At 37.4% G+C, this 104,887-nt stretch overlaps 2 protein-coding genes across 8 annotated transcripts; both read right to left on the bottom strand.

Annotated features, from left to right (window-relative positions):
• Positions 1-7,158: 7,158 nt before the first annotated feature.
• LIPN (lipase family member N) lies at positions 7,159-42,432 on the bottom strand. 4 transcript variants are annotated; one of them, XM_046655421.1, is made up of 13 exons: positions 42,214-42,432; positions 38,370-38,462; positions 35,961-36,093; positions 34,588-34,703; positions 33,830-33,947; positions 31,558-31,756; positions 23,852-23,961; positions 21,275-21,411; positions 19,290-19,436; positions 17,742-17,813; positions 17,169-17,240; positions 10,154-10,187; positions 7,771-7,872 (listed from the first exon to the last, which is right to left on the bottom strand). In XM_046655421.1, exons 4-13 carry the CDS (start codon positions 34,693-34,695, stop codon positions 7,853-7,855), a joined length of 1,017 nt encoding a protein of 338 aa, XP_046511377.1. In that variant the 5' UTR covers positions 34,696-34,703; positions 35,961-36,093; positions 38,370-38,462; positions 42,214-42,432; the 3' UTR covers positions 7,771-7,852. The 4 variants fall into 4 exon arrangements, with proteins under 4 accessions (XP_046511374.1, XP_046511375.1, XP_046511376.1 ...); XM_046655418.1 differs by lacking the exon at positions 10,154-10,187 and having other exon boundaries at positions 7,159-7,872; positions 42,214-42,428; XM_046655419.1 differs by lacking the exon at positions 10,154-10,187 and having other exon boundaries at positions 7,159-7,872; positions 35,961-36,038; positions 42,214-42,428.
• A 7,365-nt stretch (positions 42,433-49,797) lies between these two features.
• On the bottom strand, positions 49,798-98,636 carry LOC124236129 (lipase member K). 4 transcript variants are annotated; one of them, XM_046654845.1, is made up of 10 exons: positions 98,532-98,636; positions 81,266-81,381; positions 79,080-79,197; positions 75,919-76,117; positions 74,553-74,662; positions 72,767-72,903; positions 59,664-59,810; positions 57,488-57,559; positions 54,792-54,863; positions 49,798-50,610 (listed from the first exon to the last, which is right to left on the bottom strand). In XM_046654845.1, the coding sequence occupies exons 2-10, from the start codon at positions 81,368-81,370 to the stop codon at positions 50,371-50,373; spliced, it is 1,200 nt and encodes a 399-aa protein (XP_046510801.1). In that variant the 5' UTR covers positions 81,371-81,381; positions 98,532-98,636; the 3' UTR covers positions 49,798-50,370. The 4 variants fall into 4 exon arrangements, with proteins under 4 accessions (XP_046510801.1, XP_046510802.1, XP_046510803.1 ...); XM_046654846.1 differs by lacking the exon at positions 98,532-98,636 and adding an exon at positions 98,443-98,500; XM_046654847.1 differs by lacking the exon at positions 54,792-54,863.
• Positions 98,637-104,887: the final 6,251 nt, after the last annotated feature.

Raw genomic sequence — 104,887 nt, 5'->3', positions numbered from 1 at the left:
CCACGTTATTGTTGCAAATGGCAGAATTTTCTTTTTTATGGCTGAATATTATTCCACTCCATTATATACCTCATTTTCTTTACATTCATCTGTCAATGGACACTTAGGTTGTTTTCACGTCTTCACTACCGTGAATAATGCTGTAATGAACATGAGAGTGCAGATATCGCTTCAAGATAGTGATTTCATTTCCTTTGGGCATATATCCAGAAGTGATATTGCTGGATCATATGGTAGTTCTGTCTACTCATCTCACTTTGATATTAGAGTCTGCAAAAAAAAAATCATTTTCCCATCTCCTGCCTTAATTTTTCAAGTAATTTTGGCATAGGGCAATACAAATATGAACTTTGCCATGGTATCTCATTGTCATTTATATACCATTTGAGCACACTTATACAGGTATATGCTGCAGTGTGGGTTTTTGGATGTCAGATTTCCTGGGTTAAAATCATGACTCCTTCACTTGTGTAATCTTAGGCAAATTGGGCTTTTATGTCTCATTTTTCTCTGTACCTCAGTTTTCTCATCTGTAAATTAAGATGACCATAGTACTATCGCATAGGGTTATAAGATTTAAATGAAGTATTCATTCATGTAGAGCTCTCGGCAAAGAATAAGCCATTACTAAATATATTCACTACCATATGTTGAGCTAAAGTATAAAAAGTAGTGTGGGTAAGATTGGAGTGCTCTTTTCTTCTGTACTTCTTAGCTTATTGATTTAAAACAAAAGACTAGAGTTTTTAAAAAATACTTTTTATTGAAATATACATAACAGAAAAAAATGCACACATTATATATGTTAGCTTGACAATTTTTTTTTATTGTGCTGAAAACACAATATAAGATCTATTCTCTTAACAGATTTTTAAATGCACAATACAATATTCTTATCTATAGACAATGTTGTACAGTAGATCTCTAGGCTTATTCATCTTGCGTAACTGTAAATTTATACCTATTGATTAGCAACTCCTCATTGCCCTCTACCCCCAGCTCCTGGCAATCACCATTCTAGTCTCAGCATCTATGAGTTTGATGATTTTAGATTTCTCATGTAAGTGGAATCATGCACTGTTTGTCCTTCTGTGACTGGCCTGTTTCGCTTAGCATAATGTCTTCAAGTTTTGTCCATGTTATTGAATATGGCAGAATTTCCTTCTTTTTGAAAGCCGAATAACGTTCCATTGTATGTATGTGTGTGTGTATCACGTTTTTTTTTTTATCCATTCATCTGTTGGTGGACATTTAGGTTGTTTCTAAATGTTGGCTATTGTGAATGGTGCAGTGAATCTGGGAGTGCCGATCGCTCTTTGAGATCCTGATTTCAGTTCTTTTGGATAAATATCCAGAAGTGAGATTGCTGGATGATATTGTAGTTCTATTTTTAATTTTTTGAGGAACTTCCATACTGCTTTCCATAGCAGCTGCACCATTTTGTATTCCCATCAACAGTGTACAAGGGTTCCAATTTCTCCACTTCCTTGTCAACACTTGTCTTTTGTTTTTGTGATGATAGCCATCCTAACAGATACGAAGTGATATCTTATTGCAGTTTTGGTTTGCCTTTCCCTGATGATTAGTGATGTTGAGCTTCTTTTCATATATCGGTTAGCCATTTATATGTCTCCTTTGGAGAAATGTCTCTTCAAGACTTTAGCCCATTTTTAAATCAGGTTATTACGTTTTTTACCATTGAATTGTATGAGTGTCTTATATGAAATTAACCCCTTCTCAGATATATGGTTTGCAAATATTTCTTCTCCTTCTGTAGCTTACTTTTTGATTCTGTTTATTTGCTGTATAGAAACTTTTTAGTTTGATGTAATTTCACTTCTCTAATTTTGCTTTTGTCCCTGTGTTTTTGGTGCCATATCCATGAAATCATTGCCACCATCAATGTCATAAAGCTTGTCTCCTGTGTTTTCTTCTAGGAGTTTTACAGTTTCAAGTCTCATATTTAAGTTGTTAATCCATTTTGAGTTGATTTTTTGTGTATGGTATAAGATAGGTCCAATTTCATTATTTTGCGTGTGGATATCCAGTTTTCCCAACACCATTTTTTCAAGAGATTATACTTTCTCCATTGTGTATTCTTGGCACCCTTGTCAAGATCAGTTGATTTTACATGCACGGATTTATTTCTGAGCTCTCTATTCTGTTCTGTTGGCTTACATGTCTGTGTTTATGCTAGTATTATGCTGTTTCAATTACTGTAGCTTTGAAATATATCTTGAATTCAGAAAGTTTGATCCCTGAAGCTTTACTCTTTACATTTGATTTCATTTGTACCTAAAGTTATTTTTTGAATTATCTTTTCCAACAGTTACTTGTAATAATTATATTATTACTACATAAATTTAAAAGAATCAAATAAATCACTCATGTTACTACTCTGACACATTATATTGTGTTTCAGTTTATATTTAATAAATGGATATAATTGTTTTTATATGTGTATATATTTAAAATCATGGAACTGTACCACTTTTATTTTGCTTGTCTTCACATAACATTATCTCATGGATATTTTTCTATATTACTGCATCGTTTTCATAGTGATCACTGTCCCCCATTATTAAATATATGTTAAATTGATGAATGCTAGTTTTGGGAGAGAATGGCTCCAGGAGCCAGTAGCTTGTGGATGTGCCAGCACAACAGGGCACTATTATTGAGCTGGCTCCAGATTGTCCAGGAATCAGTTCTTTTGGAGAACACTGTAGGAGGAGCACAGCCTGCATCAGGAGACTTGGTCAGATTTACAGATCTGCCCAGAAACCTTTTTTGGTCCCTTCCAGTCCATTCTCTACACAGCAGCTACAGTGATCTTTTCAAAATACAGTGATTGAGTTTCCTTTCGGTAAATTCTTTCAGTGGCTTCTCATTGTTCTTAGGATGAAGAAAAAACTGTAACACTTAGACACTCCCTTGACAGGTCTCTGCTTCCATCTCTAGCTTAAACTCTCTGTGTTGCCATTTTTCAGTGTTTTATAGACTATTAAAACACCTCCAAAAAATAAGCCTGTATCGAAGGCACCGCATGCCGACCAACCAGGCTTCCTTACGATTGCAAAATAACATTGATCTGTAGGGGCTGTACCATTGATTTCTGCTGCAGTGAGGATGATTTTATGCCTGTGGTCTATTATGGATCCAAGAACCCATGTACTCTATAGCTGTGGGTAAGATTACCGGAAGAGATTGCTTGTCTGGAGGAATCTAAGGAGAATTTCCTAGATTTCTGATGTGAAATACTTAGAGAGGTAGGAATGTCTAATATATGCCCAGCATGCTCAAGAAGCTTTCACAAAGAAGTTGCAGGTCTTCCTCCCAAATCCATACCCTCCCCAATGCCAGGGCAACCCTTATAACTACAAAGATAAGAGAAGTTTCCAGACAGGACCTTAAAAGAATGTCAACTCTCCTTTGAAGTTTTAGACCTTGCCATACCCCATGCTATACACTAAAAACTGTAGCTTAATCAGATTTAAATGTAAAGTAAGATAACAACTTATTTACTTTTTGCCAATCTATCTCATTGTTCACAAAGAACTGAAGATAGTTCCATGCAATGATGCCTCTAAATATACACAGAAGACTAATTCAATTGGTTGAAAAAGAAAATCCATTATCTTCTCTCTGAACTTTCGTAGTCTGTCTGTTTTAAGATAATCTGTTTGGAACAGTTATTGAAACTAGTAGATTTGCTGCTACTGAAGTCATTCTTACTACAAAGTCATTAAATTTTTTAATATTAGGAATCCATTTTAATAATTAATTTTGTTCTTTACCACTTTTATTCTGTTAACAAATTATGTTTGATCACCAGCTGTGTGCAGGCTGAGAATACGTGAGGCTCGAGAATATGGTCAGACATAGTAACCGCCCTCTGGCAGCTTCTCTACTGGGGCAGGGGTAAACCAAGTAAACAAGAAATGATGCTGGGGGATTTCTTAGAAAATAGAGTGCAAAATCTTTGAGAGTTTAAACTTAGAAATAATGCATTTCTAATTATTCCATGTGTGAATTAGGAGAGTTCTCTTTATGGCAGCATTACGATAATGAGGCTGTATTCGCTATCTTCCAATGGAAGCTCCTAAACAGATTGCCACACACATTGAGGTGCAAAGGTTCTACCTTGCTGATTGCACTATGTCTGAGACCAGAGGGTGACTGTCTTCAAGAACTACTTGGCATTTGCCTGGCATTCTCTGGAGTTATTGTCACCTTTTCCCGTATCTCTCATTTTGGAAAGGACACAGCCATAACTTTTCATTCTTTAACTCTTACAGGAGACATGGCATCATGAACATTGGACCTCATTTAGGGAGAAGAACAAAGTCTGTTTGAAATCATCTACTAGAGTACTTAACGTGTTTGTGGATATCATACGAAAATTGTTGTTATCAATGGTCACCGGCATGGTTTGGACATCAACAGACATTATTACTGGGTTTATCCATCTGCTCAGTTTCCAAGATGGTTGCATGTTTCTAACAGGAGACTGTCAAAGGTAGGATTTTTATGTCACCCAGCAAAGTTAAAAATAGTTTCATCCAAAATTAAAACTCTATCTGCTCTTTGAACCATCAATTTTGGTTCAAAGATATTTATCCTGTAGTGTAACTGATATTTTATAAAGTCTAAAATAATATTTGTACAATATTCTTTACAGCACTGTGTATAATTACAAAAGATCCTAATCTAGCTAAATGTCTGTTAATAAGATTTCCATGTAGGCTTTAATGACATTCTATGTGAGCTGATAGGGAGTCATCTCCAAGAAATATTAAGTGATCAAAGTAAGATGTGGAAAAGTATGTATAGTATGGTACGTTTAGGTGAAAAAAGTAAATGAATATCTATGGATCTATTTGAAAATGCATGGCATAAACTGTAGAAAAATACACAAAAGCATCAATAACTGTTAGTGGTCTTTGAATGGGAAACTGTATGACCAGGAATTGAGGGAAGGAGGGAGATTTATTTCTTATTGTATTCTCTATTTTTATCTTTGGAATTTGTGCCTGTGTGCAGAAGAGATTATAGTCCCCATTTCTGCACTCCTGCATAAGAGTGTTATATATCCTTATTCTTTTCCATGTGGTTTGTGGCCTCCCACTGTAGGTGAGGCACACCACCTCACCCCACTGTGATCAGGCTTGGTCACGTGATCTGCATTAGCCAAAGGCATGCTAGCAGATGTGAAACAAGCAGAAGGTTGAATATGCTGGTGTGAGTTAGCTGGCCCTCTCCTGCTCTTGGGATCCATCATATGGAGAACATAATCCTGATAGCTGCTAGCTCCAGAATAAAGAGACGTGGTGCAGATCTGGATGCAACCCACAGCTTTGAGCCAAGTTCACGTGATCTCCGTCTAAAGCAGAGCCACCCCAGCCAAACTGTGTACCTGTGAGCACGGAAAATAAATGTTTCCTGTTGTCAGCCACGGAGTTGCTCATGATTGTTGGTTTCACAGCATTGCTGTAGCAATAGCCAAATAAGACAAATCCCGCAGGAGCTCTCTTAACTGACCTCCACTTAATCAGATTCTTGTATTAACCAATGCCTTTCATCTCTGTGAGCATATTAACTAATGTCTATTGCCTAAATGTGCGTCACTAGTAGGCTAATCTAGTACAGCCACATCCTTCTACTCCTTGTAGTTGAACTGTATTGCTTACTAAGAGTTAGATATTTGCCCTCAGACCTATTTATGCCTGTTCTACTCATTATATCAGTTAAGTTATTTAATTATTTGGAGTTAATTGATTAAAGGTGACTGAAAAAAGAATCTATTGCTTATATGAAAACTACATTATACTCTTTGGAAAAGCTCGATAGAAGTCACTAAAAACTGTGATGAAATTAGGTAGTCTAATCTTGGTAAATAAAAATTATAAAAATATAGAAGGATTTGCACTTAAAATTGCTTCCCAAGTGCTTTAAAATTCTCATCCCATTTTAAAGACACTAAAGCTAAAAGTTAAAAATGATGAATTATGGATTACTTATTGAAGAGTGACTATGTGGTATCCAGCATCCAAAAGACCTTGGTTCTACCTGCAAATACTAGTGAATTAATTTATATTTACTTGTTTTAAGTTAAAATAAACCATTGAAGGTATGTATGTATATCATTCATTATGGTTCCTTGAGGATCAGAAACAGTTTTTCATTAATTATATCTTCATAGAAGGTACAGGACTTTTCAATGTTCACAGCATTCAGGAATACAGGAGCTGATACTAAAACTTCATGCTACTCTTGTAACTCTGTACTAAATCCTGGAATCAATGTCTGGCATCATTTAGAGACTGAAATAGAGCAAGACTTTGGATATTCCTAGTTCCCTCCTTTCTGCTTCTAAGTTAGGTTGTCTAGGAGTTGCTTTAAGTGTTACTTGGGTACAAATGCAGCAGTATAAATTCAACTTTGATAATGAAGACATAGTGGTTGATCAGTTTAGTTTATCTTTATAGCACAACAAAAGGGAATTATTTCTTATGTGTTATAACTTAAGACTGTTGTCCACTGTCAATATGCTCTAATGCACTATTATCAAAACATTTGTTAATTTAATGTTTTTTCAAAGAGAGTGGCCTATAGTGAATAATTTTAATAATTATTAATTCAGCTTATTCTAGTCATTCTCAATTTTGTCTCTCTTTTTTGGCTTGTAACAGTAAAATAAGCTCCTGGAATACTTAAATTTTATTAGTTTTCCATTCTTCTGTATTTTTTTTCACACTTGATGGGGGTCAGGGCTTATTTGATGCCTTGTTTATAGAAGGCCATAATGACTATTGACCTAATTATGATTTTAAGTAAGCCACAAGATCACAGCCACCCAAAATACATGCCCAAATGGCTGCCTAGACAAGGTCTTTCTCTCTAGGCCAGCGCTCTTATGCTTATGTTCAATCCTTTGAAAAAGCAGATGAGGAGCAGGTATTGTTTGCATAAAGCCACTATAGACATGGGTGGAGATGTTGAGGGTTTGGTTCCAGATCACTGCAATAAAATGAATATCGCAATAAAGCAAGTTACACAATTTTTTGGTTTCCTAGTGCATTATAAAAGTTATGTTTATACTATACTGTAGTCTATTAAGTGTGCTATAGCATTGTGTCTAAAAAAAACCAATGTACATACCCTAATTAAAAAACACTTTATTGCTAAATAATGCTAGCCATCATCTGAGTCTTCAGCGAGTTGCAACTTTTTTGCTGGCAGAGGGTCTTGTAAAAAACATGATATCTGCAAAGCCCAATAAAGTAAAGCACAATAAAATGAGACATGCTTGTATTTGAAATAGGAAAGAAAAAGCTCTCTTTTAACTCCTCTCCCAAGTGTAGTTTACGAGAAGAGCTTACTAGATTACCTTGGATGAAAAAGAGGACCTAGTGCTGACTGAGAGGAAGAGATTCTGAGATTTCAGATGTGGGCATTTTTTAGAGAAAGAGCAGTGTAGTTGAGATAATTCCTAGTTGGGATGCCATGATAGGGGATCACCTGACAAACAGCAACAGGGTAGAGGATGCAGGAGTAACCTCACTGCTGTTTAGTATTTTCCCCAAAGCCTCTTAAAAGCTTGGAAGCAATTTTTAACTGAAAAGTAGATTATTACAGGTGGGGATATGCCTTCATCAATTCTATGATTTTACTGTATACTCTTTGAGCAGCGTCAAGGCCCCAGATGAAATCAAAGTGGTTCCAATCTGGCAATAGTTCTAAGTAACGGAGATTCCTGATTTGGGGGAGTATCCTGGCCACATCCTGGAGAGTTACAAGGGCATCATGTCCACCAGCCCAAATAGCAGTTGGCACTTTCATGGCAGTCAAGTCATACAGTGGGGGACGACTCTATGGAAGAGAAAGAAAGAACATTCATGAAAAGAAGTTCTTTATAGCAATGACTAAATTCAAATAAGTAGAGGCTGCTAAATGGGTATCTACTATGACCCATTCTGTTAGGTACTGAGGGAAATAGGAAGAAAGCATGCAATGGTCTCTATCTTCAAGGAGTTTGCAAGGAGCAAGGCAAGATAGCTAAACAAACATTTGCATACAAAGTAGGGTATGTTAAATGCCATAAAACACTCCCAAAATGCAATGGAAGTGAAGAAAGAAAAGAAATTATTTCCAACTGTGGGCTTCATATAAAGAGGAGTCATTTGAAATGCCTTGAGGTATTGTTGGATTTTGACAGACAGAGGTGAGGAAAGACTCCCTAGCAGGCAGGAAGAGTGTGTATGCCATGGTCAAGAATGACAAGCTCTCCAGTGCACCCAGAGAACAAAATATGTTAGAGAATACAGTAGGATATAAGATTGGAGACAGACAGTTGAGGTCTGAATGCCAGGCTAAGGTATTTGGACATATTTCAAAAGTTTTGGGAACAAAGTAGGGTCAGCTCTGTCTTAGGATGACTGTGTGGTCATCAGTTTATAGAATGACTTGAGAAAGGGATAGGTTGGATGTAGGTCTTGGAAAAATCTAGACAAGCAATATGGATGTCCACAGAAGGGGATAATTGAAGCAATGGGGATAGCTAAATTCTCCAAAACAGGGAGAGAGTTGTGAAGAATCTTGGGAGAATGCTGATAATTTGAGGGTGGTGGTAGGAAGAGAATAGTCAGTGTAGAAGACAAAAAGACCAATCAAAAGGAAGGAAAAAATCAGAGATCATTGCACTATGGAAGTCCAAGTTAGAGAAGTGAGTTAAAAAGAGACTGTGGTAGCTAACAAAATATATTTCTGAAGGTGAGAACAGGCAATTGAATTGGGCAATTAAAAGCCATAGTTATTTTAGATAGAGTAGCTATAACAGAAAGATGAAGACCAAAACTATATTTTCCAGGGTTCAGGAGTGAGTGGAAGAGGGGAAAAAGAGACACACAGCCCTTTTAAATATTAAAAAAATGTTAATAAAAACTGACTGATAGGTCATGATTTGATAGAATTTATGGATTGAGGGAAGATTTTTTTGTTTTTCATATGAGACAGGAGTTCATTTAAGATAATAAAAGGAGACAGAGGGCAGGTGAGATGAGAAGAGATAAGGTCAAAGGAACATGACCAGGTAAACTTGATAAATAAGAGGACTTTCATTTTCTGAGAGAGAAAGGAAGGAGAGAATCAAGAGGACAGAGAATTTTTAAGCTAGATAAGAGGGAAATTAAGATATTCCATTCATGCAATAAGTAAGTATTAAGGGACTAGTGAGTGTCAAGTATTCTTCCAGTCAGAAAACATGGGTGAACAAAATGGAAGAAATCTCTACCCTTAAAGTGATTACATAGGTTTGTTCCCTTATTATTGACAAAACACTGAGTGAGAATAGAGATTGTGCTGGGAACTTAAGGAGAGGGCAAACTGTTAAGACTAGAATGTAGTAAAAATTATCTTTAAATGATGTAAAATCACAAACAAACAACATAATTAGCCTCAAGCAGGGTAGGACCAGTGAACCATTGATAAATTCTAAGGACATTTACATGCTCACATACATAAGTCATCATTGTGTACACTTCAATCTTATAGTTTTATTTGTCTATTATCCCTCAATAAAGCTGGGAAAAAAGGAACTTGACTATAATAGTCTTAAGTGTGTGCTTGAGTTTTTGGTTTCATTTTCTTGTAAAAGTAAACAATGTATAAATATAACAAGCTCATTAAAAATAACAGAAGAAGGAGGAGTGATATCAGCATCATAGCAGAGTCAGCTCTCTCCTTGAACTCTCCCCTCTAAGATACAATCAAAAGGAGATTCATACACCAACAGAGAACATTCACACAACACAAAAGATGTCTGAGAGGCCCACACAGCCATACACCTGAAGGTGGTGGTGCTGGACCACCAGAGGAAGTAGAAGGTGGTAAGGGAGATTATTCTCTTCTGAATGGCATTGACTCCAGGACTGTGTGCAGCTCTGAGAGGAAAGGGGGAAGGCAGCAGCCCTTTGTGGGAACAACATTGCTCTCTGAGTTCCCTCACAGCCTGTGGGAAAGCCTCACACACAGAGGTGACTAAATTCTTATAGGAGTGACTTCGTCAAGCTAGCATCCCAGGAGAGCAGATAGTGAGGGCACAGGAGAATGTCCTTGGGATCACACAAGCAAAAGAAAGTACCCCACCCCCTACCTGGTGCTCCAGCTCTGCAATTGTCCAGACCATCCTACAGATAGAAACGCAGTCAATGATGGGGGGAACATGCAGGTAGGTGAAAACGCCCCTCCCCTGACTGGTGCTCCAGCTCTGTGATTGGTGAGACCACCACAAAGAGAGAAAAGTAGCCAGTGGCTGGGTGAACATGCAGGTGAGAGAAAGCATCCCTCCCCCTGCCCAGCACACCAGCTCTGCAATCAGCCAGAGCACTGCACAGACAGAAAAGGACTGAGTGGCTGGAGCCAAGAAGCTGTGGGTTCAGGTGGGCTCAGAATACACCAGGTTTGACCCCCCCCCCCCAGTGGCAGCACTTGGAAACTGTGACCAGATATTATGACTATGTGGAGGCAACAATCCATGCTATCAAGTAGTTTAAAAAAATATATTAAATCTCCAGACCAGAAAGAAAACAACAAACATCCAGCAAGCAACCCTGAAGGAACAGAAATTCATAACCTAAATGACAGAGCATTCAAAATAGCTATCATAAAAAAAAAATCTGAACAAGTTACAAGAAAATACAGAAAGCCAGTTCAATGACATCAGGAGCTTCTTCACAAACAAGATTGAAACTATAAAGAAGAACCAATCAGAAGTGTTGGAGATGAAAAACAAAATGGATGAGATAAAGAAAAATGTGGATTCCCTAAACAATAGAGCTGACATTATGGAGGACCGAATTAGCAATTTAGATGACAGAAATATAGAAATGATTCAGATGGAGGAGGAGAGAGAATTGAGACTAAAAAGCAATGAAGAAATTTTCCAAGAAACATCTGACTCAATTAGGAAATGCAATATAAGGATTTTAGGTATTCCAGAGGGAGAATAGCAGGAGAATGGAGCACAAAGCTTGTTCAAATAATAGCAGAGAACATAACAAACCTGGGGAAGAGGCCAGAAATACAAGTGAAAGAAGCCAATAGATCTCCTAACTATATCAAGGTAAAAAGACCTTCTCCAAGGCATAAAGTATTAAAGCTGGCAAAAGTCAATGACCAAATATATATATATATTAAGGGCAGCAAGGCAGGAGAAAATAACTTACAAAGGAACCCCTATGAGGCTTTCAGCAGATTTCTTAGCAGAAACCTTACAGGCTAGGAGAGAGTGGAATGATATATTAAAAAATCTGAAAGACAAAAACTTTCAGCCAAGAATACTCTATCCAGTGAAAATATCCTTCAGAAACGAAGAGATATTAAAAGAAGAGAAATAAAAACTCCCAGGTGAAAAAAACTAAGGGAGTTCATTGCCATAGACTCCCCCCCCCCCCAAAGAAATACTCAAGAAGGCCCTCATACCTGAAGACAAAATAGGAAAGGGGCTGCAAAGCCCTGAGCAAGGAGTTAGATAGGTATGCAATAATCAGAAAATTTCAGCGCTCTCTCAGGACAGGGTAGTAAACATTTAGCTATAACATTAAAGATAAAGGGGAGGAAAACAGCAAAATAAATATAATCTCATCAATTTAATCACAAACATAACAAGATGGAATAAGATATGACAATAGTAACTTAGAAGGGGAAGAGGTGAGGGATGGAATGGGCTTAGTCTAAGGAAATAAGAGGCTATCAGAAAATGGACTATCTCATCTATGACATTTTTGTACAAACCCAATGGTAATCACTAAACAAATAATTAGAACTGAGGCACAAAGGATAAACAAGGAGAAAACGAAGAAAAGCATCATAGAAAAATACTTAACCAAATTGGTAGTACAAAATACACAGGACAAGAAACAAATGAAATGCAGGATAACCAGAAAATGAGTGATAAGATGGTAGGCATTAAGCCCTCATATATCAATAATCACTCAATGTGAATGGATTGAATTCTCCAATCAAAAGACACAGGTGGAATGGATTAAAAAACAAGACTCAACAATATGCTGCCTCCAGGAAACACATCTCAGCTCCAAAGACAAACACAGGCTCAGAGTGAAGGTATGGAAGAAGATACTCCAAGCTAATGGCAAACAAAAGAAGGCAGGTGTTGCCGTACTTATATCAGAAAAAGTAGACTTCAAGATAAAACAGGTAAACAGAGACACAGAGGGGCAGTATTTAATGATAAAAGAGACACTCCACCAAGAAAACATAACACATAAACATTTATGCACCCAACACAGGAGCACCAAAGTACATAAAGCAACTATTAGCAAACCTAAAAGAAGATATTAACAACAACACAATAATAGTAGGGGACCTCAACACCACACTTACACCTATGGATAGACCATCCAGAAAAAAAAGTCGACAAGGAAATAGTGCAATTAAATGAAAAATGAGACCAGATGGACTTTATAGATATTTATAGGACACTCCATCCAAAAACAGTAGAATACATATTATTCTCAAGTGGGCATGGAAAATTTTCAAGGATAGACCACATATTGGGAAATGAGGCAAGCCTCAATAAATTTAAGAAGATTGAAATCGTATATGGCATCTTTTCTGAACATAACACTATGAAAATAGAAATCAAGTACAAGAAAAAAGCTGGGAAAGGAACAAACATGTGGAGACTAAACAACATGCTACTGAACAACCAATGGATTATTGAAGAAATTAAAAGAGAAATCAAAAAATATCTGGAGACAAGTGAAAATGAAAACACAACTGACTACTCATATGGGATGTAGCAAAAGTGGTCTTAAGAGGGAAAGTTATAGCAATACAGGCACACGTTAAAAAACAAGAAAAATCTCAAATAAGCAATCTTAAACTATACCTATCAGAATTAGAAAAATAAACAACAAAGACCAAACTCAGCAGGAGGGAAATAATAAAAATTAGAGCAGAAATAAATGAAATTGAAACAAAAAAAGACAGTAGAAAGGATCAATGAAACAAAGACCTGGTTCTCTGAGGAGATAAACAAAATTGACAAAACCTTAGCCAGACTCACTAAGAAAAAAAGAGAGAAGGCTCAAATAAATATGATTAGAAATGAAAGAGGAGAAATTACAATGGACACCACAGAAATACAAAAGATTATAAGAGAATGCAGTGAAAAACTCTATGCCAACAAATGGGACAATCTAGAAGAAATGAATAAATTCTTAGGCTCTTACAACTTCCCAAAACTGAATCAAGAAGAAATAGAGAAACTGAATAGACTAATCACAGCAAAGAGATTGAGACAGTAATCAAAAACATCCCAAAAAATAAAAGTCCAGGACCAGACAGCTTCTCTGGAGAATTATACCAAACGTTCTAAGACAAGTTATTACCTATTCTTCTCAAGCTATTCCAAAAATTGAGGAAGATGGAACACTTCCTAATACATTCTGTGAGGCCAAAATCACCCTGATACCAAAGCTAGACAAGGACAACACAAAGAAGAAACATTACAGGCCAATATCATTGACGAACATAGATACAAAAATCCTCAACAAAATATTGGCAAACCCAATACAGTAATACATTAAAAAGATTATGTACCATGATCAAGCGAGATCACAACAGGGACACAGAGATGGTTCAACATCCACAAATCAATCAGTGTGATATACAACATTAACAAAATAAAGAACAAAAACCACATCATAATCTCAATAGACACAGAGAAATCTTTTGACAAGATCCAACATCCATTCATGATGAAAACTCAATAAAATGGGAATAGAAGGAAAGTATCTCCATTTAATAAAGGCCATATACGACAAACCCACAGCCAACATCTTACTCAATAGGGAAAAACTGAAAGCCATCCCTCTGAGAACAGGAACAAGGCAAGGGTGCTCACTCTAACCTCTCTTATTCGACATAGTACTGGAGGTTTTGGCCAGAGCAATTAGGCAAGACAGAAAAAATAAAAGGAATCCAAATAGGCAATGAAGAAGTGAAACTCTCTTTGTTTGCAGATGATGTGATTTTAGATATAGAAAACCCTAAAGAATCCACTGGAAAACTATTAGAAATAATCAACAACTACAGCAAAGTTGCAGTGTACCAAGTTGACATACAAAAATCAGTGGCATTTCTACACTTTAATAACAAACCACAGAAAGAGAACTGAAGAATACAACCCCATTTATTCTTCAAACAATGAAAAACCTAGGAATAAACAAATACCTAGGAATAAATTTAACCAAGGAGGTGAAAGACCCATACAAGGAAAACTATAAGACATTACTAAAAGAAATCAATGATGACGTAAAGAAATGGAAAGATATTTCATGGACATGGATTGGAAGAATAAACATAATTAAAATGTCCATACTATCTAAAGCAATCTACAGATTCAATGCAATCCCAATCAGAACTCCAATGACATTCTTCATGGAAATAGAACAAAGAATCCTAAAATTCATATGGGGTAACAGGAGACCTTGAATAGCTAAAGCAATCCTGGGAAACATGAACAAAGCTGGAGGCATCACAATCCCTGACTTCAACATATACTTCAAAGCTATAGTGATCAAATCAGCATGGTAATGGTACAAAAACAGGCACACAGATCAATAATACAGAATCGAAAGCCCAGACATAAAACTACACATCTATGGACAGCTAATCTTTGACAAAAGAGCCAAGATACAATGGAGAAAGGAAAGCCTCTTCAATAAATGGTGTTGGTAAAACTGGACAGCCACATGCAAAGGAATGAAAGTAGACCACTATCTGTCTCCATATACAAAAATAGACTCAAAATGGATCAAAGATTTGAAGGTAAGACCTGAAACCAAGAAACTTCTAGGAGAAAATATAGGCAGTACACTCTGACATCGGTCTTAAAAGGATTTTTTCGAATACCATGTCTACTCAGACAAGGGAAATAAAAGAAAAAGCAAACAAGTGGGACTTCATTAGACTAAAAAGCTTCTGCAAAGCAAAGGAAACCAGGATCAAAATGAAAAGATAATCCACCAAATGGGGAAAATATTTGCAAATCATAGATCTGACAAGGGGTTAATTTCCATAATAGACAAAGAACTCACACAACTAAACTACAAAAAATCAAACAACCCAATCAAAAAGTGGGCAGAGGATATAAACAGACATTTTTTTCCAAAGAAGATATACAGATGTCCAATAGGCACGTGAAAAGATGTTCCACGTCACTAATCATCAGGGAAATGCAAATGAAAACTACACTAAGATATCACCTTCCACTCGTTAGAATGGCTATAATCACCAAGACAAAAAAATAACAAATGTTGGTGAGGATGTGGAGAAAAGGAACCCTCATACACTGTTGGTAGGAATGAAACTGGTGTAGCCACTATGGAAAACAGTATGGAGATTTCTCAAAAGATTAAAAGTAGAAATAACATATGACCCAGCTATACCGCTATGGCGGATTTATCCCAAGAACTTGAAATCAACAATTCAAAGAGACTTATGCACCTCTACTAGGTTCATTGCAGCATTGTTCACAATAACCAAGACATGCAAGTAAGTCAAGTGTCCATCGATGACTGGATAAAGAAGATGTGATATATATATGTATACAATGGAATACTACTCAGCCATAAAATAAGAGAAAATTGTCCCATTCACATCAACATGGATGAACCTTGAGGGTATTATGTTAAATGAAATAAGCCAAGCAGAGAAAGACTAACACCACGTGCCTTCACTCATGTGTCGAAGATAAACAAACACACAGACAAAGAGAACAGTTTAGTGGTTCCCCCGGGGGAAGTTGTTGGGGGCTGGGCACGAGGGGTGAAGGGGCACATTTATATGGTGACTGACATATAATAATGTAAAACTGAAATTTCGCAATGTTATAAACTATTATGACTCAATAAAAAAAAAAACGTTAAAAAGGGAAGAAAATATAAGTGTGTAAAATCCAAAATGGGAGCCTCGCCTCCTTTATTCCTTCAGTATCTATCCACTTTATTCTTCCTTTCTTCCCCTCTCTGAAGGTAACCACTTTAACATTTGTTGTTTATTTTTTTTTCTGGCCCTTTTCTAAGTATTTGCAAATACATGCACTTGTGAATATACACAGTCTAAAGGGCAGGAGAAATGGAATGGAGATGAGGGTAGTGGAAATGTTCTAAATCTTGTATGTGGTGCGGTTACATGAATGAATGTATTTGTCAAACCTCGTTAAATTGGTCACATAAAATTAGGGAAATTTATTGTATGTAAGTTACACCTTAATTAAGATTATTTTAAAAATAATAAAAATACACATAGTCTAGCCCTTATAGCTGCCTTAAAGGCTAGTAGCATCTTTTCTCTCACAATTCCACCCATTATTGAGAAATTGACTGCTCGGATTGACAGTTTTGATGCTCAGAAACAGCTTAGTTGATCCAAGTTTGCACTAATAAATAGCCTTAAATATGTCAGTCTGGGAAAGCACGGGAAAATTTTAATTTAGTATGCTTACTTATTTCTGAGAAGCCTAGCCCCTGACTTTGAGAAAAGAAATGGTGGCAACAGGATTGATTAAAAGTTCAGAAAGTCTAAATGAGTCTACAGATTTTGGTGTGTGAACTTAGATGAAAAAAGATGCCTTAAGAATCAATTCTCCATGGGCAGATAATACTCTTAACTTTCATCTTGGAATCCTAATTTTTTCTGTTGGTATCAAGAAGCGTCTATTCATTTTCTCTGTAAATTTTTTATAAAACAATTTTCATTGTCATGCAGCCATTAAAAAGTATGTTTAAAAACACCTTGGGACCATTAGTTATGTCTTGTTATAACTGTAAATGAAAAAGCAAGATTAAAAGTTGTGTAAAAGCAGTATGATGCTCAGAAGATTGAAATAAATGCAACAAAATATTGATGTGTCTAGTTATCTCTGGGTAGAAGGATTACAAATTATTTAATTTCCATTGTATATGCTTCTTTTATTTCTCCATTTTTGGCTATGAATATAGATTAAAATTAGACTTTTTAGAAAAGCTCTATCCATCAGTGTGAATGCCACTAATTGCCAGGTAGGATTCTCTTCATTCTCAAATAATTTCTTATAATAATTTTTCAAATTCACCCCTCTCAGGTCATTCTGAGTAGCTCACCTGATTATAGTGATGCATGTTCTTGGCTTCACTTCCCCAATCATAAGCTCTGAATTCATCAGATTGGTAAAGCTGAAATGAATGTTGTTTAGAAAAAAGAATAGTCAGAGTAAGAATTATGATTGCTAATAGCAAATCTTAGAAAAACACTGTACACTGGGAAGACAATAAGGCTTCTGGACCACCAGAAGGATGTAAATACATTTTTGCCACCATAAAAAGCAGGGTCATCTGAGAGGAAAGCAATGGTCTCCCTTGGTTGTAAGGAAGAGCTAATGGAAAACCCACACTCGTTAGAGGAAGTCAAATCTCTCTTGGGAAGGCTCAGCTCTCTTGAGGCTTTCCCAGTTTGCCTCTTGTTTCAGCTCCGGGCCTATTTTACAAACTCTGATTTAAGATGGGATTCATTTATGTCACCCACCTGGTCTGCATCATACCTTGTCCTTTCTCTTAAAATTCAGGGAAATCAAATCATGCTGGCTTCTAAGCTTCTTAGAGTAGGCCTGTTAACTCTGTCCTTTCATATATAACGAAAAGAAGCATTGGAAATGTTTTCCATGACAAAGATGCTACCTGTTTTATATGCAGGATATTCTGTACTGAGGATCCAGTGGGAGCATGTGACATGTACACATCCATTCGACTCTGAACGGAAACAAAACACATGTTACAGCAATAGTCATCCAATGAAATAAACTATACCTTTCAGAAGCAGAGAAAAATTTTGCTAAGAATTAGTAAACAAATACTGGGATGTTGAAAATGGCAGGACAGAATCATCTAGATTATCATAAATTCCTATCAGACACTTCCATGTGAATGAACCATGGGGTGACAAGTTGTATGGGCTGCTTGAGAGCAAACCTGCACCAGCTCTGAAGCTGTGGGATAATTTGCTTATCTTGAAGTAGAAGAAGCAACAATGGACATGATGGAGCAAAGCAACTAGGAAAGGTGCTAAGTGCAAGCGCTGGGGTGGTGAGTGCGTGTGCACGGATGTGCACTGTCACAGATCAAGAAATCAGAAAACCTGAATTTCAGGACCTAACTTTGTTAATTATAAGATTTGTGACTTGGGGAAAGTTATTTAACATCTCTGAGTTTCTGTTTTTTCATCTATTAAATGAACCTACTAAAAATCATACTACCAACTTGCTAAGCTTTTGTGAGGACAAAATAAAATATTGCAAGATAAAAGTTGAAAACCAATCACTTTCATATGCACTGTTCTTCAATCTTTGTAAACATTATAGAGATGAAAAATTATAGATATAGTAATACAATTCTATGTCTTGGAATGTAAACAATACAATTCTATGTCTTGGCATATAATGAAACTAATCAAGAGAATTATTAATAATCTTTACTTTTGATTAAGGCTTTCAACAATGTTTCCTCATGGTCTTCAGTCTAATACAACTTATCCTCTTGAAGAACAGGGGTAGGATGGGCTGGTGGAGAAAAGCTTTTTGGGGACTAGCTTCACTGCAATAGTCTCTTTGGCTGCTATTTGGAATATGACAGAGACAACTATTCAATCACACTAGTCTACAAGTATAAACTCCTCCTTCTCCTCTTCTTCATCCTCTTGCTCAAATTCTCAATAAGAGGAAACAAAGAGTTGATAAAACAGGACTGCTGCTTCCTCATAGGAAAAGGATTCCACCTGCGTTCCATTCTGTCTTGTATTTTCCTTTTAAGGGATGAGTTTTATCTGAGGCCAAACTGAGGTCAAGAAGAGAAGGCACACATGAAATGAGTTAAATGCTTATATGTGCTTCTCATCCTTTCTAGGATTTTATTTTTTAATGTAGTGTATTAACTGTAAATTCAAAATAACTGTAGTAAGTGGTGGCTAATTACGAACATGTGAAACTGCTATGCATTGTGGAATCTATTCTGCTAAATTTGACCAGGATGGAAGGATGAAGCTGCCTATTCCCTTTCCCAATCCTTGCATTCATGGTCTATCGACCTAATCTTCTATGAATAGCAAATCTTCACCTTTAAGAGTTTAGAATACCGCATGAATTTATGCAGTGTCATTGATGCATCAAAATTAATCAAAGGAAAACTGGAATTTCTTAAAGCATCAAATGGTCCCATAATCAATATACATACCATATTCATATTTTTCTTGTTGGATCCAGCCCATAAGGACAAAAATTCGCTACACAACATCCATAATATTTTATTGTTGCAAATTTTCGTAGAAGATATCTTCCCTATCTTATCTCCTAGAAGTAAACCTTTGGTACCAAAAAAACTCTGTAAAAATAAAAAATAATTATCTTTTTAAGAACTATTTTCTGAATCCTTGACATTCCCTTTATCTCAGGAATGAGGATTCTTGGGGATCTACTTGTATTTGTATTTGCTGTTTTGGCCAAGTAATTCAAGAAAAGTTACCACTTATAAATCCATCTCTACCATCAAACATAGTCTACAGGGAGATTGCAGTAAGGACCCACAACCCCAAATTCATCATGAAGCTCCCCCATGTTCTGTCCAATAATTGACTGCCAATATTTCTTATTAATTGGCAAGAAAGGTGGAACAGTTTCTCCATAAGGTCAAATATTGCCTTGAATAGGAAGCAAAAGCAGAGTTTGCTCTATTATTCATGTGCACATTGTCTTTCTAGTAGTGTCCCAGATTAGCCAGCTCTTATGCTGAAAAGTAGAGAATGGTGTACTGAGGGGAGAGTGTCTCTGGACAGAAAAAAATTTATGATGTCATGGAAGGCAGAATGGTTAAAACTTCTAGGACTTGGGAAAATAAGTTTGGGTGGGGAATCTCTGGTAGGAGACCTGGAGCTTCTGGGGAAGACAGATGTTTTGAAATGGTGGGCAGGGTTGGGAAAGGGGCTTCAAGTGACAGGAAATTTGACAGTAGGAGATAGAAAAATGAGATAAGCCAGGACCAATGTTTTCCTCAGACCCGACCTATGCAGGCAGAGCAATACATATGCAAAACTGGTATATTTTGAGATAGATGTGTCCATCTCTGAGTTTAACTTAGCTAATTTGTCTGCTCATCTTTGCCCAAATGCAGAACACATCCAAAACTAACTGACATCAAACACCTTGAAATAAGACTATCAACCATGAAAAAGGGAAGTTACATCACTTGAATTTACAGTAAACAATACAATAAAACTAGAATCAAACTGATCACTGGGCCCTATAGAAATTCTTCCTGTGTTAGCTCACAAATATTTATTTCCATTCCCACCACTCCACACCAAACCAGGGCCTCATCTTGCATATGAATTACTGTGATACTCTAATCACAGTAGGTGACTGGGATCTCCTTGACTTCATTTTTGCCAAACTTCATTTTTTTTCTGCTTTATCTCCCCCATCCCCCCTGGTACATAGTTGACTATCTCAGTTGCAGGTCCTTCTAGTTGTGGCTCATTATGACCAAAATTCATTTTATCTTTCACCCCAAATTTAAAGGGCAGTCTTGGTAAAATACTATGTTCATTGTGGCAGTGACTTTTTTAGAGAAACACAAAGCAAAGAGAAAAAAAATATCTTTTTATTGGATAAAATCCCCAACCCACAATTGGCAATCAAATTACTTTTCCAACCCTTGTAAAATAATCAATAAATATTTGAATGAATAATTGAGCTGTAAGACACCTGGATTTGGAATCTTAGCTTCAATACATTAGAACAAGCTCCCACACGGGAAGGGGTATATTATTCAGGCTTATCTAACATCAAAATCAGGGACGTCAGTGATCATATGTAACTTGAAAAATGTCTTCTATGTGGGCATTGTAATTTCATTGACCTTCCCGGTGGAACAAGAAAGCTTGTGAGTAGACCCTATACAGACACAGAGCTTAGCACAGCTAGAGATTCTGATATATACTCAACTTTGTGAATGAATGAGTGTAGAAATTGTATATGGGAACTGTAGACAATGTCGTACACACACACAGACAAACACACATGCAAACACATGGTCGCAGAATCTGGATTCTACAGATTTCATCTAAATTTCCTACTTTTACTTCACAATAAATTTTAAAATAATAAGGTTCTATGATCCAAAGTGAGATCCTCAGATACATTTTGGTGAAAGGAGGAGCCTACCTTGATTATGGAATTTGGAAGTAGAAAAAAGCTGGTAAAAATGCTCGTGGGATATTTCAAAGAGACAACAGGACCCAAGGCAAAATTCATTTTGATTCTTTGTGCCAGTTCAGGCATGGTGGAAAAGGCTACAAACCCTGAGAGAACAGGAAACAAGACAATCTTGTGAAAATTAGAAACACTCATGCAATATTTCTACTAACAGAAGTGGGACTCTGCTGTAATTTTTATCCTTCTATTGCAATGATCTAGGGGATGAATTGGGAAACTCTTCTGAGTTATTCTGCAAAGATGGTCAGTCTTCAGTCCTCTCTACTCTCAAGTCTCCATTTTTCTCTTATTCTGGACAATTTAACTTGGTTGCGGAAAGTGAGGGATAAGCTACTGAATCAACTACTGCTCATTGAATTGTGGGCAACCTCACTTCTCAAGCACGGGTTAATGCTGGCAATGTTGTCATTTTACCCCCAACTCTGAGATGCCAGAATCAGTCAAAGAGCCTCCGGAAGTAAATAACCAGTTCACGGGAGGTGAGCCAATCAGTTCTTTCTGCAGTATCAACCAGTTATTCCACAATTTTTCTTTCTCATAATGGAAAGAGATTTCATTGCTCCCAGTGCTTCACTGGATGCTTACCAACCCTCTAGAATCTTCCCAAGAGGGAAGGAGGTTTCCCCTGGTCCATTGTGGTCTCAGTAAAAACCAGGTATCTCCATTTGCTCTAATTTTTCTGATCTTTTAGCAACAGCATTGCACCCATTTCTAGCCCTGTGAGGATGAGGGTGGAGATCAGTACCACATAGGAAAGGCTGTATGGTGTATCTGTGTGTTTGGGTTCCCTGAGGTACCTTCCTGGGCCCCCTCCACTGTGGGTGTGTGTGTATGTGTGTGTGGGCGCTTAGGTGTGTGTAGCTTTAGTAGAGGGGTTTTTTTTTTTTTTTCTGCTGAAATTCTTGTTGAAACATTGAAAGTGTCTTGGCCAGAAAAAGAACTGACTTTGTATTAACATAATACTCCCCCCAGAAGGTGTCTGGAAATGTGTGGAGATTAGTTTTTTAGTGATCATACTGACTAGGGAGCCCTGTTGTCATTTAGTGGGCTAGGGCCTTAATTGCTAGATGCCATACAAAGATTGGGTCCTTTCCACATAAGGAAAATTTCTCTGCCCAAAATGCAAATAGTTGCTGACTGGAAAATTTCATGCCCTAGTGCAATACAGAGCACTGATGATCAAATTTTCTATGTTTTCTTTACAGATCGGATATAAGAGCATATCTAAGTCTTACTCACATTTCTTGACCTCGATCAAGTCATTCCTCCTCCTTACAGTTTCTCCACAGTGCCCAACCACCCCACTGGTGAAATCAAACTGACCTGGTTTGAATCTTCTTTCTGTATCTTGCATGCTAAGACACCTTAAGCAATCCACTTAATTTCTTTAAACATCTGTTTTCTCATCCATGAGATGGAAATAATAATGGTAGAATTGTTCCAAAGCTTAGAGAGAGATATTGTGGGAAATGTCCTGAACACAGGGCCCTAAACATGATAAATACTCAATAAGTGTTAGCTATGATAGTATGATTGTTTACCTGTTAGTGGCAATTTTGGGGGGGAGTCTCTGCTTAGTTCTTTGACACTCTTTTAGAATATGGTCTCCAGTGCTCATTGCCTGTTCCCAACTTGTAAGCTGCCTATCAGTATAAGGCACTGATAAATACCTGTTTGCTGTTGATGATAGTGGTGATAATGAGACTACTGTAAGAATATTTAGCATCTCTTGTGCAGTTTCACCCAAGCTAAAACATTGCATTTCACATAACTTAATTTTGTAAAAATTAGAAATTTTAGTGGAAGATCACTAACAAATTCACATTTTTAATAGTACGGATTTCTTAAAATTTTTATTTGGAGCTAGATCATTGATTTCTTTCCAAAAGATCTAGGAAATCATTGAAAAGTGTATTTTCAAAGAGCAGGGTCTTGGATTTTTACAATAAATTTCTCTATGTAGTGTTTACATTTAATCACTATTCCATAAATATTAAATCATATGCTAACTAGATAAGACCAGTTTATATGTTAGAGAAAGCTCTTCTGTTTCAACTCAAAAAAAAAGTGATCTTACCTTTTCAGTTTGTTCAAATATATATATATGGTCCTCCCTTTTATTTCTTTTTAAATCCCTTTGTAGGTTGTGAGGAAAGTATGATTGATGTATACTTAGCATTCTTCAGTGATGTTTCATGGCATTAAGCTTTACTTTTTTAGTTCAGAGGGGATCTAGAAACTTACTTTTTGGAAATACTTCTTTGGATTTGGGGAAACATGTTATTCCTGGGAAATTACATCACCATCACAAATGTACTGTTGTGACCAGAATTGAAGGAAAGATTTGCAGTACATACCGACAGTCTCTTGCATTCAGGTTCACAGCCACTTGGGGCACTAGAGTTATATGCCCAGCATGGGATAGAGAATTAAGGGAATTATAAATGACAGTTCCTCTGCCCCAATTTAAAGGTGAACTCTTGCAAGACTCTGACTCTTGTAAAGTGTTGACTCTTGTAAGCATACCTATTGTAGTTCCAAGTGAATGTCCAATGAAATACAACTTCTCCTGACCAGTTTTACTTATGATGAAGTCTATTACTGCTGGGAGATCATATCTGGCCATTTCATCAAAACTGAAAAATAAAACAGGGGCTTATAAACACTTGCAACTAAATTTAAAACTCAAAGCATTTGCTCACTTATTTTTTATACATAGAATTCTCTGCTGTCCATTTATTTGGTGTATATTTCATTATTTGTCCAATTACATGTAGGCTATTGTGACTTTTGTTTGCTGCCTTTATATGTGTTACTTTCTAGTAACAGGAATTATTTCAAGACTTGTGTATCCTACCTGAATTTCAGTCTTATCATTCCTCCTCTTCATTCCTTTCCCTTGTGTTTCTTTCACTGTCCTTTCCCCATGTAGTTTGCACACCTCTACTTCAGACTCCCTCAGGCTACTTCAAGACTATTAGGACCATTTAATACCCAGCTTTGGACACAGAACTGGTTATAAATCATGATTATACCATGTACTAGCTGAGTAACTTTAATTTATTTACATGCTCTGAGTTAAGTTTTCTTATCATGTGGAATGAACATGATAGTGCCTGGTATAAAGCAGGGCTTCTATAGGGGTTGGATGATATTAAAGGAATGACTCTGGCTGCTAGTAGGAGCTCAATCATATGTTGCTACTATTAATAGTTCTATCCATGTAGAGACGTAGTCAATATATACCAAAATCCTATAGTACCAGTTCAGCCAGCATTAATATAAGACAACAAAAAGGCCTACATAACATATAGTTGAGTAAGGGTACCCCATAAACTAGAGACCTGTTTATTAAAAGAACATATGAGGAGGGGAGTGACATCAGTATCATTGCAGAATGAGCTCTCCCCTTAAGCTCTCCCATCTAAGATACAGTGAAAACGACATTCACTTTCCAACAAAGGACACTACATAAAAGACGTCTGAGAGACCCATGCAGCCATACGTGTGAAGATGGAGGTGCTAGAGCCCCCCTGAGGAAGTGGAACAAGGTAAGAGGAATCTTTTCTTCCTCCCAAAGGGCAGTGACCCAGGGACTTCACATGGTTCTGAGAGGAAAGGGAGAGGAGGCAGCCCTCGGTGGGAAAGCCGTCACTTTCCAAGGTCCCTCACAGCCCAAAGAAAAGCACCACAGAGATGCGACTAGCTATCATGGAGGTGTCTTCATCAAACTAATACCCCAGGAGAGCAGATAGTGAGGGCAGAGGGAGAAGCCCCCAAGATAGTGCAGGAGAAAGAAAGTGCACAGCCCCTCCACCTGGCACCTCAGTTCAGCAGGCCTGTAAAAGCAGTGCCTGGGAGCTTAGCTGAAGATCATGGTGGGCTCAGAATATGCAGCTCTTGAGCCTCACCCAGTGGCAGCAGGAAGTGGCAATCAAATACTACTACTATGTGGAAGCACAAATACACACCATAAAGCAGTATTAAAAAATATATTAAGTCTCCAGCCCAGAAGGAAAATGACAAGTACCCAGAAATCAATCCTGAATGCACAGAAATCTATAATCTAAATGACAGAGAAGTCAAAATAGCTATTAAAAAACTCAATGTGTTACAATAAAATGCAGATAGACAGTTCAATGAATTCAGGAACTTCTTCACAAAAGAGATTGAAACTATAAAGAAGAACCAACCAGAAATATTGGAGATGAAAAACACAGTGGGTGAGATAAAGAAGAATATGGATTCCCTGAACAATAGAGCTGATATTATTGAGGAACGTTTCAGCAATATTGAGGACAAAAATGTAGAAATGCTTTAGATGGAGGAAGAGAGAGAACTAAGACTAAAAAGAAGTGAAGACATTTTCCAAGAAATATCCAAGTCAATTAGGAAATGCAGTATAAGGATTATATGTCTTCAAGAGGGAGAAGAGAAGGACAAGGGAGAAGAAAGCCTATTCAAAGAAATAATAGCTGAGAACTTCTAAAACCTGGGGAAGGAGCTAGAAATACAAGTGAAAGAAGCCAATAGGTAGCCTAATATACCAATGTAAAAAGACCTACTGTGAGGCATATACTAGTGAAACTGGCAAAAGTCAACAACAAAGAAAAAATATTAAGGGCAGCAAGGCAAAAGAAAATAACTTACAAAGGAACCTCTATCAGGCTTTCAGGAGATTTCTCAGCAGAAACCTTATAGGCTAGGACAGAGTGGAATGATATATTCAAAACCTAAAAGACAAAAACTTTCAGCCAAGAATACTTTATCCAGAGAAAATATACTTCAAATATGATGGAGAAATAAAAACCTTCCCAGATAAACAAAAGCTAAGGGAGGTCATCGCCTCAAGGCCACCGCCTCTCAAAGAAATCCTCAAGAAGGCCCTCTTACCCAAAAGAAAAAATAAACAGGTTACAAAACCCTGAGTAAGAAGATAAATAGGTAGACAAAATCAGAATATTGTAGTTATTCATCAGAACAGGTTAGCAAATACTTAATTATAACATTAAAGATAAAAGGACAGAAAACACCAAAAATAAATATAATCATTTTAACCTCAAACTCACAACACAAGATGGAAAAATATGTGACAAAAACAACTTAGAAGGGGAAGGGGAAAGGGATGGAATCAGCTTACTCTAAGGAACAAGAGGTTATCAGAAAATAGACTATCTCATCTATGACATCTTTCATACAAACATCATGGTAACCACTAAACATATAATTAGAAGAGATACAAATAATAAGTAAGGAGAAAACTAAGAAAGCCAGCATAGAAAACTACCTAATTGAATTGGTAGTCCAAAATACATGAGTTGAGAAACAAAGGAAATGCAGAAGAACCAGAAAATGAGGAAGGAAATGGCAGCATTATGCCCTCATTAGAGTAATCACTCTAAATGTAAATGGAATGAATTCTCCAAACAAAAGACACAGAGAGATGGGATGGATTAAAAAACAAGACCCAACAATATACTGCCTCCAGGAAACACATCTCAGCTCCAATGACAAACACAGGCTCAGAGTGAAGGGATGGAAGACAATACTCCAAGCTAATGGCAAGTAAAAGAAAGGAGGTGTTACTATACTTGGCATCAGACAAAGTAGACTTCAAGATAAAAATGGTAAAGAGGAACATAAAATGGCAGTATATAATAATAAAAGGGACTCTCCACCAAGAAGACATAACACTTATAAACACGTATGCACCCAACACAGGAGCACCAAAGTACAGAAAGCAACTATTAATGCACCTCAAAGGAGATATTAACAACAACACAATAATAGTAGGGGACCTCAACACTCCACTTACATCAATGGATAGATCATCCAGACAGGAAACAGTGGAATTAAATGCAAAACCACACCAGATGGACTTAATAGATATATGTAGAACACTCCATACAAAACAGCAGAATATACATTCTTCTCAACTGCACATAGAATATTCTCAAGGATAGACTATACGCCTCAATAAATTTAAGAATATTGAAATAACATCAAGCAACTTTTCTGACCATAATGCTATGAAACTAGAAATTAACTACAAGAAAAAAGCTGATAAAAGGACAAATATGTGGAGACTAAACAACATGTTAATGAACAACACATGCATCATTGAAGAAATTAAAAGAGAAATAAAAAAATATCTGGAGGCAAGTAAAAATGAAAACACAGCATATTGACTCATATGGGATGCAGCAAAAGTGGCCCTAAGAGGAAAATTCATTGCAATACTGGCTAACCTTAACAAATAAGAAAAATCTCAAACAAGAAATCTCAAACCACACCTAACAAAATTAGAAAAAGAACAAACAAAGTCAAAAATCAGAAGAAGGAGGGAAATAATAAAAATCAGAGCAGAAATAAATGAAATTGAAACAAAAAGAGACAGTAGAAAGGATCAATGAAACAAAGAGCTGATTCTTTGAGAAGATAAACAAAATTGGCAAATCCTTAGCCAGACTCACAAGAAAAAAAGAGAGAAAGCTCAAATAAATAAAATTAGAAATGAAAGAGGAAAATTACAACAAATAATACAGAAATGCAAAAGATTATAATGGAATACTATGAAAAGCTATATGCCAACAAATGGGACAATCTAGAAGAAATGGATTAATTCTAAGACTCTTATAACCTCCCAAAGCTGAATCAAAAAGAAATAGAGAATCTGAAAAGACCAATCACAAGTAAAGAGATTAAAACAGTAATCCAAAACATCCCGACAAATAAAAGTCCAGGACCAGACAGCTTCTCTGGAGAATTATACCAAACATTCAAAAAAGATTTATTCCCTATCCTTCCCAACTATTCCAGCAAATTGAGGAATGGAACACTTCCTAACACATTCTAAGAGGCCAAAATCACCGTGATACCAAAGCCAGACAAGGACAAAACAAAGAAGAAACATTACAGGCCAATATTGCCGATGAACATAGATGCAAAAATCCTCAACAAAATATTGGCAAACTGAATGCAGTAATACATTAAAAAGATCATACACCATGATCAAGTGGGATTTATACCAAGTGTTCAACATGTGCAAATCAATCAATGTAATACACAACATTAACAAAATAAAGAACAAAAACCACATCATAATCTCAATAGATGCAGAGAAAGCATTTGACAAGATCCAACATCCATTTACAATAAAAACTCTCAATAAAATGAGGATAGAAGGAAAGTACCTCAACATGATAAAGGCCATATATGACAAACCCACAGCCAACATCATACTCAATGGGGAAAAACTGAAAGCCATCCCTCTGATAACAGGAACAAGACAAGGGTACCACTCTTGCCACTCTTATTCAACACAATACTGGAAGTTTCGCTGAGCAATTAGGCAAGAAAAAGAAATAAAAGGAATCCAAATAGGCAATGAAGAAGTGAAACTCCCTGTTTGCAGATGACGTGATTTTAAATATAGAAAACCCTAAAGAATCCACTGGAAAACTATTAGAAATAATCAACAACTACAGGAAAGTTGCAGGGTACAAAATCAACTTACAAAAATCACTTGCATTTTCATGCTCTAATAACGAACCAACAAAAAGAGAACTCAAGAATACAATCCTATTTACAACTGCAACAAAAATAATAAAATATCTAGGAATAAATTTAACCAAGGAGGTAAAAGACCTATACAATGAAAACTATAAGACGTTACTGAAAGAAATCAATGAAGACCTAAAAAAATGCAAAGATATTTCATGTACATGGATTGGAAGAATAAACATAATTAAAATGTCCATACTATCTAAAGCAATCTACAGATTCAATGCAATCCCAATCAGAACCCCAGTGACATTCTTCACGGAAATAGAACAAAGAATCCTAAAATTCATATGGGGCAACAGGAGACCTTGAATAGCTAAAGCAATCCTGGGAAACATGAACAAAGCTGGAGGCATCACTATCCCTGACTTCAACATATACTTCAAAGCTATAGTGATCAAATCAGCATGGTACTGGTACAAAAACAGGCACGCAGATCAATAGTACAGAACTGAAAGCCCAGAAATAAAACCACACATCTATGGAGAGCTAATCTTTGACAAAGGTGCTGAGAACATACAATGGAGAAACAAAAGTCTCTTCAATAAATGGTGTTGGTAAAACTGGACAGCCACATGCAAAAGAATGAAAGCACATAATTGTCTTTTGGCATACACAAAAATAAACTCAAAATGGATCCAAGTCTTGAAGGTAAGACCTGAAACAATAAAACTTCTGGAAGAAAATATAGGTAGTACACTCTTTGACATCAGTCTTAAAGGACATTTTCGAATACCATGTCTACTCAGACAAGGGAAACAAAAGAAAAAACAAACAAGTGGGACTTCATCAGACTAAGGAGCTTCTGCAAGACAAAGGAAACCAGGATCAAAATGGAAAGAGAGCCCATCAACTGAGTTGCAGTTTATGTGAAAATATTTGCAAAGCACATATCTGACAAAGGGTTAATCTCCATAATATATAAAGAACTCACACAAGTGAGCTACAAAAAAGCAAACTACTGGATCAAAAAGTAGGCAGAGGATATTTCTGCCCATTCACAGACATTTCTCCAAAGAAGATGTACAGATGGCCAACAGGCACACGAAAATATATTCAACATCACTAATCATCACGGAAATGCGAATCAAAACTACACTAAGATATCACCTTACATCTGTTAGAATAGCTATAATCACCAAGACAGAAAAGAACAAATGTTGGAGAGGATGTGGAGAAAAAGGAACCTTCATTCACTGCTGATAGGAATAAACCTGGTGCAGCCACTATGGAAAACAGTATGGAGATTTCTCAAAAAATTAAAAATAGAAATACCATATGACCCAGCTATCCCATTACTGGGGATTTATCCAAAGAACTTGAAATCAACGATTCAAAGAGACTTGTGCACCCCTACGTTCACTGCAGCAGTGTTCACAATACCCAAGACATGGAAGCAACCCAAGTGCCCATCAACTGATGATTGGATAAAGAAGATGTAGTGTATGTACACAATGGGACACTACTCAGCCATAAAAAAAGACTAAATCCTCCCATTCACAGCAACATGGGTGGACCTCGAGGGTAGTATGTTAAGGGAAATAAGCCAGACAGAGAAAGACAAACACCTTATGATTTCACTCAGATGTGGAAGATAAACACACGGACAAAGAGAACAGTTCAGTGGTCACCAGGGGGAAGAGGGTTGGAGGATGGGCATAAGGGGTGAAGGAGTGCACTTATAAGATGACCAACAAATAAAAATGTACAACTGAAATCTCACAAAGTTGTAAACTATCATCACCTCAGTAAAAAATAATAAGGAAAACTGTATTCAAGGTGAAAAAAAAGAACATGCCAGGAAATCTCTAGACTGGTACTCCTAAGTATAAGACAATTGTTGTGATGCCTTAAAGTAAACAAGCTTCAAGACCCCAGCCAAGGATCGATGACACAAAATATTTCCTGATGCCTGCCCCTGCCAAAAAAGCTCTGACCCTAACAATCTATTCTATTCTTCCTTTCCTCTCAACTTGTCAGTGGGTACTGAATATTTCTTGAATATGGTTCTGTTCTGGCAACAGGCTTGCAAACCTACAGGGAGCTTAGGCCTGAGGAAGGATGTCCATTGTGGGCATCAGTCAGTCTTCTGGTGATGGCTGAAAGCACATTCACTAAAAGAAGCAGTCAGCGTATAAAAAGATCCACTCCACAGCTCACTACCAAGCTTTTAAAGAGCTCACAGTAGAGGTTTTTTTTGCAAATGGCATTGTATACCGTCTCAGCCACAGTGCTCGAAGTAAAATACATGTAATAGCATCATTAGAATGAATATAAGCTTCATGAGAGCAGGGACTTAGTTCACTCTTGCATGCTCAGGACCTGGAACAGTGCATATAGCAGGCACTGTTATAGTAGGCATGCATTCGTCACAGGAATTTCCTGAGATATCCCTTGGGACATACTTATAATGTATAACATTGGATAGAATTATATGTTAAAATTTAATAAGATTTAACAAGATATATGTTAAAATGATATAATTTGCCTCTGGGAGAATCAGTTCAAATCAAAGCTTCTTGCTATTTCTCCCCTTTTAGAAGTTAGTAGCAACTACAAGGAGCTGTGTGACTCCAAGTATCATACATTATTATTAATATCACCCACACCATTATATGTAAAGAAATTGTCTCCAACTTTCCTCATGAATTCTCTTAGATACAGTTTACCTAAAGGCCCAGAATTCCTCTTCGGTCACTGAGAGTGTTTTGTGTCTTCTTGACCAAGTGTTCCCTCGACTGTTTCCCATCCATACATCATAACCTGCATCTGCTAGAAGGAACCCAAGGCTGCCATTGGCATAATTCTCAAGCCAGGAGGCACTGTCTGCAAACAGGGCATGCTGCATGCACACGACTGGCCGGGGACCTGGAGGGAGGGAGGAAGGGAGAGAGAAAGAGAGGGAGAGAGAGAGCAAGAGAATAATTTCTGATAAATAGAGCATCTCAGGAACATGACAGAAACACACTCACACACACCACCGGGAAAAGCAAAAAGCAAAAACAGCATTCACTTTGCCCCCTGTCATTAGTGTAGAGCATTATAATTGCAGAAGTTTCTTGAGCATACACTTTCTATCTGATGTTTTGCTGACTGATTGACATGCATGAGCTTATTAAATTCTTACAATAACTCTATGAAGTAGATACAGTTTTGAGGTTCCCCACTTTACAGAGGTGGACACCTAGCCTTAAGGTAGTTAAGTAACTTTCCTGAGGGGTCATCCAGCTACCAAGGTACATAGCCAGGACTCAAGCCCAGTCCTGTTTCGTGATAAAGTGTGTGCTTGTAACTTTTCTGCTCTATGTATTCATATTTACATATCTCCTGGATTTGGCTTGCAAAGACACGGAAGTGATCATGTTCAACGGAATCCTATGCCTCTTCCAGGGAGGAAGAGGCGGTGAGTGTAAACAGATGATGAGCAGTTCCTCCCCAAGCTTCTTACCAAATCCCCAGCCTCTGTCTATTGGAGAGCATTTGAAAACTATAATAGTAAACTCAGCTCCACAGCCCTCTGCCAACTCTCAAATTCCCAAGGGAGAGAGTATTCAGGGAGCTCAGGAGAACCAGGGTGGAAGGGTCAGAAAAGACATTATAATTTAACAGTTCAGAATTCAGGCTCTGGACTCAGGCTGCCTGGGTTTGATTTCTGGTTTTGTCACTTGCTATCTGTGTGACTTCATGCGTGTTACATAATCTGTTTTGCCTCAGTTTCATCATCTGTAAAAAGATAACTACTAATAGTACTGACCTCCTAGGGTTGTTTGGAGGTTTAACTGATTTAAATTAATGTAAAGCTTTTAAAACAATACACCTAATAAATGTTTTTTTAATTCCAAATCTTCTCAAAATTCTCCCTCCTTAAGAAAAACCTTTCCTTTAAAATTATTATTTTATATTTCATAGCCTCTTCTTCCCCATGCTTGGTGATGCCAGATTTAGCAAAAAATGAAAACAAAGACTAACCAAAAGATGCAGGATGCGCTGTTAAATTTGAATTTTAGATAAACAATGAATAATTTTTTCATATAAGTATATTCTAAAGTGGGACTTAACTGAAAAACTCACATGTTGTATATCTGAAATTCAGTCAGGTAATCTTATCCATGTCCCACTCCCATTTTTTCATGTTTCATTTCAAAACTCTAAATTACAGATTGCTTCCTTAGAGGAAGAAAACGTGGAACACCATGATTTTAACTCCTTTTCAATGTGGATGGAGGGAGAGACAGAGCAGAATGAACATGGTAAAGGATTTGCCACCAAGCCTTTCCAGATGTTTTGTGTACTCCTCTCTCTGTCCTCAGAGGCTTTGCAGTTACATTTCCTCTTTTAAAGAGTGCAATTCCTCTGCTTTTGCAAGCTGCCTCGTCATTCTAGGATTCAGGTCTTCTTAACACCATGCTCTTTTATTCCACAAACTGTCTGTCCCTCAGGTCAAAGTATAGATGAATGTTAAAGTTTTCTTTCCTGGAGAAAGTTTTGGAAATGCCACTGCCATTTAATTTGGTATTTTATCCTACAGAGCAAAGCCTATTGATTCTAGTAGGGGCAGGAAAAATTCTTTTGGGGTACTCCACAGCCAATTCATACAACCCAGCAAATCTCCTTGTAACCGTGAGTAAATCCACTTTCCCGAGATACAGCAATTTGCCACATGAGAGACGAGTAATGAGCTAAGGAGAGGTAGGCTCTGCCTTTGCAGGTACAAACTAACAGGCAAATCTGGTTGCAGCCAACAAGATCAGTCTTGCCCTTTGTATTTTTAGATTCTTGCCTGTCTTCAGAGAATTAGAAAAGAATGAGACTTCCTATTAACCATTTGAAGACTAATCTGAAATTGAAACCAATTTTGATAAATCAGTCACTCTTAGTGAATAGCCAGCAGTAATTTCAGTTACATGCAGTCTTCCTTCTCAGGAGAGACACATCTTGTACCTGTGCTCTTAGTATCTCTTCGCCCATAGGGAATTCTGTTGACACTGAGTATGTACCCATCTTGAGTGGTGACTTCATACTCCTCACTGGGGTAGCCATTATAGGTGATGATTTCACTCTGCCCAGTGAAAATACAGGCATTAAGTAAACATCTTCTCTAAAGGTTATCAAAAAGAACTAGAACAAAGCATCTGGCATGTGCTTTTTGGGGTGAATTATCTGAAATCTGTAGCCCCAGGTAACTGTAAAATTAATTTACTACATAAAGTCTTGATTAAAAAAAATAAGTAGAATATTAGAAAATGTCTGCTATTGGCAAATTTGGGGGCATGGTGAGTGGAGATAATATTTAGCATTGATCCACTCTTCTGACAAAATTCTCTTCTCAAGTTAATTGTCTTTTGAGACCCCTCTTGGTTTGAAGATAATAAAACCATAGTCTGGTAGAGGGCAATCATATATATCATCCAGTTTGTGTAAGATATAAATTCTTAATATTCTTAAAAAACAAATTCAAAAGAAGTGGTTGTCTATAAAAAATACAATTCTGCTTTTCATTTCTAGAAAGTATTATTAATTCAGCCAAAAGAGCAGATCTACCTAGCTTGACTCTTGGGGAAATATTAAAAATCACCTAAGTTTTATCTGCTTTCTTATCAGAGATTTTCTGCTATAACAGGATGTTTAATAATCTCACAACCCAGTGAGATCCTCATAATCTGCTTTTTTGATGTTCTTTGGAATTTTCCATGACTTACAATATTCATCCACACTTCAGGATTCACTTCATTTTCCAAATTAAAGAATCCACCAGCATTTAACGTTCCATAAATCAAACAGGTTGTTGCTAAAAACAGCCACATCATGAGAATGCCTGACATAAAAGATTTAATAGTCAAAGCTTAATTTTATACATCACAGTTGATTAATGAAATGAAATTAGTGCCCTAATAAAAACTTGACTGACACCCTTAAAAAGCTGAGAATGTGGAAAGGAGTCAATACAGTGAGCTGACTATGAGCACTATTAATCTATTTTTTCCCATAGAAACTGCCTTGACATAGTCTAGTTCTTAAAATGAAATTAATTTAATCTAGCATGGAAGCTCATTTTTTGTCTTATTTTAACCAAAGTTTTAAAATTATTTTAAATCTTTGCTCACCTGTGAGTTGCCAAAATACCTAAACATTGAGAGGACAAGTTTCCATACCATGGCAAAAGCTAGAAGTAGAGTTTTCCTCTAGTCTAGCCCAGCATCCCCCCAAACAAACAAGAACAGTGAACAATGAAGCTCCAACCAAATACGCAAGCTTTCGATCAGTGTTTGGCGATGTGGTTATTTCTCTTGTGGATACCCAAAGGCAAATTTAGCACATTTAAATGTACAATCTCTCTTCTTTGCATGATTTAAAAGCACATCTCTTCTAAGACAGGCCAACGTCATCACAGTGTGGAGAGCTCATCACATGAGCGCTGCCATCCAGTGGCCTGAGTTTGAAGTCCAGACTCACCACAAAGATTTCTGACCTTGGACAAGTTATTTAGTAGCTTTGTCTCTTGGTTTCCGTTTTGGTAAAATAAAAATAATAGGTAGCTTACCTTATAGGGTTGTAGGGAGGATTAAGTGATATATAAAGCATGAGGTGCAGTGCAAGCTCTTTCACTAGTTTTGTTAATCTATTGGCAAGAGAGTAATATCAGAGAACCTTTACCCTAACAAGTTAGTGACTGACTTCTGAAACTCAGAATCTACCTTTAAGTTAAATAGCTTTCCATACATTTGCCAACTGGCCGAAAGATGATTTTATATCTATAAATGGTATATAATTTAAAAGGTTTTTGAAACTAGTAATAGCTAATATCTATTGAGTACTTAGCTTGTACAAGGCACTGTTCTAAATGATTCGCGTGTGTTATTTAAACCTCAGAGAAACTCCATGAGGTAGGTACTATTATCCTCATCTTATCAATGAAAAAAACAAGGACTTAGAGAGATTTAAGATCTGCCCAAGGCTACAGAGCCAACAGGTGACAGAGCTAGGACAGGAACGCAGACATTCTTACTGTGGAGCCCTATACCTGACTACAACTCCAAACCTGCTTCCAGTTTGTGATAAATCTTGATCTTACCTAGTTAGATGAGCTCCCTCTGCTCCTGAGGACTTCTTATCGATTAGGAACTTCTGGACTTTTGTGTGTGACGTCAGGCTGAAGAATGAGATATGGTTGCGGTTAGACGCTAGAGAGAGGAGAGACAGGAGGCCTGTGGAAATGAGGAAACCAAGCACTGTGACACACACATAGGGCGTCTTCCTGATACAGCAAATGCCATGATGCACTTGCAGATTGGGAAATAGTGGTCTATACGATGTCAAATAACCAGTTTGACTGAACATTTCATGTTTCCACTGAGTGTTTGTCACTGTTGGGAGAGTTCAGCAACATTTTCAAACTAGTGCATCAAATGGGGAAGTAGATCCTAATGGACAAAACCAGGGATAATAATATCGACCTTCTCAATCCCATAGCATTTCTGTGAGAATCAGATGAAACAATGTATGTGAAAGTATTGATGTCAACCATGTAGTATGTAGGAATGTGATTGATTGTAACTAAAATTGAGACAATGAGGCCATCCTGATTCTTCACTCCTTACAAATGCAGAGTGAAAGGAAGCACTCAGCTTCTTGAAATAAGTGGAGAGACTATGTACCACTCCATCTCATTCAGTTTTAGATGAAAGACTGAACTGTGCTTTGCCCTGATTGACAGTACAATGGTATAGGTGTGTGGACTTGCCTGGAATCTCTCACGGATGACTTTACAAATCTCTTCTAAAAGAACTTCAGTGGGGGGCTGGCCCCGTGGCCGAGTGGTTAAGTTCGCGCGCTCTGCTGCAGGCGGCCCAGTGTTTCGTTAGTTCGAATCCTGGGCGCGGACATGGCACTGCTCATCAGACCACGCTGAGGCAGCGTCCCACATGCCACAACTAGAAGAACCCACAAGGAAGAATACACAACTATGTACTGGGGGGCTTTGGGGAGAAAAAGGAAAAAATAAAATCTTTAAAAAAAAACTGTATTTTTTAAAAAAAAAAAAAAAAAAGAACTTCAGTGGACTCTTTGGAGAGTTCTAGGAGGCACGATGCTATTATTATGAATGCTAATTTGTTGCCATGACTTCATGTGGAAATACTGTGAATATAGTTAAACTTCTCAGGCCTTTACAGATTGTAGACTAGTGTAAATCTCTGAAGAATTTCTACAACATTGCCTTCTCATTTTCCTTCTTCAACTTTGAAGATTATATAAGTAATCTAGAGAATTCTTCTAATTCTTTTGCTTATACAGATACTAAGCCATATCAAATAAATGAAGCCAAGCTTTTCCACAATGTTTTCATTGCTCTTCTTATATAAGCTTCCTATTTTAGTAAGTACCAATACATTGTAATGAATTAAAATGAAATACATTGAAACTTATCCCTTGGCCTTGTGAAATACAAAATGATAGCTCCTACTCTCTAGAAGCTCAAATGTCCCCCCCTTTTTTTTCCATAAAACCAGATGATATTAGAGCTGGAAAGGGATCTTGGGCAAAATGCAGATTTAGGGGCAACCTTTCAGATGACTTGTGGTATTTGTGATATCCTGATCTAAAGATCATATCACAGTCTGAGCAAATTGTTTAATGCTGGCTACCCATTCAAATATCAAGATGGCTGAAAAAACATGGTTGAACTTAGATTCTTGAACTTGGTGTCTATCTGTGAACATGATAATTTTTCTTCCAATGTTCTAATTGAAAATATATTTGCTATTACAATGTCCCATCATTTTGTTTGTTTGCTTCCTTATCCCCAAAGAAGAGACTTTGTATTTTTCTTAACACATGACTTTGTATTCAAGGGGGCATATTCTTCCCTTGAAAACAACTCCAAGTAAAAAAGATTAGGCCATAACCAACAAAATAGAATTTTGGAAAGAACTAAGTAGAAACTTCACACGCTTGAGACAAATTTTGCCTTAGAGTAAAAGACTTTGCATGAACAGAAACACAGAATATGTCACTTGTTCAATTCATCTAGTCCATTATGCATGCTAAAGTTCAACTAGAACTCAATAAAGCCGTAAGTGGTGTGAGTGTGTGTGTGTGTGTGTGTGTGTGTAAAATGATGGATTAGCACATTTTGGCTTTAGGAAAGACACTTTAAATTACAATTTAAAATTGTAGTTCTTTACCCATAAAGCAAGTTGTCAATGTTCAAGATATCTATAAAAAACAATGTTGTTTTTTGGGGGCTGGCCCCGTGGCCGAGTGGTTAAGTTCGCGCGCTCCGCAGCAGGCGGCCCAGTGTTTCGTTGGTTCGAATCCTGGGCGCGGACATGGCACTGCTCATCAGGCCACGCTGAGGCAGCGTCCCACATGCCACAACTAGGACCCACAACCAAGAATATACAACTATGTACCGGGGGGCTTTGGGGAGAAAAAGGAAAAAAATAAAATCTTAAAAAAAAAAAAAAGTTGTTTTTGAGATCACCTGTTAAAGCATAGCATGTTCTCCTTAGTGTTGGTGTCAATGAATCTCCATTTCAGCTCCACTGTACCACACATAACTTCAAACACAGTATGGCTGTGATAAAGAGGCAGAAGAGAGAAATGACAAGTAAAAATTTCTATCCATCATAAATGACTGAAATATTGAAAATCTTAAAAGGAAGCCATAATAAGCAAATTGAACATACACCCATCCCAATCCAAAATGCTCAAAGGAAAGATTACTTGCAGAGAACTTATTACCAAAAGTGCAGGCACTTGCCCTTGATATCAGCATCCCAGAGTGGCAGGATTAGGACTGTATTGGTGGCAAATGTCAAAGCTTCGTGAGAATGAAGCCCAAGGGCCATACCATTGAATAGGTGGAAATTTATACCTTCCATTCCTCCAAGCAGATTTACCTGCCTAATTGCTTACTGACTGGGCAGAATTACGTATGGTATTCTCTACAGCTGATTTTGTATCTGAATTCCTGTAGAAAGCATAATCAAATGCAGATTCTTTTTTAAAAACACACACACACACAGAACAGTTAGACAGAATTTCAAGTTGGATCTAATTTTAGATATAATTTTATCAATTTGAGTAGGTAAATAAATGATTGGAATGTGCAAAGAGGTAACATTGGATGTTTTGATATATGCTCCTGTTTTCTTCCTGAGTGAATTTTCTATTGTGTTAAATTATTGTTAAACCACCTTCAAAACTCCCCAGCACCCCTGAAAATGGGTAGATGGTTTTTAGTATCACATTATCTTGATTTCATCCCTCTCCTAATCACCATCAACATCAAAAGTATTTTCAGAGTGAGTGAACAAATAAGCTAATGGATGAATCTAGAAGTCCAGAGAATGTTGCTTAGTTACTGAGGAATAATAATAATGTTATTATTAATAATACTAGCAAGTTCTTAATTATTTACTGAGTATTTACTTCATGTCAGATGTACTTTGATACACAGTCAGCTTGGCTATAAAGTCTACTGATCTCTCCACTTAAGTATGTTTCAAGGCATTTTTCTTAATATTGTTTTATAGTACTTTTAATCGGAGAAAGTACATTCATAGGAAAATCAGCCTTGTTCTGTTTTTGTACTAAATTGGAATAAGTCCACCATTGTTGTAAATTACATCATACACTAATACAACAAAAAATTGCTATTCAGTGGCAGTTTTTCTGCTGTTGTGCCTCCAAATTATTCTTAAACTTGGTAGCCGCTATGGCACAATCTGATATCTTTCACACAATCCATATTCTCTCGCTTCTCCAGACTTTTAAAAAAACTTGTAAATGCAGAATTATTCAAGTTTTTCTACAAATAATCAGATTTCTTAAGAGATAGTTACCTTACTCTTCTCTATACCAGTGCTGTACAACAGAAATGTAATGTGAACTACATATATAATTTAAATTTTCTTATAGTCACGGGGCTGGCCCTGTGGCCGAGTGGTTAAGTTCGCGCGCTCCCCTGCAGGCGGCCCAGTGTTTCGTTAGTTCGAATCCTGGGCGCGGACATGGCACTGCTCATCAGACCACGCTGAGGCAGCGTCCCACATGCCACAACTAGAAGAACCCACAAGGAAGAATACACAACTATGTACCGGGGGGCTTTGGGGAGAAAAAGGAAAAAATAAAATCTTAAAAAAAAAAAAAAATTTTTCTTATAGTCACATTTTTTGAAAGTATAAAGGAACAGGTGAAATCAATTTTTGTATTTCATTTAAACCAATAGATCTAAAATATTGTTTCAAAATGTAACACATATTACTATTAATGAGAGACCTTCCATTCTTTTTTTTTTTCTGTACTATGTCTTTTAAACCTGGTGACAGCACATCTCCATTAGGATTAATCACATTTCAAGTTCTTCTACAGTCATATGTGACTAGTTGCTGTGTATTGGAGAGAGCAGCTCTGTACTATTCATCTTGTGCTTGTTGTTTATTTTCTTTTTTTGAAACTTTTCTTCAACCAGATTCTTTATTTTTCTGTATAGTACTCCTCCCAAATACATAATTTTACATCATGTATTTGACCTGAATTGAACATCTGCCTACGAAACTTCCTACTATCTGAATCATTAAATATATCTTCTCAAGTGCTTGGCCTCTGCTCCCCAACTGAGCTTTGAGTCTTATTGTCCAGCAAAAAAGACATGCACACAAATATTTAGCTACAACCCCTTATCAAAAGCACAATATTTGCCATTATTCTCGAGGTCAGTAAATCTAGAAAGACAGTTTATTACATTGACTTTATTCCAATAACACATGCCAAACAATTACTTAAACTTTTTTAAAAATGATTTAACATTTACTGATAGAGAAAATGTCACTAAAATGATTATGCCATCATTTAAAGCCACTTACAAGTTTGACAACTTCCTGGATCTAATTCTTCTGAGTTAGAAATCTCAGGTATGAAGATAAACAAAAGACCTTTTCTTACAGAGGATAGTGACTTCTCAAAATTTGTGATTCTGCTAAATATAGAAGGGAGGAGTATTCTTTTGAGGGTTGGGTAATTTTACAATGTTGCAGGGCAGGGCTTCATTGAGAGGAATTGCACTGGGTAAGGTTAAGCAGATGACTCCTGGCTTCTTCCTTAAAGTGTTCCAGTTATGGAAAGCCATTGAAACACATCTGTCAACAGATTTTGCAGATGAATATCAAGCAGATTGGCAGGCCTGGTCTTCTTTGCCAACCTTCTTTTGACTCAGAACTTGGCTAGCCTGTTTTACATACTGACCTACTGCTCTGTCCTGGCATTACCCGTTCTCTGTCCCTGTTGCTGGTTCAGCCACTCCCTCTCTGTAGCTCTGGTGACATAGATTTTGCTTTAGTCTCTCTCTTTACTTTAAATCTGTACTAAATTCTGGCCTTGCCCACTATATAGGGCCCCAAGAATTCTCTAACAAGCAGGAGCTTCCCTGATGAGAATAATCTATCCTGGGTTTCTTCATCTGTATCTTTAGGGAGATAACACAAGGAGGTATTCAGAGCTTGAGTTTGGATTTGGATAACTTTGGGCTCAAGACCCAGATTTGCTTCTAATTCTTAAATATTTGTGCAGAGCTAGTATTTAAGTCTTCTGAACATCAGTGGTCTTCTTTAAAATAGGGCAAGCATAGCACCTGTATCACGGAGACGTGAGCAGGGATAAATAGCTTAGGCCAGATCTTTGATAAATACGAAATAAGTTAATAAGTGTTAAACAATGTTAGTTATTTTTATTACTACCCTCATTGGGTTAAAATTCCCAATCATATTTTAAACTCAACATAAATCATAAGGGTAAGGACCATGTTTTCCTTGTTTCATCCTGTAACTCCAGCCTCTAACACATAAGAAGTGTAGAGTAAACTTTTAAAATTAATGACTTGTAACATTGAGGAGTTGTTCAGAAATTCCTTTTGCAGGGATTACAAAGACATTCTATCACTGAGGAGACCTCTGATTCTGCAAGTCCTGCACAAAGTATGCTTATGGTAGAACTGAAAAATGGTTCCACATTAAAGTTTTCTCCCCTCTAGAAGTTGCTAGTGTTCAGATTTCTGAACATGTAATCCAAATTCAGACCAAAAATATTAAATTGATATGACTGTTGAAAGTGATGGTGATGTACCTTGAGACTCCTACTGAAAAGAAATTATAAATTAAAAAAGAATAGTTTCAGATAAAGTAATAAAAATAAGAAAATCCTACTTAACAAAATGCAATGTTGTGACTTAATTTTAATTAAATTCCATTCAGTTTAAGGCAACAAGTGTAAGCAAATTCTGTCAAAGAGAGTCAGAAAGATGTGTGGGAAGACTTAAGTATACAAACCTTATTTGAATGAAAGAGGTGCATCTGGTTAAGGGAGCAGAGGCAAACGTAACTGGAAAAGCAGGTGAAGTCAGATTATGGGAAACTGAAAGACAGAGGAGTTAGCATTTGATGGAACAAAATATAAAGCAGAAAGTCACTGTAAGTTCTGGTACAGTGGCATTTCATGGTGAAAACACCTTTTGAAGGAATAATAGGGAAGATGGATCAGTGGAAAATCTCATAATTAAAAATATTAGGGAGAGGGGTGACATCAGCATCATGGCAGAGTGAACTCTTCCCTTGGCCTCTCCCCTATAAGATACAAAGAAGAAGACATTCATACACCAACAGAGGACAGACACACATAACAAAAGACGTCTCAGAGACCCATGCAGCCATATGCCTGAAAGTCATAATGGGGCTGGATCCTCTGGAGGAAGTAGAAGCTGATCCACAGGAGCTCTATGGAGAGAGTTGGGCTGCAGCTTCAGGAAGTGCACAGATGAAAAGGGCTCACCATCCCTGCCCGGTACTCCAGCCCAGAATCATCTGGAGCGTGGTGCAGAGAGTGTGGCAGCACTGGAGGGGAAAGTGTACAGCAGAAGGAGGTGCCCCATCCCTGGCAGGCACTCCAGCCCCAGCATCACCCGGAGCACAGCCCACAGAGCTTGGTGGCAGCAGCAGGTAAAGTGTGCAGCCCCAGAATAGTCTGGAGCATGATGCGCAGACTGTGGCAGTGGTAGTGGGCAAAGTGTGCAGGTGAGGACAGGTCCCCTGTCCCTGTCTGGTACTGCAGCCCCACTATCACCCTGTGCATGAAGCAGTGAGCAAGGGAGCGGTGGCCACATAAAAGGAAAGTGCACAGTCCTGCAATCGCCCAGAGCTCTGTACAGAGAGACAAGCAGGGGTTGTGGGAAGCACTGGGTAGGAGAGTACCCCTCTCCCTGCCTGGGGTTCCAGATCTTCCATCGATCAATCACTTAGAGAGAATAGCAGTCAGTGGCTGGAGCTGGGGAGCCCCTGTTCATGCCAGGCCCAGAACAGCACCTGTTACCCACCCGGTGGGAGTATGTGGCAGCTGTGACCAGATAAGAGCACCATGAGGAAGCAAAAATCCACTGCATCAAGCAGTATGAGTAGGTATATTAAATCTCCAGACCAGAAGGAAAGTGACAAGTACCTGGAAACCAACCCTGAAGGCACACAAATCCATAACCTAAATGACAAAGAATTCAAAACAGCTATCATTAAAAAACTCAGTGAGTTACAAGACAACACAGAAAGACAAATTAAAGAATTCAGGAGCTTCTTCACAGAGGAGATTGAAACCGTAAAGAAGAACCAATCGGAATTGTTGGAGATGAAATCCACAATGGGTTAAATAAAGAAAAATCTGGATTCCCTAAACAACAGAGCTGACAATGTGGAGGACAGGATCAGCCAATAGAGTATAGTACTATAGAAATGCTTCAGAGGGAGAAGAGAGAACTAAGACTAAAAAGAAATGAAGAAGCTCTCAGAGAAATATCTAACTCAATCACAAAATGCAACATGAGGATTACAGGTATTCAAAGAGGGGGAAGAGAAGGACTATGGAGCAGAAAGCTTGTTCAAAGAAATAATAGCTGAGAATTTCCCAAACCTGGGGAGGCAGCTGCAAATCCATGTGAAAGAGGTCTCCAGATCTCCTAACTTTGTCAATGTAAAAAGACCTACTCCAAGGCATGTAGTAGTGAAACTGGCAAAATTCAAGGACCAAGAAAATATACTAAGGGCAGCAAGGCAGAAGAAAATAACTTACAAAGGAACCCCTATCAGGCTTTCAGTAGATTTCTCAGCAGAAACCTTACAGGCTAGGAGAGAGTGGAATGATATATTCAAAATCCTGAAAGATAAAACCTTTCAGCCAAGAATACTCTATCCAGTGAAAATCTCCTTCAGATATGACAGAGAAATAAAAACTTTCCCAGATAAACAAAAGCTAAGAGAGTTCATTGCCACAAGACCCTCCTATAAGAAATCCTCAGGAAGGCTCTCATACCTGAAAAAAAGAAAAAAAATAGGAAAGGGACTACAAAGCCCCAGGCAAGGAGATGACTAAGTAGGCAATAATCAGAAAATGGCAGCTCTCTATCAGATCAGGTTAGTAAACACCGAAATTTAACATCAACCATAAAGAAAAGGAAAACACCAAAATAAAAATGATCTCATCATTTTAATGACAAACTCATAACACAAGATGGAAAAAGATATTACAAAAATAACTTAGAAGGGGAAGAAGAAAGGGAAGGAATCAGTATAGTCTAAGGAAATAAGAGGTTATCAGAAAATGGACTATCTCAACTATGAGATTTTCTATACAAACCCAAGGGTAACCACTAAACAAGTAATTAGAATAGAGACATTTATGATAAACAAGGAGACAATGAAGAAAACCAACAGAGAAAACTACCTAATCAAATTAGTGGTCCAAAATACATGGGACGAGAAGCAAAGGAAATGAAGAAGGACTGGGAAACTCGTGGTAAGATGGCAGTATTAAGCTTTCATATATCAATAATCACTCTAAATGTAAATGGATTGAATTCTCCAAACAAAAGACACAGAGTGGCAGGATGGATTGAAGAACAAGACCCAACAAGATGCAGCCTCCAGGAAACACATCTCAGCTCCAAAGACAAACACAGGCTCAGAGTACAGGGGTGGAAGACAATACTCCAAGCTAATGGCAAATAAAAGAAAGCAGATATTGCCATACTTATATCAGACAAAGCAGACTTCAAGATAAAACTGGTAAAGAGAGACACAGAGGGGCATGTATAATGCTAAAAGGGACTCTCCACCATGAAGACATAACTCTTATAAACATGTATGCACCCAACACAGGAGCACCAAAGTACATAAAGCAACTATTAGCAAACCTAAAAGGAGATATCAATGACAACATAGCATAGTAGGGGACCTCAACACCCCACTTACATCAATGAAAAGATCATCCAGACAAAAAGTCAACAAAGAGATAGCTGACTTAAACGAAAAACTAGACCAGGTGGAATTTATAGATATATATACAGCACTCAAACCAAAAAGAGCGGAATATACATTCTTCTCAAGCACACATGGAACATTCTCAAGGATAGACTATATATTTAGAAACAAGGCAACCTCAATAAATTTAAGAAGATTGAAATCATATCTAATATCTTTTCCAACCATAATGCCATAAAACTAGAAATCAACTACAAGAAACAAGCTGGAAAAGGAGCAAAAATGTGGAGACTAAACAACATGCTACTGAACAATAAATGGGTAGTCGAAGAAATAAAGGGAGAAATAAAAAAAATATTTGGAGACAAATGAGAACGACAACACACCACACCAACTCTTAAGGGATGCAGCAAAAGAGGTCCTAAGTGGGAAATTTATAGCAATACAGGCTGACATTAACAAACAAGAAAAGGGTCAAATCAACAATGTTAAACTACACCTAATAGAATGAGAAAAAGAAGAAAAAAGCCCAAACTCAGCAGAAGGAGGGAAATAATAAAAATTAGAGCAGAAATAAATGAAATTGAAACAAAAATGACTGTAAAAAGGATCAATGAAACAAGGAGCTGGTTCTTTGAGAGGATAAACAAAATTGACAAACACTTAGCCAGACTCACTAAGAAAGAAACATAGAAGCCTCAAATACATAAAATTACAAAGGAAAGAGGAGAAATTACAATGGATACCACAGAAATACAAAAGATTATAAGAGAATATTATGAAAAACTATGCGCCAACAAACTGGACAATCTGGAAGAAATGGATAAATTCTTAGATTCTTACAGCCTCCTAAAACTGATTCAAGAAGAAATGGAGAATCTGAATAGACCAATCACAAGAAAAGAGATTGAAACAGCAAATCAAAAACTTCTCCAAAAATGAAAGTCCAGGACCAGACAGCTTCTCTGGAGAATTATACCAAACATTCAAAGACAATTTATTACCTATTCTTCTCAAACTATTCCAAAAAACTGAGGAAGATGGAAATATTCCTAACACATTCTACAAGGCCACCATCACTCTGATCCCAAAGCCAGACAAGGACAAGGCAAAGAAGGAAAATTACAGGCCTATATTGCTGATGAACATAGATGCAAAAATCCTCAATAAAATATTGGAAAACTACATCAAAATACAGCAATACATCAAAAAGATCATACACTGTGAACAAGTGTGATTCATACCAGGGACACGGGGATGGTTCAACATCCACAAATTAATCAATATGATACAGCATATTAACAAGGGGAGGAAGAAAAACCACACGATCATCTCCATAGATGAAGAGAAAGCATTTGACAAGATCCAACACCCATTCATGATAAAAACTCTCAATAAAATGGGTATAGAAGGAAAATACTTCAACATAATAAAGACCATATATGACAAATCCACTGCCAACATCATACTCAAGGGAGAAAAACTAAAAGCCATCCCTCTGAGAACAGGAACAAGACAAGGGCACTCACTTTCACCACTCTTATTCAACATAGTACTAGAGGTTTTGGCCAGAGCAATTAGGCAGGAAAAAGAAATAAAAGGAATCCAAAAAGGCACTGAAGAAGTGAAACTCTAGCTGTTTTCAGACAACATGATTTTATATATAGAAAACCCTGAAGAATCCATTGGAAGACTATTAGAAATAATCAACAACTACAGCAAAATTGCAGGATACAAAGTTAACTTACAAAAATCACTTGCATTTTCATGCTCTAATAACGAACTAATAGAACAAGAACTCAAGAATACAACCCCATTTACAATCACAATGAAAAGAATGAAATATCTAGGAATAAATTTCACCATGGAGGTGAAAGACCTATACAATGAAAACTATAAGACATTACTGAAAGAAACTGAGAATGACATAAAGAAACAGAAAGATAGTCCATGTACGTGGACTGGAAGAATAAACAGAGTTAAAACGTCCATACTACCTGAAGCATTCTACAGATTCAACACAATCTCAAGCAGAATCCCAATGAGATTCTTCACAGAAATAGAACAAAGAATCTTAAAATTCACATGGGGCAACAAAAGACCCCCAAATAGCTAAAGCAATCCTAAGAAACAAGAACAAAGCTGGTGGCATCACAATCCCTGACTTCAAAACATATTCCAAAGCTATAGTAATCAAAAAAGCATGGTACTGGTACAAAAACAGGAATGTAGATCAATGGAACAGAGCTGAAAGCCCAGAAATAAAACCACACATCTACAGACAGCTAATCTTTGACAAAGGAGCCAAGAACATGCAATGGAGAAAGGAAAGCCTCTTCAACAAATGGTGTTGGGAAAACTGGACAGCCACATGCAAAAGAATGAAAGTAGACCATTATCTTTCTCCATACACAAAAAGACTCAAAATGGATCCAAGTCTTGAAGGTAAGACCTGAAACCATAAAATTTCTGGAAGAAAATATAGGCAGTACACTCTTTGACATCTGCCTTTAAAGGATCTTTACAAATATGATGTCCACTCAGACAAGGGAAATAAAAGAAAAAAGAAACAACTGGGACTTCATCAGATTAAGGAGCTTCTGAAATGCAAAGGGAACCAAGATCAAAATGAAAAAAACAACCTACCAACTGGGAGAAAATATTTGCAAGTCATAGATCTGATAAAGCTTTAATCTCCATTGTATTTAAAGAACTAACACAACTGAACTACGAAAAAATAAACAACCCAATCAAAAAGTGGGCAGAGGATATGAACAGACATTTTTCCAAAGAAGAAATACAGGTAGCCAATAGGCACATGAAAAGATGCTCCACATCACTAATCATCAGGGAGATGCGAATCAAAACTACACTTAGATATCCTCTTACGTCTGTTAGAATGGCAATAATCACCAAGACAAAAAACAATAAATGTTAGAGAGGTTGTGAAGAAAAGGGAACCCTCATCCACTGCTGGTGGGAATGCAAACTGGTGCAGCCACTTTGGAAAACAGTATGGAGATTTCTCAAAAAATTAAAAACAGAATTACCATATGATCCAGCTAAACCACTACTGGGTAATTATCCAAAGAACTTGAAATCAGCAATTCAAAGAGACTTATGCACCCCTATTTTCATCGCAGAATTATTCACAATAACCAACACATGGAAGCAACCCAAGTGTCCAGTGACTGATGATTGAATAAAGAAGATGCTTATATATATGCAATGGAATACTACTCAGCCACAAAAAAGACATAATCGTCCCATTTGCAGCCACATGGTTTGACCTTGAGGGCATCATGTTAAGCGAAATAAGCCAGACAAAGACAAACACCATACGATTTCACTCTTATGTGGAGTATAAACAAACTTATGGACAAAAAGAACAATTTAGTGGTTACTGGGGGTGGGGGTGGGGATGGGTGGGAACAAGGGTTACAGGGGCACTTTTATACGGTGTTTGATAAATCTTAACGTACAACTGAAATTTCACAGTGTTATAAACTACTTAGACCACAATAAAAAATTTACAAAAAAGATATCAAGGAGAAAGCAGTAAAGCTTTTGCAGAAAGAAAATGAGTAGCAAAAATACTACATTGGATCAGCATTCTGGAAATATAGTTCTAATCTTATTTTACTCACTAACTCAAACACCTTGGGCAAGTCACTTTAACTCTGACTCTGCTTACTCATATCAACTGTTGGTGAGGAAGGAGTAATCGGAACACTTATGCACTGTTGGTAGGAATATGAAATTGTGCAGCTGCTATGGAAAGCAGTACAGAGTTTACTCAAAAAATTAAAAATACAACTACCATATAATCCAGCAATCCCACTTCTGGGCACATATCCAAAAGAAATGAAATCAAGATCTTGAAAAGATACATGCACTCCTAGTTTCAGCCAACATTATTTACAATAGCCAAGATATGGAAGGAACCTAAAAGGTTCATTGAGGGACAAATGGATAAAGAAAATGTGGTGTATACATACAGTGGCATACTAATCAGCCTTAAAAAAGAAAGACATTTTGTCATGTGCAACAACACAGATGAACCTCAAGGACATTATGCTAAGTGAAATAAGCCAGTCATGGAAGGACAAATACTGCATAATTCTACTTATATGAAGTATCTAAAGTGGTCAAACTCATAGAAGGAGAGAGTAGAATGGTGGTTACCAGACTCCGGGGAAAAGGAAATGGGGAGTTGTCCAACAGATGTAAAGTTTCAGTCATGCAGAAAGAAAAAGTTCTAGAGATCTTTTGTGCAGCATAGTGCGTATAGTTAACAATATTGTACTATACAGTCAAAAACGCATTAAGAAGGTAGATCTCATGTTGTGTCCTTACCACAATAAAAAAAATGAAGGTAAAATAGACTTTTTCAGACAAACACTGAAAGCATTAATCACTAGCAGATCTGCAAAACAAGAAATGTTCAAGGAATTTCATCAGGCCAAGGGAAATAAGAGAAAAGGAAATGAGAAACAGGGCCTCTCAAGCTTCTAACCAGAGACAAAATAATAATAATGATAATAATAATAATAACATTACTATTAACAGTAATAGTAGTTTACTACTGCTGATAAATTACCACAAACTTAGCAGTTTAAAACAATATATATTTTATTATCTCATTGTTTCTGTGGGTCAGTAGTCTGGGCATGCCATAGCTAGATCCTTTGCTCAGGGTCTCACCAGGCTGCAATCCAGGTGTTGGCCAAGATGCTTTCTCCTCTGGAGGCTGTACCAGGGAAGAATGGGATTCCAAGCTCATTCAGGTTTTAGGCAGAATTCATTTCCTTGTATGACGGAGCCCTGGTTTTTTGCAGGTTGTCAGCTACAAGCCATCTGCAGATCCTAAAAGTCACACACAGTTCCTTCCCAGGTGGGCTTCCTTAACATATCTGTTTACTTCATCAAGACAACAAGGAGAATCTCTTGTTGCAGACTGCTAAGATGGATTCTTATATAATAGAATCTAATCAGGAAGTGATATCCCATCACCTTTGCCAATTCTGTTAGCTAGAAGCACATCTCAGGTCCCTCCGATATTCAAGGTGAGAGGATTGCACAAATGTTTGGACACTAGGAGGTGAAAATGATTAGAGGGTCACCTTCAGTTCTATACCCCACGTTATTATCATGAAAATCTGCTTGCTTAGAGAAAGGAAAGTACATTTAATTTTGCAGACATTCCTCCATCAATCTAATTAGGTCTTGGTAAATTTCCTGGGGCGCATCCTGTCCAAGGTAGAAATCCAAATGGTTGTAGTGAGGAATCAACTTGTAATAAATAAGCTTGGTAATTTTAGGGAGTAAATTCTCAACATCCTTGGGATCAGCCACAAGGTCCTGTCCACCACTCCACACCGCTGTTGGAACTTCCATCTTAGTAACATTGTATAAGGGAGGTGTAAGCTAAATATAATTAAAGAGATAGAGAAAAAAAGAGATTTCATATAAAGTCACGTTATAGAAGTAACATTAACAATCAGATCTTAAGCAAGTTCTTCAAATGCTAGAAATGTATAATTAGGATACATTTAATGATATATAAACATTAAAATGTTAAAAATACTTGAAGGTACTTTTGTGCAATAATATGAATTGTGAACAAAAAAGAGAAAACCATTATATTTCTGACTTGTACTTTTGGGAAAATAGGAAAGGATCCTCGAGGAAGAAGGCTCTTATCTCTCAGGGGACCATCTTTCTGGTATCACTCGGCCTGGGAGTATTGAATAGGATAAACATAAATACCCTTCTCATATGCAGAAATCTGGGCTCAGGGGAATTGTGGACACTTGAGTAGACTCTGCAGGGAGCATTGAGACCAATGCATGAAAACAGGCATTTGAAAAAGGGTGTTTAAAAGGAACCAGCCTGTTGTAAAGAAGTAGAGTGGTACTAATCTCCTGGCAAATTTTCCCTTCCCCCTTCATTTTGGTAACATAACCTTTCTTGTGCTGATTCAGCAAATCCCAATTCCCCAGTTCCAGAGTGGTGCAGGGTGACCAGGCCTGGACGATTTGTCCTTCACTCTTATGGCCTCAGTGATTGTGTGAGAGATGGGTACATGGCGAAAACTGGGCCAGAGTTCTCTCTGGAAATTTTTGCCAGAGTTATTGAGGAAACATTGGCTTTTTCTTTGGATTTTCAGTTAAAAGAGCTATATGAGCTAAGTGTATTCAGTTCACCATCTTACTACTGTCTTGGAAATAGCCTAAGGATGGGAACAGCATATGCGAGCAGAATTGAGAGAGTGAGAGTGTGCGGGAGAGACCCCTCATGACAAGTTCCTGGCTCTTGTGAGTCTACCACTACACTTTTCAGCTCAGTAAAGCAGTACATATTTTTAACCTAAAATAGAATTGGTTTCTGTTACTTGCAACTAAAAGAGTCTTGATTGTTACCATATTCCATGGACTGAATTGTGATTCCCCTAAATTCATATGCAGAAACCATATCCCCCAATGTGGTTGCATTTGGAGATAAGGCTTTTATGAGGTAATTAAGATTAAATGAGGTGGTAAGGGTTGGGTCCTAATCCAGTAGGATTGGTGGCTTTATAAGAAGGGGGAGGGGGAGAGAGAAATCTCTCTCTCCAAGTGCACACACACAGAGGAAAGGCTATGTGAGTACAAAGAGAGAAGGCAGCTATCTGCAAGCCAGGAAGAGAGCCCTCACCAGAACCCAACCACGCTTGGATCCTGATCTCGGACTTCTAGCTTCCAGAACCATGAGAAATAAATTTTTGTTGTTTAAACCACTCAGTCTATGGTATTTTTTTATGGCAGCCCAAGCAGATTAATACATCATAGGTAATTTGGGCAGCAAGATTAGGAAGGAAAGGTTAACAGGGACAGAGATGTAGATCATTAGGAAACAGTAACCTTGGCCAGGGAGAGATTTCTTAGAGGACTAGAAATGGCCTGGGGGAGACCCCTGACTTGATGACTGTCCACATTCAGTTCTCTTAGCAGGGTGACATTCAGGCAGAGCACACAGGTATAGTCATTCCAGATGTTACTGTCAGTTGATAGATTGGTGCCTAGGTCTTTGCATTGCTAAATATCTTAAGCATGTCACCCCTACCCTATAATACTGAGAAGCCTTTGTGGGGACCTGGAATTGGCCACCCCAAGATATGTCTCTTTGGCATCAGGATTATTTGAGGCTGATTGCTTTTGATAAACTGGGACAGGGAAGGAGGCTCTGAGGAATGGAACTTGCCCTTTGTTAGGACACCTTTACATTTGTAAGGTAAATCTCTATCTGTAAAGGTGCCTCCCTCTCTGTACCAGGAAGAAGAAAGGAGATGACCTTCTCTCCAAAAACTCTTAATCAATACCAAAGGCAAGGACTTAAATCTGCATTTTATTGTGCTTGTCTGGTAACCTCCTGTAACTGACTTCCATCCCCCTCCCAATGTTGGCATTTCTTAAGGATTAAGCATCTTTCCTTAGGCTAGGAACTGATTGCTGTGCTCACCTGTGACCGCCCAGCTCCAGACAATTGACTTGCCTCCTGCTACACCCACCGAGATAGCAGACCATTATCTGCTCTGTCCATCAAGCGCTGTGTGACAGGGCAATCTTGTGACTATTGTGGGAGGGGCATTTCAATCATATGTGAAACACCCTGTTTGGGGGTATATAACCACTATGTGCACCCTACTTCTTTGGTGCCCTTTCTTCCTTCAGGAAGAAAGGCCCCGGGCCATGGTTCCTCATAAAGGTTTGTTTGATTTTCTCTTGCTATTCTGTCTCATGTGAATTTAATTCCTTCTCCGGCCAGACGAACCCCCATTTGGGGAGAGGAAATGTCTTCCTCCCCTACACCTTGAATCTGGGCTTAAGAGCCAGTGGTAAATGAGAATGTGTGGCTATGAGAAGGTAAGACGAAGCACAGAGAAGGAAATGAAGGCAGATCAGCACTGACCAGTAGTGCATGCCAGAGGAAGATGGGCTCAGGACAGCGTGGAGCAGGGTGCAACTGATGAAAGAAGAAGTAAGCTTTCCTGACTCTCTAGTTTTCTCAGTAGAATAATACAAAGCATAAATATTTAAATGCAAAGACAGAAAGAGATAAAGAATAAAAAAACAATGCAACACAGAAGCAGCAATAAATATTAGCAAGCTTTAAGGCACGAAGTGGGTCTGAGGAGTCCCCCAAATCAGAATACCTCTACTGCAATGATTTAATACCCTGCTCAGCAGGAAAGGGGAGCCTACAAGACACCACAGCAATATCAAGATCAGGATCCAAATGACATGTGACAGCTTTTTGGCACGATTTTTTCTCACTTTCTTAGTAATAAAGGATTGGTAATTACACCTGTCTAATTTATGGTGTTATTACATATAGCTGTGACTAAGGTTATTGCTGTGTATATAGTTCACTCTCAGTTTGCTTTGGGTTTTCCTTTTTTTCTCCAAAGCCCCAAGCAACAGGTTCATAATTGAACCTGAATCACCACGTATTTTGACAGAATCTGCAAGCACAATGATAAAGCTAATGCTTGTGACTCAACTGTCATCCAAGCAGGTATCTGAGTCTTACAGGGTAAGGTCATCATCTAAAAACTTTTTTATAAAGCAACTGTATACTATTGCTGGGACAAGGAACTGGTTAATTATGAGAATAACTAGTACTTTGACATAGTGTGTGAGTCTGTGCATGTGGGCAGCCACACATACACACACACATATAGCTATAGCAATTTAGGAGAGAAATCATATTTTTCATGCCAGTTGATGTAATGTATTTTCACTATTGTAGTTATCAGGGTCGCATTAAAATTTGCTTTTTAAAAAATTTCCAAATTTTCACATCCTTATTTGAAAAACCCCTGTATCTCTGATGACCACTCATTTAATTAGAGCTCAGTCTACAAGTAAGAAGCCAAAATCATAATTGGATTTCCTTATATACCAGATAAAAATAATAACAACAACAACATGTACTTCCCTTTAATATAGATTTTTGCTTCAAAAGTTTTCGCAGATAATGTCAAGAATCCTGTCGACACAACATTCTTTGGCAGATAGCACTGCTTTTGCTTAAAGGTGATATTTCTGTCTGTATATCTTTAATGATCCACGTATCATTTTTTTTAAGATGTGTAACAAATGACATCCCAAATAACTATTAGGACATTGTTAGTTGATTTTATGGATAAGAAGTCAGAGAATATGCTCTATAAACAAAGATTATGTATCTTTAATTCTCTCTTTAAAATAGTGCTGTAAGTGCCAAGAGTTTCTATTTTTTGAGAAAGAATAAGTGTAGTAGAAGAATGGACTTAAGATCCAAGAACTCCTGGGTCATATTCTGGTTCTTCACTAGTTAGATAATTTTGACAATTTACCTAAACTCTCTGCACCTCTGGAAAAATGGAGATAATAATATTTACCATGCAAGGTCATTGTGAAGATCAAAAATAATGATATGACACATGGTAAGAACCCAATATGTAGCATCTAATCTACATAATATATCTGGCAGAGGGAATGGGGCCTAGTACGTGCTTAATGAGTGGACACTACTTTTATTAGTTCATTTCCAGTATGCAACTGATGATACCACTATTGTTGTACCTGGTGGAAATGCATTATGTTCTGATCATGGTTTCCCCAATCAAACGCTTGGAACTGACCAGAATTAACAGCCTATAATAAAATAAAAACAATAAACACTAAGAATTAAGATGATATAAGAAAACAACGTACATTTAAAGACAGTAAACCAAAATTTACAAAAAAAAGAATAGACATTGCATTCTACTTTTTAGGCACATGAACTAAAATTCAATAAAGATTAGTAAGCCAAATGATAAAAATGATAAAAATTGATACTAATCCACGGAACTGACTATCTTTTACATCCTTTTATACTTTTCCAATGACAATCCTTAGATAATGATGCCTTTATATGTGACAATGTCATACAAAGAAATTTTTAAAAGATGCTGAACTGAATGATTCTTGAATAGCTTAGCTTCAGGAATTTTTATAATTATTTAAATAAAGCACTACCTATAAATCTCCTACATTAAAAAAGACAGCTATTATTATTAAACAACTTTACATATTATTATCCTTGTCAGATGGTGTAGGATGTTATGACTACATTCGCTATTCTGAAACACTTTTGTTACTATTAGAAGGAATATTCTGGGTGGCCTGGTGGCACAGAGGTTAAGTGCGCATGTTCCGCTTCTCAGCGGCCCGGGGTTCACCGGTTGGAATCCCAGGTGGGGACGCTGCACCATTTGGCAAGCCATACTGTGGTAGGTGTCCCACGTATAAAGTAGAGGAAGATAGACATGGATGTTAGCTCAGGACCAGTCTTTTCTCAGCAAAAAGAGGAGGATTGGCGCTGGTTAGCTCAGGGCTGATCTTCCTCAAAAAAAAAAAAAAAAAGAAGGAATGTTCACTCACAGAACGCCCTCAGTGCTTTCTGTGTGAGGTGCAGCGCTGCTGTCTGTCTCCCGTCTGCAGGGCCAAGCAGCCTGCCTTGTTGTCAGTAATGTGGCCGCAGGCTGAGACACCACGCAGACCCGTTTTTGCATTTTAGTTTTTAGATTTCAGATACTAGAATAGAGACAGTCATATACCTTTGGGTTCCTTTTTCTGTTATTTGCCAGCCATGTTGGATAAAGGAGACAGATAATTTTCACATTTACCTTAAGCACTTCATTAAATTTTTCTCAGACTACTCCATGGGCTTTTTCTTAACTTGAATCTCAGATATTTTTTTTCGTGTTAATTTAATAGAGTTTTAGTTTAAAATTATTCTGATCATGGTTTGTATTTACAGAGGGACTAGTCACTTGCTGCTATTGAGCTTCTGCAGGTTCTCAGCAATGGGAAGCAACAGAGTGTACCAGTTAGGAACTTGAGTTCTAGCATCAAACAGAGCTGGTTTGAATCCAGGCCTACTGGATTATTGCATCTGTGATCCAGGGCAAGATATTTATCTTCTCTAAATCTTTTTCATCTGTGAAATAGGAATGACAGTAACATTCTTCTCACAGGGTTGTGAAGATTAAGTAAGGTAAGGCATAAAAATCATGTAGCACCTAAGAACGCTCAACAAATTGCCCTTTTTGCTAATATTACTACCATCATCATCATCATCATCATCATCCTTGCCTTAGCTGTCTACATAATTTATGAATAAACGTTTTATCTCCCTCTCCTTACTTATGTCTATCCTGAAGAGGACTTTCTGTCAAAAGAGAAGAGTTCTCTTTGAGAGGAGTCAGCTGTGAGATGTGTAAGGGATTGGCTATAACATTTGTAGAATGAGGTATCAATGCCTTTGTTGAAAGATTGTTATGAGAATTAGGTGAGACTGAATGAAATCATGTATGGGAACAGCAAGAAGGACACAGTGTGAGTGCTCAATAAACGTGAAATTGAAGTTGTATTACCTGGAAGGCCATCCCCACCTGAGGCTATCTCCTCAGCAGTAGGAGGCCCCGTGTCCTGAACATCTTTCTTCCCATAGGAACTTGCAGGCTTATCTCCTGTCGGTAGAACTCTTCAGATAATTTGAGAAATCCTCAACTAAAATTTCAGGCTATCTATAGCAGTGATTCTCAACTTTAAAGCATTGAACAAATTTATTCGGTCGTAGGTTAAAATGCAAATTCCTAGAGCTCTCAGATACGTTAAAACTTTGGGAAGATCTTTTCTCTCTCTGTCTTTCTCTGTCTCTTTCTCTTCACACACACACACACACACACACTCATCCTTAACTCGGAAAGCTATACCAGTTGAATCTGACTTATCTCTGAGCTTGCCAAACGTTGAGTAATATAGTAGCAAAAAAACCCCACAAACTTATACAGAAGGTAAAAACAGAAACCATTAACCCATTTTAATCCCTCCCTAATGTTTAATTTGCTGAATACAGCACTCTGAAATGGCCCATATGCCAACTGAAGGATGAACAGATCTGGAGTAGCCTGTATCATGTTATATAAACTTCCATTAGAGCGACAATTTCCCAAAAGAGGACATACAAGCTTTCCCTAGAAAAAGCAGTTTGGAGGAATCTCAGGATCAGAGTTCAGTCATCATATCTGGGAACCAAGACCAAACATCAGATACTGAGGATATGGAAAATAAAAGGAAGTAAAGGAAATCAAAATATGTTGATGCTGATTGCAGAAACATCAACTGACAGTGGCAAGTGCCTGCAAAACCCTGCAGTGAGCTCTCTGGGGGCGCTCCTCCGGGATCCTGCAGAGATACCTGTGCATCATCTCAGGAATAGGAAGCCATACCTGGGCCCAGTGCAGCATATTCTGAACAGACGTTCCCGCAGGGCTCTGTGCCAAATAAACATCCAAGCGACTCTGAAAAGTAAAGAGATTATTTCTCACCTGCAGGCTAATCATATAATCACACCACAAGTAAATATGAATATTTTCTTTCTTTCCTTTTTTGTTTTTAGGAATAAACATGTACCATACCATGAAGACACATTAACCAAACAAGCCCATCTTAAGAGCTTTCTTCTTCCTTAGCTCTATTCTTCTGTCCTGGGCAGTGCCATCATAAAGCCCACAGAAGGCATCCTGCTGGTCACAGATAGAGGTAATACACCTTTCTTTCCAGCCTCACCTCAGACAGGTCCAAGAGTGTAGGAGGTCAAGGGCTAAAAGCCCCAGTGACCGTCTCCTTCACCCTGTGTTAAGTCCAAAGGACATTCTGAGAAAGTTGTTCATCATAAGACACTGGGAACAGATCTGAATTTTTCCTTTTGCTTTCTGATTTTAAAAATGCGGTAAATGTTCTACTGGGCTCTTTGAAAATTTTGGGGGCATAATCAGTCCAGTACTTTAACAGCCATTAACACTTAGATTTCTTCTGGATAAAAAAATCCTTGGGGCCGGCCCGGTGGTGCAGTGGTTAAGTGCGCACGTTTGCTTTGGCGGCTGGGGATTTGCCAGTTCGGATCCTGGGACAGGAAGGACATGGCACCGTTTGTCAAGCCATGCTGTGGTAGGTGTCCCACATATAAAGCAGAGGAAGATGGGCATGGATGTTAGCTCAGGGCCAGTCTTCCTCAGCAAAAAGAGGAGGATTGGCAGTAGTTAGCTCAGGGCTAATCTTCCTCAAAAAAAAAAACAAAAAACCCTTGATGTTTTCCTATTTTCAATTGCATTTTCTTTTAGTATACAAAGAGTTATTTTTTCTACCAAAGTGGGCATCAGAAATATCTTGGAGCTTTTAAAAAAAATACAACTACTTACAAGCTACCAAAACCTATGAATCAATACCAAAATCTCTAGAGTTGAGTTCTAGACATGTGTTTTTGAAGTTCCATAAATGCTACTATGCATCCTTTGTTATGCTCCACTAAAATAAACGTCCTTGCAGGCACTGTAACATTCCACAGTCCAGTCTCCAACAGAAAGGAAAAAGGCAATCTGACCACACAAATGTACAGTGAAGGTCCCCAATGAAAGTTCAAGAGTGTCGTTTGGTGGACGCTTTCTTTAGAAAATTCTTTGGCCATGTCAAGAGGGTGCTTTTGAAATTATTGAGTTTGCTTAAAGGTCTTTTTACTTAGCTCTGCCTCTGCCTATGTGATATGCTTCCATCTAAGTGGTAGGCAGGCATAGTTTCCCCAGTAAATTGAGAAAGTGAGAAATGAATGTGAAAAGGCAGCGACTAAGGTTTGCTTTGTATAAACACGTTTTTATAAATCTTGTTTAAAAGCAAGGAAAGTGTTAATCAATGCTTTCCACTGACAGAGGGAGACAGGGCTCTGGGCAGCAGGCTGTGAGATAGTCAAAGATCATTTTCAGCTCTGTCCCACCTCTGTTTTCAAACATATCTTCTCTCTTGCTGAGGAGTAAACAGTAGCTTCCTCTCTTTCCCCATCCCACTTTTCTGGTCAGCTAATGGTAACTAAGAAAGAAAAGGATCTCAGTCAAGTTGGAAAGGACTTGACAAGAACTCCAACACTTATCGCTTGAACGGTAAATATGTGGCTATCATTGAAGAGCCATCCCTTTACCCCTTTGGATTACAAAAGTAGGTAGTTCACAAAATGTCTATTGTCAAATTACCTATGGAAGTGGAAAATTGATTCAAAAAATACAATCTGGGCTCACTCTCTGAAATTCTACTCAGTAAGTTTGAGATAGGGCTCAGGCACAGCAAGATAAATTTCAAAACCATAGCCTTAATCGAAGTGAAGAACTTTTCAATGGTGGCACTTTGGCCAACAGCAAGTGTTGGTGAGAATTTTCAGTGGCCAAACCTTCTTCTCAAATCTTCCTGCTAAAGCAAGTGGACTCTCAGCCTTGGTTGGAAGCCATGAATAGATGATTATGTTCCAGGAGACAAAAAGGAGACCTTGGCAGGTGGTTTCCATGCAATTCAGAACAAACTCTCCTCACCTCTGTGTAAAAACCAATTGCTTTTCTGGATCTGTCTTCTTACACATACCATGTTTAAGTTTTTCCAATCAAATCCACTCAAAGTAAATAGGAAGTTGCTGCAAATATGATGAAATAGCTTCCGGTTGCACACCTTGGTGGCAATGAAGTGGTCAAAAAATGTCTGAGAATAGAACATCTTGTCACCAAATAACACCTGCAAGACCAATTTAAGACACCATCAAATTTCATGGATGTCAACGTCAAGAGTGGAGACTGAGTGGTAATTTAGACAAGGACTGGACAGAAGGTGACATCTGATCAGTACTAGCCCTAAGTGAAGCAAGACACATGTTAAATTTTGTTTTTGTGGTTCTCCCAACCCACATTTGTGGTCTTCCCAACTCACCTTTTGATGCCTTTTCCCAAGATCCTTTACTAGGGGTGTTTTTCAGAATGTCCCCTGAGAAACCAGTGCCCACAGGAAATTGGTGAGGCTTTAGAGTCAGGCACACCTTGGTTTGATTCTGGACTCCGTCTCATATACTTTAAGAGTGTATTTAATTTCTATTATCCTGAATTTTCTCGACTACAAAATGGAAAATTAACATCTACTCAGTAGGACTGTTGTGACGATAACAGGTCATGTTTAAAAGATGCCTAGTGTAGTTTCTGGGGCCAGCCCTACGGCATAGCAGTTAAGTTCAGAGTGCTCTGCTTTGGTGGCCTGTGTTCACAGGTTCAGATCCCAGGCGCAAACCTATACCACTTGTCAACCATGTTGTGGCAGTGACCCACATATAAAGTGGAGGAAGTTTGGCACAGATGTTAGCCCAGGGCTAATCTTCCTCAAGCAAAAAAAAGAGGAAAATTGGCAACAGATGTTAGCTCAGGGCTAATCTTCCTCTGCAAAAAAAATTTAAAAAAAAAAGGGGGCCAGCTTAGTGGCATAGCAGTTAAGTTTGCATGCTCAGCTTTGGCGGCCTGGGGATTGGTGGTTTGGATCCCAGGTGCAGACCTACACACCGTTTATCAAGCCACACTGTGGCAGGCATCCCACATATACAGTAGAGGAGGATGGGCATGGATGTTAGCTCAGGGCCAATCTTCCTCGGCAAAAAGAGGAGGGTTAGAGGCGGATGTTAGCTCAGGAATAATCTTCCTCAAAAATAGGTAAATAAAATAAAAAAATAAAAGCCATGTAATGTAGTTTCTAGAACCCAGTAAACTTTCACAAAACAATAACTATTATTATAATTAGTGACTGATACAGACTTGATGAGCCATTTCTTCCAGAATCTTTTCTTTTAAAGAGCTTATTAGTATTATTACTGGTTGTTTTTGAAGATTGGCTCTTAGCCAACATCTGTCACCAACCTTCCTCTTTTTGTTTCTTCTCCCCAAAGCCCCAGTGCAAGCTATATATCTTAGTCGTAGGTCATTCTAGTTCTTCTATGTGGGATGCTGCCATAGCATGGCTTGATTAGTGGTGGGTAGGTCCATGCCCAGGATCTGAACTGGTAAACCCTGGCTCCTGAAGTGGAGCATGAGAACTTAACCACTTGGCCATGGGGCCAGCCCCCTTCCAGAATCTTTCAATGAACTTTTTCTGGAGGCAAAAGCCTAACTCAAAGAAGTACATTTCTACTAGTGAAATTTCAGGCAATGTTGCTAGTGAGCGGAACTTATCTTTTGAACTTTAGGAACCCTTCAATTATAACATAAATTCGTATGTAATCCCTGTACATATAAATCCCTTCTTGCCTTCATTTCACAATAACTAGTTTTATAGTCTTAGGATAATAAACTAGATATAAAGGCGAAAAGATATTTGTTAATTCTTAAAACTTTTGGAAACACCCATTTACAGTAAAAAACTGGCATATCTTTCCTCTGGAATCCTTTATTAACTGGCAATTACAACAAAAGAACAATAACAAGTAGAGTTTATTCTTATTGCATGGATGTACTACAAGATCTTATACCATCTTTGGTAAACTAGATCCGGTAAATTCCTACTAGGTATAACCTATTGAACTCTGAGTTTGAAAAATGGTTATCCGATATGGTCAAAGGTAATCTTCGTTTAATGGAATATTTGATATTCCATGGAAATATTTGATATTCCATGGAATATTAATGGAATATAAGATATACCATGACTTCATGTACTCCTTCATGCCAGACAGAGGGACAGAAGAAGGGATGGAAGGAAGGAGGGAGAGAGAGGCTAAAATATGTTAAACTAGTTCAAATCATACTTCTTTAGATCTGGAAAACAATAATTAACCCTTGCAAACATTATCTAATTCATTCTGGCCTCTTATTCATTTTATCAGAATCACTAGGACACTTGGACGATATATTAGATAACTTATTTTATCCATTTATCAAATTGTAACTCTTCCTGCATCACTGTCTATATGATAATTTAGTAATAGCAGCAGGAGACATATAGAATGAGCTTATCTTTTAAAAGAATGTTGACATCTATTCTATGTTCTTGAATGTGATAACCTAAATAGATGGCCACATTAAAAATAGTTAAAAAAATAGTCAAAGCAGAAGGTAGGACCTGATTTTAATCAGTGAACATTTCTATTTTCATTTACCAGTATCTTCGTCATCCACACTTGACAGAAAATCCATGTGAAAGGAAGTTCATAGGATAATCAATCATGAAAATATGATATGAAGAAGAGGTTATATCTACCATAAGAGGTCCTTGTTCTTTGTTCTGATAATTGCTTTCAGAAATACAGGGTGAATTAGCACGACAGTCTCTGATTTCACTTCACCTCTATATCCATGCATGAGTGACTCAGCAAAACTACCACACATTTACCCAAGGATAAATAATTGCTCTTTTACCGTAACTTAAAAGACAGGATAGTAATGCAGGCCAGCCAGTCATCCAGCACCCACTTGCAGAGTTGCAAACATGTTGACTTGTAGATAATTCCAAGTTGGTTCTGGAAGGAGCATGTTTGTCACATAACAGTGTGGAGATAGGCTGCCTCTGTTAGCTCTTTTGGTACCTTTGTGAGAATCAGAAAAGGTACCCGCTCTTCTGAGCACATGGCTCCATGCCAGGGCTCATGGCTTGCTGGATTCAGCTCTCAAAAGCCTGGTGTGCTGGGCACCATTGTGCATGGCCGCATGAGGATTCAGGACTGACTTCTTTAGGTTGGCATTGAAAAGGTGGGGAAATGACAACATAAGAAAGGACTGACTATGGATGGCCTGGTGAGATCTGGGTTCAAATTCTGGCTCTGCTACCCATTAGTTGGGTGATTTGGGACAGGCTGTTTAGCCTCTCCGAGCCTAAGGTCCTTCTTTTAAGAAAAGGAGACAATAATAAGAATTCTTATTATTGTAGATAGCATGTAAAAAGCAAAGGGTCAAGGCAAGTGGTAGGTCAGAAAAAAGTGAGACAAGAACACAAAGGCATAAATACCCAGGGGCAAACAAGGAATGGGAAGGGAGGAAAGGATGAATAGACAGGAGATCTGAAATAACAAGTGCTGTGGCTTTGAATCTAAAATAAACTCAATTAATAATACTAGATAATATTTATTGAGCACCTGCTATAAGCTAGGTACGATGCTTAAACATGTATTATTTCAGTGAATTTCCCAAAGAACTTGACAAATTCTACCTGGGTTGTTTATTTATTTACGACTTTACTGAGGAATAATTGACACCATAAGACATGTATCAAATTGTAACTCTTCCTGTGTAACTGTCTATATGATAATTGAACAATAGCAGCAGGATACATATAGAGTGAACTTATCTTTTAAAAGAATGTTGTCATCTATTCTATGTTCTCGAGTGTGATAACCTAAATAGATTGCCACATTAACAAATAATTAAACTAGAAGATAGGACTTGATTTTAATTGGTGAACATTTTTATTTTTCTATGAACTTCTATGAAGTTCATTTTTTAAAATTAGATTCCATATGTAAGTGATTCAGTACTATATCTTTCGCTGTCTGGCTTATTTCATTTGGCTTTATGCCTTCCAATTTCAGCCAATTTGTCGCAAATGGCAGTATTTCCTTCTTTTTTTTTTTTGGCTTTTTTATATTCTTTTTAATTTTTCTGTTATAATTTATATAGGAACCTCTCTAGTGTTTTCCCATAAGGATTGTACTGATTTACATTTCTACCCAAAGTGTATAAGGCTTTCCTTTCTCCACATCCTGGCCAACATTTGTTATTTCTTGTCTTTTTGATAATAGCCATTTTGACAGGTGTGAGGTGATATCTTATTGTGGTTTTGATTTGTATTTCCCTGATGATTAGTGATGTTGAGTACCTTTCATGTACATGTTGGCCATCTATATGTCTTCTTTGGAAAAATGTGTATTCTGGTCCTTTACCCATTTTTTAGTCAGATTACTTGCATTTTTGCTTGAGCTGTGAGTTCTTCATATATTTTGGATATTAACCCCTTATCAAATATATGGTTTGTAAATATTTTCTCCCATTCTGCAGGTTGCCTTTTCAATATGTTGATTGTTTCCATTGCTGTGTAGAAGCTTTTTAGTTAGTCCCACTTGTTTATTTTTGGTTTTATTGCCTGTGCTTTTGGTGTCTTATACAAAAAATTATTGGCAAGGCCAACGTCTAGGAGCTTTTCTCCTTTGTTTTCTTCTAGGAATTTTAAAGTTTCAAGTCTTACATTTAAGTCTTTAATCCACTTCAGCTTAATTTTTGTGAGTGGTGTAGCATAGGAGTCCAGTTTCATTCTTTTGCATGCGGCTATTCAGTTATCCCAACACAATTTATTGAAGAGACTGTCCTTTCCCCACTGTCTGTTCATAGTGCCCCTGTCAAAGATTAGTTGACCATAAGCATGCATTTATTTCTGGGGTCTCAATTCTGTTCCACAGGTCTATGTGACTGTTTTCATGCTGGTACCATACTGTTTTGATTACTATAGCTTTGTAATATAGTTTGAGATCAGGAAGTGTGATGCTTCAAACTTTATTCTTGTTTCTCAGGATTGGTTTGCCTATTCAGGGTCTTTTTGGTTCTATACAAATTTTAGAATAGATTTTGCTATTTCTATGAAAAATTACATTGGAATTTTGATAGGGATTGCTTTGAATCTGCAGATCATTTGGGCGGTATGGACATTTTAGTATAATATTAATTCTTCCAATCTATGAACATGGGATATCTTTTTGTGTCTTTTTCAATTTCTTTCATTAATGTCTTATAGTTCTCAGTGTACAGGTCTTTCACCCTGGTTACTAATTTCAGTAAATTGTGTTTCATTGGACTCTTTAGGGTGTTTTTTAGATAAGATCATGTCATCTACAAACAGACATAATTTTACATCTTCCTTTCTGACTTGGATGCCTTTTCTTTCTTTTCCTTGCCTAACTACTCTGGCTAGGACTTCTAGTACTATGTTGAATACAAGTGGTGAGAGTGGGCATCTTTGTCTTGTTTCTGATCTTAGAGGAAAGGCTTTTAACTTTGCATAATTTTAGCTATGGGTTTGTCATATATAGCCTTTATTGTATAGAGGTACATTCCTGCTATATCTAATTTTTTGAGAGTTTTTATCATGAAAAGAAGTTTAGCTTTGTCAAATGGCTTTTCTGCATGTGTTGAGATGATCGTGTAATTTTTATCCTTCATTCTATTAAGGTAGTATATCACCCTTATTGATTTGTGTATGTTGAACCATCTTTGCATCCCAGAGATAGATCCCACTTGATCATGGTGTATGATCCTTTAATGGACTGTTGAATTCAGTTTACTAGTATTTTCTTGAGGACATTTGCATCTATGTTCATCAGGGATATTGGCCTGTGATTTTCTTTTCTTGTGGTGTCTTTTTCTGATTTTAGTATCAGGATAATGCTGGCTTTGTAAAATGCGTTTGGAAGTGTTCCTTTTTCTTCAGTTTGTTGGAAGAGTTTGAGGAGGATTTGTATTAATTCTTTTTCAAATCTTTTTTAGAATTCACTAGTGAAGCCATCTGGTCCTGGGCTTTCATTTGTTGAGAGATTTTTGATTACTGATTTAATCTCTTTGCTCATTGTTAGTCTATTCAGATTTTCCCTCACTTCATAATTCAGTATTGGTAAATTGTATGTTTCTAGGAATTTACCCATTTCTCATAAATCATCTAATGCATTCATATATAATTGTTCACGGGAGTCCCATGATGCTTATATTTCTACAGTATCAATTTTAATGTCTCCTCTTATTTTTATAATTTTATTTATTTGAGCCATCTCTCTTTTTTTATTAGTTACTTTAGCTAAAGGTTTGTCAGTTTTGTTTATCTTTAAAAAAAATACAACTCTCAGTTTCACTGATTGTTTCCATTGTCCTTCTAGTCTATTTAATTCATTTCTGCTCTTATCATTATTATCTCCCTCCTTCTGCTAACGTTGGGCTTAGTTTGTTCTTTTTGTAGTTCTTTGAGGTGTAAGATTAGGTTGTTTATTTGATATCTTTCCTTTTCCTTTTTTTTTTTTGAGGAAGATTAGCCCTGAGATAACAGTTGCCACCAATCCTCCTCTCTTTGCTAACCCTGCAAACAAAGATAAATATGCATCCTTCATTATGTGCCACTAAAATAAACATGCCCATATTCTTCTACTTTATATGTGGGACGTCTGCCACAGCATGGTTTGACAAGTGGTGTGTAGGTCCGCACCCAGGATCTGAGCCAGCAAATCCCAGGCCACTGAAGAAGAACGTGTGAACTTAACTGCTGCACCACTGGGTTGGCCCCTTCTTTTTCTTGACGCAGGCATCTATTTCCATAAATTTCCCTCTTATAACGCTTCCCACAATTTTAGTATGTTGTGTTTCCATTTTTGTTTGTCTGAAGATATTTTTTGATTTCTTCTTTGATCCATTAGATATTCAGAAGTATAGTGTTTAATTTACACATATTTGTAAATATTCCAGCTTTTCTTTTGTTATTGATTTCTTGTTTCATACCGTTGTGTTCAGAAAAGATACTGGGTATGATTTACTCTTCTTAAACTTTTTAAGACTTTTCTTGTGACCTAACATATGATGTCTCCTGAAAAATATTCCATGTGTGCTTCAGAAGAATGTGTATACTGTTGCAACTGGATGTGATGTTTGCATGTGTCTGTTAGGTCCATTAGTCTAAAGTTTAGTTCAAATCTATTATTTCCTTATTGATTTTCTCTCTGGATGATCTAGCCATTGTTGAAAGTTGGGTATTGAAGTCTCCTACAATTATTGCAGGGCTGTCTGTTTCTCTCTTCAGAACTGTTGTTTAATATATTTAGGTGCTCTAATAGTGGGTGAACATATATTTACAATTGTTGTATCCTTTTGATGAATTGATCCCTTTATCACTATACAATAATCTTGTTTGTCTCTTGTTACCATTTTTGACTTAAAGTTTATGTTGTCTGATGTAAGTATAGCTACCCATGCTCTCTTGGTTTGTATTTGTTTGGAATACACTTTTCCATCCCTTCACTTTGAGTCTATGTGTATCCTTGAAGTTGATTGAGCCTTGTCTAGGCAGCATATGGTTGTCTTGTTTTTTAATTCATTCAATCACTATATCATTTAATTGGAGAATTTAAACCATTTACATTTAGAGTAATTATTGATAAGCAAGGACTTACTATTGCTGCTTCATTGTTTTCTGATTGTTTTGTCATTCCTTTGTTACTTTCTTCCTCTTTTGCTGTCTATCTTTGTGAATTAATGATTTTTTTGTAGTGCTATGCTTTGGTACTTTTCTCTTTATCATTTTTGTAACTACTATAGGTTTTTGCTTCATGATTACCATGAGGCTTTTATAATACATCTTATAGTTGTAACGTCTATTGTAAACTGAAAACAACTTAACTACAATTGCATAAAAATGTTCTGTACATTTACTTGTCCCTCCTCATGTTTTATGTTGTTGATGTCACAATTTACATCTTTTTATGTTATGTATCCATTAACAGAATATTGTAGCTATACTTATTTTTAACAGTTTTATTTTTTGACGTACACACTAGAGTTCAAAAGTGGTTTACACACTGCCATTGGAGTATTAGAGTATTTTGAATTTGACTATATATTTGCCCTTACCAGTGAATTTTTTATTTTCATAAATTTTCATGTTACTAATTAGAATACTTTTGTTTCTGCTTGAAGAACTCCCTGTAGCATGTCTTGTAAAGCAGGTCTAGTGATAAAAACTTTCCTCAGCTTTTGTTTGTCTGGGAAAGTATTATCTTTCCTTTATTTCTGAAGGACAACTTTGCTGAGTAAAGTATTCTTAGTTGGCAGTATTTTTCTTTGAGCGCTTTAAATATATCATGGTCTTCTCTCCTGGCCTGCAAGGTCTCTGCTGAGAAATCTGCTGATAGCCTTATTGGAGTTCCCTTATATATAATGAGTCTTTTTCTTCTTGCTACTTTCAATATTCTGTTTACCTTAGTTTTGTGTGTGTGTGTGTGTGTGTGTGGAAGATTGGTCCTGAGCTAACACCTGTGTCAATCTTCCTCTATTTTGTGTGGGATGCTGCCACAGCATGGCTTGATGAGCAGTGCTAGGTCTGTGCCCAGGATCCGAACCTGTGAACTCTCGGTTGCCAAAGCAGAGTGCGTGAACTTAACCTCTACAGCACTGGGCTGGCCTCATATTTCTTTGGATTTTGAGAGTTTGATTTTAATGTGTCTTGGAGAAGATCTCTTTGAACTGAATCTTTTGGGGTTTTCTGAGCTTCACATACATGGATGATCATATCTACCTAGATTTGGGAAATTGTCAGTCATTATTTCTTTAAAAAAGCTTTCTTCTCCTTTCTCTCTCTTCTTTCTGGGACTCCTATAATGGAAAAATTGCTTTGTTTGTGGTGTCCTACAATTCATGTAGGCTTTCTTCACTCTTTTTCATGCTTATTTCTTTTTTCTCCTTTGATAGTATAATATCAAGAGATCTGTTTTCATGTTCACAGATTATTTCTTCTTCATTGAGGCTGATGTTGAAGCTCTCTTATTCTATTTTTTATTTCATTCATTTCATTCTTTAGCAGTAGAATTTGCTTGGTTCTTTTTTTATGATCGTTATCTCTTTGTTGAGCTTCTCAATGTTTTTATGCATCATTCTCCTGAGTTTGCTGAGTTGTCTGTGTTTTATCTGCTTAGCTTTCCTAAAATAATTATTTTGAATTCTTTTTCAGGTAACTCACAAATCTCCATTCCTTTGTGTTCAGTTCCTAGAAAATTATTGTGTTCCTTTGGTGGTGTCATGTTTCCTTGCTTTTTTGTGTTTCTAATGGCTTTGTGTTGATGTCTGCACATTTAAGGGAGCAGTCACCTCTTCCAGCCTTTTCAGACTGGCTTTAGTGGGGAAATACTTTCACCTGAAGGTGGCTGTAATGGCACCAGCTTGTAGAGTGAAGTGTCTTGATTCCAGGGAGGGCTCAGCATCATAGCCTCTGTGATGGAGCATCATAGCTCCAACAGCTGAGGTCAACAGTGATGAGGACTACAGGGGTCTTCACTGGCCAAGACTGTGGAGGTCCTGCAGGTGGTAGTGGTGTCTAAAATTATTATATTCCTTAGTGGCAAAGGCTGTTGATATCCTCCTGTTCTTTTTTGCCCCTGAAGAGAAGCTCCAGCTGAGTGTATCCTTCTTGGTGCCAGGTCTGGTGCACTGACACTCAGCAGTAGCAGAGCCAGGGTCTTGAGTTCAGAACTACCATAGCATCTGGGTTGGGGCATAGGTGCACTTGCTGTGGCAATGGTTCCAGTGATTCAGACATAAGCAGATCTTCTATGGAACTGGAGTTTGGGTCTTTGGTGCTTGCTTCAGTGACTCGAGCTAGGGGGAGAGACAGGAGGACTCAGCAGCAGCACAGACCCAGGCTTGACAGGTGCAGTTGTGGCTTGGGCCCAAGGGGTGCAGCAGCATGCCCTGGGAATGGCAGGTCACAGTCCCAACTCTTGCCCCAGGGGGCAGAAGCAGAGTAGCAGCAGCTTGGCCCTAGTGATGCTGGATCAAAGCCCTAAACTCAGGACCCAGGGACCAGAGCACAGATAGCAACTCTGTGGCTGGTAATAGGGGGTCAAAGCCATGACGTGGGACCCAAGGGGTGGGGAGCTGAGTAGTGGCAGCTTTGGTTCCATAGATGGCAAGACATTGTGATACTCTGATCCCAGATTGTAGGGCACAGCAACAACTGGGGCCACTGGGAACAGGTCTCACCTCAGTAACAGCTCCAGCCCTCGGGAGGAGATTAGCAGCGTGGGCTCAAGCAGCTCTGTCAGCTGGGTTCAGCATTGGTGAAGACAGTGGGGAACCTTGGTAGCAAAAGCCAAAAGTGTCCATGGTAGTAATGAGCCTTGCAGGTATTCTGCTCTCCTTTTGCACATGTGATAACATCCCTCTGAGAGTATCCCTCTTGGTGCTGAGCTCCTCTAGACTGGGGGATGCGGTGATACAAGTAAAATGCTTGTCTATGCAGCCATCCTTGGTTTTTGAGCTCTGCAGGGTTTTTGCTGCTTCTTTGTTATAGTCCAAAGGTTTTTCAGAGCTATTTCTGTCAGTTCTTAGTTGTTTATTTATTGTTTTTGTTGTTTTTATCAAGGAGACAAGTGTTGGGACCTCCTAACCTGCCATCTTGCTGACATCAGAACTTCAAATTCTATTGATTTTATAAATGTGAAAACAGTCTGAGAACGGTTAAATAACTTGCCCAAGGTCGCAAAGGGCATGAAGCAGAGACAGAATGTGAACTTTATTCTGTCTGACTCATGTTCTTATGTCAGTGCCTTACGTGAATTGAAAGAACAATAGAAAAGAACGGATAATATCAATAAAAAGAATTCTCTAATCAGAGATAGTAAAAGGATCATCCCAGCCCAGGAGCTCTTTAGTGAAAGGAAGTCATTCCTCGACTTGCCTGAGAACATTTGGCTAACAGGAGAGGAGAAAAGAAAGTCCCACCCTCTCAAAGTTTATACCATGGCTATAAAGCTGTCTATCATTTCATTGTCAAACTCTGTAGATATATCTTCTTTTGCACAACTCTGGCTCAGTTTCCCAACATCTATCAGCTGAAGTGTAACAATAACCCCATAACCATTCACCTCATCTTTAGCCCCTCTTGATGTCTTTTACTCCGATCTACTTCCATTTGGTCCCAGGAGAACCTTTCCAAAAAAGAGCATAATGTGTGTCATTCCTTTGTGCAAATACTTGCCAAGGTTACCCATTACCTATAGAATAAATTCCAAATATATTAACTTGGCATTCAATGTTGTCCAAATCTACTCCTGCGTTTCCAATATTTATTTCTCATATTCAACTTCACAAATTTAAAGCCCTAATAAAGTCATTTACATGAGGTTTCCCATGGCTTGAACTTTGCAACTGAAACGTAGCTCGTATTTCCCTCTTGGTTTAGAAAGACTTTCTGCAACATCCTATATATATTGAAATCTTGTCCTTAAGCCCAAACTCAAATGCCATTTCATCCAAGAGGTCTTCTGTGATTACAACAATTAGAAACATTTTCACTTTTCTCTAAATTTGTTTAGCAATTTCTTTGCTCTATCATCATGATGCTGCTGGAATTTCTATCAAGATTTAGAGGGTCATATGTGGTAAGCTCCTTGATCGGAGTTAAAGCCCATTTAGGGCAATAGCTCCAAAAATGCAAAGGTGATCAGTCCTTTACTCTGCTTCACATTCTTCAATGGCTTCCCGTCACCAACAGAACAAAATCTAAATTTCTTAACATGACTTACCTTCTTTCCATTAACTGTCCCCTACTCTTTCCTTCATTGAGTCTCCTACCACTCTCTTATGCACTCTGATTTTCAGTCATACCAACAAGCTGAAAAGTATCTTTATAGACATAGCTATTTCCTGATGTTATGCTCTTGAAATAGTAGCTCTTAGATATCTCTTTACAGAATTGAATTGAACTGTACTATACCACAGGCATGTCAAAACATACGGAAGGTTGAAGCAGAGCTGTGCAAATTGAGGAAAATGGAAAGATCCCACCATCTCAAAATATCTCTTAACTGTGTGGGAATGCTGAAATAATTTAGCAAGAAGTCTCGTGTTTATCCAATATTGCGGGATGAGGCTGGACTGAAATTTCTGTGGTACAAGAGGCCCAAGTACTAAGAGGGAAATGTGAGGATTTTTCATGTTGTTCTGATAGCTTTCCTGCTACTGTCTTTCTGGGTTCTGTAGGTATGAAATTGAATTGCCATGTGCTAATTTCCTTATCTCTCACCAGCCAGAATCCCTGGCTTTTATAAAAATTGTTTCACTTTCATATGCTTTCTCTGAAATCACTGAACAGTATGATCACCTTAGTCAGCCGTGGGAGAAGCCCATATTAATATGCACCAAGAAAACACACCAACCCACATAGACCAATTCTCCTTGACTGAGTTAATGATCAGCTTAGTTAGCTGTCAGCTAGAAGAAAGAATCTGAGGTCTAGGATATGCCTAGGTTTTGAGGACTTGATAGACCAGGAGCAATTGAGCAAAGTTGGACTTTTAGTAATGGGGGAAAGTGTGTTCTATGAAAATCAGGACAACAATAACGGTAACTGACACTTATTAAAGGTGTACACTGTGCAAGACCTGCCTCTAGGGGATTTACATGTATGAACTCACTTAATCCTCACAGCAGCCTTATGAATAGGGACTATTTAATCCCCACTTTATAGATGAAGAAAATGATTCCGAGAATACTTAAGGTCTTGACTTAATTCACTCATCTAGCTAGGATTCAAACCCATGCCATGGGCACCATGCTGTGATCTCAACTATTACATTATAGTGCCCCTGAAAAGCTAGGGGGCCTCAGAGAAAAATTTAACTTACTAGATTAAACAAATCAATCAATCAAATTAGCTCTTGCTTTATCTTTGATTGAAGAATGACATAGTAGAGAAGCCTCTAGATATGGGTGAAGACAATAGAGTAGAATGACATCAGAGTGAGCTCTCTGAACCCTGTTGGTAAAATTGTACATTATCAGTAAACGCACATGGCTCCCTTGAGCATCTGTTATATTTTTATAAGTTTGTAAAATGTCATTTGCCTCAGATTCTCTTCTCTTGAAATGAGTGGAAATAGAACTAGTTTTAGTTATTGCAGATTTAAAATTGAAGAAGTCACATACCTTGACTGCCTTTCTGGAAAGAGTTGCTAATTTTTTCATAGGACTTTGGGTATATTTCACTGTGATGACTGGAGCCAATGCAAAAAATATCTTAATTTTCTTAGCCAGCTCTGGATTTGTAGAGAATGCTATGAAAGCTGAAAGGGAAGAAGGTACTAGTTCATAGATTTAAAACAACCCTTAATTCATTTTAAATTATAATAAAAGTAGTTATATTAAAAACAAAAAAACTCAGCATGAGTACCATTCTCAGGGAAAGATTTTCTAAATTTTTCAAGGATGGAATCAGCTAATTCAGAATAAAGTAAGTTTCCTGTCACCGAAGAGTACAAGTCTACCTATAGAGAATGTTACAGAAAAGGTTCAAAACCCATTGTGGGACATATCTGGGTAAACTCCAAGGGCCATTCTAACTTGACCATAGTCTTTGGTATCAGACAAAACTGGGCTATAATCTTGGCTTTCCATTCACTGGCTGTGCAAAAACTTGGGAATGTTACCACCCCTACATGAGTTCAGTTTTCTCAATCTGTAAATTTGGAAAATAGAATCTATGTAGGATGATTCTTTTGAAGGTTAAGTTATATACACATCTTCCTTGAGTTACAACAAGGTTACAACCCAATACACCCACCGTAAGTTGAAAATATTCTAAGTCAAAAATGCATTTAATACACCTAACCTACTGAACATCATAGCTTAGCCTAGCCTATGTTACACATGCTCAGAGCATTAGCCTACAGTTGGGCAAAATCATCCAACACAAAGCCTATTTTATAATAAAGTGTCGGATATCTCATGTAATTTACTGAATACTGTATTGAAAGTGAAAAACGGAATAGTTGTATGCGTGCAGAATCATTGTAGGTGTATCAATTGTTCACCCTCCTGATCATGTGGCTGACTGGGAGCTGTAGCTCACTGCCACTGCCAAGCATCATGAGAGAGTATCATACTGCATATCACTAGCTGAGGAAAAGATCAAAATTCAAAATTCAAAGTATGGGTTCTGCTGAATGTATATCGCTTTCACACCGTGGTAAAGTTGAAAAATTGTAAGTTGAACCATTGTAAGTCAAAGACTGTCTGTGTATATAGTTCTTAAGGTGTTATTTGGTGTTATCACAATTGGAAAGGATTTTTAAATTCAGACATTTGTAAAATATGGATGATAACGCTCTCAAATGTTTGTATTTTCCACTGAGAGAATGCATGTATGATGCATACTATAGTACAGGCATATAGAGACTTACACCAGAAATCTGATTAGAATTAAGACACAGAAAAGAGACTGGTGGAAATGCTATTGATATTGTGGAAGTGTCTAGCTGAATGGAGAGCAGTGCAGGGAGTGAAGTGCTCCATGGCACTGCCAACATGGCCCCATCCACATCTAGCCTACTCCAGCACCTACTGGGAACTAAACGTCACACTGACGGTGGCATATAATCACTGAGGTTTGTAATTCTCTGCTTTCTTTTTGGTGTCCTTAACTAGACTGTGAGCCTTTTAAGGGAAAGATGCATACTATATTTATCTCTGATTCTTTAGCATCTAACCAGGTGTCTGACACAAATGACTAAATAAATAATTATCTCTCCTTCAGGCTTATCCATCAGTCTCCAAATTCAGACCTGGGGAAAAAGTCCCTCTTGTCATCCTCACTTAATTTCCCAACTCAAGTTCCTAAGCTAGAGACTTCACAGAGGGAAGAAATCCTGACCCTTTTCATGAATATGCAAGAAAATCTGCTGACTCTCTCAGATCACACTTGCCCCAAACACACCAATGGTGGTGCCTTGAGAGTGGCCCACATAGTAGAGTTGCTCCTGTCCAGTTTTCTCTACAATAAAATTGATTGTGGCTGGAAGGTCATATTTAGCCATCTCATCCAAACTGCCAAAGAAAAACAACAAAATTGGAGAAAACATCTCATTGTTAGACTTGCAATATTTAAACATATTCATTGCAGATATAAATACTTAGATTTTGTTAAATATAAGACTAGAATAAATATATGATATTATGCATCTGTGCAACATTCGAGGATGTCACCTTGGTTGCAAGAGTAACATTGTTAACAAACTGGAATCAGAAAAATCTGACTTGCAAAAGCCTGTAGAGGTTTTTCACCTAATTCTGTACCAAATTCCCTTGAAAAGAAAAATCACTTGGACCACTTATTTAAAATACAAATAAAACAAACAGATTTGCAGACCTCCGCCCAGACAGACTGAATCAGAATTTCCAGGGAAGGGGCCTGGTAATGTGCATCTTTAGCAGTCACCTCAGGTGCTTCTTTCCTGTGTGTAGTTGGGAAGATACTCACCTAGGGAATCATCATGTTATTTGCAATAGTGCAATGACACAACTGCACTGGGATGTGGAATTAAGAAATGCCAAATGGCTTCCAGGAATGAGGCCAAGGAACAAATGGTATTACTGACCTTCAAGGCACAGTTCTTAGCTCTGGTACAAGTGCAGGGATCTGTCCCTGTGACCAATCTGGCCTGACTTCTAGAGCAGACAGTGTCCCCAAGGGCTGCTGCTGGCAACTCTACTCATTAGTCATCCTTTGTATTCAGACTTTCTCCTTACTTCCCCAGGACCTCACTCCAGGAAAGTGTTCAGCACCTCCAGCCTATGGAGGGCAGAGTTCCTTCATTACTCAGTGAATAAACATCTGAGTGTCATCTATGCACCAGGACTAGGCTCAATGCTGGTTTATTACGAATGTCTTGTTCTCAGGTTTTCAAGCAGAACCTTGTTTCTGGTTCCATTTCTTGATCAGTTTCATTTTTCCTCTATAGTAAGGGTACTATATAAATTTCCTTTAGAATCCATATTGACAAAGTGACAGTCCTGGAATTAACCTTTCTAAAGTTGACTTTTGTATTTTGATTTTATTTTTGCATATATATTTTGCATATATACACACAGATACCAGCAAGTGGAATTTTTAAAAGAAATAACAATGCGACAATAAGGGCATCTTTTGAGCTTATGAAGAAAGCCCGGATAGAAGAAAAATGTTTATTTCTGTCTTGTGGATTCCATTGGATGCATTTGGACAGAAAGGGAAAAATTAAAGGGTGTTCATCCACATAAATAAGCAAAGCACACACTTTATTCATTAGTAGGTATCTCCTTACCTGAAGGCCCAGAATTCTGGTGATTTGGGTGAAAATTTCAAGTGTTTTCTGGACCAAGTATTTCCCCGGCTGTTCCCCATCCACACATCATAACCGTTATCTGCCAGGAGGAAAGCTAAGCTGTTGTTCGGCAGGTTGGAAATCCAGTTACTAGCAGATGCAATTAAGCCGTGTTGCAAATACACAACAGGCTTTGGAGCTGCAAAACACAGGCAAGAATTTTGTGTCTGGCTTTCCTTAGTGTATACAAGAAAATTCTCTTTCCTGACTTCCTGTGGTATAGAAGAGAGCTTAAGAGATGAAATTTGGAACCAGGCAAACCTGGGTTCTAGTCCCTTCTGAACTACTTACTTGGGCAAGTTGTTTATCTTCCATATGTCCTGTTCATCTCTTTGTAAAATTTGGATTATATATAATGTGTTGTTCTGTAGGTGCTGCAGTCAGATTTGCTGGTTCAAAATCTATTCTGCTATGTACTAACCCCTTTGTGCCTAATTTAACTTATGTGTACAATAGGGAATATTAACAAATGCTATCTTATAGTCTAGTGGTAAGAATTAAATTAGAATTAAAATACATAAAAGACTGTCCATAATAAATATTGCTCTATTATTACTGTTCATATTAATAACATTTTATTTCTCAAGAATCATCTCATTATAAAACTACGCTTTTCTCAAAATAATAATGAAAACAATAAAAACGTCATTTGTTGAATGTTTACTGAATGCCAGGCACTATGCTACATTTTACACACACTACTTCATTTAATTTGCATGGTCAGAAAGCAAAATGGGAGGTTTTAAGGGAAATGTTCTACAGTGTAAAATTGTTAATTTGATATAAAAATCCTATTTGTAATGTAGACTTGGAACAATTTGACTAAGAAAGAGAAAAAAAAGAAGAAAGTAGGAAAATGGTGTTGAAAACACAGAGGAGAGAGAGAAATGACCAGGGCTTTCCTGTCTTTTATAAGTGGTTTGTGATGCTGTGTGGGCACCTGAGGGCTGTCCCTCAGGTCACTTTTGTGGCTAGATCAGCTTCCTGAGATTGGGTGGGCTGGACCTCACTCTTAGAGAGCCTTCAGCCATCTGGAATCAAGCAACTAAAAGTCTATATCCATTTATGTACCTTTTGAGAAAATTTTGGCTGAATTACTGCCAAAGCCCCTCTCTTATCTGAGCCCTCAGGCAGCTTATCATTGTGGAGACAGCTTTCATCTCACGTATTTTGGCAACTACCTGGCAGAAATGATAAGATAAAAGTTTGAGGAAACAAAGTTCTCAAGAGTATTTAAAAGGAAGAGAGTTCTTTTGGAGAAAGTTGATTCTGATGAAGATCAAGGCTGCCCCAAGGAGAAAAGCCCAAGGCGTCCTACCCTACATACTGACCTATATCATCTCCCTCTGTGAAGCATATCCGATCTGATTCTTATCTAAAGTGTTAGGACCGCCCAATAACCAGACCCGACCTACACTGATACCATTTTAGTGACTTTTTAAACATAATCTCTCCTTTGTCTTGTAAAGAGATAACTCACATACCTATGCCTCAGCCTATGTTCGCAGCTCTTCCTACCCATACGTCCTGTCCCCATGCCTCCAGCTCTTACTGCCCATGGGTCCTGTCCCCATTCTACTCCATGCTATTTTCTGAATAAAAGAGCACTACTGCCAGACCTTGAGAGTCCAAGAAATCTTTCCTTTGAAAGATCTTTCCTTTGAAATCTTTCCTTTCCTCGGCTCCATGAGCCTGCATTAGTGCTATAAAAGCAAAATCACTGTTTCATCTCCCTCTCTTTTTAAAATTCTAGATTTCCTCTTTAAGCAGTTAACATTTCTGGTATTGAGAAGTTTTGTTATACAACATTCCGAAGAATAAAAAGAGCTAAGAAATGAGACAAAAAAGCAAACAATTCTTGCCAAGTGGATGTGTAATCATAGGACCAGGAACAGAATTTGTTATCCCAAAATATACCTCTTTGGTATAAGAATTATTTTAAGCCAATTATTTTTAGGAAACAGAAGACACGGGGAAAAGCTCTGAAAACCTAGTAGAAGTTACCCATTTCTAAGGGAAATGTCCATTTATAAGAAAAGCCTCCATTTGTAAGGGTGCCTTCATCTCTGTGCCAGGAAGGAGAGGATGACTAAATTTCTGGAAACTTATCAAAAGAGAAGGCAATGACTTAAATCTGCACAACAACTTTACCCTGTTTACTGTGCTGACCTCATCTTAACAACAGAATGTTAAAGCTACTTTTCAAGGGTAGTGAACCAGCCAGGAGTCTGCCCAGAAGAGAACATTTTGATCTGCCAATCAAAACTCATCCTGCGGGTGCTTCTGAAGCCTGATCCCTTAAACCTTACCCCATAACCCCGTTCAGGGAGACAGAGTTGAGAGCCTGTCCTTCTGTCTCCTTACCAGTTGATTGTGTGATAAACTTTCTTTCCTCAAAGACTGCTGTAGCACGGTCTCGGCTTCGGTGTACATGAGGGGAGAGTTCCCTTGCAGGGTAACAGATCCCTCTAAAGATATCAAGCTGTATTGTAGGGAGCTAGAAATGGATCTTTACTTAAGTTTAAGTATAGAATTAATAAGGTCAGATTTACTTAAAAAAATAAAATACCACTGACTTGAGTGGAGAATTAATTATAGGTGAAATAACTGAAAATTATTGTAGTAGCTGAAACAAAAGATGATGATGATGTCCAAGCCTGGACTTGAGCAATAGTGAAGCTGAGAACTTTTCAGATGAGAGAGAAATTTAGAAGGCAAAATTGATAGATTTTGGTAATTGGCTGGATATAGGAAGTGAGGGAGAAGAAAGTATCAAAAACGACTCCTATGTTTCTGGTTTTTAAGCCTGGAAAGTGGTATCTCTAGAGTAAGGCCAAGTTTTCTTTTGTTTCCTTGTTTGTTTGGAAGGAGGACAAAGTGATTGAGAGAAGAAAAGACTAAATAGTATATATGAAAATGCTTTAAAAACTCCAAGTGTTATACACATGCAATGGAGTAGTAGAGGTGGAGGTGATGAGTTTCCTCCTCTCAGGGAAGAGATTAGGATCTATTTCGGAAAAAAAGCTGCCCTACGGTGATCATCAGCACATGTGGGGAGCTCTGCGTTAGTCTTTTTCCTTTCATTACAAAATAAATCCTACCTGTTCTCCTTGGATATCCTCTTCCATGAGGAATCCTATAAATTCCGAGGACATAATCATCTTTTGTCACAACATCATATTCCTCACAAGGATAACCCCAGTAGGAAATAATCTGGCTCTGAAAGTAGGAAAAGAAAATATATGCCTTCATGATGTTATCTCTTGATTTTTATACATACATTGCAATACAGTACTTGATGTTACAATTTCCTGTTCATCTATGTGCTGTGAAAGAATACAGCAGGAAAATTGGGATAATTTGAGGTGGGTTTTAGAAGGAGGATGCAAGCAGAGGCATGGCTAAGGCAAAGTGGGGTGACCATACATTGTGGTTTGCTTGGCTTGGTATTATTAATGCACTCTAGTTCACTCTCAGAATGTTTGACAAAACATTATATGGTCATCTAATAAGGGAAATCCCAGGGGATTTTGCAGTACCCTGTGGCTAGTAATAAGTGAGCTGTTACCAACTTTAGACCTGACTAGAGAGGAAAGGAAGTGGTTACCAGACCCAGAATGAGAAAAACAAGTAGACAGAGCCACCTTGAGAGGAACTGTGACCTTTAGCAGAAGGAGACAGCCTGCCTGCATAAGGTGACCTCATGGAGGGAGCTAGGGCAGTAAATCATCTGATCTCACTCTCCTGCCTCCCTCAGGTCTCCTGCTCAAGATTTCCATTAACTGAACTGAACTGAAAATGGAAGGTCAAGGGGGCCTGTTGATACAGTTCTCACAGGTCAGCCTGTTGGGCAGAGAGAAAGGTGTAAAGACTAGAGAGTGGATCTAGAGGGGTAAACAGAAGATACCCCATCCACAGATACACAAGGAAGAGAGGAACTAGTGTTTATTGATCATCTTCTGCATGGAGCACGGTTTATATCCTCTGTTTTATTAATCCTTAAAATAGGCCTTTGAGATACAATTGTACCCATTTTACAGTTGACAAAACTAAATTTCAGGAAGATTAACAATCTGTCCCAGATTGTACACTAGGAAGAGATAGAGACAAAATTTAAGCCAAAGCATGTTTAGCTCCAAAGCATATGCCCTTGCCTTGGGATTATGCATCTGTCCATGCCAGGCACACAAGATGTGTCTGCATACTATGGGGCTATATAAAACAGTGGTTGTGAGTCCACACCCTAGAGACAACTGTAGGTCTTCAATTCCAACTCTTCCTCTTATTAACTACGTAACTTTGGATAAGTTACTTAATCCTTCTCTGCCTCATTCCCCTCCACTGTAAAATAAAGATGATAATAGTATCTCTTCACAGATTTACTGTGAGAATTATACTTAAAGTATCTAGGACAGTGCCTGGCTCAAAGGAAGTACTCTATAAATGTTTATTGTTCTTATTATCATTATAGAATAATTAAAAGCCAGAAAGCACCAAGACCGGGAAGGAAGAAAATGTGTGTGAATATGGGAGGAGGAGGAAAATGTGGATTTGAGGACATACATTCATGGACTGTGAGTTCAACAGTGTGGTAGATGGTTAGGGGTACTTACAGGACACTTTGGAGAGAGGAACAAGAAGAGACACTAAGCAAAAAACTTTGACAGTCACACTCTTAATGTTCTAATACAAACTTGGGTATGGGTGAAGACATCAATGGTACACAACATATATGGGAATATCGAGTATCCCATTGGAATGAAGCCCATGGTGGACATTTGTTGTTTGTTTTTGGTTTTGTTTTGTTTTTTTCTTTGCTTAGCACTATTCCGTTCCACTCTATTCCATTCCATTCTATTCCATTCCTCTTCTGGTATGAATTCCTGCATGTCAAAACACTTTTGGTTATAAGCAACTGAAACCAGTTCTGACTTACTAAACTAAAAAGGTACACTGATATAAGGTCAAAGAAACTGCTCTAGAAAAAGCCTCAGGAAGAACTCAGGGATACTCCATAGAGATCATCAGTATGAACTCACGAAACTTCTCTTCAGGAAACCACCATCAGATGGCAGCTCAGACTATCAGGAGAGTGAATATTACTGCCCCAACTTGGGTCAGGGCTTTCAACTCTTAGAGTAGCTAGCCATGTCAAGGAACAGAGGAAGTAGCACAGACCTAGTCAATTTAGAATTTTTGAAAATTACACAGGCACACCAATTATAATGAAAATGGTGTTAAATTAACAATCCCTTATCTTAATTTTTTTCCTTAATGAATGACTTACAATATTCATATTAGCTTCAGGATTTGTGATGCTTCCTTTCCTGTGACAACCAAATATAGATCCAAGGAGAAGCATCCAGCTTGCTGCTGCTAAAAGCTGCCACATTTGGGGTCTGCCTGGAAAAGGAAATATTAATATATTTGTCATCAAAGAAAACTCTAAAAGTGAAATTTTGTGTAATCTTATAACACTACCACGGGAGGGAGTAGAAACATGCCTCTAGGTTGTGCTTGAATAAGTAATATACTTAATTATTCAAGACATCCCATGAAAAATCTGAAATGGTGACTTGTTAGTAAGAAAAGAAAGAAAGGAAGAAAAAAAGAAGGAAGGAAGGGAAGAGGAAAGAAAGGAAGAAAGCAATATCAATTAAATCTCCAATAGATAATCTATGGGCCCGTGGCAGAGTGGTTAAGTTTGTGGGCTCCACTTCAGCAGCCCAAGATTTCGCCAGTTTGGATCCTGGGCGCAGACCTAGGACCATTCATCAAGCCATGCTGAGGCGGCGTCCCACATAGCAGAACTAAAGGACCTACAACTAGAATATACAAGTATGCACTGGGGGGCTTTGAAAAGAAGAAAAAAAAATAGGAAGACTGGAAACATATGTTGGCTCAGGGCCAACCTTTAAAAACAAAGAAAAGAAAAATAATATATATGTATCATGCATGAAATTATTCTTTATTGTACATCATAATATAGTGAAATTTCCCAAAATAAGAGATTGTTTAATTATAGGTGGAGTAAATTATAGGTGAGGAAGAATGGAATTATTCAGCCACCAAGTGTTATGTTTATGTGATATGTGAAATTCCTATAATATAATATTAAGGGAAAACAATATAAATTGTGCATATATTTTGAGCTCAGTGGTAAACATTATAAAGAGAAAAAAAGACTAAGCACCAAATTTTAATTATGGTTATATCTACTTGGTGAATATTTGGGTGACTATTATCTCATTTTTAAAGGATTTTCCATATTTTTAAAATTTTCTATATTTAGTATTACTTGATCATAAGAAAGAAGCTACTTTTTGAACAGAAAATTGTGAAAATTATTGGGAAAAAATGATGCATATGCCTCATTTGGATTTGAAATCATGTAAGTTTAAAAACAAACAACAAACATATGAATGACAACTACCAAAATGACAGAGGGAGACGTTTTGCAGGAGACCTCCCCTTTCTACCACTTTTACATAATGAAGATCTGCAAATTATGTTTAAAAACACGCTGTACCTGCTAATCTGTTCTGTTTTCTTTAGGTTGAGATAAAGACAAAATTTAAGCCAAAATAAGTGGAGCTGCAAAGCATATGCCCGTCCCACAGAGTCACGCATTTGCTTGCCAGGCCTGCAGACGTGTGTGTCTATTATGGGCTGTGTAAAGCAGAGACATCACTTCTCTCCTCTCTGTGTTTTCAACACCACTTCTCCCACTTCCTTCTTTTTCTTTTCTCTTTCTTAGTCAAATTGTTGCATTTCTACATGGTAAATATTCTAGATTAATATTATATCAAATTAATATATAGAAGAGATGTGTCACCCTGCAGGAAATGGAAGGATTTTTCAGAAGAAGACTTCACTATTCAGTTATAGATAATTCCTTGAATTCCTCTTTTGGATTTGTCAAAGTCATAGTCTCTGCTGATTATATGTATTAATATACTATAATTAATATGATTAATAATATCTGAATTATGTAGTAAATATGTAATTTTATATTAAATTTATACATAACTACTATTGATTAGTATAAAGCTTAATTCTGGTGAATAACTATGGTAGTGATAATAATAACACCACTGACAGCAATAATTATTGTTACAGTGACAACCACGCATTGAGCACTTATGTGCCAAATAATGTGGCAGACACACATTATCACATTTTATTCTCAAAACAATCCCCTGAGATAAGAAATATTATCCTCATTTTATTTCAGATGAAACTCGATCTTAAAGAGGTCAAATCATTTGCTTGAGATCAAACAGACAGTGATGGAGCCAGAATCTGAATTCAGGTTGCCTGACTTTCAAGGAAATGCTCCTAAGCACTATGCTCTTAACCACTCAGTCCATTCAGAACAGACTTACCAAGGCCCTCTGGCTTCTGGGTGCCTGATTAGTGTTACACATATCCCATAGATGGCAGGCATCATAATCACCATAGAAAGCCATGAAGACTTTTAGAACCCAACCCAGCAAAACTGAAGAAGGAGTGTGATCAGGGATCTGCATTTTAAACCATCATTCCCGGTAGCTGATATGCATTCCAGATTTTGAAAAACAGCTGGACTCACCGGATTCCTTGAGAAACCGTTTCATTCTCATTTCTGTCTGAGACCTAGCATGGAAGTTCCTATAAATGTTTGTCAAATAAATAGATGCGTGAAAGAGAGAATGAGTACATCATTTAATCTTAAAGACTGCCACTGTCACTCGCTATTTTGTATTGATGGGGTTCAGGGCAGGCTGCCCCAAGATGCGCCACTCTTGTATGTGGACTATTTTGAGCTGAAGACAATAAAGACAATATTGAAGACAATAAAGGCTCAGACTCAGCAAGAACATTCAACCTTTCTCCTCTAACTGCCTAAAAGAAATTTAAAATAAAGACCTGTCCCCAGGACGGGCCATCACCACAGATAAATTTGGGTTCTGGTAGACTGGGAGGATCCTTGCTAAGCCCACTCCTATCAAAGTTCTATTTACCAAACATTTGCATTTCCATTTCCATGTAGGTTGCCTTCCTCCCCTTTGAAGACCCAAATCACTACCCCAAACGTCCTCCTTGTCTGTAGCTGAAGATACCGAAACAGGGAGCCTTGAGAGTTGGTGGAGTAGCTCAGTTTGCCTGAGCCTCTCCCATGTATACATGTTATAAAGCTTTGTTTAATTTTTTTCTGTTATTCTGTCTCATGTGAATTTAATTTGTTTTCTGGCCAGAAGGACCCAGAGCAGGTAGAGGAAATGTCTTTCTTCCCTACAGTATCATATCTTTCTTGCCTGGTTTCATTTCATCCTGCTTCATTGGTCCTCTCTGGCAGTAAGCTTGGAAAGTTGATTATGTCCTTAACTCAGCACTGGGAAGGTAGTAGGGCAATTTTTAAAAATTAATCTTTTCTCTGAGGCATTTACAATGTATATGTTCTGGTTTCTGCTAAGTGATTGGCATTTGACTCCTCTGAGTTGCGATCACTGGGAAGTGAACCTTGGGACCCTGTGTTAGAGCAGATCCAGTTATCTTCTGAAATGGGCAAGCTGGAGAGCCTGTGGGGCTTGTAATGGTGCAGGGAGGAGGGCTAGATGGCTAGCACTGTGTGCTGTTCATAGGAAAAGCTGGAGTCTAGTCCCAAGGATGGCACAAGAGTGTACTAGCCCTGACGAGTTGTGTTTTGTAGCCATGACATAGAGCCCATTCAGCAGCCTCTGTTTCATTCCTCTGTGTAATGGGTCTGGGTGTGGAGGGTGACACACCCAGACAAGAGGAGTCTCTGTGTTCCATTTTATAAGGAGTGGCAGGTCCTAACCAAACAGCCTTTCTTCAGGCACCTCTCACCAGGGCTGTGCCTACTTATGCTTTCCAGTGCTGTGTTTACTTGCTCTGCCCTATCTGGGGCTCACAATATTAACTATAATTGTTGAAGTCTGCCTGATTCAAGCACCTCTCCTTAATGATGCTCCAACTGTCCTCTTGTTTCTTTGACCTGTTTCTATGCTAGCTCCGTGGTGAATGTGTCCCACATTGACCTCCTGCTGGTTCACACTAATGCACATAAAGATGTTAGACTAAGAAGAGAGAAGACATTATAAATTCCAGGGGATTCTCAGTCTTTGAAAGTGAGACCTTTAGTTTCAAATACCAAGACTAAATCAATATAGATTTTATTTATTATAGATTTTTGTATATATAATCAGCATTTCACCCTGCTTTATTACAAAACATGGCTCCCATAAGGTGCTATTTGTAAAAAGAGCTCATGGGAAAATATGTTACAATATAAAAGTATATATATTTTTTAGACCATATATATAAAAGGGTTTATAAATGATTTGCTTCAAGAGTCGTAGACCATATTATATACATATATACAAATATAATAAGTACATATAAATGCTAAAGACATGACTTGCTTGCAAAGTCTTAACTTACAATATCATAATTAAGCTCAGTATACTACTGTAATCAAGACTCTGTTTAACTTTTGTTTAATCTACTTTTCTGAGTCTTATTTGCTCTTAGAACTTTAGTGTTTGAATAATACCAATTAAACATACCATGAATTAAATTTTTTAAGGAACACACTTGGGAAATGATGCTTTTTATATTTTTATTTATTTTTCTATTCACTGTACCAAAAAAAAAATCTGTGTAATGAAGGGAAGGCTAAAATGACAGAAGTAGCCAAAAAATGAGAACCTAATCTTAGAAGAGTTTTCTGCAGACAGATGCCTTCCATGACTGTGGTGAGAGCTGCTACAGACTTAACCAAATTTAGTTGTAAAAAGATAATACTAGGGAGCCATCCCTGTGGCTGAATGGTTAAGTCCACGCGCTCTGCTTCGGTGGCAAGAGGTTAGGCCAGTTTGAATCCTGGGCGCGGACATGGCACTGCTTGTCAGGCTGTGCTGAGGCAGTGTCCCACATGCCACAACTAGGAGGACTGACAAATAGAATATGCAACTATGTACTGTGGGGATTTGGGGAGAAAAAGCAGAAAAAAAAAGAAGATTGACAACAGTTGTTAGCTCAGGTGCCAATCTAAAGAAAACAATAATAATAATACCAGGAATGTGACCATTTGTAAGAATCTCTTCCATTGTTCAAAAATATCCTTTCTCTCAGGATTACTTTCTGTCTTTGCCCCTAGATACTCCAGCCAGGGAGAAATATGAGATTGTCAAAATAATATTGCTGCATTTTTCTGTTTCTTATTGGGCTTAAATATTTTAAATCAAATCCATGTGAATTGTATAGACAACTCTCATAAGTAATGCATTTTACACCGACGGGTACACTGATGATGAAATCAAGGATACTGTCAATAAAAATAATCCATAACCAATCTATAAATGAAAATTTCGGTGAATTTATTCTGAGCTAAAATGTGAGGACCATGGCCCAGGACCTTTTTTCCCAAAGGAAGAAAGGGCACCAAAGAAGTGGAGTGTACAGAGTGGTTATATACCCCTAAAGAAGAAAGAAGATGTTTCACATATGATTGAAATATCCCTTTTACAATAGTCAAGAAACTGCTTTGTCGGCACAGCAATTGATGGACACAGAAGGTAGGTCTGCTGTCTTGGTGGACACAGCAGGGCGGCAGGTCTGTTGTCTCGAGCTGTGTGGTCATAGGTGAGCACAGCAGTCAGTTTAAGGAAAGATGCTTATCCTTAAGGAAATGCCAGTGTAGGGGGGAAGTTGCACCTTTATTTTAAGGGCATTTGTTCTTGCCTTAGTAAATGTTTAAAGCAGATATACAATGCTTGCTCAACGGCCACGTCAGGCCCTTTTGGAAAAACAAAGGCAGGCTGAAGTAGGTTTACACCAAATGGCTTCCTCATATACTCCAATATATCCTATTGATTGCCATTTCTATTTGTCAATACCAATTTCTTGACAAAAGAATATCAGAAATAGTAGAGACCTTCCTTTCACTTTCTTATTGCCCCATCATAGTTACTATCCGGCTTATTAAGCAGACATTTAACCAGGGCTTATGTCGATACTTGGACAGGATTCTCAACGAATCCACACCCCAATTCTTAACTCTAATGTAGAAATGGAAGTGAGAATTGGCCAGAATATGCAGATACAAAGACCCCACAGGTAGTTCTCAGAAAGTTTTGGTTCTGAAAACATATAAAGGCCAATTTCTAGTTATGGCTCTCTGATGAATCTCAGTCTTCTCAATGGTGAGATAAAGGTAATGAAGAGTTCCTGAGCGATTTGCAAAAAATTTTGAATTGAAATTCTGGCTCCGTCCTTTAGAGGATATGGTGACCATGAGAATGCATCTCTCAGATCTCCAATTACAGGGAGCAGAACTGGGCATCAGCCACAGCTCCTGTGCTCTGAAATCTGCCACTGTGTCCCCACTGAAGCAATACATTGTAGGCACTCCATAAGTGCTATCTATCATTGTTATTATTATTAGCTGTGTGACTTTTGTTAGCCAACTTAAGCTCCCTGAAACTTAGTTTCACAATCTGTACCATGGGGATAATAACACTTACCTTGTGGGGTTAGCTTAAGGTGATAAATAATGATAAATTATAAATAAGATGATAAATAATGTCTATAAAACATCTAACAATGCTTAGTACTCCATTAATGGTAGCTCTTGTTATAAGATATCTTCTATAATTCAGTGATTGTTTCAGATGTATAGGTCTTGGCTGTCATACTAATCCATAAGCTTCTTAAAGGCAAGAACAACTTTTTATACTCTGCCTGTATTTACAGCTTGCATATGTTTCATGTCTCTAACCTTGTTTATGCCAGATATGGTACAATTCTTTGAACAGAGTGGTGAATAAATGACAGGTTGTTTTGCACCAATATCACTTCTCAGATAGAAACTGATAAGAGCAGTTAAGAATTTCTGTTTGCCTACAACACGTACCAAGAATTCTCATTTTTACTATATAAAGTATCTTACCTATAAATTTTATGCTATGAATTTAGCATCTATATGCTTAATCATCATAATTATTATTTTTTCACAGATCGAAAATGGCAGTTTAGGATTTGAATAACATCTATTTTACTCCATATTCTTTTCACTAAAACTTATTTTCTCTTATAAAACTATTCTACACTGAAATTTTCTCAAAGTATTAATAGATGTTAGGAAGTTTGGGCACAGTGTAACTCAGTAGAAGATCAGAGCAGAAGAGAAATTTTGTCTTAACAGATTTAACTATAAAATTCTTATCAGTACAAAATCGAAAATGAGATATGGCCTGGAAATAAGAAACCATCCTGTGTATGCAGGTTGCTTGGCAACCAAATAAAATGCACAAGACAAAGCTGGTGTGAACATGCACAATAAAATGTAAATAAAATGTGTGAAATTCTCACATCCCAAAAGAGATGTGACAATTGGGATGAAAGTCACATATATATATGTACATATATGCCAAGTACAATATTAGTAAGAGACATGAAATCATTTCTTTCCTGTCATCAGTGATGGCATACTCTTTTGTTTCATCTTTTATTGACTAAGGAGCTCAGAAGGATGAAAAAAGAAATGTAGGAAAAGAGTGAGTGGGAGGAAGAGAGCAATCATATCTTAGACAATTATTTGAATAAAAGCATAGAAGATCCAAATTTATAACGAATCAATGTTATTTATTGATTGTAACCAATAGGTACCACACACCTCTGTGGCATGGCATAGGCGAATGCAGCATCATAAGGATAAATATATAGTTCAATGGAATAGAATAATTAGTCAACAAATAGACACACAAATAGCCTATTGATTTTAGACAAGGCATCCAAAGTAATTCAATGACAAAGAGTCATATTTTCAAAAACAGTGCTAGAATCATGCATAGAAACAAAAACAATTTCAACCTCTAATTCACAAAAGATAAATCATTGGTCTAAATATAAAAGTTAAAATCATGAAAGTTTAGAAGAAAACAGAAAATTTTTGTGACCTTGGGGTACACAAAGATATCTTCAACACCAAAAACATAAAGGAAAAGAATGACAAATTGGATTTTATCAAAATTAAAATCTTGTACTGCTGAAAAGATATCATGAAAAAATTTAAAAGTCAAGCCAGAGACTTAGAGAAAATATTTGTAAAACAAGTATCTCATAAAGAAATGTTATCCAGAATATACAAGGATCTCTTACAGTTCAATAAGAAGTCAAATAGCCAGTAATAAAATGGACAAAAGCTTTGAACAAACACTTTACAAAAGAAGATAAACAAATGACTAATAAGCACATGAAAAGGTGCTCCATATCTTTAGTCATCAGGGAAATGCAAATTAAAGCTAGAATGAAATACCTCTTCACACTCACCATAAAAGCTAGAATTAAAAAGACCAATTGTTGGCAAGAAAGTTGAACAATTGAAATGCTCATGCATTGCTGGTGGAAGTGTAAAATGGTAAACACCAAATAAAACAATTAGGCTTCATCTCATAGAGTCTTATAGAGTTAAACATACAACATACAATGACCACATGATGAAAACATATGCCTACTAAAAGATTTGTAAACAAATATTCATAGCATCTTTATTCATAATAAGCTTCAATTGGATATAACCCAAATGCCCATCAATTATAGACTGGATAAGCAGATAGTGGCATATCCATCCAATGAAATACTATTCAGCAATAAAAAAGGAACAAATTACTGATACACATAACCACATGGATAAACCTCAAAAACGTTATTCTGAGCCAAAGAAAGAAGTCATACACAAGAGAGTATGTGTAGTATGATTATATTTATCTGAAATCTTAGACAAAATATACCAATATATAGTGATAGAAATCAGATTAAGGGTGAGTTGGGGCTAGGAATAGGGCAGTGACAAAGTGACATAAAGGAATGTTCTAGGATGATGAAAATGTTTAACATCAAGGTTGATCTTATGGTTGTTACATGGGTTTACTTATTTCTCAAAACTCTTGACTTGCATACTTATAATGGGTATTTACATTACAATACACAAGTTATATTTCAAAAAAGTTATTGAAAACAAAAGAAGAGGCAACTACAGTGGCCCAATATCCTTACCATGTTATTTCCATCTATTCCCTTTCTCGGACTTCAGAAGCCCTGGAGAATTGTTAAACATAATAGAATTTTCAGCTTTATCTTTCAGAGATTTTGATTATAAAGTAAAGTATAATACTCGTCAGGGAATGGAATTGGCCACCCCAAGTTATGTCTCTTTGGCATGAAGATTATTTTGAGCTGATTACTTTTAATAACTGCAGACACGAGAGAAACTCTGAAGAGTAGAAGTTATTCTTTGTTAAGATACATTTACATTTATAAAGGAAATCTCTATCTGTAAAGGTGTCTCCCTCTCTGTCCAGGAAGAAGGGGGGATGACCTTATCTCTAGAAACTCTTATCAATGCAGAAGGCAAGGACTTAAATCTGCATAATAATCTTATCCTTGTTTACTCTGCTTTTCTGGCAAACTACCATAACTGACTCTCCCCACCCCCAACATCCTCCTTTGTCTTTAGCCGGGGATGGTATTTAAGGTGAGAGCTTCTGCCATTTTGGAGAGTTACTTAGTTTTTCTGGGTCTCTCCAATGTATACATGTTATAAAGCCTTGTTTAATTTTCTCTCATGTGAATTTAATTCATAGACCAACCTGAAAGACCTAAAGTTGGTAGAGGAAATGTCTTCCTCCCTAACAGACTCAAGACCTGCATTTTTAAACAGTACCCCAGATAGTACTTGACATGAGTGGTGGATCATTCCTTGCATCATTTCATTTCGTTTAGTGACTATCAGCATGACTACATTTCATGGAATTTTCAATAATTTAATATAAAAAGTTACAAGCTGAAAATCTTATTCAAAAGAAGTTGGTTATCTTTTCAACTTCCTCATTCCTGGACCTCTGGGAAAAATTGGGATAAATTTTATTCAGGAGAAAGAGGCATTTCCGACCATTGTAGTGCACCATCTGGAAGGTTTTCTCTCTCTCTCTCTCTCTCTCTCTCTCTCTTTCTTCCTCCTGCTCTCTCTTCACTCCCTTCCTCTTCCTTTTTTTTCCTTTTCTTCCTCTCTCCCTTCCTCCTTCCTTCCCTCTGTAGCAGGAAGAATCACATGAGCATTTTGGTTTTAAAGGGCTTCTAAATAGGACTATTTTCTCTGAGGCAAATACACAGAATAGTAAGTGGAAACAGCACAGAAAAATCAGCATTAGATAACCACAAAGGCTGTAATTAGGCTGAACAGGTGCTGTGTGTTATTGAGAAGAGGAAAACAAACTCTGGCTCAAATGATTCACAGTGTGAAGCCTGGAAGAATAAAAACACACTGACTAGAATAATCAGGATATGACTGCTATAAAGAATATCTGAGGAAGTGGTAGTGTTTTATAATAAATATCTGTTCATCATTTATGAGAATGTAGGCCATTAACATAAGGTATATGGTACGGCCACAATATGGATTTGCTGAATAAATGTGAGATGGTAGGCAGGTAAATGAAACTTACTTGCTTTGTTACTGTGAGGGACTAGAATTGGCCACCCCAAGATATGTATCTTTGGCATGAGAATTATTTTGGACATGTTACTTTTAAAAACTTCAGACATGAGAGAAACTGAAAAGTAAAATTTACTTATGCTTTGTTAAGAGATATTTACATTTGTAAAGGAAATCTCCACCTGTAAAGGTGTCTCCCTCTCTGTACCAGGAAGAAGAGGGGATGACCTTATCTCTAGAAACTCTTGTCAATGCAGAAGGCAAGGACTTAAATCTGCATAATAATATTACTCTTGTTTACTGTGCTTTTCTGGTAATCTCCCATAACTGACTCTCCCCACCCCCAACATCCTCCTTTGCCTTTAGCTTAGGGTGATATTTAAGGTGAGAGCTTTAGCCATTTGGTGAGTTGCCCAGTTTGCCTGAGCCTCTCTCATGTATACACGTTATAAATCTTCGTTTAATTTTATCCTATTATTCTGTCTCATGTGAATTTAATTTGTTGTCCAGCCAGAAGGACCCAGAGTGGGTAGAGGAAATGTCTTCCTCTCCTACATTACCAACATTTATTGTTGTTGTCCTTGCTGGTTTTAACTCTTTTTAGCTAAAAATATTACTAAAATTTACTGTACATTTCTTACTTATTTAAAAAGTGGCAAAAAGTATGATTTTACCTGAAAGAGTTCAAGGTAATCATTACATTCACCAACAATTTTACTGAGCAGTAATACCTCAGTTGTTCTTGCAGAGTGCTATTGGAGTACTCTCCTTCCTGATAAATTGTTCTTAATCTTATGGGTGGATAATTTGGTCTCCAAGATTATTATAAAAATATGGAAATTAATCAAATGAGCAAACAAAAGATGATCAGTTTTGAAATGGGAGATATATTTGATGAAACTCAACACCTCTTCCTCACAAAAAATTCTCGGCAAAATAGAAATGGAAATAGAAATCCTCAATCAGTTGCAGGACTTGTATGAAAAATTCCCCAGTTATAATCAATGGTAAAATATTACTTTCACCTTAAGAGAGAGACTAGAGCAAGGATATCTGCTCTTATCACTTCTAGTCAACATGGTAGTGCAGGTGCTATTAAGTAAAATAAAGAAGAAAGAAAAAACAAACCAACACAAAACAAAAATGCATAAAGGTGGGAAAATAAGAGTGAAACTGAATTTATTTGCAGATAGTATGATGGTGCATTTAGAAAATCCTAAGTAATTTGCACATAAAATACTAGGTCTAATAAGTGAACTCAGAAAAGTATCAGGATACGAAGCTAGTATTTAAAAAAAACAATTGTTTACATTACGCTGATGAAAATGCTTAGACAACAATATTTTAAAAATATGAGTTAAATAGTATAAAAAAGAAAAACAATAAGAAATAAATTGCACAAAAGACCAGAAAGATTGTTACACTGAAAATGACAAAACATAAAGAAATCAAAATAAACGGAGAGATGTACCTTATTTAGACATAAAAGACTCAATATTGTCCAGCTATCACTTCTCAAATTGAAGCATGGGTTGATTACATTCCAGTGAAAATCTCAGCAGGCTTTTAAATAAAAACTGACAAGTGGATTTTAAAATTTATATAGAAATATAAAGACTATAATAGCCTAAACTATCTTGAAAAACAATAATAAAGTTTGAGAGCTTACATTACATGATTTTAAGGTTTATTATAAAGCTACTGTAATTAAGACAGTGTGGTACTAGCAAAAGGATTGAAAAAGACCCACGAGAAGAGTGAAGTACAGAAATAGACCAAATTTTATGTAATCTAGTAATTTTTGACATAGGCTCAAATGCAGTTCAATGAGAAAAGGAAAATCTTTTCAACAACCATTTCTGCTGGAAAAATTGGATATCAATTTTGAAAAGAAATAATCTTGATAATGTTTCCCAAACCAGAGACAAAAATATATTGAGATATATTACAAACCTAAAAGTGAAAACTAAATTATAAAGCTCTTAGAAGAAAACAGAAGATAATATCTTTAAAAATTTGGTATAGACAACTAATTTTAAATGAAAAACTATCATAAACAAGACTTTATTAAAATAAAAAACTTCTAGTCATCAAAAACACAAGAAAGAAAAAAGGCAATTCACAGACAAAATGAAAATATTTCAATAGATATCTGATAAAGTACTCATATCTAGGATATATCAAGAAACAAATAATAATAAGACATACAGTTAAATTAAAAATGGTCAAAATACTTAGACATATCACAAAAGAGGATACATGAAGGGCCAATAAACACATGAAAAGATGCTCAATATTGTTAGTCATCAGAAAAATGCAAATTAAAACCCTCATGAGCTACTACCGCATACCCACTAAACTGGCCAACATTAAAAAGACCAAAACCACCAAATGTTGGAGAGGATGAGGAGCAGGTGAATCTCCCATACATTGCTGGTGGGAGTTTATAATATTATGACTGTCAAAACCGGCAGTTTCTTACAACCCTGTGAGACTCCAATTCCACTTTTAGATAGTTTCTCAAAATAAAAGAAAATATAGATCTACATAAAGACTTGCTTGCAAGACTGTTTATTGAAGATTTACTTACAATAGCAAATTATTGGAAATAACCCAAATGTCCATCAAGAGTAGAATGGGTACACAATCATGTTATAGATGTGCAAAGGAACTCACTGACACATGCAACAACATAGACAAATCTCACAAACATTGTGCTGAGTCAACGAAACCAGACACAAAAGAATGCTTAACCTATAATTCCGTTTCTATGAAGATCAAGAAGAGGTAAAATGAATCTGTTGGCATAGAAATCACAATAGCGTTTGCCTGGTAATAGGGTTGACCGGAAAAGTAAAGAGGAAGCTTCTAGGGTGATGGTGGACTGTGTATCTTGACTGGGATGATTGTCAAGACTCATCAAATTATACACTTAAGATCTGTGCGGATTTACTGAATGATTATAACTCAATTAAAAAGAAACTGGAGACTATGTTGCAAAGCAGGTGTTCTCAGTGATTGCTAGGTCTAGCATAAATTAGTGCAAACTATTTGGTAAACAGTATTGCTATATTTACCAGGAGTTTTTTAAGACCATTTGTATCTTATGTCCTAGAAGTGCCACCCAGTAAATTTATACTAAAAGGATACACTCTCAATTTCAAGGTAGGGAGGATGTTTTTGTACAAAATCGCTTTCATGCTTGTTATTTGCAATAAATAACAATTAAAAACAGACTTTCAATTATAAAAGGATGCTTAAATAAACTATAATATGATAATTAAATATATTAGATAATTAATGAAATATTTTAGATAAACCCACTAAAACATTAAGGAAGATTACACAATAACATGAAGATACACTTGTTATGTCAAATTGGGAATAACTGTTTCAAGGAAGAATTGTATATCCCAGTAGTCTTCATATTAGGGTATGCAATGACTTTCCAAGAAATATACAGGCATATAGTTTGTAAAAAATCGTATGCTAGATCTTTGACTACCACATATACTCTTTCCTAAGACTAATATGACCTGAGAATTTCTAGCTTCAAGAAGGTTTTCCTTTTCTAACTCTATTTTACAAGGGAAAGGTCTCTCTCTTCTCCTGAATCTTACTATGGTGGATTGTCCTAGGCTGTAAAAATGTCTGAGGCTCCCAACAAAGAAACACTTGATAATATTGGTATTGGTACTAGGAAAGGTATTATTAATAAAGTAACAATCCTTTTCTAGGGGCAATCAACCTGTGCAAATTGGTTAGTTTCTAATTCTTTGCTTTCAAAAAATTGAACAAAGATCTACATGAGTAGTTAGGAGGTAGACCATTAAGAATAATTTTTGTGGATGCATCATTATGTGACTTGTGACCCAGAGCTTCAGAAAGAGTTCAAAATTGAATGACATTATGTAAACATGGTTTTTCAGCACTTGTATCTGTTGAACAAATGGAAAAAAACTGATGTTGAATTTTGTCTCGTATGTCAAAAATAATAATCATCCCTAGGTGTATGAATTAAAAGGCAAAATTCTATTCATGTCATTAAGAGATTCATTGCCAATAAAATTTGATTTTAATTCTTCATAATTGTTCATTAAACTTTTAATATATTTATGATCCTTTGACCAACTGTATAATAATGAAAAGTACAATACAAATCATTAAATTGAAGGAAATGCAACCTTATGGGCACAAGAAATGAAAACAATTTAAATTTCAATATAGTATCTCCACTTTTTAGTTGCAGAGAAGAATGAATTGATCAACAAAAGACTTTTTAGGCATGCAAATACATTATGTTTGGATATATTTTTATGGAAATATATAAAACACCTGTATAAAAAGTGAAATAGAAATATGAATCCAAGGAAAAAACAAAAGATATAAAATTTCAGTCCATTAAATGAGATTTTTTTTTTTCTCAATGAACGCTGTTAGGTATCAAATTGCTATTCTATTGGGTATATTTAAAAAATTGTGTAACAATTTCATTTTAAACTATCAATATTTACAACGTGCCTTAAAACACATCCCTTGCAACTATTTAAAATTATGATAAAATTTTTATATATCAGCCTAAAAATTTGTAAGTATTTATGGAGTTTTGCAAAATTTGTTTGGGACTATAGAAGCAAAAACGGTATTTAATCAACTTACAGATATAATTACAATTTTATTTTAAAAATATCTCAGACAAATAAACAAAAAAAGTATGATCTTCAAAAAGACTGGAAGGATTACCCCAAAATGGTAATGATTATATTTCAATACTAGGAGTAAAAATTTTCCCTCTTCTGCTAATTTACTTATTGCTTATATATTTTGTCAAAGATTTTATTAGTTTGAATTCCTCTTATAATAAAAATAAACTTGAGACATTTAGAACTAATTAGGTATAAATTTAAATTCAAAGATCTCTGAATAAAGGCCCTGGGAGTTTTCTTATGGGACAAAGTCCACAGGTTTTAGTATTTCCACCTTGTAATAACCATTTCAGCAGTTCCCGTACTTTTTTTTTTTTTTAAAGATTTTATTATTTCCTTTTTCTCCCCAAAGCCCCCCGGTACATAGTTGTATATTCTTCGCTGTGGGTTCTTCTAGTTGTGGCATGTGGGACGCTGCCTCAGCGTGGTCTGATGAGCAGTGCCATGTCCGCGCCCAGGATTCGAACCAACGAAACACTGGGCCGCCTGCAGCGGAGTGCGCGAACTTAACCACTCGACCACGGGGCCAGCCCCAGCAGTTCCCGTACTTTTATTTATTATGAGATTTTTGGCAGTGATACAAATGACAGGGTTTGCTAGAAGACCGTTGTCTGTCAATTAAAACATTTTGGTATCTGCCACAATTTCCCGTTTTACCTGACATGTTCAATCTAAAACCTACTGGGATGTTTACAGAAATTTAGATTTTGTCTTGTCCTTACCTCAGCATCCTTCACAAACTCTGATATTCTTATCTATTACCAAAGAATAGTGACTCACAAGGTTACACCACTGTTGGAAGCAAAGTTAATCAGAATCAAGACCTAACCTGGTTCTTTATCTGAATTCCTCCAGCCGGGAAAGAATTTAAAGAGACAGGAAGAGCAAGGAGACTGTTAACAAGTGAATGGAAGGAAGTTATTTGTTGCTGTCAGGGTCTTTGTCAAGTCATTCTCTACTCCTAGTGACCTTGTGTACAGCAGAGCAGAACTCTGTCCAGTGTTTTTGTGCCATCCTCTCTCCTTCTGGGGCTACATCAGGCAATGCTGATCTGGTATTCATAGGGTGTTCGTGGTCAATTTTTTTCAGAAGGGTTGTCCTAGTCTGTTTTAGTCTGGAAGCTCCTCTGAAACCTGTCCACTATGGGTGATCCTGCTTGCATTTGAAATACTGATGGAATAGCTTTCAGCATCACAGAAAATGCAGCTGCCACAGTGTGACAATTGACAGACAGGTGGTGAGAGCCCCGTATCTTGTATCTTAATGACTGGATCACCACCGTGCTTGCAAAGAAATCATTACACAATAGGATATGCAGGCCTACAAATTTCAGATTTGAGGATTAAGCACCCTTGTGCAAAAGGAGGAAGGACTAGTTAGCTTTGATAAGATCTTCAAATAGGATTGAGAGGCCAATAGCTCTGTGCTCCAAGCCAGGAGGCAGCAGAAGAGAAAAGAGTTTTAGGATGAATGGGGAATAAAATGCTCAAGAGAAAAGAAAAATATATAGTAAACATCTAAAAGGCACTAGATTTTCACACCTCTTCTACAATATTAAGAAAAAAGCTCTTGAACTCTGAAAGATTGTTGCTTCAAAATTTTAAAAATAAAATAAGATAGATAACAAAAGAGAAGCTGTGAGAGAAATAATGCAGGTCTGCAATTATGAGGTTGGAGGAGCCTGTTACTCTTAAATAAAATCACATTAAAATGAACCACCTTTTCACTCCTCACCCAGGAAGGATATTCATTACAACGCAGCAGAAAAGGAGAATGGCATGTTCTTCACAAAGTATTAGAAGGGTGTTCATAATTTCTGTAAGCAAGAATGTCACTTGGGATAGTAACTCCTGCCAGCCACTTTGCCTGCATTTTCCTGAAGATGACCATGCTTTCAGGAAAGAATATTCATGCTCAAGGCCATTGAAATGAGACAATAAAGGGCTTTTTGGAAATGCTAAGCCATTTTGAAAACATTATCCAAACTTCTAAGTGCACAACCCAAAAGAAAGTTCTCTTAAATCCATAAAAGTATCTGTCACTTGCCTTTCCCAGGCGTAGATTTATGATACCTTCTCTCCATGAGATACAAATATAGGATAGCGATGTCTGCTGTCTAAATGCTGCAGCTCTCTAAAGGGAAACCTCATCACAACATGCCTAGAAAACTCTGCATTATATCTTCTCCATCTGAAGTGGTCAAATTAAACTCGTTATTTCTTGCTTAACCTAATAGAATCAAAACATAATGCTCCTCACCAACATTAAAGTCCTGTACCTCCAAATATTTCCCACGTCTCACTGAAATACCAAGACCTGGGCTCTGAAAATAGATTAGTAGTCATTACCCAGTCTCTGTAGTCTCTAGAGGTCTGTCTTTCAGTCCCGGGAGCTTCAGATTGATTCCAGTTCCTTCCAGAGGCAGCTGTCAGTGGAACTCGCTCTGTTTGAAACAGCCCAGGATGTTGCAACCAGAAATTTCTCAACTGGAGGCAGATTAATCTTGATTTCAAGTATGACAGATGCTGCTCATGCAAACTTGTTGAGTGAGTTCTTAGCCAGTGACGAAAAAAAGAATGTTAATGGACTAAAATCCCCTGCTCCTGGCAAGCCAGTCCCCGAGTTTTGTGCCTCAAGTGTTAGATTAATTGGAAGCTTCTCAGCAGAACACATACTCTCTATTCAGAAAATAATTTTCACTCAAGGACGTATGCAATGACCGAGTCATACAAGCATCTCTATAAAATACCTAATCCTCCTGGTCATCCAACTACAACATCTATAATGCCATTTATTCCCAATTACTGCTTTTGACTGTCAAGTCAAGAGATTGACTTGACAAAGACACTAGCAACAACAGTTTCCTTCCATTCACTTGTTAATAGTCTCCTTGCTCGTCCAGATTCACTGGAGTCTTTCACTCCGTGGGTGGAGGAATTCAGAAAACAGAGAACCAATTTATATCTTGATTCTGATTAACTTTGCTACTGACAGTTGTGTAACCTTGTGAGTCACTATTCTTTTGTAAGAGATAAGAATATCAGAATGAGAAAGTGTCTCATTCAACATCTCCAGGTAGGTAAAGGTAAAAAACCGCAGGCTTTTCACTTCTCTCTAACCAGTCTCTTTCCTACTCCCTAAGCAGCTCTTGTGTCTGCACTGGGTCCTTTGCTGTGAGATAACCTGTAAGGAATTTTAGAACTGCATCGACTTCTATTTTCTATTTTCATAATTATGAGGGTGCAGATCTAATTCGGCTAAACTAAACCAGCCGAACTTCTAAAGTGTTTCCACAACTAACATTTTGTGTGCTTAAAAGTCATCTGAAGAGGAGGAAGAGAATTCCTGAATTAGTTCCTGATTTTTCATCATTGTTTCAGGCCTGCCTACATCCACTCAGAGGATAGAAGATGACCGCAAACACACTTGTGTTAGAACTTGCAATTCAGTCAGGCAGCCAGAACTTTGTGGCATGAGGCTGTTTTAAATAACTTCAAGTTTCTTTGGGTCTTGTCAATTTGTAATTAGATTGGGGTCAATTTGATTCAAAATTGTAGTTGGAATTGGGTTTGCTTCAGTTGTTATAATAGTTTAAGTAGTGTAATTAAAATTTCATAGAGATTTATTTTCTTTATTAGAAAAGTTTTATATCCCTATGTTTTTAACAGGCAATTCCACCTATGAAGTCATACATTCTACTAGCATGCCATTTTGTGTCTCTGAAAGAAAATAAAAACCAACTGGAAGATAGTTCATGTACTGCAAAGATATAAACAACTGGAATCTAATCTATGGTAGAAAATCAGGTATTCTTGGGCAAAAGAAATGGAAAAGTAGAGTTTTCAAGTATAGCATAGTTGATACTGAACAATTTTACCAAAAAATTTTCTGCAGTGCATCCTTCACCCAAAGGAAATCCAAATCATTGTAGTTTGGAAACTCTTATAGTGAATGACTTATTCATCCATATAGTGGCCCTCTACTCTTTTGTTTATTCTTATCTTATTTAACTTTAACCCTTGTCCCTGATCCCCACTCCCACACATTCAACCTCCATTTTATTCTAAAATATCATTATAACATATCACCATAAGGTATATGTATATAGTCTATAAGATATTTTTATGGTATTTTACAGTAAATTCCATTCTGTTTCCTACTTTTCTTACTTTTCACTTTGTTTGTGAGCAGGATGGGCTATGGACCATGCAAGGGCCAGTGCAAAACGAAAATATAGGTACCTTGTTAAAAAGTTATGAAGAATTTCAAGATGCTAATAGTAGAGTAGTAAACAAAGTGTGAGGCCCTTCTAAGCAGAGGGCCTGTGCTGTTGCACATGTCACACAACTATCAAGTCAACCCCACTTGTGAGAACACTGCATGTTCCAGCATATACATGTGGTTTGTTTAGTCTTACTGTCACTTAGAATTCCACATTACCCACCTTTTAAATATTCTGTCCCCCAGTGATATATAATTTCATTTTCTCAAATTCTCTGCTGTTATAAACAACAACATTTACAGTCCCGGTTATGGGTGTGAGAATTTCTCTGAGACATATTCTAGGAATGAGATCTTTTGGTCAAAGTTCACACAGTTGTTCAATATTATGATATGCTGCCAGATTGTTCTAGACTAGGCTGTGTGCTCCCATCAATAGTGCCAAGGGTACCCATTTCTCTACATTTAGTTTGCTAGTTGTGATGTTGCAAATATCTCTGTCAGTCTGTCATTTCTCTATTCATCTCATCTATGATTTAACTCATTGGACGGAAATCCATCTCTGTTTACATATTTACTTTTACATTAATATTTGTGCTTTTGGGATCTTCTTTAACTTGTATCGCAACCCCTAGATTAGAAAATAGCAAGACAAAGCTTCTTTCCTTTCCCCTGTCTTTCTACTGTGTTGGCTTTAGGGCCCTCAGAGGGGTCAGGACCCATCCCTCTCTTTTCCTTCTCCTGCCTTATCACACTGGAGGGGTTGGTGGTCTTCCAGGAACACATGTCTCCTTCTTTCATCCAGATTTCTAAGTCCTCCAGGGTATTAGGGCAGAGCAAGGGGAAATAACAGAGTAACCCCAGCTTGACTCATGCTGTAGGCAGATAGTGATACTTGCAGCCAATGTATTTACCCAGCTGCTTTTGTCCTAGTGTTAGGAAAGTCTTAAAGGGAATGCAACATTTACAGTGGAGTGGAGCTGGTCCTCAGTCAGAACAGATATAAACATCTATGCGTTTGGAGGATTTTTAGGACAATGAAAATACTCTGTATGATACTAAATGGTACTCTGTATGAAACAGGTCATTATACATTTGTCAAAACCCACCACGAATAAACTCTAATATAAACTACAGATTTTGGGTGATTATGCTGTATCAGTGTAGGCTCATCAATTATAACAAATGTTCCACATTGGTGCAGGATGCTGATAACTGGGGAGGCTCTGCATATGTGGGAGCAGGTGGTATATGAGAAATTTCTGTATCTTCTGCTCAATTTTGCTTAAGACTTAAAAAAAAATCTATTCCTTTAAGTCTGAACCAGGAATTTGGCTCTGTTTCTTAAAGGAGGTTAAATTCCCTGATGTCTGCATAATGACTTCTGTTGTTTTGGTTTATTGCTTTGGTGTACCATCCCCTGAGGTTTGCATTTTTATGGACCTGTTGGTAGGGATCTAGGCTGTCTGTGAGGTTTAAGATCTCGATTTTAGGGGATGTAATCCTCCAACGGTGTGCATTGAAGATCTTTTGTATGTGCCTGTGTGTATGTGCACCTGATATCTTGAATGACTGGAATATACTGGAGATTATGAGTCATGGGGAAACAAGGCCCATGGACAAGACAAACACCAAAACTTTCTCCCTCTGATAATGACTGTAGTAATTCATTGAAGTGTGGATATTCCTAGGTAGAGGGTGTTACATTTGAAAAGACTGAAGATGATCTGAATGTTTTGTTGAATCTAAGATGTCCTCATTTGTAAAATGTACCACTCATTATATTACATACTCCTAAGAAAGAAAACAATGTCAACTATATTTGTAAGGTATCATCAATTGTAAAGAGCTTTGAAAATGTACAAAGATGCATTTTTTCTTTTTTGAGGAAGATTAGCTCTGAGCTAAGATCCACAGCCAATCCTCCTCCTTTTGCTAAGGAAGATTGGCCCTGAGCTAACATCTGTGCCCATCTTCCTCTATCTTATATGTGGGACGCCTGCCACAGCATGGCTTGATAAGTGGTGCATAAGTGCCTGCCTGGGATACAAACCTGTGTGGGGACCTGAAATTGGCCACCCCAAGATATGTCTCTTTGGCATCAGGATTATTTGAGGCTGATTGCTTTTGATAAACTGGGACAGGGAAGGAGGCTCTGAGGAATGGAACTTGCCCTTTGTTAGGACACATTTACATTTGCAAGGTAAATCTCTATCTCTAAAAGGTGCCTCCCTCTCTGTACCAGGAAGAAGAAAGGAGATGACCTTCTCTCTAAAAACTCTTAATCAATACCAAAGGCAAGGACTTAAATCTGAATTTTATTGTGCTTCTCTGGTAACCTCCTGTAACTGACTTCCCTCCCCCTCCCAACGTTGGCATCTCCTTAAAGATTAAGCATCTTTCTTTAGGCTGGGAACCGATTGCGGTGCTCATCTGTGACCCCCCCCCCAGCCCGAGGCAACACACCTGCCACCCTGCAGCGCTCACTGAAACAGCAGACCTATCTGCCGTTTCCATCAAGCACTGTGCTGACAGAGCAGCCTCATGACTGTTGTAAAAGGGACATTTCAATCACATGTGAAACACCCCGTTTGGGGGTATATAACCACTATGTGCACCCCACTTCTTCGGTGCCCTTTCTTCCTTTGGGAAGAAAGGCCCCGGGCCATGGTTCCTCATAAAGCTTTGTTTAATTTTCTCTTGCTATTCTGTCTCATGTGAATTTAATTCGTTCTCCGGCCAGACGAACCCCCATTTGGGGAGAGGAAATGTCCTCCTGCCCTACACCTGCAAACTCCAGGGTGCTGAAATGGAGCACGCAAACTTTACCACTACACCACCAGGCTGGCCCCAAAGATGCATTTTGAAATCAATGAAATATAATTTATTATAATGCAGGAACAATAAAATCTTTGTAAATATTTGCTTTATGATTCAGATCTATCTATGGGTTAAAATACTTGCGTGCTTTGGCAAATCGTGAAGCGAAATCATCTAGGATTCTTCAAGTCTCAAAGATCTGGTTTTTAAATCATGTAGGGGCTTTAAGAGGCCACATCTATGGGGAAAAGGTCCTGAGGCTGGTAACCTGTTAACTCTAATGTCACCTAATTAGTTATCACCTAACTCCTGTTCAGTAGATATTATAACGTCCATTTTGTAGATGAGGAAACTAAAATTCAGAGAGGTTATAATATGCTTAGAGAACTAGCAGATGGAGGATAAATAACATGACATTTAACCACTCATCAAGACGTTTAATTCATAGAGCACCAAATGACCGAATTGTCCTATTTCATAGATATTTGATATTTTTCTATAGATCTCATAGTCCAAATGACCATCTGTAGACAAACTCTGTACCTTTTGAAATATAGAAATGCAGTTAATAATTCAGTCCAAATGAGGTTTTTAAGTCAGTGTTTACCTATGTTTACGTTATTATCCAATAAGCTATATAAACAGACAGGATACAAATCTGTCAGTTCTATAAAATGGAAGGAGGCAAAAAAAAAAAAAAATTCCTCCTCCACTCAAAATATTTTCTCTACAGACTGGTTGTCCATGGTTCCTGTCTTTATAGACACCTTGGAAATTCACACATATATATTTTGTGTGTGTGTGTGTGAGGAAGATTGGCCCTGAGCTAACATCTGCTGCCAATCTTTCTCTTTTTGCTTCAGGAAGATTATCTCTGAGCTAACATCTGTGCCAATCTTCCTCTATTTTATATGGGATCCTGCCACACTGTGGCTTGACAAGCAGTGCTAGGTCCAAGCCTGGGATCTGAACCTGCGTACTCTGGGCTGCCGAAGTAGAGCATGTGAACTTAACCACTAAGCCCCTGGGCCAGCCCCAGGAAATTCATGTTTTTAAAGAAAGAAAGATCATGAAAAAGCAGAAGAATTAACATACATATTCAAAAGCAAATTCTTTGATAAAAGTAATTATATAAAATAGAGAAAAAGCAATATTTAAGATTTAGAATATGAAAAGAAATACGATTCTTTGTACAGAGAGAATTTAAAAACAAATTTAAGGGAATGATCTAAGATATTGTGTCAGCATTTCTTAAAGTGTATATCTTAGAACAATAGTCCTACAAAAGGATGAGTTAAACAACAAAGTGTCCCAGGTCAAAAAATTTAGAAACCCTTAATGTTGTACTCAGAGATTCATGATGCACATTAGCTTTATAGATGCTTCTGGATGAAATGGAAAATTTTATTGTGAAAAATAAATGATCAACATTAACTATAGAGGCAATAGAAAGCCCAAATAGATCTTAGAAGAAATTTAAAAGGCAGTAAAAGATCTCTTTGTGAAAAAAGTCTTCACCCTTAAAGGAGTTATAGATGATAGTTCTGTCAAATCATTAAAGAACAGACGATTATTATGCTACCCAAACCATTACAGAGCATCAAGAAGGAGAGTTTTTCTAATGTATCTGATGGGTTAGAATAACCTTTGTTATAAAAAATGT

Source organism: Equus quagga, chromosome 2 (assembly GCF_021613505.1).
Source record: "Equus quagga isolate Etosha38 chromosome 2, UCLA_HA_Equagga_1.0, whole genome shotgun sequence".
NCBI lineage: Eukaryota > Metazoa > Chordata > Mammalia > Perissodactyla > Equidae > Equus > Equus quagga.
This window is presented reverse-complemented; position numbering and strand designations above follow the sequence as displayed.

What these genes read in the sequence shown, in the direction of transcription:
- LIPN (XM_046655418.1), bottom strand. Translation starts at nt 34,695, where the DNA reads ATGATGTGGCTGTTTTTAGCAACAACCTGTTTGATTTATGGAACGTTA. An exon ending in ACAAGAAAAATATGAATATG is followed by an intron (nt 17,814 to 19,289) that starts GTATGTATATTG and finishes GTTTCCGTTCAG; the next exon opens with AGTCGAATGGATGTGTACAT. An exon ending in ACATGCATCACTATAATCAG is followed by an intron (nt 7,873 to 17,168) that starts GTGAGCTACTCA and finishes TCTCTTCCATAG; the next exon opens with AGTCGTCCCCCACTGTATGA.
- LOC124236129 (XM_046654845.1), bottom strand. Translation starts at nt 81,370, where the DNA reads ATGTGGCAGCTTTTAGCAGCAGCAAGCTGGATGCTTCTCCTTGGATCT. An exon ending in CTCTCAAGGCACCACCATTG is followed by an intron (nt 72,904 to 74,552) that starts GTGTGTTTGGGG and finishes CTTCCCTTTCAG; the next exon opens with CTTTCATAGCATTCTCTACA. An exon ending in ACATAATGCATTTCCACCAG is followed by an intron (nt 50,611 to 54,791) that starts GTACAACAATAG and finishes AATTATATTTAG; the next exon opens with CTTACACCTCCCTTATACAA.